The following is a 144,179-nucleotide window of genomic DNA, read 5'->3' on the forward strand; positions in this document are numbered from 1 at the left end:
CAGCAATGGGGACAGGGTAATCTAACCCTCTGAAAATTTAGCAGATTTATGGAGAGAACGAAACAAATGGGAGAGTGGGGGGTGGAGAGAAAAAGAAGTTGAGGTATCCCAGCATTTTGCTTTTCCTAACAACATTCTCCTTGCTGTATCCTAACCATCATAAATGTGTCGGTGCTCTGGCCTCTTACACAGAGATCTCCTATGCTGCAGCTGAAAGAAGCACACTTGTAAATCTCAGACATTCACCTTTCCCACAGAAATATGCTCTGTATATGTATCAGATGCTGACAGACTCCAACCTATTCAGAGATGCAAATATTAATGAAAACTGCTAACCCCCCACTTTCATGTCTCCACTGGAGGAAGCATTTTCAATGCATTTCTTCCAACATGGGAGAAATCTCCTCTGACCTAGTTTCCTACCCTGTTTGTTACCTCCTGGCTGTCTCATCTGAGGTTCCACCTGCTGTTTCTCCATCTGCCAGCCTTTTTTAGATCAGAGGAACCTTCAGAGTTATACATTAAATGTCAGGCAGGCTTAAGAAAAGTTGTTTATGTCTGTACTTAAACAGATGATATTCTCCATTAAAAGTGCAGCATGGAGACAATAAAGGCTACGATGTCATTTGCTTTTGGTTACTGTAACTCAAGAGCAAGTCTGCTTATGTGGAAACTAATGCTATTAGTTCAGACCTATGTATATTCAAGCAGAATGATGACAACCTGTGAAAACCAATATTAATGTCTTTCCCAGCAATACTGAAAGCCTCAAGCTGGGAGACAGAAAGTATCAGATAATTTAGCCAAAGTCACTGGAAGCCTTGTGTGGACTGAAATCAAACCCCAGACCAGTAGCAGGGAACCATCTATCTTCTCCCACTTACCTCGTAAGCTATTCCAGAGCTGAACACAAAGATTTAGTTTGCATTAATATGTCACTAAATATCAATTACTTGAACAAGTGATTACCTCTAAGGTTACGATACCTAGGAACAACTACTCCATTCAAACCAAATACCTGAGGTACACTGCACCATGCAGTATTTACAGTATGGTATTTTGCCAGTGTGCAAAACCACAACACTGCTGAAAAAGCCTGGTGATGCCTTAGCTGTAGGGTTTTATGGTAATCTTTGTTCTTCTGCTATTTTCATTCCTCTAACATGTTCTGCAAAGGGGCCTTGATCATCTGATCTCTGTTATCTCTGATTTCTATGCAGACTTAAAAGAGGCACCAGGAATCATCCACACCCACGTAAGTCAACAAAACCACTCCCTTTATTTTCAGTGAGTTAGGGATCAGAGCTCTGGAGCATCACCTCCATTGCACACCATCTATCTGACAAAAAAAGTACTGTACAGCCAGAGACTTAAAAAACTCTAGAAGCAAGAGTTTCAACAGTTATTTTCTCCCTAAAAAGCATACAGAAAAGAACTCGAAACTCATAATGTCAGTATAGACTGCCACACATATTATATTCATATATATTATATACATACTATGCCACTCATAATTTGTATGAGGAGATCAAACGCATGGGTACTATGGGTGTCCTAGAACACTCATGTGAAGCCAGTAGAAATCTTGCAACAGATTTCAGTGAACTTTGGAACAAATCTTAGAGGCAATTAAGTAGTTCTACTTACACATTAAGGTTTTATGAATATGTGTAGGCAGCCATTCTGTACCTGTCTTCCACTGTGCTCCTGGAATAATTTCAGGGATTAAATGGATGGCCCTGAATCTTTGAGTCTCCCGGTGCTTGGAGGCAGAGGGCTCCATGCCAGGCTCGCTCCAGCTGGTTGACCTGCTGTTCACATGGGATGCTTCCATATGACAATCACTGAGCCTAAGCTGCCCATACTATGAAAGCCAGGATGAATAAAATCTGTACTTCCTGGAGAGATGTAGGCATGTTACTTTTCCTCGAGATCAGGACACTTTAATGTACCTTAACTTGCCTATACCTGTCTCAAGGGAATGAAGGAAAGTCTTGTAGCGGGAAGGGCATTTCTTGCTTTATCTCTCAAATACAGTGATTTCAAGTCATTATACCAAAGGCATCTAAAACAAGTATTAAAATTATAATTTACAATAATAAAACCATTATTACAATGTGTCTAATTAGGAACCATTATAAGACCAAGTAAAGCTGTCAAAATAGAACAAAAAAGCAATGTGTTTTTTTTTATTCCCTGGAGGACTGGGATATGGTGAGAATTGTTACTAACTCATAATTTGAGGACCAGAAGACTGCTTTTAGTTTGAGTTGAAATCTAGGCTATTAAGGAAAAAAGCGCTCTGAGCTATATTCCTCTCTGGCAGGCACTGCTTAAGCAAATGTGATCACAACAGTACAAGCATTTTTTAATACCCAGGGCAGACACTTAAAAAACCTGAATACCAGTATCTATTTAGTTAGCTACCAGTTCTCCAACATAATTCTGACATTTGCAATCCACATGTCAGTATTCATTGCACTGCAGGAAATAAGACAAAATGGCATTTGGTTTACCTGGAAAGGATGGTCAGACAGCCCTTAAGGAATCTAATTAAAATGCAGCTTGTTACCAGAGCAGTGCATCTTACTGTGCTGCCATAGTAACCAGGGGTCCCATGGACTTTTGGGGCCATCTGAGGGCACGTTTGCAAGAGGCACGAGAACTAATCTGATTGCCTGTGGTACATTTTAAATGACCTGAAAACTCTGAATGATTTGCTGATGTTAACCTATGAAAGAAAATAATTATCTCCTACACGCTTAGACAATGGACCGGTCCTAGGGGTCAATTTATTCTTATTACTGTTTTTTTTATGACATACTGCTCCCCACAGCTTATTTAAGAAGCACACAATTTACCTGCAGCATGTGAGCTACCAAACAGTTTAATCTGATTCCCTAATAGAAAAACAATAGAATGATCAAGACCTGTGGGCTGTGGAAGAGAAGATGAACAACAGAAATATGTGTTCTACTTAGGTGGCTATTTCAAGTGCTATTTTTTGAAGTATCAGGCATCTGACTGCCCTCAGTTGTTGCTTTTGGAGGATGAGTCCCTGCTAGCATGCTGGGAAAATAAATCAAGCTACAGTGCTGGGCTTTTCTTCCTGAAACCTCCTACTACAGCAGAAAGATTCTTAACCAGAGTTAATAATTACAAAAGGAGTATCTTACAACATCTGGACATTGTGCCTTGTCCTAATATTTATTTTCCATGTATGCAATCAATAGATCTGCCGCTGAGGCATTAAGATGAATTTTAACAGTAGAGATGTCCAGGTCAAGAGATTCTTTTGACACATCACCTGTAAAGAAGACCAAATTGTTAGTGGGTTGTTTCAGGTTGTCATGAAGCATTTCTGCAAAAGAGTGGTGCACTTTGATGAAAATATCTGCAAGTTGTTTGAAATGAACATAGGGATTTTTAGTTGCTTTGAAAAAAGAATTTGACAGTGATTTTTCAGAAATAAATGAAATTCCTTAGAAATGTGGGGTTGGGAATGGGGGGTGACATGAGAAATTGGAAGCACCCGCTCCAGTATGTTCACGTGATTTTGGCTCACCATGGTACACCATTAGCTTCCACTGTACGCAGCTAGGATGGGTACATACCTGGAAAGATCTATTCCACACTGGGCATGCCAATACAAGGAAGGTTGCAGAAAGCCAGAAAGGAGCTCATTTCAAGAACAAGTTGGAGAGTTCAGCCTCTGGGGATTTGGGTCTCTTTTTGTCAATACCAGTGTCACACATTATGTGGTTATGCTAAAGTTTCCACATTTACAAAACCAGACAATGATATTTACCTGTTCTAAGAGCCATGCCCTAGAACACTGGGAAGACTAGATGTATGCGAAGTTCAAAATCCTGCTCAGGATTAGGTAAACAAAAAAAATACGGCATCATTCAGTTAGAGGCAACATTTGATTCAAAATAACAGATAACAAAACATGAGAGAAGTATCTCCCATTTAAATCTTCGATTGATTGGAAGAAAATTTTCCTGGATGGAAAAATATCCAGGCAATATAATAACTAAAATTACAGTGTCTAAAAACAGACAGTAGGTTGTAATTTTGCCAAATGGATCTTTATACAAGACAAACTGATTGCATCTAATCCATCACTCTTCTGTATTGCCCAGTGCTCTAACAACCATGAAATAATAATTCTTCAAAGGGCCCTGGTACTCTCAGTTCTTCACCCTATTTTTGTATAGAGTGGGCTTTCCCTTGCTGGTTTTGTTCCTCCCATTCCTTCACAGGAATACATTAACAGGGTCTTTTGGAGAGGAAAGAAGGTGTTGTAAATCATCACTATTTTAGGAGTTCATTTTTAATGGGTTACATTTTATTTGCTTCAGTTGATCACAGTATTTACAGACACAGGTTAATAAAACACATCACAAAACAATAAAATTTCAACAGCTAATATTTATAGGTGCATAGTTCATGCTTGATTACTTCTTTTTAATATGTATAATACATACACATATATATATATAAAGCTCTCACAATAAGTCATCTCTGCACAGAAAGAATAGTCATAGGAAACAAATAAAAATTGTATCATAAACAATATCAAATTACTGACAGCCTATCAACAAAACATGTACAGAGTTAGAAATAAGCAGTAGACACTTAGGTGGTTTTATTTAATATTTTCTTTGTTAACTTTTAAACTTGAAGCCACAATATCCACAGCACAACAATAACCCTGCCAACCAGCTTTCATTTCAGCAGGAGGGAAATGCTGAAACGAGGCGGATGCAGTCACAGAGACTCCAATCATTGCTGATGGAAGACTTCAAAATACACTGTAAAAACTGTAAAAAAATTTTACGACTGGGCACATTGGAACTCAGCACTTGTACAGGATGGGATGTCTTTAGTAGTAGATTTCAGGAGATACAAAGGAAGGAAAGGACTCTCATGCTTCAGGTTCATAGTCTTGATACTCTTCCTAATGAGGAGAGCAGAAATCAGTGCTACTAGTACTTTAGATAAATGCACCCTACCTTCACTGTTTGTTCTAGTCCAAGTGGATTCAATATCAGAATATTATGGATTTTCATGTGATCAGGATCTTTCCATTTTTTACTGTTTTGTACCAGATACTGTGGTTGTGGCATTTGCAAGAGAATTACGCTTTTACAGTGATTAACACATCATTCAGCTGATGCTGCCAGGAACTCACAAGGCTACCCATGGCAATTCCCTTGGAGAGGGAGGGCTAACTCTGAGCTGAACAGTGCACTAGGTGCTGCAGACATCCGTATAAGCCAGTAGATCATTTAAGTATGTGTTTAACTACAGTTACATGATCAGCCCTCCTAATTTCAGTGACATTCAATGTTAGCGATGAAGCGTGCCTTCAAGTCTTTTATTGGATCATGGCCTAAAAGTTTTATACCTCTGATTTGCAGCCTGATTATCTATACTGCTGTGAAACTGCCACTCCAACTACCAATGCATCATGCCAAACACAGTAGTAAGGTTTTAAATAGCAGCTTCATGAAAAAAACAAGATAATTTACTCATACAATTGCATAAACTTAAGAGTATAATACTGAATTACCGTCTTTGCAAAGTGTGATGCTTTGATAAATGGCCAAGCCATTAAAACAATCTAGGAAGACTGCAGTTTTTCCCAGATGCCCTATCAAACTTAAGAAAAAGATACAAGTTCACTGCAGATACTCAGAAACCTGGCCACAAGTGTTTCAAAACATACACAATATTTTTCTGGTAAGCTTTCTCACTATCAAGAAAGCAATGGATTTTCTGATTCCCAGATCTTGGCCAAAGTGACTGTGCTTCTTTTGTGTCCTTGCAGCTCACAGCATCAGCCTGTGCCAAGCAAATGTAACTTAAGTGTGCATCCCCCTTCTCCTACATGCATGCACAGCAAATACCACAACGTATTTACCTCTGGAGGCATTTCATAGGCCTCATTCTCAGGATCCACAGCAACATTGGTATTATTCACCATTCCCTCCTGCAGGAAACCTTCTTCATTCTACATTTAAAACACGGAAAGAAAAGTGATAAACTGACTGCTTGTCATTCTTCCCCATCAGTGGTTGACTTCTTGGCCTGTCCCTTGGTTGCGGGATGTTGCCAGGGGTTGTAAATAGCTCCAGAGAGATCATCTCCATGTTCCACAGGGGTATCCATGGAATGACTACCATCATCTTTCCAAATAGCTGAAGTGCTGATATCCCATTTCTCTGTTGCCATGGACAGGCCAAGAAGTCAATCTGAACACAAGCACAGTACCACCACCAACTTGCTGAATAGCTTTGGAAAACATTTTAATCCCACATAAAATGCTTTGGTCAAGTCATGAACCTAACCACAACAAGTTTTGTTTTGCTCCTTAAGAGATAGTCCCATACAAACTGTTTAAGTAGGTTACCACATTCATTTCTGTTTGACCGCTTTGGGGGAATACAGTCACAGGTACGCAAAAGGAGTTGTAAAAGCAGGCCAGACAACTTGAGTAGTATCAAGACACACAAATGAAATAGTAATTCAACTGGGTATTTTTAATGTTAGTAATTCAATTATATATTTTCTTAATGTTACAGACACTTCAATTCTCTCATAAGTCATTGTTTATTTTAGTTTTATCCCTTTTACAGTAAATTTCAAAGTAGCCAAAAAAGGGAGAACTATTATAACTCAGGCTATTGCATGCTGGTTTTTAGCTTCAGTTTTAGAACCTAGCTGTATTGGAAAATGTTTTTTTCCTTTAATGGGTCACACTTCTATATGCGTTACTATGTCAACCAGCATGTTACTCTGTGCAGTGTTAGCATACGATACGGTGTGCAGTATTAGCGTATGATACCCAGCTTTTTACACTTTCTTCCATTACTGACCATTACAGAAGCACTTCTATTTTTAGGAAATTTGTATAAATGCTTCTGGGAATTAATGACATGCAACAGTGTACAGAATAACTTGCTGAGTAAGTTTACTTAAGTGTTGTCCTAGAACTACAGATATTATTTTAAAAACCCCAAACAAACCCAAACCATTCCAAACGGGCCAATTCCTGTAGAAGTTGTTACTACAGAAGTTCACCGAGAAGAAACGTGAACTTTGCCAGAACAATGACCACTGGAGTCCATCCTGAACGGTAAGAAAATTGGTATGAAAACATGCAGAGTAGCTCAGTGGAACTACTGTGACCATGCTGATTTATGCAAGTTGACAATCTAGACAAAAGTGCACTAAAAAAACATTACAGACACTCAGGAAGAAATGCACTTCAAAAAACCCTTCAGGTCGGTAGCATAGACATAAGTACAAAATTAAGTAAATCACAAACTAGACTAACGAGGTAATTCTTCAAAGTATACAATTGATAGGATTGTGATGATAATTATATTTAGGATATAGATAAGCTGAGGATAAGAGAAGCTAAACCTGAAACTCACCTCTGCAAGTTTAACACCAAATAGAAAATAATACACACAACAGGTGGCACTAAAACCTCTTTACCTTCACACAGTGTTTATCATGCTTCTGCTGTTCACAGTTTGCTGTGTATCACCTCCCTCTTTTTGGTTTAACCAGGTGACCTTAGTCATAATACTCCACTCCTCACCTGCTGCATCTGTCCACTCACAAATAGTGACTTTATCTGCCAGATACAGATTCTGTTCTTCCTTGGTTTGGTCACCTCTCCTGGCACTGATGCATGTGCATGTACATGTTTTTCACTCTCGAAGTCCGTAATGTGCAAAATTCATTTCCACAATGTGAATTCTTCTATCTCTTACTTCAGACAGTAAAAGGTCCAGTATGAAGTTTTCTGGTGCCACTGCTTCTCACTGGGGCCAGATATGTTTTTTACTGTACATGCAAACAGCATAATCCTTGTGGAGTTAATGCCTGCTATTCTGCCAAGTTGTCTCCATGCATGGGCCTGCCAATAGTTAACACTCTGCCTTGCTTTATGGCATAGATAACACAGACAAATTCCAAAATGCAGTCAGGGACACCAATGAATAAGCTTGCTAACATCCTTACTTAGGCCTGTGTCTTCAAGAAGAACTAGTAATTTTGGGTGTTAAATACGACAGGTTACTTTTCGAGCATGAAATTATCAGAAAAACAGGGCTTAATTACAATTCTCCCCCAGCTTATCAAAACACTCAAGCTCCTAAGATTATTTGATGCGCAATATTTAATATCCAGCTTCTAAACAAATTTTTAGGAGTATTTATGATGATTTACTTTTATGACAAGTAACATCAATCCTTATCAAGTTTGACTGAAATTGCTAACTAATGTGTACAAAGCAAATCTGAAAGCTGTTACTGTGCACTCAATCTAACATATCCGCTCTAAGGACCTACAGTTCCAGTTTACTGCTCTCCTGTTTGATCTAAGATACAATTTAATTTCTGCTTCCCCTATCATTAAGGAACAGCTTTGGCCAACAATCGCTACATCAAGAAAAACTGCACCCAAAATCAGTCTTGAGGCTGCATGTGGAAGAAAGCATGCAGTTTAATGTGAACCATAGCAGAACAGATGGCAAATGAAACTGCCATGACCATTATTTACAATGAAGAACAAGATTTGCCAGACGGATTTCAAAGAGCTTCAAAGCTCGTACACTGTTTCTTAGGAACCTCTGCCAAGGGTCTGGACTCTCCATTAGCATTACAGAGACACAATGCCTTAAAAAAACTGAATTTATCATCTTCCCAAATTCCTTCAGCAAATTCAGGATGGAGATTCTCCTGCGACGTTCAACCACAAACTAGTATTTTTTCTAATGAAGCAAACCAGAAGCCATACCAAATCATCAAGGGGACTGTTTTCCTGAGAAAGACATACCACCACTGTTTGGTAACACTAATACAAACATCACCTTTCATAGAATCATAGAATACAGACTTATAGAATCATAGAATAGTTAGGGTTCGAAAGGACCTTAAGAAGTTCCAACCCCACTGCCATGGGCAGGGACAGCTCACACTAAACCATATCACCCAAGGCTCTGTTCAACCTGGCCTTGAACACTGCCAGGGATGGAGCATTCACAACCTCCCTGGACAACCCATTCCAGTGCCTCACCGCCCTAACAGGAAAGAATTTCCTTCTTATATGGAATCTAAACTTCCCCTGTGTAAGTTTTAACCCATTACCCCCTGTCCATTACCCCATCATGTTGATGTCACTGCAGTTCAGATAAGAATGATATTGCTCAAGGTCACATATGTTACATTTAAATGTACAGCATAGGTGACCACATCACTTTAAATGCTACTGCATTCTGCTTCTGGTGTACTTGTCACTTTGAAGTATCACAAAGGTAAACACCCACCCCCAGTAACACAGAGCCATTAAAGGTACACTTTGTATCATTATTTATCTCCCCCTTAAAAAAAAAAAGAAATGCAATTTTACATTCTCATGATCAATAACTCCATAACCTAACTCAGTTATGGAACACAAAAAACACCCAAGAGACCAAGTCTTATCTTAGTACGAAAGACGTGTTTTTCTCTTGAAACTTATCACCTCTACTCTTAAACCATTTAGGAGGGCATTTCCAGAGGGAAAGCTTTTTATTAGTCTGAAAGCTTTTATTAGCTCTGAAAAGCTAAACATAAGATTCTCAGCGATTAAGTCAGTTCTTCATTGAGGAAAATGAGCTCTATTGCAGGGAAAACACTTTAAAAAGGGAAAACTATAACTCACACAATAAACAAAGTGTTAGGAAAATGGTTCTGAAGATTCCCCTCAGAAAAACCAAATACCCACCTGTATCTCAGTTTGGAGCATGATCAGTCTGGGTACGACTTGTATTTATACATCTCCAGAGAGTCCTGTGCCCTCAATTTCTCATACAAATATTGTGGGAGGATTTTTTATCTAGCAGAAAGCTCTATGTCCACAATGAATTCTACACATAAAAATAAGCTAACACAGGCCTCTAACACACAACAATGTAACATGAGAAATAAGTTCATTTCAACAAAATAATTATAAACTCAATGAACACTGGTTGCACTACATCACTTGCCAGTCTGTATTGAGTGTTTTACAATTATTGACTAGCTGCAAAACAAGATAAGAGGCACTATGGAAAAAGCAGTGAACTAGAAGAGGAAAAAAGCTGGCTCGCAAGATAATTTTGGTACACCTCTTTTGTAAAGACCTTTAAAGTCCCTTGAGACCCTTAACAAAATATTTCATGCAAAGCATTTTTAACTTAGTCCAGTTGCATGTGCATACCAGCTGGTACCTAGGGGAGCTTGAAATAAAAAATAAAATCAAAGAAATGCATCCAATAGCATTAGTACCTTGCAAAATTACCATGTGCTAACAGATTACAGTAAGGGTAGTATTGCCTTGTACTCTACTTCCAAGCCCTGTTGCATACCAAGAACAGAACTGGCAGAGAGGTGGGATGCAATGCTTGGTGAACAAACCCAAATAGTGCTTTCTCAATTTAACAGGAGAAATGACAATCCCATCAGGGAATTTGATGTTTCCCAAGCTCATCAATTGTTCTGAGTAGCTCACCTGGAGAAGAAGCCATGCCTGCCTCCTGCCTGCCTGTGAGGCATGGTCATGTGCATCTTTGCAAGCTCATATGTTAAGTCTAGACAACTTCTAGTGAATTATTGAATTTGTTGTTGTTACAGTGTAGATAATTGTGCTACTAATCTGCCTTTATTGCCACACCATCATTTAGAGAGAAACTGATTATCCCTAAAGCTGTTGGTCTCATGCCTGTTACTGCATCCTAAACCTATAATTCATCAGGGTTGCCTTAAGCCCTTACAACTGATAACTGAAAATCTAGCGTGACTAAACCCATTTCATTTTGGTATGTAAAAACCCTGTAAAAGAACTTCAGGGACTGTCATTATATGTCAAGTTTGAAGAAAAACTTTGGGATTTGTTTTGTATATCCTCAAGGACAGCTGTTATGCATACTGTCTAAATTCACCTCTTGCTACAAGCTGAACAGTAATCTGCCCTGCCAATGGAATTAAAATTCACCTTTGAAAGGAAAATAATTATTACCCTTTTTATCCACCAAGTATCGGAATACTTAGGGTCTGGACATGGGACCTAAGTGAACAAATACTTGTCTTTCCAATTTGGTAATTTATTTTTTACAGGTATTTTGACCATAAAGTCCAATTTACCTGAATCACTTGAACAGAACAGCAAACTCTCAACAATATGCAAAATGAAGATACGCTAAAAGGCCTCAGTTTATTTACTTTTCTAGTCCTAAGGTGCAAAACACATGGAGTTGATTGGTTATAACCGAGCTGCCAGGTCAGCTTAGGATGGTCTAAAGGTTTGCTCACTTAATACAATAGTCAGTGGCTCCAAGCCTCAGGTGCAAATGACAAAGCATGAGCATCAGTCTAGTGGTTTTACTCCAAAGATACAGACAGAAGACATATCTATTCACTAGCGAGAAAGAAGTAAACTCTTTTAATTGTCACTAAGCTGAACACCTAAGTGAATGAAATGATGAGAAATCATTATGTGTGAAGGAAACTAGCTGTTCCAGTGCACGACTCATTTAGAATACAAATAATGAAATGGGACTAGTGCCCTCTTTCTCCTTAAATGGATAGTGGAAGTGAAGAAGAAACATTTAATTAAACAAATAAGTATCAGCATGATAGCACAATTTCAATGAAAGGCCAACACAGTGCCTCCAAGTGCTACAGGCTGAATTTTGGTTCATGTTTTTATGCCAGTCAGTTGGCAATAACAAAAGTTAAGTGGATAAAGCCTGAGGCCTATGAAAAGACAAAAAATGTGAAGACTGTCTATGTATTTGTGGTTATAGGTCCATCTTGGTGTCTATAAATAGCTAGAAAGACTTGCTGCTTACAAGAATTTACAAAGTGTTGTAAATGCCTAGAAAACCAAATTTCAATCCAACACAGATTGTGTGATATTTTTTTGTTCTCTTCCTTTAAAATTCCCTTTTTAGTATTACTTGTAAAGATGAGACTCAACTCAGTTCAGAGTATAACAGGAACATTTCTGTGAGCAATCAACTTTCCTCAAACTCAGATTAATTTTTTGCATTAACCAGGCTGGTAAAGTACCTAATTAGAGCTGCTGATGGGTTATTTGCTGATAAATTGCTGTGATTTATATGAAGAACCTGCCCATTGCCCAGGTCAGACCAGCAGGTCATACAAGTTCTAAAATGATGGACATCTGCATTAATGACAGGTGACTGAAAAGAACAGGCTACCTAGGGGCTGAGTCAAGGTGCCAGCAGTAACACATGTAAACGCACCCAGAACACACAGTCAGCTTCATCCTTTTCAGCTTCCAAAATCTATGGTGACGTTGATAACTCCACAGGTAGGGAAAGAAAAAGCTGGAGCTTTAGAAAGATTTTCATAGCTGCTAATTGAAAAACAGTGGTAATGATTCTATGGTAAGTAAACTTCACATCAGAGAGATGCCTCACTTAATATTCTCCTGAGCAAGGTAGAGAAGCATAGGTCAATAAAAATATTTTAGGGTAATCAATCTGCTGGTCTAATCCAGCCCAAGGGTGCCTTCTCCTGAATACAGAATTCAGCCTACACAATGCACTTTGCTAGGGATGTTGGGAGATCCCAAAGATCAACAGCAGGAGTGATCATACCCTAAAACAGAGAGGAAAGATGAAGGAACCTGTTATGAAAGCACAAGTGAACTAGGTTCATATAATCATAAAGGAATCACCTGAACTAGGAGTCATTAAGAACAGCCTGGCCCTACATGTGTCAGAAGCAACATGGGATTAGCTAAACCCATCTGTCCCCCTGCAGCAATGGAGGATTCCCCAATCTGTATGAACCTATCCCCAAGAACAAACTCCAAGGATGATACCTGAGATTTGTATCCATTAAATAAAACTAGAATGTAAGTATCTTCTGATCTTGAATGATCTCTTTAAAGCATTACTTCAATTCCAACCTATTACAGCACTACCTAGCTGGGGAACTTTAAAACATGCTTATTCCAAGGAAGAAATCAGCACTTGCTCTGAGAAACACATGAAACAATTTTTTGAAGTTCTCATATATTTTTTTTCAGGAGTATTTCCTGCAACTGTGATCTCTTCAGCAGATCAAATACTACAAAAGACTAGAAAGTCAGGCTGCATTTTAAAATTTATATTCCTGAGCTATCCCTTTTCACCCAGAACAAGTATACAACTACACAGAGCTTTCTCTTGCATTGGGAAAGATTAGCACGAAACACAAACATCACAAACATCTCTTCAGCTTATTCTTCCCCCGTAAAACAAGAAATGATTCTTCTGAAGTAAGTGGAAAGAAATATTTAATAAAGTTTGCTTATTAAGGTGTAGGAGAGGAGACTCCTAAAGGACTAGTACCTAAATACACAGTACTTGAGTACATGTGTTTTCTTTCCTTCCTCCTCTGGCAATGTTACCATTATTTTTGCTTTTCATTTCTGACTTGGATGAAGTAAAGTCCCAAACTGAAGTCTGCTGTCCTCTGCACTGCATGAAAGTGGAGTTCAAAGCAAAACCACCTTTCCCAGGCCAAATTCTGCTCTTATCTATATGTTAAAATAAGCCTGGTATAAATTTTCACCTTACTAAGCCATCTTTATACTCATACCTGTATCACTGAACAGCCTGTCTCTTTGCTGCTGTTCCAAACCAGCATAAAAGTACCATAAAAATCTTTACTACTTCATATATAGAAAATGGTAAAGCACAAGTTTGGATGACCTCGAGGAGTCACCTCTGCTTTAGGCAGGTTCAGCTTTCCCTAAGTCATTTGCAACAGATGTCTGGGGAAAAGACACCTTAAAAGACTCCAGTGACAAAAAATCCACAGCACACCCAGGCAATCTAAATCGTGCACATACTGTTACCATTAGCATCTTTTCTGGTGTCTCACCTTGACATTCCTCAGCATCATTTAGCACCAGTATCTCTAGTCCTGTTGCAAGTGGACACAGTCCCCTTTCTCTCTGTAGAAAGGGTTTGATATGGGAAGAAACTGTTATGCTAACTCATTCCAGTCTTCTGTGGATTAACCGAGCTTGTTCTGTCCACACAATGCAGTTACAAAAAATCTCCTGAGCATCCACTAACCTCTATCTCATTTAAGTCTTAGCTAGAGTTGGGATGTGGCTGCTTGGAAGTCAAGTAGGGCAGAGACTGCTTGCTCATCAGGCTGCTGGAGGAAAAGGAGGGCAAGCCCCAGTGGTATCTAACATGAGAAAACTATCTGAACCAGTGTTGGCTCACAGTCTCCTCAGCCACAGATTAAGCTTCAAAAGGGAATTGTTACTGCATCATTTTAACCGGAAGGAGTCTTCTACTAATAAACTCCGTCAAACCACCTGAAATTAAAATGCAGAGCTGCTTTTAAAGGATCAAAGCAGCACAGAATGATAGTTGACAGAATTGTCAGAATGGCACTTTCCTTCTGGTACTTTCTTATTATTAATCACAGTAGCTCCCAAAACTTCACCAGCTAAGCCGGGGTATGCCCTCTGCAACTGGGAATACAGTGGAGTCACAGCAAATCAAACGTGAACTGCTGCAGTTCACAAGAAAGTGTTGGCCCTCAGCCACAAGGAGCATAGGAAAAGGGAAATACCCTCTTCTTCACATGTTTTTTGACTTGACAAAGGGGACTCTAACCATACTCCAAGTATCACCCCACTAATATTTAAGCATATGACAGAAAAAAAATGATGCATACAAGACCATAGAGGTAGCACACACACACACACAAAAATATTTGAGGTAAAACATTCATTCTGTTCACTAAATCCACAAGGGCAAGTAAAACCACATTTCTGTCAGTAAGTTTTGAGTCAAATACTGCTTAGCATTTGCACTCATTATACCCTCTACTTTGGGGATAAATAGAAAATAACAAACCAAACCTACTTTTCAAATTCCTGGCATAACAGTCAGCTACATGTGATTTACAGGTGTGCAGATCAAATTGTGGAAGAATAATTCCATGCATGCCATGCCAGTGAGACTGATTATCAAAATTTGTTCTATAGAGACGAGGGTGTTCAGTTAAAACAGAGGAGGAATTGAAAGTACACACATGGGAAATCAATTACAGTTGCTACAGTTCTTTCTCCTACAAGCCACATTCACAGTTCCTGCAATAAACATTGATATGCTGCCCAGAGCAATACAACATCTTAAGCATTTATGTTCTCACTATGATGGAGCTTTTTCATATTTTCAGCATTGAGGATGATGCAAAAAGACTGGCAGGACAAGTCCATCCTTCAGAAAGAGATGTGCGTTTATGATATGACTCCCTGTAGTTTGAAAACAACACAAAAGCCTATCTGGTACCAGCCATAAAGATGTTTCTCTACACGGGCTACTTGCTGAATATTTAGATAAGAACAAGAGCCAGATCTTGAGATCACCCATGCAGATCTGAACACAATTCACTTGCATGACTGCCACAGCTGGGTGCCCAAGTGTTTACAAATGCTCAAGCAGTACCAGTTAGACACCCAGCTAGTGAATTTATTCGCAAATGCCATTTCAGAAATGAGCCATACTAGAAAATACTTATGTGGAATACAAGGCTAAAAGTAAATGTAGTTTGCCATGAACAAATGAACTGAATGAAATTTAGCAGTATGCCATATTATCATCTTTTAATCATCATTTCCAAATCATTTTATTTCAGTTATCTAATGATAAGTATTTGTGCATTCCCATCACAGGAATACTTCAGTGTCTGTCATTAAAGTATGATATTTTTTTGCAGTGGTTTAGCATAAACCCAGTTGACATGTTTACTATTTCACAATAAGCATTGTTCAACAAGCAAATTCAATGAGGAAACCGTACTACTGAAAATAGCAGGGATTTCTGTTATACATGTGTGCAATTTCTGTAGGAGCAGGCAACAACCAACTGCTTTGTATTCTTTGGTTTAGTTGTTCGTTTGCCAAGAATTATCCAACAAAGGCAGTGGCATTAGAAATTGCAACCAAAACTGTTCTAATGTTATTGATCTCTTTTTACACTTGAAACATTCCAAACACATATGGGAAATGTGGATGCTTAGTGGGATACGTTTACCTAAAAAGGAGACACTTTTGCTAGGATGTGCCCTGGACCATCTCGCATCCTCAAAAAGCCATTTACAGAGTAATAGCTAGTACCACAACTATTCACAAACTTTTCTGAATGGATTCTTGCAGAAAAGGAATTCAACACATTCTTTGCAACAACGACAACAAATGTGTACCATATGTAAGCAATCTGATAAGAGAAGCTTAAAATAAAATAACATTACTAATGAAAACCTAAAAGCTGATCTACTTGAACTTGAATTACTTTTACACATTTAGATTCAGATAAGCCTTGATTCAGCAAATGATTTTTAGGCATACACTAAAGCACGTAGTTAGTTCATTGGAAGTCAAAGCTTTTACGTAGGTTTAATATTAAAATAACACTGTAGTGAATCAAGAACTAACTTCAGAACCCCAAAGTGTTTCAAGTGCCAAAGAACAAACTATTTAATATGATAAGGTATGACATTTTTGAAACCTGATGCAAACTCTTTTTATCCAGCAAGGCAGACAGTCTCAGCATTTAACCATCTGTAATTTACCAAATTAAATCAGTGACAAGAGAGCTCTTTTATTGTACCATAAGTGCAATAGGAGCATTAAGATTCACATATAAAGGGAAAGCATTCAAGCAAAGTGTGTTCCTAATACATGTTCCAATAGCCCCATGGAAACCAAGATTTATGTAAAGCAAAGCAAACATTGGAGACAACATTCTCACAATGACTATTCACTGCAGAAACAGAACCCCTTCAGCACTGAAGTAAATTTTTTTATACATTGCTGCTGATTATCCTGTGCAAAAGAAAAACGCTCCAGTGCTTTGTGTTGTGTGGGTGATGCTCCCATTTCCCAACTGAATTAGGCCCAACATTTATAGCAGGGGTAAATTGGCTTGTATTGGTACAATGACTCAGTGATCACTGCACAAGTGGGAGGACTTCAAGCATTTTACATTGCTTCTCATAATTCTTTCTGCCACAAATGCCAATGTTAGAGAATTTAAATTAATTTTTACCTTGTCATTTTAAAATCCTAAAAGGGACCTTTGATCGCTCAGCACCCTGTTAAGTACTTAGCAGTCAGGAAGAAAAGTTTTCCTTGGCCATGATTGTTTAACCGGTTTCAAATCTAATACTAATTCCTTCATGTGAATACTATGTATCACCATTTGCCCATTTCTCCAGGGGAAAAAAAAATCAAATTAAAAATTGATATGTCTCCTAAACTTTAAAGAAAAGAGAAGACAGGATTAATAATAGACAGAAGATGGGGTTGTGAACCCCATGAGCTACACAATCTGTATGCACAAAACATATGTACATCTTGGGGGCTTCTACAAAATAAATTTTAATTACTGTGTCCCCTTCCAAAGCCAAGTGCCTTGCAAATAGCGGCTGGAGGCACTTAACTCACTGAATGAGAATTAAGACTATCCTCTTCAAAGGCATAGGATGCAAGTCCTGTAGGCCCCAATAACCTGAAGCACTTGAACATGTTAATCCCATTGAAGTGCATGTGATTGTTTTTCATCATAAGATTAATCACACACTGGGGATATGTATGGTTAACCAATGACCTGAAATTAAACACCTGGGAGCACTGAGATGTAACCAGCCTTGGTGATTAGGCTTGCCTCTGTCACCAGCCTAGTATAAATGGCTCCTCCACTCTCTCACACAAACCTCCCGTGCTTGTTAGCCTGTCCGTGATACTTGATATTAGTGACTCATCTACATTGTAAATCACCAGTTCAGGCTTTTCATTAATCACCTGAAGCACGCTGGCTGCTGCAGTTTGCTCAAGAGTCCCTGCTCTATGAATAATTCAGGCCTCAGCATTACAAAAATCAGGAAGGAGTTTGTAGGTCAGGCTTCGCACTTCAGCAATGAACTTGTAACATCACAGAAAATATTTTATGGATATTTGTTACCAGCCAAAATCAAAATTCAAAGAGTAGTTGTTATATCGCATGGATGGCCAGGCAATCACTGCTGGTGCATTCCCAGCAATGTGCTTGTATGGACAATTAGTCCTGCACCACAGGCCAGTCTGCCTTTCCTGTAGAAAAAGCACTGACTAGCTTGTTCAGCGGAATGAAAAACCCAGAGTAAATATGAATGCACTGTACTGCAAACTGATTTGTTTTTTCCCTTCAGAGGAAGAAAAAAAATCTCATTCAAAATATTCTGCACAAGGCACTATATGTTTTACAGGAATGAGAAAGCCACTGAGAAAATCTACAGGTTGTGGGGAGGAGCATGGACTTCTGATGGGCTATTGACACTTCCTCCCACATCCCTGCCACCACTGGATTAGATTCATAGCTCCTTCTTTACATCCTTTCAATTAACTGTTTCTTAATTATTCCTACAACATTCAAACACTGTTATTAACAGTAACTACAAAGTAACTTGGCCTCATACTCTAGATCAAAACAGGTTTCACACAAATCAACCAGGGCAAAGTATACTCTCAGTGAAAAACTAGCAACATGTAACCGGTTCATGTCCACTGTCCACCCATCTGTTAACCCCATCAGTTTGTTCTCTGATAAAACATCAAAACTGCTGTAAATCATGCAGACAACCAAAGAGGCTTATCACAGACACTAAAATAACTCTCCCTTCTAACTTCTTAACACAGATAAGAATATAATTTGATATAGAGATTAGCGCTCAGGCACAGTAGCACAAGAAACCTGATAGATATTTAAGTGATACATCAAGGCTGTACCAGTCCTTGACATACCACTTTTTTAAAATACACATTTTCTAGGTATCTAGAACCACATTTTTAGTGGGTATATATCAGAGCAGTCAGACTGACTTCAGACTCCATGACTGATCACTTATCTCCCTGATAGATCACTTATCTACCAAGACGGTAATTTACCCCCAGTATTGCAATTCCAGAAGCAACATTCATCAGGGCTACAAATCTTGGAAAAGCTTCTACACATTTCTAACTGAACACTCAGCTATAGGATTTAATTAATTGGAATATAAAACACTGATAATATTTCAGAGGAAGATGGGTCAATTATACAGTCACAGTGCCATTTGAATTCTCCCACTAGATACACATTAAAGAGTAGAAATGGTTCTGATTAGGCATAACTGTTGAACTACGTTGTGTGAAGGCAGATAATTCTGACAGGGACTCAGTTCTGAATGATCTCACTTGTTTTTCTGGAAGACAGAAGCTGCTCCACAGCAGCTGATGGAGATTTGGCTGTACCCAAAGCAAAATTAAATGTATTAGCTGGTTTCTACAGTGAACATACCAGTGGAAAATGACAAATTCTCCCTGAGGAACAATATTAACATAAAAACCAAAGTTCACATTAATGAATACACAGACAGAGGCCCATGAAAAGAAAAAAAAAACAAACACAAAACCTAACCCACGGGTAAATATTTTCTTACTATTACAAATCTGATGAACCTCTCCAGTGTTGAAGGAAAAGTAAGTTAAAGTTAATGATGACAGTGATCCTAGGAGAGGAAACATGCTTATTTTATCCATCTGTGAGGGCTCATGCTGCAGCTGTTCATCACTTCCCGGGCTTTACTCCGTGAAAAATAATAGTAATGTGATTGTGCTTCTCAGCAAGCACAGCTGAAACAGTTATTTGAATATTAGGTTTTGGGCTTGGGTGGCCTAGTAACAATTCTTGCGTTACATCCACCATAACTGCTTTTCATTGAGACCATTCTAAATGGTTTTATTTTATTTTGTTTAAAATCTGGTGAGAAATTTCCACCTAGTATTATAAAACAGAGCTTTCAAAGTGCTAGTGTTTAAGGAGCTTCAGATATACATCTCTCAGGGAGGATGCAGATTTGATAACAATGGGCCAGGAAAACATGTGTTCAAAACCTTGCAGAAAAACATTCTTGAACCAGAGAGACTTTCTCAGATATTTCTGACTTCCATTAATACTCACTCCTTTTGCTTCCTATCACCAAGGCAAAATGTTTGCAGCTTTAGCTGAAAGCTTTACAGCACCAACTGATTTGGTAATCCAGTTGTCACTCTGCAATGAGCAGCTAGCAATGTTTAATTTTAGGAATATTTCCCTGCAGTGTGACAGGCAAGAAAAATGGGAATAGCTTACCTTCTGAATATATAAAATGAGTAAGAACATATTAAAAAATATCAGCACAGTAACCCAGACATCAACTGAAAAAGCTTGTTTGTATCTTTTGGGGCACTCATTCCCAGGAAGTTCATTAACTTCAGCTCAAATAGTCTGCTTCAGCCAAGCCAAAGGCATAGATCTTCATAAATGGCTCACTCCACAAAGGAAGGAGAAAGCTTCTACCCTGACTGTGGCTGCCAGATTGAGCCCACAAAAGCCTGTAACACCAGTGAGACTGGACATATATACCAGGCTAAGAAGGTAATTCCCTAGCACTCATGTCTTGGAAACACCATTCTTCAGCTGTCTACAGCTAGTCTAAAGGAAGTCTTCATTCCTCCTTTTTCCTGCCTAAATAAATACCTTTCTGGCACAGATGTGGCTGAGCACAGAAAGCAATCTACCTTCATACATGATACACATGAGCAATACATTTTTACTGTCAAACAACCACCTGAGACCCGAGCTAATCGCAGCAAGGGGCAGGCCAGATCTGACAAAACTCCCAGCTCAGCTGAGCTCACATCTCAGGCAGCTTTGCTTTTGGGGTCGAAGTATGTTTTGTTTCCCCTTCTGCTTTTGGTTTTTAACACTTTAGGATCACAAACTGCAAACCCAGCAGCCATGTGCTGTTGCCCACCCCTCAAAGTCACAGCTGCTCCAGTGTACGGCCTCTCAGCAAGGACCTCACCGTCCCCATCTCACTGTACTTTTCACCGTGGGTAAGAACAGTCTTCCCAGGCCAGACTTATTGCAATGAACATTCCCCTGCCATTACATAGGAAGTGATGAAGCTTCTCTCCTTCACATCCCTAAAGGACCACCTACTCTGCTCCAAGTCCTATGGTCACCACTGGGGGTCTGTCAGTACAACTCCTCCAGCATGCTGGCCTGCTAGTTGAAGCCTACCAAAATGCAGTACTGACCAGACCTGCAACATCACTCAACACTAGCTTAGGGAATATCAGTGCTGCTGCTCCACCACTTTGAGGCTACGTTTTAACTCATCTTCAGACTTGAAATGTCAGTGAACGGTCCAGTAGGTGTTCCAGCATAGTTAAGAGTGCTTATCAAAATACTAAAGGAGCTTTCCAGGTCAAATAAAACAACTTTTCATCCCCTTCCACAATACATTTCTTTGCTTTAGTCATGGCAATCTGATGCTGCTCAGTAGCCCATATTTAAGCAATTGCAAATTAAAAGTTGTCTTTGCAAATGGGAGTTTAACAAAGTAATGAACTCCAGCTGCTAAGCTTGCCAAAATGTTGCGTGAACTCACCCTGCAGAAACCCAAGATGGAGCTTCCAGTTGAAATTTTTGCTGGATTAGTTGTAAATATCGGGATCATGAAATCAGTCTGCCATTACTACAGCACCAAATCTCGTAATTCAGTTCTTCCACCAGTATAGTGTACCCTGAAAAACTTCTGTTAACTAAAACTACTTTTTTATTTTATGTATTTATTTATTGCTATAAAAGCTGTGATGACATTTGGGATAAAGCTCCTCAGAGAGCTATACCAGTGTCTGGCTGCCTTCTAAATATAATCTTTCCTCAGACATCTACCATAACTTCTTGTGGTACACACAGAATCTGTTCAAGCTTCCCATACATTCAGTGATAGATTTAATTTTGTGTTTGCCAGGCTGGGGAGAGTATAGATGTGCCAGCACTTCTCAGATAACATTTCTTTCCTTTTCCATCAATTATTAAACTGCGTAGATAGTTCTTTCCTCCCAGTGCCACACGACTTTTGAGAAATTGCTCATTTTGAAGTTTGTAAAGTTCACAAGCAAAATCCACCCTTTGATACTTGCTCTTTACAAACTGCACTGAAGGAACCGGCTCACAGTCCCTCCAGTGGACAACCTCTCTGCCTCCCAGACAGCCTCTTGAGGTTCACTTGAAGTACAGAGTGATGAGCTTTGCACTGCTACAAAGCCAAATAATCCAAGAGTCTTGCCATAGGCATGAAGTCAAGGGCATGCCATGTTTACTTACAATTTCTGTTTTCTACAGGAAGCTTTGGAGGCAAAAGCTGAAAATTAAGTGCATAAAGCAGTGCCTTACGAGCGCAAACAAATCTTTGCACGCATGCAGAGATACTTCAGGTACCATGTTGTGACATTAGCAGATGTGACCATAACACAACCTCTGCTTTGAAAAAATTACGATTTTTTTTTTTTGTGAGAGAAGAAAAAAGATTAAAATTCAGGTAATGCTCTTCAAAGGGCTACATTAGAGATACCAAGATAAACAAAGCATTCAAAAAAATCATGCATCGCCATCTGTTTTCCTTTATCCTCTAACGTCGATCAGCGTTGACAGTGTTGCCAACATTAGTCACCTCCTCATGATATTGGGTGTTTTTCTTATGCTATCACCTCCCATAATCAAAATTACACAATTGCATTTTATTTAACACACATAACCAAAAATCCAAACACCTGATGCCTAAGAAAACCAGCGCAAGCCAGAAGATCAAAAAAGCAAGTTAAAACTATTTAGACAGATTTGGACTGGTAGAATTTATTACGATAGTAAGTACACTTCAGGGACTACTTTTCAAAGTAGCTCAGCTTTCACAGAGGTAGCAAAGCGATAACCAGACTTAAGATCCACAGTGGTGTACTGAATCTCTCAAAAAGTCTGGTTTTAACTATGACCACAGAATATTGGAAAAAATCCTGTTGCAAGGCCCATTTCTATATTGACCTAGCTCTTGACAGAAAAATCAATTGAACTCTCTACCCTTGGAAGCCAGGCAATGCTCAAACAGTGAACCACACATCGATCACAAGTCTCATTCCCTCCTCACCCAAGCACAGTTCATGTTAGCATCTAAGAGAAAGGAGTGGAAGCTCTGCCTCTCCTGCCAACTTTACACTATGAGGATTACATGCTACTCAGCTGCTTCACACAGTTCTTATTTTTAAGTAAAGTGAGGAAGGTTTTCGCTATTCTGAAACAGAAAGTATGTCACCACTACTGCCTGCTGACACCAGGGTGCAGCTCATGACAAGCACTGTAGGCACTGGAGAGGTACCAGCCCACACTTGGCTGGCAGGTGACAGGCAGCCCAAGGCAGCGATGCTCACAGGGGCTTTTCATCTGACTCAGCAAGACTGAAATGGGACCTGAGCGATTTGGGTCACTTTAGGTGTAGCCAGCACCTGAGAAATTCTCCATCGCATCCCTGGCACAAGTGCCAACTAATAGCTCAGCCCCAGCCTTAGCCTTTAAGAAGATCCAAGATCTTTAACTCTGTCATCCTTATTGTCTGTTTTAAGTGGAAACTGGGGGCTGTAATACATAAAATTGCTCCATTCTGTGCACGCTAAGTTATAGCCTGCATCTTTGTAGAATACTCCATGACTAATATCTGACTCACGTAAGGCCTGTACCACCAAGAACATTTATCATAGCCAGAAATCAGAGTACTTGCCCTCAGGTTGGAAGCTATTTTGATGCCGCATATGTTAAGGAAGAAAGACACGCAAGCCCAGTCGGCAACCCAGAGCCACACAGCCACTTGCTCACTCCCCCCTGCCCCCCCACTTCTTCCCCCCACTTCTTCCCCCCACTTCCAGAGGGATGGGGAGGAGAATGGAAAGAACGTAACTCCCACGGGTTGAGACAAGAACAGCCCAGTAACTATGGTATAACACAAACCACTGCTGCTACCACCAATAATACTGATGAGGGAAATAACAAGGGAAGAGAATATGACTGCTCACCACCTGCCAACCGATACCCAGCCCGACCTGAGCAGTGATCTCGCCCTTCCGGGTAACTGCCCCCACTTTATATACTGCGCATGACGTGCTGTGGTATGAAATACCTCTTTGGCTAGTTTGGGTCAGGTGTCCTGTCTTTGTTTCCTTCTGGCTTCCCCTCCTCCCTGGCAGAGCATGAGCCTCAGAAACTCCTTGGTCAGACTAAACATTACTGAGCAACAACTAAAAACATCGGTGTTATCAGCGTTGTTCTCACGCTGCGAGTCAAAAACACAGCACTGCACCAGCTACTAAGAAGGAGAAAAATGACTGCTACTGCTGTAGCATCACAACCATGACCCTCACTCAGCCCAAGCACAGGGAAACTTAAACTAATGATACCCACCAGCTCAAGGTATTTTAACAACAGCACTCCAATGACCTAATCCCATTCAGGATTTTTTGCATACCTGCATATTTTGTATGCTTACGTACTTTGCCTGCTTGAGTTCATGTACCACCTCACACATGAACTCAAGAAGAATGAACCCAAGCACACACATGGCTCTTTACAGAAATCAAGTCCTGGTGCTTCTTGTAGTGTTCTTTGTGGGAGGCAGTTTTCAGAGTTGTATGTCTTTTGCTTTCTATATTTTCCAATATTAACTAATGAAGTTTGTAGTTTCCTTACAATTGTTACAGGTCCTGTCTCCACTTCCCCCCAGTTTTTTCTCGTAGAAAACAGGATTTCAGAACATTTGAATGTTTCATATAAAGTTATCTCACTTCCTCCTTTCCTGCTGAGACTCTGGCCTCAATAAAACAAAGCCATTCCCTGCATTTAAAACTACTGAGCTCATTAACTGCTTAATGAATTTTGTGCTTTCCTGCTGCACAAGCTGCAAGCCTCAGCCTATTTTCCATGTATCACTTTTTTTTGTTGTAATTTTTATTACCCAGTTTTGTGCATGGAGATTTCCTGGGTGCTGTGTAGACCAAGCCACGTTTTTCACTGTGGGAAATAAAGAAATTGATAGAACAGTAGTATTAAAATTAAAACATTTATTTGATATGTCAAATAAACCTTAAAGCACCAAACCCAGAAGTTCCTAATTATATTATACTAGGTTATGAAAGATTATTAACAATGAGAAGGAAAAGCCCACAAGATTATCTGCTTGGTTGATTGCTGGCTGCTACTGCCAGTACAGCTCTTAGGGGAAGAGCAGGCATATGACTGACACATGCAGGAATCCATCTTTTTAAGTTACTACAAATCAGAGCAAATGACCACCTGGGCAGCGTTCAACAGCTACTATTGATAGTGGTCACCAACACATGATCAGAAAGCATCTTTGAACAATTAGTGAGCCCTCACAATGCAATAAGCTTCCTAAAAAGAAAACAATGATCTGTTACACTGGCACTTTCTCAAGTTTATATTTTACCTTATCAAAATCATAGAAGGCTAGCATGCTTGGCTCCAAAGACACTGGCATTTCCAAAAGCCCACTCAGTTTTGGATTGAGCTTTGTGGTTTCAATTTTTCAGGACTGGAGCCATCACTTGACTCTTATCCTCATATTTTGCTTTTTATTGTAATTTTTCAGCATCCAGGAGCATAAGTCTATCAGCCTTATCACATCTTATCTGCATCATGTGGACTTCTCCAGCATTACCGGAACTCTTAACTTGCATGGCCACAAAAAGTGCAGGAGAAAGTAGCTCTATTGGAAGCAGTGATATTGAAAAAGATCATCATTTCAGAAAACAGTCTTACAGCACCTGTACCCAAAGCCACTGGCAGCATCTTTCTCCACACCCCCAAGACTTCAATTACCCTGGAGTGAACCACAGGGAAACCTCATCCTTTGTTCTAGGAGGGAAAGGAGAGGCGGGTATACAGGGAGGAGCTGAGGAAGCAGGTTTTAAGAGTAACCATGTGTACTGGATCTAGCTGAGATGGAGTTCATTTTCCCCGCAGCAGCCCTCATAGTGTTCTGCTGTGTAGTGGTAGCTAGAAAGGTGTTGTTGGTAACACACCAGTGTTTTGGCTACTGCTGAACTGTCCAGCATTGCCCCCTCTCCAGCAGGCTGGGGACGGGCAAGATCTTAGGAGAGAACACAGCCAGAACAGCTGATGCAAACTGACCAAAGAAATATTTCACACCACATGACATCTGCTCAGCAATAAAAACTGCAGTATTATTTACAACATTTGCCTTCTGGATCAACCACTGTGTGTCCTGAAGCCCTGCTTCCTGGGAAATCTGGACACTGCCTGCTGATGGAAAATAGAGAATAAAATCTTTTTTTTTTCTTGGCTTCTGCATGGGAGCTCTGCTTTTGCTTTATTAAACTGATGTTATCTTGACCCATGAGTTTTTTTCCATGTTAATTTCTCCCTGCATCCTGCTGAGAAGTGCAGTGATAGAGCAGCCTGGTGGGCAGCTGGTGCCTAGCCAAGGTCAACCCACTACTCCATGGAAGCAGTCCACAAATTATTAGAAAATAGCTACAGGAGAAGTGTAAGAAAACCCAAGAATGAGTCACTGCCAGGGGCCAAAAAAAAAAAAAAAATAAAAAAGGTCCTGGTTCTTCATAGTAACTTTTTCTGAGACCAAAAGTCAAGCCAGGTGTCCTGTTCTTGCCTGCAAAGTGAGAATATTATGGACCCTATGCAGCCATTTCCCAGAAATACCTGTATGAAGATGAAGAATATCCTTCTTTTCTCCTATCAGCCTCAAAAAAGAACAGTTACTAGAAGAAATTTATCCCAGCATTCACACATCCACAGTATTGCTCAAAACAGTAGTGTGGATTTATTTCTCTTTTCCTTCATTAAAACAATATTTAAATATGGAAAATTATTATTTTCTGTTATTTGACACCTAAGAACTTGGAATAAAAAAAAAAAAAGAAGAGCACATGTAAACAAAATGCAAAGGCAGCAGCTGAAACACTCCCAAGATCTTCTTATGCAAAATAAACATGAAAAGAATGAACTAGCAAAAGCTGTCATTACCAGTCCTACTTCCATGATGTAACGAAAGGAAATGTCTCATGGTAGCTTTGGTGAAACTGTTAAGTTCTTGGGTTTTTGATTGCTCTGTTCCTCTAGAGTTTCTGACGGGAAACATATGAACTAAGTGAGGAAACAGATCTCTCAACAACTCAAAACCAATAAAGAAAGAAGTAAAAACCCAAAATCCAAATACAAAAGCTAACAGGACAGCTTCAGACACCTTCTTACATTCAAGTCCTCCTCCCATCACTCCCATGTGATGCTTATTTATTTTCTTTTTTAGTGTTAACATTAACATTGCTAGTAACAGCTATGCTACCTTTGAGTCCCAATTATTGGGGGACTCCATCTTCACTTAATCACCTTCCAGCAAACAGATCACTCAGCATAAAATATCCAGGACAGGAGTGACTTTTGGGAAGAGTGGTGCTCACTCTGCCATGGAGTTAGTGAGGTCAAACACAGCCTATACATTTCTATCAACCACATCTATGAATTTTAGTGTTCTGAATGCTGTGCTGATGTTCAACTTTGCAGAGTCTTCAACTTCCTTACAACAGTATGCCAAGCTCTTATATTTTTACACAGAAAAGGCAGAACCATACTATACAAATTCTACAGGTAGGGCAGTGGGGCTTGTAAAATCTTTATTGATCAGTGCAAAGCCACAGGAAATTTATGACCTAGCAGAACCATTCACCTACTTCTCTAGCAGCCTCTGTCCATGGATCCACATTTCAAAGAGCTCTAAAATGCACCCCAGGCATTTTAAGCTCAAGAGTTAAAAATTAATTTTGCTTAGCAACATGCCCTTAAGGTATCTTACTTTTATGGAAGTTGTTTTGCAGGGATTCTTTTCATTATAGAAACAGCTTGTGTTTATTATCAGCCATGTCATTCACAACTGGTACTGGGAGAACCTGGAAAAAGCTTCACTTGATCCACTCAACCATGAATTTTCTTGCTTGCTTCCTACACTAATCCTTAACTGAAGGTCACTCTTCCCATTTCTACTGGAACAATTCATGCACATGACTTACTGTTTACAGTACAATGTTAATTTCTGATTTTCTCTTGACATCCTGGGAGGATGCAGAGTCTTCACTGTGGGGGTCACCAACTGCCAATACCACTTACCATAGATTTGTGGAGCTTCTCTTGACCATGGGCTTGTCTGCAACCAGGAGGGTTATCACGTGTTATTGTCAGTTTCTCTGACTGCTTGTTTACAAGGGCAAAACATCTAATTGTTAATGATTACATCCCCAAATTCACCAGCTTCATAACCACAATTCATCTAAAGATGCCTTGAAGAAGCCTTCGCATGTTGAGTCTTTCCCAGTTTCATCCTATGAATAATTGTCCTTTGAACTCCTTTCTACAGAGCAAACCTACCTGTGTGTGCTTCACATACAAAGCACTGTCCCAGTCCTCAGCAGGGAAAATGGACATGAATCTTATACAGAGGGACAAAAACCCCAACCAAACAAAAATCCCCTCATTTAAACAGATTTTCAGTGGGAGCCATATGAAGGTTTGTATATCACCCAAACAATGCTGTTCGGGATGGGGGTTTTAAATTTTTTCCAACAAAACTAAAAGGAAGCCTTGAACTTTTTCAGCCACATTCTCCACACTGGATACCTTGCTGGGTGTTTGTTGATCAGTTTGTATGCTGCCACTGTTTTTTGCTTGTTGAACATATGTTTTTGATTTGTTTTCACAGGCTGTCCTTCTTTAGAATAATGCAGCTTGTTTTCCCAGTGTATGCTGCTCCCATCACTACCTTAGCCACAGGTTGTGTACAACTGTTTTGGCTGCATCTCCTCATTATTTAGTGTAGGTTATAAGCTCTGCTATTCATCCAGCCCCCATGTTGATCTTTCAAACACGGAAACATAGCTCCCAAATATTTTCAGTCTTTCATTGCAAGAAGTATGCTATCTATCATTCTTACTGTAATCCCTGGCACCTCTGTTAATCGCCCTTAAAAGAAAAAAAACTAGATACGGTGGAGAGCACACAACAGTGCTGGCATCTCTTCTCCTCAAAGGACTAAGTGGGTTTATTTTCCTTTCCTGCAGGAAAATCTGAAGCCGAGTCCTCAAAGTGTAGTTAAGCATATCAGCTGCCATTTGTGAGCTTCTTCTTGGGAGGCTAGGTAAGCATGCCACCAAAGCAAAGTTCCAGGGCAAGACCTCACTAGGTAGCTGATGCCAAGTTCAAGTGATTCACAGCAGGGTTATGCTGGCAGAACATGATGGCAGATTTTAGTGGTGCAGCGATTTCTCCATCAGTTTCCAGCAGGGGTTACAACTCACTACAATACTCAGAGAAGAGTTTCCTAACACGCATTATAGCCAATTTTCACTTCCCTGCTATCCCCATTCTAACACTCAAGTTTTCTTTTCAGTCTTTTTTTAGTCAGAATCCTTCGTGTTTCTCATGTTGTTCAAAGAAATCACCAAGAACCATAATAAAACCGCTTCCTTGCAGAACTATGTATCATTATTTATTTTAATGGAGAACAACTTAATTGAAACATAAAAGCTGCTGACCTCTCAGTAAAGGTACAGAGAAATTAAGCCAACATAGTGAAGAAGACATCTCCTGAATTTCCCAAATAGAGGTAATTCCTTTTGGTTTAGTGACTATAGATACAGACTTGAGAAAAACCTCATCTTTTTAAATCCTCTCTGCTTTCTCTCAGTCACTGTGATGGTAAAATTATTAGTATTTAATATTTCATGGATCAGGCTAAGAAGTTCATCCTACCCAAAAGAAGATTCCTTTAGATTAAAAGCAAACAGTCTGCGGTGGTTTTGAACTCCCCACTTCTGAGCTAGGGTAATACTTTGGTGTACCTCGCTTATGGTCTCCACCAAGAGCCATCTCCCTGCACCATCATGCTATTTAGTGTTTGATGCCTTCTGAGAAATGTGGTAGTTAACAAGATCCTCAGGGAGTCCATCCCTCTCAGGGATGGGTACCTGGCTTTGTTAACACTGAAATAATCATTTTTCCTCACCCCTATTTTTGTGTAACAGTCTATAGATTCGGTCTCTGCAATCACTTGCCAGAGCACAGGAATGCAGAGGAGATGCCCAATGCTCTCTCACTGAGACCACAGTAAAGGCTTCTGTTTGACCTGTCCTAATTTGTACTTGCATGGTTATGCACTTGGAACCCCCAGGCTCTCCAGCAACTCTGTATCAAGTCTGAACACAACACAACTGTGTCTTTCTCAGAGGCTCAAATGAAACCAGTGCCCTTATTTCATTTCCTTTTCCCCAAAGGAGCAATATCATCAGTGCTGTATTGTAGTTGGTAGAACAGTATGTCTTACAAATTTAAACAGTGAGAAGCAGCATTCCCAACAACACATTACATAATGCAAGATTTGGGGTTTACTATGTTATTCACAAGTCTTAACATACTGTACTCATCTATTCACACAGTACTGAATCCTTCTTTTTAGAGAAGTCTCCTACATGCACCATGCTAACAAAGATGACATTTACAAGTTTTACCATCAGCCTTTTTTCTTGTCAACTAATTTTGTCATAGTAGGAGTATGTCACTTATTTATGGCATGCATTTGGGTGGAGTGTGGGGTTTTAATCCCCAGCTCGAGGAATTTTTGTTGGACTTTTCAGCCAAGTCTGTGTTCGTTTATGAGTGGTTCAGAATTAGTAACACTGAGGAGTCCAATTGGAAGCACTTCAGAAATACCTACTTGAGGGCACTTCTAATTAATCTGAAACCTGAAAATAGAATCCTAATTATGGGTCACTCAACAATTGCCTTGGACAGTGTTCTAGTTTTTAATGCTAAAGTGACATCACTTATTGCTGCTGAGAAGGAAACAAAGTAATTAGTTGGTGCTCTTTAAAACACAACAGGACAACCAGCAATTTAACTTTCCTTTACCTGGAAATGACCAAAATTAGAGTTATCTGCAAATAAAGCTTCATTGAATTGCTTTCTCCACTGCCAAGGATGGGCTCCCACTACACAGAGAGCTGATGAGAGAGAACTGCAGAACTGCATCGTTCTCTCTCTGGTTCTGTTCTCAAGCAAACACTGCTTCTCCACTTCCATAGCCTTAAGAGATAGAGTAAGAACATCACATTTAAAGGCAACCTTCCCTCTGGTTACTTCAGAGAAGGGAGTAAAATAACTAGGACAAGCTTACATGAACAAACTAGGAAAACCCAACACCCCAAAATAACAAAAACATCACCTCACCTAGGAACAAAATACTATGGCTCCTTCTGAAAGTCTGGTTACCCTCCTACCAAATTTTCTATTGAATTCTTGACCAGATCTTCAGGTGGTCTAGAACAAGCATCAGTGAAAGCCAACCACAGACAGTCACATGGTGTGCTGGCACTTCATAAACAATAAATTAGACATCTAAGGTGGAGATCTGAGATCCGCATCACATGGGCCCTAAAGTTGCTTTCATGGGAGAGATCAGTAAGTCTCCCACTGACTGCACTGGTAAGTGACGTAGGCCAACGCTACACAGCTGAAAATCCGGGGCCTGGATGGAAACAGGATCACAAGCAGAAAACCATCAGATTAAGTCTTGTCTGACAAGGTTCTTTCATCCACACGAAACTGCAAAATTAGTGGATTAAGGGGTCACAGTGGAATTAATACTATTAGACTTTAATGAAGCAGATGGTGTTGTACCTCAGTGTCTTAATTAAAAATTAATTGAAATTTATTTGAATAAAACAAGGCCTTGTGAATTAAAACTGAAAGGCTGAAAAGAAAAAACAAAGATAAATGAGTGTTTCAGTTTGAAAGAAGGTGCCTCATCAGTTACTAAAGGAATTTTTTTTACACATCTTCCTTAAAGATCTCTAAGAGCAAACACAGCATACTAGTCACAAATTTAGAAGTGGTAATGAAGTGTAAATATTTCTGAATACTGGGCAGCAGAAAAGGAATACAGAAGCCTAGAAATCAAATCTCAAGCACAAAACCTCCAGAATTCATCCCAGAAGTTATGTCTGCATTTGTTCACAAGCCTAAAGTTTCACTTTTTAAAAAAGTACTATTTCTAGCAGGTAATCTTGAAAACATGAGCCAAGTGTAACTGCTACATACACATGTGCTCAAAAATGCAGAAAGATCCAAATGACAGCTCAGAGATGCCACCTCTCCACTTCTGGCTCTTAAGTCTGAAATCTAATGTAAGGGTCAGCACAATTAGTTATTAGTTAGTAAGTCTGCCTACAAAAGAATCCAGCTAATACCCATACATACTCACAATGGCAGGTTTTCTTTCCCACCAAAATTTCCAGCATCAGCTGTGATAATGATCTCCATAGAGAGACACTGCTTAGCCTTTTCTACTTTTTAAATAAGCAGATGTCCAAATTATTGCACCACAGCATTCCTGAGACAGTAGCAGTTGCATACAACTTATCTTGGACAAAGTGGTACATCTGCTTATGGATTTATTTGCTTTTTTAAATAAAGGATAGAATAACTTCAGGCTTATCATGCATAAACAGCCAATATGAATTTCTATCTTTAGATTTTATTCTTTATCTTTACAATGCCTATTTTAAAAGTATCCAGGAGAAGCTTCAGTAACACTAATCCATCACAAAATACCCCAGAACACTTGTACAAACTCAATTCTTATAACCATTTCAACTGCATTCACCATTTATTTACATTCTATTATCATAAATGAAAAACCACTGCAAATATGCATGCAGTAATGTATTTGCCAGAGTATTTGCAGAGTCCCTTCAGAAAAGCTTTGTGAGCTTGGAAGACTTCCTATCCAAGAGCAGGAACATTATGCACAATCAGTGACTAAATGCAGAGTACAAATAACAAATTGCAAAGAACAGATAGAGCAATGAATAGGCTGGAACAGCCAAATAATTTAGAATAATAGACAAATTCATGGAAATTTAAATCTGTTCACACATGATTTGTGGACACAACAGCTGAAATTTCTTTTTTGCATAACAAACTTTCAAAATAAGCATAAGAAAATGCACTTTTGGAAAAAGAGGGCTACTAGGACAAAGATGGATAGATTACCAGGATTATCCTCCTCTCCCCCACCCAGGTTCTTATAAACATTCAATCTATGACAACAAAAACACAGCTCTACTGAATAAGTTATATAAAAATGGAGGATTTCCCTTTCTCCCCCATTTTATTACGATGTGAGTATTTTACAAGAAGTATAAATACAAACTGAAACCCAGTTAAGATAAAAAATATCAGTATGAGCTGAAAGAGCTCAGATTTCATTTTTTATCGTCAACTTGACCTTTACCTGTTAAACAGCACAGAGACAATAAGGAATGATAGGTCAGCCATCTTCACAGATGAAAACTAAAGGACATTAAATAAAATCACCAGTGCCATAATAAAAACCTTACTGTAGGATATGGTGGCTGCAGAGGGTTATATGCCATCAGATAACTGCTGAACAAGACGAGGGGTATCACAGAGAAACACAGCACCTGTCAAGAAGCCTACTGGCACTCTCAATTATAAATCCCTGTCGGCAAGGGGAGAACACTGTGGAGTTAGACCATGCCATGCATGTCCTGCATCTTTGAGATGAGTTTCCCATGCCATGCTGACATTGTTAGCTCTTCTTAGGTTCTTATATCTGATGCATTTATAAGCAAAAGGGCTAAACAACTTAATGCTAATTCCCAAGGTGGGGAGGGTGGATAGTTGTTGTAGCAACCACTCATGCCCTTAGGAAATCAATGTGACTCCATAAGGAAAAGTTTTCTTGCAGTCAGTAGGCATCACAGTTCCTGATCACAGGAAGGAAAAAACCCAAATCAGGAAGGGAAAAAGCCCGAAGTGTCCAGTAACAGCTCACTTTTACAAGGCAATGTGTTCATATAGCTTACATGTGTGAAATGTAAAGTAAAAGAACTCAGAATGCGTCAAAGGCCATTTCTGTCCTCTGCAGATACGAAAACAGATATGATGATTAATACTCTTATGGCTTGTACATTATTCCCAGTATATGACTGATTCCAACATATTGGAGGGAAGTTTTCAAGAAGGTGGGGAATGCTTTGGCTGTTATTTCTCCTGATACTTACCATATCTCTTTGAAGGTGAATATCCCTGTAAAGGTTCATACTGTTAATTTACTTGAGAGTCAATAACAATCATATAAGTGTCCTTAAGTGCTTTTCTAATTTTTTACTTTAAGACCATTGTCTACTCAAGCTAATGGCAACTGAAATTACAAATAGTGCAACCACCAAGTAAGAAAAGTACCCTCACTGGGGGCAGAGAAGATACAGGACACCCATTCACCAGGCTTTGTTTTTCTTCCAAAATTCTTCCACTTGCCCTCCAAGGAGGAAAATTATTTCTGTCTTTAATACTGAAAGCTCACTGCTGGAATTCCCAGGGACTATTTAGGCATTTATAATCAGGAGTGAAATTGTTTGTTCTTGCATAGCAACACATGCTGCCTGCCGAGTATGAAACACGCCTCTTGTTATAAAGCGTCAATTCTAGACAGAGGGATTTCTCAGCCTTTCCAAACTGACTATACCTTGGCTCTCACCTGGTTCATCTTAGCAAAGACAAAAAAAACCCTACCCAAACAACCCCCCAAACCCAACAGCAGCTACACAGAATAGTTTCCAAAACACAGCTGATACTCTTACGCATTCATTTTTAGATGTTTTGAAACCCAGAAATAGATAAGGCCGTATCAACACACGAAGTTCCACCCATTTGGGTCTGGTTTGGCTCAAACAGAACTTAACAAACATTTCCTTCTAATTCATCAGACAGCATAGAAGTCCAAAACTTCTATTTTTTTTTCCCTTCCAAAATCCACAAAAATATTAGCACCATAAGAAACTTCAGACATTTCAGGGGTGGTTATAATTTCAAGCAGCACGATGAACAATTTGAATCTACACTACAGATCTAGCTTGATGCTGAACACTCTGAAGCAGCATTAACAAAAGATGCAGCTCTGAGTCTGAACAACTCATCCCAGTGTCACGTTTGAATCTCATTCTGGTCTGAGACTCCCCCTTGCCTGTGTATTAGAAGCTTTTAAATAGGGACACTGTTCAAAGAGATTGCTACCAAGCTTTGTTTTCCTGTTACTGTAAGAAACTTAATCTTTAAAAAGCTGAAGACAAACAATCATCACCCAAATACAATTTTAATTAGTTTAAACTTAAGGGGCCAAGCGATTCATCAGGGTTGGGCTGTGCTTGACTAGACAGATGGCATCAAGACTGCTTTCAGTGTTCAGAAACTGACAGCACAGCTTTTAAAATGCTTTAGGAAGGCTGGCGAATTTTAACCAGTGTAAATATTGCTGGTAAAGCCCCAGCAAATGTTAAAATAAGACATCATAACACTACCTATAGGTGTCTCAAGGCAGTGAATCTAAGTTTACATAAATGCCTATGTTTTGCAGACAATTGGCCAGTTCAGGTTCCCTTTTCTGACATCAACATTACTAATTGAACTAATTAATGAAGCTTATAATTTTCTCCCAAACAGCAAGAGAAATCCAAGCTTCCTGCCTTGCATTTCCAACAGACTAGAAGCATCTGTTCTGAAGATGAAAAGTGACATTTGGCTTTTAAGTTCCTTGAAACAATCTGCATGCTCTTCAGCGTGTGAGGAATAATGATTTTTGTTAGTTTGAGGATCTTATTCCAGGAGCTACATTTTTGTTGCATTTTTTTCTTTGATAAAATGTGAAAAATTCCCAAAACAAAAAAGTAGTGCACCTCCAGAGCCTGAAGAACTTGCTTCCTCCATCCATCCAAACCACACTTCAGGATACAGTATGATTTCAGACTAACAAAACCATGCTGGATTCTACATACAAGATTTTACTTCAGTTCATACTGGCTTGGAGAGGAGCACTGTCAGTGCTTGGAAGACAATCCCATGTGATTAGGCAACGCCATTTTGATGGGTCTGGTCTATGTTAGAGATACAGAAAGAGAACTATCAGCGTCAGGCCAACACTGGCCTGTGTGCATGCTTCCCTCAATGTGACCCATTAAGGCACAAAGCATCCTCCTCCCTAGCCACATGAGAGGTAAAGTGATTCACCCTCTGCAAGAGGGGGAAAAGAAGGGAAGCAAAAATATAGTTTAGTTCTAAATTTTTATTACTTGCTATAAAAAGTCTGTGTACACAGTAGTAAATATGCTGGTCTTTCATAAGGGAAAATATGATAAAACGCAGTACATGCCATCACTGACTATAGCACGTACAATACACTTAAATGCACATTGATAAAAGTAGTAGGTCAGGAAAGCAAACACGTGACAGTGACCGATCTGTCCAATAGCCCAACTAATAGCATCTGTGCTATTTTTATTAATTTTTCTTTTTGTGAAACACTTCTATGTAGTGCTTGACTATGATTTTGTACATTCACAGCTGAAGAGCCAGTTTCCCTCTGACAAGAACATACTACTCCTTAGCTTTTGTACTACTTAATCTTTTTACTAATATAATCATATTAGTTCTGATTACCAAGAAGTGGAATATTCAGTAAGAAATTTGGCCATGCACCAAATTATCTCAGATTCTCAGATGTTCAGTTTCCACACAGTCTTGAAAAACAAAAACTGTTTATATGGCATAATTAAGTGCTCAAAGACCAGAACAATCTTGAATAAAAAGCAGAATATAAAGCAAACACCAAGTAAATGGAACACAAGTTTTCCACTGAGCAGGTTTGACTGACAACATCATCCCTTCCCATCTTGCCACAACCTTCCTTGCTGTACTTACCCTCACAGTGTCAGTCCATGCTGAGGTGGCTGAGAAAACTTACTGTCAAAGGAAGTAAGAAAACTCGATTGCCACCTCTGTCCAGCTGCCACCATACCAACCTTATCCTCTTGTCCCTAATAAAATTCTGGCTTCTTTAAAACCTTGCCAATCTGGAAGACATACCAGGTCAAAGAAACAATGGTAGATTGAATGGACAGTTGACAGGCTCAGAACAGCCCTTCTTCATGCAGCCAATGACACTAACTAAATGGGATCAAGGGATTAATTTAACAGACCCCAACATCATTCTTGCATGGTAAGAATATGATGTTATTTGTTGCTCTGTACTATTTGGATGTTATCCACCTATTGCTTGATGTCTCTGGAAGATCACCTGCCCAGATGACTAATGTTCACTCCCACAGCAAAGGAGAGTAAGACTACACTAAAGATGCTACGCAAGAACAATACAAAGAACAAGAAAATATTTTCATGTCACATTTTAAAGCCAGAAAAATTACACATCCATTTATTTCTGCCCTCTAGAGACTTCTTTCTAACCGTTACTCAGAAACATCCAGTGGCATAACTCCCAGGTTTTTTGTTTGTCAAGGACAATTACTATAATTTCTCTCTCATAACCATCATCTGGAAAAGTTGTAGAAGATGATTAACAAAAATGTGAACACTGCAGCACGCATTGCTTCAACAGTAAAGGCAGAAATGAGTCACAACTATTCTGAGCACGGTGTGTCGTGTCCCCCCCCAGAAAAAAAATATACATAAAATCTCTATGTAGAAATCTCTTAAGAGCTGACTTTGCTTAACAAAACTATGCACTTCTCGTAGCCAGTCTAGAGACATGACTGTAAAAGAATACTGTTAATCAGGACAACTACAAAACAATGTACTATCGTAGAGTCATAACACAGGGTTGTAAAGGACCTTAAGATCATCTAGTTCCGACCCTCCTGCCATGCCATTGTTATATACTCTGGTTCCACTTGAACAGTTACACATATACCTGTGTATGTAGTCTACTTTATATTATCAATCTGCCCATACACTTTTGCTTGTTTATTCTGCAATCACCTGTCAAATACTGAAATTCTTCCCTGCTTCTTGAGCAGCCCCAGTGACTGCAATTCAGTTTACCTGTGCACCAAAGCACTACTGAGTGGCTGAAGAACAGAAGATTCTTATCCTTGAAGCACTTCTAGTTTTAACAATAATATATTAAAGCATTCAAGCCTAATACTCCTGGACAGAGGTGATCATGAGAAGCATACACTCAAGCATGTTTTTTTCAGTGAACAATTCTTTCTCACTCACACCCCAATCTGTCACACCAAATCTGTGTTCCAAGGCTTCCCAATGCTAGTCCACAGGGCATGCCAGTATCAGACTCTGGTGTCCTGCCCTTTGATTTTGGGACTGAAGTGGACTATGCTTCTTGAGAGCCACAGTTCAAATCTTGGTCAGGCTCCCTGACTCCTAAAGTTGCGTAGCTTGGATCCTACTAGCAGACATTCAAACTTCTGTTAGTTACTCTGAAACAAGTGAGAAATCTTCATGCCTCATTGTGAGGAAGACAGCTACGTTGATGCAAAGATAAATGGGATCCTTGCCCTTCTTTGCCCCCACCTCTCAAATCAGTCTTGAGACTGACTGGAGTCTTGAGACTGTGGCACATGCAGAATGACATTTTGTCAAGGCACAGTGTGTTCTTTTAACAGAGAGACAGTGATCAACAAACAAGTTGAGTGCTTTGAAAGGCCACAATGTCTGGAGATGAGCCAGCCAAATGTGTTCCTCCCCTCCAGAAGAGTTTTAACAAACAAACAAACAAACAAACATACAGAGCAAGCTAAAAATCCCACAATCCAATGCATCTCAGATATCACAATCTTAAGTAACATGACAGTCTTAAAATAAGGGACATAACAGATGAGGTATTGCAACACAGAAGCTCTTCATTAATATACTACATACAGTAGCTTGAAACACAGTCATGATTTTAATAGCTCTGTTGAAGTGATTTTTGCAAGCAATGGACAGTTCATGTCAAAACAAAAATTACAAATCATTTCAAGTTTTCTTCCCCCTAAAGAATCGTTAGTAAATGCTATGACAGGTGTGGTTTTTCTCCCTGAATGCCAGATATGTTCAGCTAAATGTAAAACAACAACAAACCCAAAATAAAAATTCAACCTAAGCTCTTGCTTTGTTTGGACCACTGCTGTATTTTAATAGAGATATTTCCAGCCAAACTGCATCTTCATTTTTCCTGCTTAGCCACTCCGAATAAAAACCATGTCCCTGTTTAAAACTAGGCAAGCGAGGTAGCCTTTGATAGATTTAAATTAGTGAAACTGAACATTAGTACAATAAAAAGCCTAGTTTGACTTGTACACCGATGATTTGTAAGAAAAGCAGGAAAGCATTAATACAGTTCTAGTCTCCTACCAGTCTACCTGGGAGGTCAGGGGCAGGAAGTGATTAAAACTGGTGTATACACATCGAACACCCCTGAAACAGTAAAAACAGATGAGAGACAACATTTAGAAGGAAATTCTTTATACTTCCTGAAATTGTTGGCATATCCTTTGGTTGTCAGCATTTTGCCCAATGACGGGCAGTCACTCCCTTTGCTATCCTTAGCATTGGTAGACACTAATCTGCCCTTCACAAGGTGGTCATCTTTATTTCCTCAGGATGGCTACAGAGATCATGACAACAGAGAGAGGAAGATAATGGTGCAATATGACGTTGCACTAAGACTGATGAAATAGTCAAACAGCATGCACCCATGCAAATCAAAGGACAGCTCTCTTCCACAGGGCAGCAGAGTGTCTGCAAGACAGACTCACCTAAGGCCTAGTATGAACAGATTTTAAATCACTGGTAATTTTAGATCTTTAACTTGGATAATTAATGAACACCTAACAAAAAACATCGCTGTAGATTTTTAAGCTCTTTAGCCTTTGAAAATTGTTTTCTCTTTCCTTCATGCATACAAACCCATTCAAATACTAGATGCTCAGACTGTGACTCCACTTGAACATAAGATAGCACTTCCTCTCTTCTTCACATAAGGGGTACTAATTAGGTGAGCAAGTGATACGTCAGCAACAAAAAATCTAGCAACATTCGAACGCCCTGCTTTTGTAAACTAAGTCAGAACATGCAAAAACTCCAGTTTTAAGTGTTAAGATGTGATATTCAAAGGCAGTCAGCACTGATCAAGTTCTGCTCCAAATAAGTAATTATCAATGGGATCAGCATTAGGATTGATGCAGAGTGGTTATAAAAAAGAATTTGAAATATAATCTCTTTGTCCCATAGGCTTAATGTTCATGACTGATGCTCACCAAAAAGGCAAAAGTGTGCAAGAGTAAGGTAGAAGCATTGAATACCTCTTATAACAGGCTGAACCTGTTTTCTTCCATGTTTCAGCAGCACAGAACCAGAAGCAGAGATTTTTGGAGGGGGAGTTATGTGCCAGCACCCATACCCCAAGGAAACAGGATTAAGAGGATGCCTCCTAGTGCTTGAATGTCAGGGGAATAAAAAAGTTGCCCTCTGTCATGCACAGCCACTCCCTCCCCCCTCTTCCTCATTCCCTCATCATCAGATCTCCTCCACCCAGTCTTTCCATCCTTCCGGAACCCAACTCATCCCCACCATCTGCTTTGTCTACACAAAACAGACTTTTGCTTAGAGGATGCAGAGAAAACCTCAGAGCATTTCAGATATGTCAACAGTAGGTGAGACAGAAGCCTGCTGTTGGCTTTTACATGTCCTAGAACATCAAGGCACACTGCAAGATTTAAAACTACTTCTGTCCTCCCTCTTCTGCCCCTAAAGGATAGCTTTGTAGTAACTCTTTCCTTACCACAGGCTAATATGGATAGCAGGTGGCAGGAGTACTAACAAGCATATGACCATGAATGCCAAGCTCTCTTTAGAAAGAGCTACTGTAAACAAGGTTGAGCAGACTTGCTCACATTCACCTAAATGGTTCAGCTACTTTCAAAACAAAGGAAGAGTGCTAGCATTATCTCTTTTTCTCTCAGGTTAAAAACCTAAGTCAGTATTTAAAAACCTAAAGACTTGAAGCTCTGTAATTCCACAGACACCTCTGCTGGGTCCTACACCTCTGTGCATCTTCCTCCTGAAATCAAGAGTACATTTGACAGAGCATCCATAGCTATGATCAGTCTTTGTCTAAATTGTCAAATTTCTAAAACAGGAACAGATCCTGATATGGGATGAAGATTAAATTGCTTTCTGATGTCTCCCTGTAGAGGACAAAGAGCATTATGGAACTGATCAAGGTTGCATGGAGATGTTGGTGATACAAGGGGTAGAGCAAATTTCAGAGCTGCAGGGAGAAGCAGTTAAAAAGAAAACTTTACCTGCCAACTAACCTTGTAATCTACCTGAAGCAACAGAGTACATAGTTGGCTTTGTAACAATTAGCACAAAGAATACACTACCTGACTAACAAGATTTACCAGCAGAAACAAGCAGCCTTCAATAACATTTTGTTAATGGACACCGCCAGGTCAGGCTTAGCACCATCTGTCCTGGTCAAACCAGTTACCTTTTTCTCAGGCCAACTTTAAATCCTAGAAGCACAGACAAAACTTGAAGTAACTGAACGTCCTTAACAGCCTGTATAACATGCTAAGTTGGAGATGACACCTTGAAGAGCTGCACTCACCCATTTTATTTCAAGTATGACTAATAATTCTCTATGTACTCTTCTCATAGTCTGCACACTAGTATCAATTGCCAAATGTGATTCTCCTTCAGGAGGCCAGCAAAGGCTTCCATTTAGGTGCTTCCCTTCCCATTAGGTACCACACAAAAACTAGAGGCATAAAACTGAGCTAAGGAACAAAGAAGCCAGGAAAAGATGAACAAGCAAATCCACTATGCTCATCTTAACGGTCACCAAGGCATTTATACAACTCCAAGCAGATTCCAAAGCAAGGCCTTAGCTTTCCTTTTTAAATCGGTTCCATCACTGCTCCTAGCCTCCCCTATTTCCCAGTTTGGACAACAGCAGACATTTACAGCAGTCCAACCAGCCGTGTTTTAAAGCATACATCTGAAATGAAGCTCAGGGAAAAATCTGCAGAGACAACCAAGACTTAAAATCCCCATCTCATAGATGCATAGATGGTGTGTAGGAGGTGGAAAGAAGCACTGCTAAATCTGTTACCTTTCCTGTGAATGACGAGCACACCACTCCTTCCAAAAATAGGCTATGAACGAAACGCTATGCTGATGACTGTGAAAAGCAAGTTCACTACTCTGGTTTAGACAGCAGGTCAGCTGTATGTGAACACATACCCTTCTTCAACACTACTGGAATAGCTATTACTTTTTCTTTTTTAAAGCAAACACATGCCATTCATTGGAAATAATGATGATTGGGAAACAAAAAAATCCTGATTTTGAGAAGCGGTTTTATGAATTCTAAGCTAACAAACGGAAACAACTGACACAAAGCTAGTAGAAGTTTCCATCTTCCACCTGTTCGTCTGACAACCCTGTGCTATGCTCTATCACAACAGCCATTGCCTGTTCCTCCTGCCCTCGCTCTTTAAATTTCTGCTGTGTACATATGTGCTTCTAACGGGGCAGTACATAGCCTGTCTCCATGCTGTGAACAAGGAAGAGTGTTTAGCTGCTAGATGCACTGGTCCAGCATCATCAAACACAGCAAATGCACTTCCAACAAACTTCTAAGATAACAGTATGAAGGACAAAGGGGGAAATCTTTCTTCCCTCTAAAGATCCATATGAAACACATTCATATTTACATTAACTTTCCAGTGACTTTTCTCTTGACCTGTTAGAATAATTTTCTCCAAAGAGGGAAATTAATTCTGCCCCCAGAGCTGTTTGATCTCTGATCTTTCTCTACAAAATCATTTACATACAGTATGTCTAGCTGAACTCTGTCAGCTACTGTCTCGAGACATTTGTAAGATAAAATATTGCATGCACAAAACCAAAAGTGACCCAACCATCAAAACTGATGTTACCAGGAATCTGAAAAGAAGCATTTCTTCAGATGAATTACATTACATTACATTAGCTAAGTTAGACAAGGGTTAAACAAGCATCCCGGAGTACAATTCTTACATGGCTAAGATATGCTGGGTGTTAAGTAATGAAGTCTTAGATGCCACAGTGTAATATTATTTTTAATTGACATAAGTGTGTTCATTAGGCAAAGTATAAGGGTTTCATACGCAGATTATCATCTACAAACTGCATTAGGGATATAAGTTCTACCAAACTGGCCAGAGACTGCATACCTGCTTTGAATTAAACCACACATTTCAACACCTTTAAAGTATTAACTGATTATAATTTATTAGCTTAATTAATTATACTTTGCATTAGAAGCAATCAGAAGCTTGCAGTCAGTTCTCAGTAACAGAACTGCTAACGTGTTTTACAGCTTCCAGCCTCCTTCCTAAAGGTTCACAAAATTAAGAGAATCTCCGAGTCTTAAAAGCATTCTCTACCCTAGCTCAGTTGCCTTTGTAATTTCCTTCCCCAAGCACATTTTGCATTTCTAGATGTAAAAATTACTTTCTTTGGATGTGGTAGTTTGTTTCAACCACTGGCATCTTCCCTTCTTCAGCCTGAATTTCTAACTCCTGTTAGAAATACTGTTTCTATGGATAAGAGCACATTTCTCATGAGTGATACTCACCTTGACAGCCTAAATGATTTTTTTCACACCACTCCAGGGCAACGCATGTCTGTTTAAACCAGAGTGCAACCTTTGGGCCATGAAACCATCACAGGGAATCAACAAGAAAAAAAGCTTCCTACATCTTTACATATAATAGCACATGAAGAAAATTATTACATTACACAATGAAAAAATATAGCAAAGGTCTACCAAACAAGAAAAAGCCCAGAGCCTTTACTTTGTCCCACAGACTCAGAGAAGAACTATGCATGGCTGACATAATACTGGCAGGGTATCTGCTGCAATAGGTGATGCTCCTTCCACACAGGATGGAGTGGGAGGTAGGACAACGGGATTAAACAGCTTCAAAGGCACAATCCTGTTTTATGTGCTTCTGAAGGAAGCACTGTTACAGACTGCTCCTTGTTCTGCTTGTAGCTAACCTACTAAGCAGGGCAGAAGAAGCTCTTTATTGGCTGTGTCTCTTCACCTTGAGCTTCATTTTGACTTTTCCAATCTAAGCCCAGCAAACCTCCTGGGCACATGTTAATAGAGCATAAGCAAACAGCTCTGAATGCAAACACCAGAAGCTTGGAGGGCAATCAATATGTCCAACACATTTCAAAATCAGGTTCTCTGCCTGCTTCAGTCTTGAAAAAAGCATGGATTTGTAGAGGACAATTTTAACAGCTTACACCTCCAGTTTCCTCACAGGGAATATTTTACATTAGAGAAGTCACTGGCAAAAAAAAAAGATTTGCAATCTGAATTTTCAGTCTTTCTGAGACATTCAACATAGCTTTCTTCTGTAACAAATTCCAGTCTCCAGATATACCATGGGAGCTTTTGAAACAATTTGAGACAAGTACTTCAGAATTGAAAAATTATTACTAATAATCCTTACATTTGACTTTTTCTAAGGGACAGATTTAACACAGCTGAAAGCAGGTGAGAGCCAGACACTTCAATGACTATTTACTGTAAAAAATATGGGTCATCTCTTTTGTTATGTGCTACCAGCTTTGAAGGAGTCCCAGGCGATCCACAGCAATTTACAAGCTTTTACCTATAACTCACAGATTCTTTAGGAGCTGTGTCAGTGGTCAAAACAGCCACCAAAATGATGTATATCACATGCCACTTGTATTTGCCATTGTATCACTTCCTTTCTACTAATAGTAATAACAGCACTGCCAATGTATTGGGTTTACATGGCAAGGTTTTGGTAGCAAGGGGGCTACGGAGGTGACTTCTGCAAGAAGCTGCTCTAAGTTTCCTCTCTGTCCAAGAGAGCCAATGTCAGCTGGCTCCAAGACGGACCCCGTGGCCAAGTCCATCAGTGATGGTGGCAGTGCCTCTGGAACAACATATTTAAGAGGGGGAAAACTTGCTGAAGAGGAGAAACTGCAGCTGTAGAGAGGAGTGAGGATATGTGAAACAGCCCAGCAGACACCAAGGTCACTCAGAAGGAGGGCAACAGGTGCTGCAGGTGCTGGAGCAGATGTTCCCCTGGACCTCCATGGCAAGGCAGGCTGTGGACATCCACAGTGGAGCAGATACCCACCTGCAGCTCATGGAGGACCCCATGCCAGCGCAAGTGGATACCCAAAGAAGTCTGACCCCATGGGAAGCCTGTGCTGGAGCAGGCTCATGTGTCCTCATGTAAAGAATGAGGATCTGTGTCCTCATATAAAGAAGAGCCCACGTGAGAGCAGGTTTACTGCAGGGTTTGTGACCTGTGAGGGACCCATGCTGGAATAGTCTGCTCCTAAAGGACTGCACCCATGGAAGGGATCCATGTTGGAGCAGTCTGTTCCTGAAGCACTGCACGCCGCGGAAGGGACCCACACTGGAGCAGCCTGTTTCTGAAGAATGCACCCCATGGAAGGGAGCCATGCTGGAGCAGTTTGCAAAGAACTGCAGCTCACAGGAGGCACCCATGGAGAAGCTGGAGAAGTTCAGGGAGGACTGACCCCACGCTGAAGCAGGGTAAGAGTGTGAGGAGTCTTCTCTCTGGGAAGAAAGGAGCGGCAGAGGCAACATGTGATGAACTGACCAAACCTGCATTCTCCATCCCCCTGCACTGCTGAGGGGAGGAAATAATAGAATTCGGGAATGAAGTTAAGCCCAGGGAGGAGTGGGGGGAAAATGGTTTTAAGATTTGGGTTTATTTCTCATTATCCTTCTCTGATTTGATTGGTAATAAGCTAACTTCCACAAGTCTGCCTGTAACAACAATTCATGAATGACCTCTCCCTGTTCTTATCTCAACCCATAAGCCTTTTGTTATGTTTTCTCCCCACTATCCAGCTAAGGAAGGGAGTGATACAACAGCTTTGGTGGGCATCCGGTCTCCAGCCAGAGTCAGCCCACCGCAGCCAGTAATTAGGTAATCTTAATAAAAGCATTCTGCCTTCTTCTTTACTTCCTCCCTCTTCTCTTAACCTGCAGGTAGGATTTATTTGTTTTCTTAGGAGATGACATTGGACTGATACTCTGAAAATGCAGATTAATCTACACAGAGAGGTATTTCCTCCACACTTCAGTCCTGAATCATTTTGAAGTTTGTATAACCCTCATCACCATATCAATCCAGGACCTCAATTTGCCACTCATACCTATTAAGCATCCCATTGCAGTGCATTGCTGAACAGACTGGCAGACACAAACACATGTTACAGTGGTTTGCCAAATTGTCACTTCAGCACCATAAACTTTAATTGCTAGCTAAAATCCTCCCAGCTGCAATCTTTGGCTTTGACAGTATCAGCAAACGGCATCAGCTATCATCACAAACCCTTGAAAGATAATGATTTCCAGATAGGCACTGAATGAATCACACTTAAGATCCTTACCTTCCAAGGCTTATACACTTCATCTTGCTCAGCAGAGCAAGAACACTGAACTATAGCAGAAGATGCTAAAGACACCATTATTGTAACCCAGTAATGTTTGCAAGCTTACAAAACCTGTACCTTAAGTTTCACAAAAATGCTACTCTCAAGTTTGCCCAACTATCATCGATTACGTAAAACTATCTTCCATCTGAAACAGCCAAAACTTTCACACAACAGTGGGCAAGAACAAGAATAGTTGGCATGAATATGAATCATTCCTAAACGAACTTAAACATATTCCTCTCAGCAGGCAGCACCTTCCTGAATATTTAACATGGGATTGGCAACTATTTAGAATAAGGAAAAATGAAATAAATTTTTGAGTACTGCATGAAATTCCACAGATAGACGCATAGAAAAGACTAGAACATGATGAAATGGAACTGGTCCCATGTTAGCCTAGGGACTTACATAATAATGGACTCATAGAATGGTTAGGGTTGGAAAACGACCTGAAGATCAGCCAGTTTCAGACCCCCTGCTGTGGGCAGGGACACCTCACACTAAACCATGTCACCCAAGGCTCTGGCCCACCTGGCCTTGAGCACTGCCAGGGATGAAGCATTTACCAGTTCTCTGTGCAACCCATTCCAGTGCCTCACCACCCCCACAGTAAATAATTTTTTCCTAATATCTAATCTGAATCTCCCCTCTGTCAGCTTAAAGCCATGGTAATCCTTTAAATACTGCTGTTTTGCCCTCCAAGAAAAAAAACCTGACAAGATGTTCTGCAGCTTTTCACTGCTAATCAGGAAGGCCAGGAAACACAGGCTGCAATTAAAAATCCTCCCATCACTTCAACACTATTTTCAACAAACACAGAAATGCTAGCACTACTATCTGGAGTCATCCATCTTTCACAGTCTGTTTTTTCCCCCAAGTATTGTTATTTTGTATGCATATTCATCTCTATCTTCTCCATCCAAATTTTAAATATTTCAAAAAGTGGCAGTTAGAGTGAAATAAAGTTAAGCTACTCATGTCCAGAAACACTACCAGAATGTGCACATACCTGCCAAGAAGAAGTGACAGGTAAGATCTTATAAAGCAAAAGAAAGGTAGAAGAAAACCACGGTATGTCCTTGCTGCCTTTGTGGCTTCTGCGGCCTTCCCATTTATCAGTCTATTTTCTGCAGGCATCATTAGCATATTTCACCAAATAAAATTGCTTGTAAACATTAGAATCTAAGTGACATTATGCAGTATCAACATATACTAAGCTACATAAATGGGACTTGTCCATGTGAAACATGAAAGGAAAAGAGAACTGTATTAATGGAACTGCCTCCACTGCAATTACTGAATTTATTTTGGAAACAAACCAAAGCCACTTGCATTCTAATACAGAGCATTCGTACAGGACCGTAATGCAGTTTCACAAGTCTACTGACATTCATATCTCTACAACCTAGACGATTCCTGAGCTTTCCCATCCAAAAAATATGTGCACTGTCATGAAGGAGAGATTTGACTGTGTACATAAAGCAGATTCAAATCCTTAATACTGCCTGCCTAAGGATGCCTTATGATTTAGAATGAATTAGTGTTTCCTGTTTTAAGAATATGGATTAGCTTTACAGAAGTGATTTTTTACGGCCATTTTAATACCACACCATCATTAATTCTGAGACTAGTAAGAAAAGCCCTGGCAAAATAAATCAGTCCAGCTATGCTACAATCAAAGAGACACATCACTTCACTGACAGTCCCACTCTGTCTGTGAATTCAAAGAAACAGCTAACAAATGCTTTCTCTTAAGAGGGGGACATCAGTTATTCAGCACCTGAGCAATGTGGATCCCTGGTGGAGAATATCCCTCCCCATTCTTCCACTCTCAATCCATCTACATACATTAAAAAAAGGAAACAGTGCTAATTGCCGCTGAACGTCTGTTATGTTCTGCAGCAGTCACTCATACATTATGCATAGATCAAGAAATAAAATTGTAAGAGAAAAAGTAGAACCCATCTCAAACGACATGCTCTTCACATATTAGGATTTAAATAGAAATTTGAAAGCAACTATTTTCTGGTTGATGTTCAGTTGTGACTACCTGAGTAGGCCTTCTCCTATACATAATCCAGAACTCTTTGCCTTCCTTGTGGAAGGCTTGCTGTCTGCTGTTTATCGTACCAGAAACCACATTATGCAAGCTTTCTAAGCCACTGCTGTAATTGTTCCTACAGATCAAACAAGCATGAGTGTCACATCAGAATCATGGCTGGGCTCACCCCGAAACAACCAAAAATCTCACCCCTGTGCACTGCACCACACAGCAGGACTGGCACTGCTCGGCTCAAGTATAGAGGGTTAGACCTCTAGCTGCTTGGGAGACTTGCTAGGGATCTAGACTACACATATTTAATCATAAAATTCTCCATTCCCTACTTTTATTAGAGCTATAAATAGCAAGAAATAGTTGAAGAGGGAAATTAGATGTTGCTGCATCCCAGCAGCCTACTTACTACTTCTGTCTAGAAGAAAAGCATCAACTTCAGTGAAGGCTATTTCAGCACTTGCCATGACAAAATCTTATTAAAATTTCTTTGCTTAATTCAAGGCTTGACTTTTTCCTTGTGGTAAGCCCTAGAGAAAATGAATAAACTTTCTTATTTCAACAAAAGAACAAGAGTACAAGCCTCATGTAACTCACACTTACTATCCTGGGTTTTTTTGTTGGGGTCTATTAGCCTGTTCAGACATCAGATGGCTAATGGCACAAAATGTAACGGAAAGGTGGAAAAACCTCTCTAATTCCCTTTCTGAAGGAGGAAATTGGATATCTCTGCTCCATAGCTTTTCCTTTGTGTTCTTGTGAGCTAAACGTTTCAATCTTAATTGACTCACCTACAGGAACTAAGATGGGAAATAGTGATCCTTCAACAAGGCAAGCATCCTGTACAGAGTACTAAGTACAAACATAGCCAGAAAACTTCGTATTCTATCAAGATGCACCTAAATTAAGATTCTGCCATGATTAGACCTATTTCTCAAAACTTATTCATAAAAAAGTACATTAAAATGAAGTTTTAATATTTTCAAGAATTTTCCATGTGGCATGTCAGCATTATAGCAGAGTGGGAAATAAAATATGTAATATATATCTTAAAAAGATAAAAAGAGACAAAATGAGAAAATACCTCTTTGAGATTTTTCAAGTACTAAGCAAGGCATTTGTATTGTATGAAGGTAGCAAGGGGACTATTAAAATAGTGATGGGGACTTTAATGTTGGCATTTAAACTTTGGAAACTGCTACTCAAGATAACTTCCGTACAAGTCAAATGTCAATCTTAAGTTTCTGGTTATTTCGGCATTCGATTTCTATAGAAAGATTTTACATGCAGACGACAGTTTAGAAAAAAATCAAAATGTAAAGTGAAAGGCACAAAAGATTTCAATATTCATTTGGGGTTTTCCTGGTTTGGGGTTTTTAGCTACATGTGATAATTAAAACTTCTTTGGGAACACTCAGGAATCTTAGTCTGCAACAAGACAAAACAAATCTTTGAAAAATGTGATGTCACTTGCATTTCAAAAATGGGTGTCTAATAAACCAGAAAAGAAACCTCCATGCTGCCACTGAAACACATTTTCAGAGGCACTTACATGGCTTCCATCTCTTCTCCCAGTAAGACTTCCCAAATGAACAAATAGCTGCTGGCTAGAGCACACTGTGATGCTCTGTCTTAATCAAAACTGAGCTGCTTTCACCAAAATTAAAAGGTGTTTCATCACGTCTTAATTCTAAGCAGTGCACAATGTCTCATGGATCTTCCCTGTAAAAAGGATGAAAAGGCACCTACATATTGGTATATTTGATTATGGTGATTCCCCAAAGTGGATTCACTGCGATTCTAAGCAATGTATAATGTCCCATGTTAAAACTGATTCTGACCAAGAAAAGCTGTAAGACAAGAAATACTCTACACCTGTGGGGGCCACTGCATTGGATGTTTATGCTAGGACAGCATTTAAACCCTAAGGTTTCCCATGAAGTACAAGCTGGGAGGGAAGAAGATACAGCAAAGTTGCCTTGCTTTCATTCTATGTTAATTTTCATATTAAATGCCGTTAGCAAGGGCTTTTTTGTTAGATAATATTTTCTATAGAATAAGATTTTGTTAGATAATATTTTCTATAGAAAAAAAAAAAAACAACAAAAAAAATGCTTGATGCCTAAATTGAGTCTTTCCACTTCCAGTCATCTTTTCCTCTGAAAGCCTGGTAATTAAACCAATGAGCTGTATTACCTGCTCTCTAAGTATATTACCTACCTACATGTTAGCTACTACTGTTAATTTTATGTCTGTGTTTAAATTGCTATTTACTGTAAACATGTTAAACTAAGACAGTTTAGAAAGAAAAAAGATTTTGCACAATAGATGTCAAAAATAACCCATATAGATCTCAAACATGGTAAGGACAAGGCCTGCTCCTATTTAGTAAGGTCTACAGCACACAAAACATGGCTAACTATATTTTTGCATGGTACCCAAAGTATCTTGAGCTTTCAACTTGACTGGGGATTTTGGTGCTGTAACAGTATAAATAAAATTAATTCACCATAGAAATCACAGAATTTACCAATTGATTAATTCATGAGATGCTACAGAACCAAATGACATTAATTTGCTGAGATTAAGAACTTCAATTACTTAATTGCCTACCTGAAAATAATAAACTCTGTAATCCATATTTTGTTTTCAGGAAATACTATACACTAGATATTCTCTAGCTCATACCCCTCCATACTAGCTTTATCTATATGTTTATGCTGAGCTGAAAATACAATATTCAAACAATTCACAGCTTTCTTAACTTTGGAAAAAACATTTTATATGTTAAACACAAATATCATTAATCTTCCTTTAAAAAAAAATCAATTCATTTTGAAGCACACTTACACTGTACATAGAAATAAAACATGCATAGGTACAGAATACATTTAAAACAAATGTTTTATCTGTATAATTTAATACATCAGCTTATCATCTTAACAGAGAGAAGAAAGCATAAAAAGGAGAAGCAGCTTCTTCTCTGCTTCCAGGAAGACTCTCAATTACCACAAATAACAGTATTTTTATGAGCAGGTTTTTAAATTAGACTCAATTTTACAACTAGTTTATTAAAAGCTATTAATTTTTAATAGGCTGTATGATAAACGGTACTGTGCATTAGAAATACTTTGTAAGTAGATGCATGCTGCCAGTGCATAAAAATTTCTGGAACCCAAATAATCTTAAGAATTGTTTTGTTGTTTATTGACATGCTATTTGCAGTTTGTTAAACCCTTTTATATTTAACTCAAGCCTACTAACCACCACTACCCTTGCTGCGTCAAGCAGTGAGTTTCTGCAAAAGCAGAAATGCCCTGGGCAGTCCTCTGATGGGAACTATCAAGTCAGCCCTGTTGGTCTCTAGTCTCGGCTGTCAGACTGCACTGCCTTTTTAAACAGGTTGTGGAGTGGGTAGGTGACAGTCTGGCATGACAGCAGCCCTCCAGCCTCCTCTCAGTTGGGTGGTTAAACCTGTGCTTCATGGTCCAAAAACATGCTGGTATTAAAGGCTGCAACCTCAGGCAAGCTTCTCAAGAAAGCATTTTACCAAGAATCAGCTTAGCATTTCCTTTGCATAAATACTGTTGTATCCTCAGGGAAAGAAACACTACGACTGTTTTCAAGTAGTTGAAAGTCAAAACCAGTCATACCACAAGATTGCAGGCTTTCACAAAGGCAAGCAGATCACTAACAGCAGATTCCAGCAATGACCATCAGTTTAGACAGGCTTCCAGACACGTTTGAAAGCAGCCAATCCCAGCAAGAAGCAGGGAGTTGGACTCTGTCCTTATGGTCACTTCCAAGTTGAGGTATTCTGATTCTATAGCTATTCCACAGTTCCTGATCCTGTAATTAACGGCAAGTAAGAAAACTCCTCCAGTTGCATGGAGGTTTAGTTTACAGCAGTTCACAGAATAATTCAGGTTGGAAGGTGCCTTAGGAAGTCACTGTTCACTCTGGTCAGTTGCAGGATTTGGACTTGATTATGTTCAAATAAGAAGTCTGTATCAATTGGAAGAACTAATTTGCCACAAGTTTAGAAGTCAACTAAAATAACAGCTAATGCTTTTCAGCCTTCCATGGGTAGGTAGCCTCTAATCGTGCTTCTCTCCACTGTCACTGAATATGCTTCATTTGCAATACCCTGTCAAATCCCATGACTTGCTTACACTGTGTAATCAAGGTAAGTGCTCCTTGTGCATATGGGATACACAGCCATTTGCTTTATAACAACTCCAAATAGTTGTTCATAGGAAGAATAACCTGTCAAAGGCACTGGCTAGCCAGGCAGAAGTACAAGGAATGAATTTGCTAGTCACAGTCTCTTATTCCCAGCTTAGGGTAGGCTAGAGATATCACAGCCTTAAGAGACATAACCTTACAGCAATAAAATATACAGAGTTACATTGATACATTGCCAGTATGTCCCACTGACACCTTCCCTTATTTAAGAGAGACTCACCCCATTTCTTACCAGGCAGAATACCTGTTGTCCCACTGGTATTCGGAATGATCACACCTGGTCCTCACACAGCTGTCAGTTTTATGAAAAAATCCAAGCAAAAAATAAAAAAGAACAAAAATCTGTCTCCTATGCCTCTGAACTGCACAGGAAGACAAAAATACTTGGTTCTAGAGTACCTTTACATCATCCAATTTTGATGTTAAATTTCTGAAATGGCTACTCATCTGCAAAACCAGTGAGGGACAGAGATTCAGAGCAGTCTGCTAGAAGCTATAGATACAGTCAACTAGACAGCCAGACTGCATAGATGACAGAGTATCAGTCTAAAAATACCAGTATCAAGAATCAAATGAATGGCTTTGCATATCCAAAGAACAAAGCACCATTTCAAAATAATTATTCTATTTATAAGGCTCTGGAATAGTATGCATGTACATTATGGATGTTCTTTAAATTCACAGATGTGATTTTATTCTGTTACAGCTATCATGACTCATATTGAAGCTACACAATATACAGAAGAGAATTAAGTGTAAGTCAGAGATTTACTTCATACTTTATAAGGATCTATATGTATATATTAACATTAAAAAAGACTAGGTATGGTCCATACCAAAGCAGCTAATTGCCTGTTACAGCACTGATGATCCTTATGACACTGTTTGAAGAGCTATGAACAGAAAAGAATATTCTTAGCATCGAACTATGGAGAAGCTTTAGCAGAAACTACGGGTATAGACTGCTGTGACCATGCTTGCCACCATACTCATGTATCCCCTGGAAGTTCATTAGATACTCGATTCTGTAGATCTTCAATGTTGCTTTTTATAAAGGACCATGGCCTCATCAAAAGCAACATTTTACTTAACAACTGAACAAAAAAGATACTAAAAAGACTGCAGGAAAACTGAAAAACTGCTTTGAAATAGAATAAAACTGCTTGTGAGATGTTTTCAAGACCAATCCACCGCAGTCATATGTCATAAAATGTTTTCCCCCCAAACTAAAGCACAGATAGGATTTGTCAGACAGACAGAAATGCACTTCAATAAGAGATAAAGAAGAGTTCTTAAGGATTCAATTTTAACAACTCCTCCAGACATTAACTGGAAATAAGAGACATGATAGAACTTCTTCATGCTAAATCCATATGACACCCATATTTTTGTGCAAGTACTAGTACTCTTCATAATCCTATTTTTTTTCTTTAACACTTAAATGATCATTCAGAAAACTGTACAAGAGGAGGTTATTTGTCTCTTCTGGGCCATTTTTGTCTCAAACAGCACTATACACATTTTGGAAAGCATCATTCCCACCGGCTACGTAGGGTCACTTTTCACCTAGGGTAAGCGCAAGAACATAACTGCAGCGTATAAGCAACCAAAAAATGTAGTAACACTCTTTATTGTGCAAATACTTAATATTCACCTTGGTGCTGGAATAAAAATATCCACAGAATGTTTTATAGTATGAACTAGAGCAAATTTCATCTGAAGAGTTCAGAATAGTTTGGAGGCATATTTGAGCTTCATGTAACTGTATTAATGGAAGATAGTGACTCTGAAGCTGGATCTTGACTTTAGATGCAATGTGTCTAACTACTGACTGGATTGGTACACAAACCCTTCTGCTCTTCATCTACAGAGGATATAAACTGCTGTTAAACCTGAGATTTTCTGTTTGACCTTTCAGCTGTAGTGGCTTGCTTTTCAATTACTGGGGAAAATAATTATCTTCCCATTCAACTGTACAGCAATCCTACAGCTGCTGCCCCCAGCCAGAGACTAAGTCCAGAATCACCACTAGATTACACTATAAAACATGATCCAGATTCAATAAAGACTTTTCAGGATAGTAAAGGTCCATGCTTAATCATGCTCAAGTTCTCAAATCCTGCAAGTCACTCAAAATACAAGCAATAAACAGCAGGTGTTTTCTTTGTTGCTCACTTGTCTAGCATTACACAAATCATCCTGCAGTCATACGACTGACAGATACAAAAGAAAACACTCCATCTGCCCTTCAGTTCAGGAAGATGAATTATCTTCCACTTCTTCACCTGGCAAAGACTGTAAATAAACTAACCTGTTTGGCCAACTGATCCTTCTTTACCAAGCCAGTGGCTGCAGCAATGTTCCCTGCTCCTTCCACTGTCTTCTGGGCCACCGCCGTCACTCCTGTTACCACAGCTCCCCCAACATTAGACACTTGCTCTTTGGTCTTCTCAGCCACTGAGGAGAAGCAGAAGATGGAAGAACACATTATTATTATAGCTCTGGCAGCTGTAAGTTTTTCAGAGAACTGTATCTATCACTGACAGCCCAGCGTGAAGAGCTGTAAGGCCGTTACATTTTGTGTACCCCAAGCGGATCTTAAGAAATGAGACTATCCATCAGGTAACACTGGAACAACAGAAGTAAAAATAAGCCTTATTTGTGGCTCAATTACTTCATGTGAAAGACATTTGACACTTTTATTCATGTCTAGCTGTACTTCAGGGAACAGAAGTCATTACTTAAGGGCCTTTATTATGCCCAACTCACTGTGCAACATACAAGAACTGCCTTCAATATATCCCAGGTTGGAAATGTATTCCGATTAGACCACCAAACACTTACTGCATGTTACAGAGCATGGGAGAAGAGTTTTCTACATTACTCAAAAGCTATTGATTATTATTTTATTCTTTTCTTAAAATATACTTGATTAATAAGCAGAGCTGCTGTTGTTCAGAGAATTTCAAATATAACCTTTTATTCATTTATCTGATATTTTTGTCCCATTGCTGATGTGTCATCTACAACACGTTAATCTACAAAAAGACTGAATGCCAAAGATGTCAAAGCAAACTGGATTAATAGCTAACTTATAAGGCCCAGGGAAACACCTCATTTAACCTACATATACATGAGCAGTTGCCATTTTACCTTTCAGAATATCACAGGGTTCTTTCTGCTCATTTATCCCCAAGGGCTCCTTCTGACAGCAGCCTGCACTATAGTGAAACCACTCTAAGAAAAGAGATGGTATGACTGGTAGGCTGGAGAGTATAGAGCTCTGTCTGGAGGAGGGTGAGCAGTTAGCGGAGAGTTTGTGGGTCAGGGTTAAAGGGAAAACAGCGATGGGAGACATTACTGTGGGGATCTGTTATAGACCACCTGATCAAGAGGAATCTGCAGATGAAGCACTCTACAGGCAGATAGGAACAGCCTCACGCTCACAGGCCCTCATTCTAATGGGTGACTTCAACCACCCTGACATCTGTTGGAATGACGGTACCGCCCGCCACAAGCAATCCAGGAGGTTCCTCAATTGTGTGGAAGACAACTTCCTTCTGCAAGTAACAGAGGAACCAACAAAGAGAGGTGCCATGCTTGACCTTGTGCTCACCAACAGGGAAGGGCTCGTTGGGAATGTGGCACTCCAGGGCAGCCTTGGATGCAGCGACCACAAGATGGTTGAATTTGAGACCTTTAGGACAGTGAGAAGAGCGCGCAGCAAGCTCACTGCCCTGGACTTCAAAAGAGCAGACTTTGGCCTCTTCAGGAACCTGCTTAGTAAGGTTCCATGGGATACAGCCCTAGAGGGCAGGGAGGCCCAAAACTCTTGGTTGATATTCAAGGACCACCTGCTACAAGCTCAGGAGTGTTGCATCCCAACTAGAAGGAAGTGCAGCAGGAGGGACAGGAGACTCCTTGGATGGATAAGGAGCTCCTGAGGAAACCTGGAGGGAAAAAAGAGGCTTATAAAAGGTGGAAGCAAGGACGGGCGGCCTGGGAAGAATACAGGGATGTTGTCCAGGAAGCTAGGGACCAGGTTAGGAAAGCTAAGGCCCAGTTAGAATTAAACTTGGCTAGGAATATTAAGGATAACAGGAAGGGATTCTACAGGTACATAGCAAATAAAAAACAGATTAGGGAGAACGTAGGCCCCCTCAGGAAGCTCTCAGGTGAACTAGCTACACAGGATTTGGAGAAGGCTGAGGTTCTGAATGACTTCTTTGCCTCAGTCTTCACTGGCAAAGGCTCTGACCGCACCACCCAAGCCTTGGAAGGCAGACGCAGGGACTGTGAGAATGAAGACCTTGGGCCCACTGTAGGAGAGGAACTGGTTCGAGACCATCTTAAAAATCTGAACGTGCACAAGTCCATGGGTCCTGATGAAATCCATCTGTGGGTCCTGAAGGAGCTGGCGAATGAAGTTGCTAAGCCGCTGGCCATCATATTTGAAAAATCATGGCAGTCAGGTGAAGTTCCCGACGACTGGAAAAAGGGAAATATAACCCCCATTTTCAAGAAGGGGAAAATGGATGACCCGGGGAATTACAGACCAGTCAGTCTCACCTCTGTGCCTGGCAAAATCTTGGAGCAGATTCTCCTGGAAGGCATGCTAAGGCACATGAAAAACAACAAGGTGCTTGGTGACAGCCAGCATGGCTTCACTAAGGGGAAATCCTGCCTGACCAATTTGGTGGCCTTCTATGATGGGGCTACAGAACTGATGGACAGGGGTAGAGCAGTTGATGTCATCTACCTGGACTTGTGCAAAGTGTTCGACACTGTCCCACACGACATCCTTGTCTCTAAATTGGAGAGACATCAATTTGATGAATGGACCATTGGTGGATAAAGAACTGGCTGGATGGCCGCACACAAAGAGTTGTGGTCAATGGCTCAATGTCCGGCTGGAGACCAGTAACGAGTGGTGTCCCTCAGGGATCGGTGTTGGGACCGGTCTTGTTCAACATCTTCGTCGCTGACATGGACAGTGGGATTGAGTGCACCCTCAGCAAGTTTGCCGATGACACCAAGCTGTGTGGTTCGGTTGATACGCTGGAGGGAAGGAATGCCATCCAGAGGGACCTTGACACGCTTGTGAGGTGGGCTGATGCCAACCTCATGAAGTTTAACCATGCCAAGTGCAAGGTCCTACACCTGGGTCAGAGCAATCCCAGGCACAGCTACAGGCTGGGCAGAGAAGAGATTCAGAGCAGCCCTGCGGAGAAGGACTTGGGGGTGTTGGTTGATGAGAAAATGAACATGAGCCAGCAGTGTGCGCTTGCAGCCCAGAAAGCCAACCGTATCCTGGGCTGCATCAAAAGGAGCGTGACCAGCAGGTCAAAGGAGGTGATCCTGCCCCTTATTCTGCTCTCGTGAGACCTCACCTGGAGTATTGTGTGCAGTTCTGGTGTCCTCAACATAAAAAGGACATGGAACTGTTGGAACAAGTCCAGAGGAGGGCCACGAGGATGATCAGGGGACTGGAGCACCTCCCGTATGAAGATCGGCTGAGAAAGTTGGGGCTGTTCAGCCTGGAGAAGAGAAGGCTGCGTGGAGACCTCATAGCAGCCTTCCAGTATCTGAAGGGGGCCTATAGGGATGCTGGGGAGGGACTCTTCATTAGGGACTGTAGTGATAGGACAAGGGGTAATGGGTTCAAACTTAAACAGGGGAAGTTTAGGTTGGATATAAGGAGGAAATTCTTTCCTGTTAGGGTGGTGAGGCACTGGAACAGGTTGCCCAGGCAGGCTGTGAATGCTCCATCCCTGGCAGTGTTCAAGGCCAGGTTGGACGAGGCCTTGGGTGACATGGTTTAGAGTGAGGTGTCCCTGCCCATGGCAGGGGGGTTGGAACTAGATGATCTTCAGGTCCTTTCCAACCCTAACTATTCTATGATTCTATGATCCTATGACTTAATGACTCAAAGTTACACAGGCAAATTTTTGGCATAAAGCGCATTTACTCATGTAAACAAGGGGCTGTTCTTCAAAAATATACAGCATACAATTTTGTAATTCTAACTAATCCTATACTTTCCTTCAGCCCAAATCCCATCTGATCCATAGAATGTATTCATAGCTCTATGTGCGCTCTTTAATTAGCACTTGATAAGATACTGCTTGGCAGATAGGTTACCCTTTTAGAGATTTTTTTGTGACATATGAAAACAAGTCTTTCTCAGGTAACTTATATTTCATTAATTCCTTACATAAATAGTATCAGCTGTCCATATCACAGGGCATGCAGCACAGACTGCTATGACTGACATTAAATAACAAATAGGAAAAAGCTGGGAAGGTAAGCAATGTGCCTACTGTGTGATTTTCATTAAAGACCCAAATAATAAGTAACCCCTAACTGAAAATGGGAGGCAGATTATTTAACACTCATTCTAACTTAAAAGTTGGTAAACAATTATCTCTAATACGACCAAAACCAGGAGCTTTTGTTACAGAGTGGGACAACAACAGACTACATGCATTGTCTGAAATTAGAAACAGAAAGTTTGTTCTGATTATCTTGCATTCTAATAAGATACAAATTCACAAGAAAATTCATTGTATCCATCCAATATTCTATTGCACGCTTTTTCCAGAAAAAAAAAAAAATAATCAAAAGTAGGTTTGGCTGAAAAGCAAATGTTGCCCTCAGGGAAGGTTTGATATAATGCTAGCAAGTGCAGAAAATATCAGTCAAGATGCCCCATTTGATTATTACCAGCTACAGACCATGAAAAGCTCTGGATTGTAAACATAAAGTTTATACAGGAAGCTTTTCACTAGTTCTTGCAAACACATATCTTAAGGTGTGTGAGCCAGTAACACATCATATCTTCCAAAAAGTATTAAGATCTAATTGCGCACAGTCTTTCAGAAACAAACATTATGAGACAAACTTGTTAACACTTTCATGTTATTTAGCATGGTAAGACAAAAATCTCAGAGCTATGTAACAAAATTAGCATCCTGCAAAAATACAATTTAAAGTTGCATTCTATAAGAAATCTAGGGGGAAAAAAAAAGAAAAAAAAGAATAAAGAGAAATAAAGAGAGATGTGGTCTGGGTAAGTTTCAGTATTGCTTTTTATTTTCTGCTCTCTCTTTCCTTTTCTGGCAGAGAAGACAAAACCAACAGAAGATATATAAACCAGGATCCTTTTTATATATTTTTTTTCTCTTAGTTCTCTTGTATAGAAGCCACATACACTGTTTTGAAAACTCCTTTTTCTAAAATACACTGAATGTCAAAACAGTTAAGAGATAAATTTAGTATGCTTGATGCTGACAAAGGCTCAGCTGCTCTTAAGCACTCTCCCCTTCTCATAAAATGATAAAGCATGGCTGCTCTGTGTTCATTGTCAGTAGTCACAGTCTCATCATCTCAAGATCTTAAACTGCATCTCAAAAGCAAAATATCAAGAAATAAAGTGATATTGCGTGCACTGTGGATGCTGCAATATAAAACACCTAATTCCTGAAACCCTTATTAAACTCACATTCCTCAGGCTATGTTGTCACTGCAAGTATAACCACCTACTAAGAGCAACTACCCAGTAGCTGCCATTCCCACTATTAGAACGTTTTGGGAAGACTGTCTGAAGTCTGTTTTCTCCTCCCAAAAACACATTACCCTAGGAAAGGCTCAGTATATGCAAGCAAAACAAAAAAGAAAAGAATCAGGGGGCTGACACTGTACACTGGCACAACAACATACCTAAAAAAAGCAGCAACAAAAGCAGTATATTTAAGACTACTTCTATTTCAGACTGTCATGGTTTAACCCCAGGCAGCGCTTTCTGGGATGGGTTGCAAAGAGAGGCTCCAGGTGGAGCTGAGACATAAAGCACATTTTTCACACATTGTCCTGCCCAAGCTGGCCAAGTGCTACTGCATGCACCACCTTGCATTTAATTTGTTCTAAAGCCCCCAGTCAAAGTCACTGTTCTTTCAGGTCACTTGATAGAGAGGGTTTATGATCAGACAATTACCTGCAATATGCATTCTCAAAACACAAAAAAACACAACACCTAAAAAAGATTTTGCTTCTTTTTTATTAGTTGGTGATGTTGTTGTTACGCTGTTGATTACATCTGTGGGAACCTGATGACATCCATCTTGCTATTTTATTCCCAAAACCTGGACATCTTGTGCAGGTCCTTTGTCCTTACTTTGTTTTATGGCAAAACCAGTTTCATTAAGAACCTGGATTATTCTTCTCATCTTTTCAAACACTTCCTTATGTCATCATTATACTGCAGGTGTTCTGGAATTTCATCCTGTTCCAGTGCAGTCTGGATCAATCCATGGCAGATGGGAGGGCTGTGTTTCCACCCCTGGAGCAGTCGATTCCAAGTGTACTGCATGGTCCTCTATATGAAAGCAAACTGCATCCTGCACTCTGCTGCCAAAGGGATCATGAAAAACTCACTGACAATCTCAGTTGTTGCATACCATTTGGCAGCCTTTGACTCCAGCTTCTGTTGGAGTTCTAGCACATCTAGTACAGCAGCACTGAACGGCACTGTGACTTTATTCAGCCTTCAGTAGTCCACTGTTAGCCTCTACTCTCCGTTAGATATTTTTTGGACTGGGTGAATGGGGCTTACTGACCACTCCTCGACTCTCCAGTTGTGATCAACTTATGGATAGGAAAAAGGAGTATCAACTGGCAAGACACTGTCACCAGTGCATTACCACAGTAGTAAGTGGCACCTGCTGGTCTTCCACCCACAGCAACCCCACCACAGACAGATCTTCTGAGAGACCAGGCAAGCTAGACAGCTGGTTAATCTCTGTACTGAAAGCAGCCATTCCAAAAGCCCACCAGTACCCTTTTGTGTACACTTGACTGTGCAAGCACTGCTCAGAAATAACTATCTGTGCTATCCCTGTGCTATCAGCACTGTTTCCAGCACAAACCCAAAACACAGCTCCCTATAGCTACTACGAAGAAAATTAACTCTACCCCAACCAAAGCCAGCATGCAGACACAGCATAAGAAAGCTGACACAGGAGGTACCATAGAAGATCTGTCATACACTGCTTCAGGAATCAGAGCCCATGGAGATAAATCCAACTATATACATAGCACAGATTTTCAAAAGCACTCTACCAGTGAGCGTCTTCTTTCCTGTCTCTAAGGGAACAGCTGAACACCATCAAAGTCCCTATTACCCAAGTGATTCTGTAAATAAGGTGCAGCCTGGTAACCCTTCAGCACTGAAAACCTAGTGACAGGAGAGGAAAAACTAAAATAGGTTCCCAGTCTCATGTATTTTATTGCTTACACTTCATAGTAACAGGGGAAAAGCATTAAGCATGCACAAACAAATCAGTTCAGAACACAGGGGGTTGATACAAACTAATTAAATTATTCTGAATGCCAGGTTGTTTAATGATCTTAAACCATTAAGCCTTTATAAAGTTGATGTCTGCTTTGCATCACGAGCTGAGAAACAGAGTAAATCAGCTTGTGCAGAGCTCTGTTGTGCTGTCCACCTACACAGACACTGTCCATTCCAGTAAGTGATCCTGGGATGGTGTACAACAACCATGCCAAGGCTAACTTTGAAATAGAAATTCTAATGCTGACTATAGCACTGTGTAAAAATTATTAGCACTGAAGCTTTCTTTTCCTTACTGACAATAGGCAAATGGGTCAATGATATCAGTGTGAAACCTTCGGAGCAATTCAAGATGAAATCTATTTGCTTTCAATCCTGAACAATAAAAGTGGGTGAAAACCACAGGATTTATCTGAATTAATGAAATTATCCTCATTGCATTAAATATACTTTTGAATATGTATTTAAGGCAATGAGGTTGCTTTAGGTACTTGAGTTCATTTACAAAGAGACCATAAATACATTGGGGGTTATTTTACAGTGAGAAACTTGATGAAGTCAAAACACAAAAGGAATACCAGTGACTAAGAATGTTAAGTATTACTAGAATGATCAAAGAAACCCTTGACTATAGTTCATAGCTGTTGATATTGTGTCTTGACTTGGCTTCAGGAATGGCTGAAGTATCAAGGGCTTTTTGGCCCTGATCTTTTGTACAAACCAGTGCTTTACTTTGATTATCAGGAGATGGACTGTAAATTGTTCATCTTTGACACTGTACATTTCTGAACACTTATCCCTTGGAGATAAGCAAGATGAATTAATTATATACTTACATTCAAAGGGCAGTAGACACATTAAGTAAGCAGGCAACTCAGATAGACAAGCTAACACCCTATAAAACCAATAACCAAAACTTCAGAAGTTCTGAGAAAGAGTGACCTGACAAATAAGATGCTCACCGTATTCCTGTGAATCACAGACTGGTAACTTCATTTTACAGTGTCTTAATGCCACTAAACCTGGTACAATCCAGTCATCTTTTGTTTAAAGCAAGAAACATCTCAATCTACTATTTCCAGCTTTGCAAAGCACCTGACTGAAAAGTGTATTAGCTGTTCAGCACTTTGAGGCATGTCACCTCCCAGACCCCTCACCAGCAAAGGGTTTTAAAAGGCAAACTATTAAAGAATAGCAAAAATAGCAAGAACTTAGAACTTTGACAGCAAGAAAGGACTGAATGCACAGCTGTCAACGCACGCACATTTTGATTTGTGATTCTAGTTCTCATTTCACTGTCTTCAACCTTGAGTCATTTTTATTGACATGAAATATGTTATTATGCCTCAGGTTTCATATGATTTTAACAGCCTAGTGCATCATAAGACCACTAAATCTGGTGACGTTCTAGTCCTATGAGACAGGTAGGTCTTTACAAGCACTCTAAAAGGCACCTTTGTCACAGGATCTTTAACAGAGTTATTTTAAATGGGTTTGATTTCTAAGACAACTTCACTAGCATTTATCCATGTCTTCATATCTCTTAGATAACTACAGTGAACCCAAATCTGGTTTGACCCTGCTTTCCATAACAACTTTTCATAGACTTACATTCATTTGTTTTTAATCTCTGTTTTTACACCACCAAGCCCATACTGCTTCTCTTTAGAAACCATGCTCTCTGGATTTTGCATTAAGTCTCCTCATTGCTGCATTTCAACCAGCATGCCCTCTATCCATTTTACATTTTTCTCCAACAGCCAAACATCTTTCAAACAGTTTAAGAGGCCAGAAGGAAGCAAACTGTGGCACTGAACCTGTTATTCCCAAGCTTCAGGTGTTTCACTTTGTGTCACCCATTTCTTAAAGTGGGTGAGGAGCAATCAGTTTTGCCTAAAATTCACAGTAACTACTCTCAATTTTATGTTCATAGGTGGTGCAGCACATAACAGATGTGCACTTCTTATGTTTGACTTTGCAGCCCATTTTGTATCTTACAGAACAAAATCTAGCATGTTTTCAAACCTGTCAAAAATTCTATTCATCAACTTAGAATTTCTTGTCTCATTACACATGTTGTAATCACATAAAGATGAATAATCACAGCCTTTGAGATCAGTTTTTCTCTCAGGAGAAGAGGAAGAAGTTCCCCACGAAGCTAGCCTACTACACAGCCACAGTGCTTCAGCAAGTTTCACAGACGTGCAAATGTCCTTGACTTATTCTACCACAGCCCAGCTTGGTGAATATCACCTCTATTAACTTGCTCACTAGTGCTGTCAGTTGCTGTTTCCAAAACTGTGATAGCATTAGATATACATGCCTCAAATCTCATTCTACTGCAATCCTCTACTGGTTATAGTAATGATACCTCTGACTATTTCTCTTAATTGAAATCTAACAAGCTGAGGTCTCAAACCCTGTAACAATAGCATGCATGTTCAGCCTGAGGTTAAACTCTGAAGGACTATCAGAGATGCTCTGTTCAGTTGTGTTACTAAAAACTCTTAAGTGACCTCTCAACCATTTATTGGGGTTGTGATATTAAGTATTGCCATTTGTTTATGTACAGCTGTTTATCCTTCGCACAGACTTACGTTAGTACAGGTGAATGATACACTGGCTGTACACAGGAGAAACAAAAAGAAGATATCCTTTTCTCCTCCCTTACTTGTCTTCTAATTTCTTGGAGGAAAAACACCTGAAGGTTCTTGACCATACATTTTCTTGACATCCCAGAAGTCCCATATTCTACAGCAGAAAATTACAAGTTCTGTTCAATGCACTATGGTCAGTTGAGGCTTTCCTGCACACTGGAGATCAAAGACTTATATTCATTTTGTCACCACAAATTATTGGTTACCGATTTCAGTTCTTACCTAAAACGATCCCTGCAAATCAATTTGAGATGCAAATTAAATCTTTCTCAGTGTAGAAATGCTAATGTGAACATACATGCCCAGCATCAACTTGCAAGTCAGAAAGTGCTGGTGAGATTAGGCAATTCTGAAGCATCAACTTGAAAGTCAGAAAGTGCTGAGAGATAAGGCAATTCTGAAAAACATTTCAAAACCCTCATAACTGTGACAATTGAGATCAGTTTATCTAGAACTGAAATGTTTCTCTCCTATCAGCCATTTCCCTTATATTTTCCCATCTAACCAGCTCCAGTGGGACACACTGATGAGTCACAAGAATATTCTACGAATGGAGAGGATGATATGGCACAGTCACACTGCAGTAGCAACATGACTATGGGTGCAGCAAGCACATCTTATATGAAACTGCACTGTTTGTTGCTGGAAACAGACCTCAGACTGCGATGAACAACCACTAAAAGCACAGGTGATACTTGGGTATTAAGTTCACACTGGGTATTAAGTGCACATTGAATTCTCTGCAGGCACAGATGTACTAGTTTAAAGCCCTCTCAATCAGTGCTGCCAGCTTATGAGCAAAGACACATTTCCCTCAGTGGGACAGGTGGACCCCATCAGGCCCTAGCACACCTTATGTTTCAAAGACTAGTGTAATTATAAAACTCAAAGCTCTGGCAGAGGCACCAGCCCTGGAGCCTGAAATTTCTTTCGATCAACCTTGCATTCCGGTTGCAACATCATTAGCACTCACATGAAAGATTAAGGGTGGGTCTGAAGGCTGTACTATGCTCATCAGTCACTTGGTGACATCACCAGTTGGGGCTCTAGAGGGGCAGAAACTCCCCTGAAGAGGGTCTCATCTTCAAACACGTGCCTTAATTCTGCTCAGAAGAATAACCAATGACTACAGTAACTCATCGCTGTCTCATCTTGGTACTGGTCTTGCACAAGGATTTGGCTGATGTGCCCTTGGTGAAGGTGGTTACACAGGCTGCCATCTTCCCATGTGTTTTGTCCACCTACCTACTCTGTAATGATAGCTGAGAGGGTTCCTCATACAGCGCAGTGCAATAACCTGCCTCCACCCCTCCCTGTCCCCAGAACACTGCCTTCCTCCCGGCAGAAAACAGATCCTGGACGCACCTCTATTTGCGATAGAGCTGGCCTGCGCACACCCGCGAGGGCAGGGACAGACCAGGAGCTGCGGCCGCCAGAGGGCGCGACAACGTCAGCCGGTGGAAATTACGCGCGCAGCCCACTGCAGGCTCCGCCCCTCACTGGCTCGCCCAATCAGCGGGCCTGGGCTCAGCCGCGCGGGGAACGTCCCCTGCCTGCGCGCAGTACCTCCCTGCCCATGTGCGATGCCCTCGGTCACCCGAGGCTCTACACCGTAGGTACTCTAACACCATAGCTACACAGCAGCCAACGCAGCAGTAGCTTGGGTGTTGCCACAGGGGCTGCAGCTCTCAGCAGTGATTGTGCAGCTGTGCATTAACGGCTGTGGAGGTCAGACTCCCATCTTGCATCCCAACTTCACTGGGGACAGTCTAGACGACTCAAGCACAGTCCCTACTGTAAAAGGAGGCTCCTTCTCCATTATTTTTTCCCTCTTTGAGTTGTTCTCTTTCAGCTGCCTGCAGTGATTCCTGCAGTCTCTTCCACCAGCACTGGCGCTGCCCACCTATGAGCTCCTAAATCAGGAGATTAAAGTCCTCATATGCCCAAATCCCGCCCCACTTTGCCTTCCACAGTCGTCCTCTAGTGGCATGCCTCTGCTCCAGATCCCACTTTTCTGCCTCAGATCATAAGGAAACAAACAGGCACCCAAGCCAGCCTTTCAGTGTCTATAGGCCAAACTTCCACATAGGAAAAAAAATAATTAAGAAAAACTTCATTTTTTTAAATGCCAACTAATTAATAACTTTCCAGCACAGCATATTTCACCTTTGGCAATAAACAAACAACAGAAAGACCCCAAGTTATTTCCTTCTGTTGAGGCATCTGGTTTCATCAATCTCCTGGCTCGTACCAGTACAACTTGACTGATTCAGACTATCCCTCAAAAAACGCTTCTCACACAGAAATTCCATTTCCTGTGTTTTTCTATCTTTCATATATTGCAGTAGTCTCAAAAAAAACCCGAAACAAAAAACAAAAAACACCACAGACTTTTTAACAGCTAAATGGTTGGTTAATCAAACATAGTGAAGCAGTTGAAATCAAGAGGTAATTGTCTTACCTGTTGTGACACCATGAACAACTCCTTCCTTGGTCCTGGAACCTAAACAAAGAACAATATTAGGTTGAAAAGACATGTTATCAAGTACTAGTACAGACTAGATGGATGATGAAGAGGGATGAATATATAGATTAGATACAGTTACATACAGTACTTTCTAAGACTGTTAAAAATGATAGAGAAATTCAATTTAAGGGAAAGGGCAAAACCATCAATAAAGAGCAACTGTATGAATGTTTATTGACCATGGAAAGGTGAATAATACTGGAAACGCTTCTGTAGTTTATTTCCTATATGTACTGGCTTCCTTGACATTTTCTTGATAGCTGTGTTAATTAAACCTCCCACTTTGCAAACTCACATGGATGATTCTGGATAGAAACCATGCTAAAGTTAATGTCCGAAGGAGGCTCACACATGCCTTTGCATAAGATCAGAGCCAACTTTCCAGAAGATCTTTTCAATTTCATCTTACAACTGTTCTCCAGGTCTCCATTTGTAAGGATTAACAACAGTTACCAAACTACAGAAAAGCCTAGAGGTTAAAATCATGGGGAACTGGTAGTGCTAGCCAGATTCAGACCAAATTTAATCTGAAACAGAAACATTCAATAGTAGGTAAGGATTCAAACATGAAAATGCCACCAGGGTCAAACACAAGATCTGCTGCATCCAGCATCCTTCTTGTCAGAGGCACGTGTGACAACTTATGTAAAGGTACTGCACACAGCAATCTAGAGCTGGTACCAGACTGAGACCTGTGTAAGCAATGTAACCCCGACAGCCTGAAGACCAAACTGATTTCTGGAACACCCCTGTAAAAATACCATGACTTTCTACCACACTGCATGAAAGGGAACAATCTCTCATGACTTCAATGAGAGGAGAAACAGATTAGCACCTACTGCTGATGAAAACATAACTCCATGTCTTTTTCCTTAACCAGAGTTCTACTTGTCCTCATCGAGTTTTATAATTTGGCTACATTTCAAGTATTAATAACCATCTGTGGACTGTGATGCCTAACAATGTGCAATTAAGCATTACAGAGACAGAGTTTATGCCCTAGTATGCCAGAGATAGGATGACTCCTTTTTTTTATTGCCAACACAGAGATTACCTTATTTCTAATTCAATTTGTTGTCTGAACGTTATTGAGCATTTGAGACACTGTAATATATACTTCTGATGTTACACTTCAAACATCTACATAATTTTAGATTACATGTAAATTCATATACAAACTCATAGAGGCAGAAATATATTAGAAGAAAATGTATGAGCAGAAATATATCGGAAGAAAGCAACCCTGCCCACAATTCTTTACAATAATACAATTAAGCTCTGAAATAGAATATAAAATCATTCATCAATATGTCCTACTTGCTACTCGTGACAATTTATGGAACTTAAGCCAAGTATTTATGGCACCATCTGATTGATTACAGCACTGAAAAGGCTCTGTTATCCATGAGCAAGAGCAGAATACCAATCCATGATAAATAAGAGGGGAAAAAATGCTGCATCAAGTAAAATGAGATTTTAACTTTAACTAACCTTTTAATGAAGAGATAAATCAGCTGAGAAGTCTTCTCCTCCCTTTATTCTGATTTTCTCTTTTTTAAAATCTTGTTTTCTCTCACTGAAAATACTTATCATTGAAAGAATAATCCATTTTATTAAATCCAAGGTGTTAATGTCAAAGAACTTAGTTTAGGACTTTGGTTCTATGCTATAACCACAGATAATACAGAAATGCTCATCTCTTTCTGTTAGTGGAAGATAGGTTTTTCTTCAATGAAAGCTTGGCTTGCAGACCCATACAGAACAGAGATATGTATAGCTAAATCCATTAATTGGCAAACAACCAGCAAAGTGGTGGTCCAGACCTTACAGCATATGTTACAGCTCAATACTATTTGCCCTGCTACTGCACACTTGCATGGAAGTAGCAGTTTCTGCAGTCACAGCTACAACAAGACCTGTAAGTACCTTAGGATCTGCCAGAACAGGCCTATAAATAAAAACAGTTGAATTTAGTAGGATGACTTCTGGCTGGCAATGAAGAAAAGCTGGTCATCCACACTGTTGTTGAGAGAAACTAGCTGTCTGGCATTCTGGCATTCCCAAAACATCAGATTATATCTTGCTTACTGTACCCTACATAACAAGGGGAACAGAAGAATCAGAATAGGAATAATATAAAGAATAAGGAACCTGACACTGATACACTAATCGGTTGATGCATGAGCAATAGTAGTACATGATAATGCTACTTTTCCAACCTGTAATACACATCTGTGTGAGGGGAGGGAGAAGCCAAAACCAGAATTTTTGCCTTTCTGAGAAAAAATAAAATAGACTCTCTTAATTTCATTTTTAATCATCATCATTCTTACTACGCCAAAAATCTCAACAATTTGGCAATACACTCATTTCTGGGGGTTTTGAGAGATGAACAACAGACTACTCCACTCAAGCCATCTCTGAGATTCCATTTGATTAGTCAGAGCTGGGTTAAGACAAGGAAACATAAGCAGAAATTAGGGGAAGGAGAAACCACTGTCTAAGGAAAACACTTCTCCCATGTGCTGAAGCCCATTATTCCACCAAATTGACCTGAGTCCCTTGACTACTTCACTGGCTTTTCTACTACCAAAGGAAAATAAGAAACCTTATGAAAAGACAGCAGCAGAGGAATTTGGATGGTCTTGCCAAATAGGTCATAACTTCCCTGTTCTACTCTAAGGCCACGTGCCAGCTAAGCACAAGGAGTAGTAAACAACTCATCTGCTAGTAACCCTGCTCCTGATAAACTATTCTTTTGTTCTGCTAGGGTGTAACACGTAAAAAATGACTGGAAACTTCCATTCCTGAGCACTGAACATGCACTCAAGAGTCAATTGACCAAAAAGTTCAACTCCTTAGTGGTACGCACAGACCTCAGAGGAGCTCTTGAGAAGTACATCACTAAGAGCAAGGAAGAGCTTCTCACTCTCAGGTCCTGGTTTCAAAACGGGTAAGTATGACCACTCATTTCCTCACAGCTCTTGAAGACACCATTTTAAAATTAATGCTATATGATGCAGCATAGGAGTGCTGAGCCTCGGTCCTCCCTTCTAATCAATGATCAGGACATTGCTTGAAAGAAAGGACTTGATGCTGCTCTTGTATGGATCAAGACAGAGCTACTGATTTCAGCTGGCCGATGCTGAAATACATCATCAGAAGAATTCAGGGAAAAAGAAAAAAAAAAAACACAAACAAACTTGAAAACATATAAACACACTATATATTGAACAGTATCTTGGGTTATTAAAAAGCAGGACAAAGGCGGTGGACTGAGGGAGAAAAAATAGACTAGTTAGAACAATCACTTTCCATCCCTCCCAAGCAGCACCTTTTGTTAATAGAACTCTTACCAGGTAGAATTATGTTATAATCTTTCACATAATAGGTAAGAGCAGCTTGGACAGAAAGATCCAGATGTTTTACATATTTCCTTAAATTCCACTGATTTCAGTGGGAGACCTTTATCACAAAAGGAATCTGGACCAAAGACTTTGAATATTATTAATTCTCCAGTAGCAGTGGAAGGCTGAATGTTATGGAGCTGACTGCTGAAACCAAAAATGATGGACAGGTTGCTCTCAGCCCAGTGTTGTTAGGTCCTATTTTGCAAGATGTCAGGCAGCTTTCACAGCATGATCTGGCTGTGAAACTTGCATTTGAAAACCCAACTATAGATAGGAAGGGAGAAACCTTCAGCAGCATTAATGCAGTGTGCTGCTCCTCTCCTCTGCTCATAAAGAGGTTTCACCACCTTTTGCACTGCAACAATTACCAGCCTGCAGAACCAAGAGACCATCCCAACAGCCTTTGCTAACACTGCTCAGCAGAAGAGCCACCCCTGCTGTGTATCTGGGAATTAGAAAGATAGTCAGCTCCTCATTTTCTCCCATACCCTACTTGACCCTGTTGAAACTTCAGCTGAGAAAACCGGGGCTCCCTACAGGCAGGCACACACCCAGACACATGAGCTCCTGGAGACACAAAGGCTTCCTACTTGCGTGACTGAAACTGTGCATACAGCTCTTTCCTCCTGAAAAGCAGGCATCTGCTGTGGGAAGGATCCTTCACCATTACTAGTTATCTGCACTGCTTCCTACCATGGCTCAGGATTCTGCTGTCCTTCCTATTTATTCCTGAAATAAATAGCAAGCCTGCCCTCCAAAGATCAACCTCAGCAAAATCATCTCTGAAGACAACAAGGCAATCTGTTGCCTCTGGGAGCAGAACCAGGTTGAAATATTATTACAATCTGGAGAATGGGTCTCCCACAAAATTAATTCAGCACACAGTGTGCGTTTCTAATACAAAGAAATCAGTGACCCCAGAAGCATGGCCAGGAACTACAATAAACCAAAATTTTTAAAAAAAGAAAGCCCTACCTCTGAAAAAAAAATAACACCAACATCAAGCACAATGTACAGTGAAAGAACATCTATTTTGATACACTGAAAATGAGCAGATGCTCGTTTTAAAATAGCCTCATCTTACAATTAGTTTTCAAAATGACTGCCATCTCTGTTGGCAAGAGCACCGAGCTTTGCTACGGCTCAGCCGGAGAAAAGTGTGTTCCAAATGAGTAGTCCAACCTATCTGGAGCAGAAATAATTTGGTACAGACTGACACTAGCCTGCACGGGCAGAGGGAATCCTGAAAAGACACTGGAATTGCAGAGACTTAGTACTCCCATTTAAAAGAAATGCCTCTGGTCTTCAGCTCATGGTATTTGCGCACATCTCCCCAGATACACCACAGCTTCCATTACAGAACTGACCTGCCACAAAATCATTAAAAAAGAAAGAACGTACAGAAAAGAGTATCTTTTCCCCTCCATTCATTTACAGACAAACTTTATTTGATTAATAGGATAAATTGATCTATAATTATTCTTTAATGACTACTTATTCATATAATCTTGGCAGATTATTTTTCCTGTGAATTTTTCGTGCCAGCATTTTCAGGATAGTCCTCTAAAGCCCAATACTTGCCAAGCAAAGATGATAATCGTGCAATCAAAGTACCAATTTGGGATTTGAAAGTAATTCTATCTCCAGTTCTGTGCAAGACTCTTGTCTGTCCTAGATAAGTCACTTAACAACTGCTTTGCTACCTTGGGGTCTGATTGCCCTACCTCATTAACTGTAGTGGCTCTTTCCTTGCGAAGTCATGGAAAATATCTGCTAGGAATATGCAACAATAAATACAGAACATGGATTTAATTTCCAAAGATGAGGAGATGACAACTTTGCCATACAAAATGTTACTGTCAACATGCCAAGCAGTCAAGATGGTTTACGCTCACTTCCTGAACTAACCTCTCAAGTTTCTTCTCTCAAAATATGACTTAAACCCCACATCTTCTATGGGATGCTATGAAGCTACCTTCCACTTCAGCTTTTACATGGTTTGGGTTTTTTTCCCATTTATTTTTACTGCACCATCAACCCCTTCAGCCTTAACTTAGCAAACCTCTTGAAAGTGTGCCAGCTAGCAACCTGTACTGCAAGGTACCTACTAAGACATGACCTTGTTCTGTATGGCTTTACAGATGTGGCTCCACTCCACAGAGAACTGATGCACAGCCAGCACAATGCAGTGATGGAAGAATCAACATGTGGCTTCAAAGAACTGGAGCTCAGGAAGTCACAACTCTCCTCTTGTTTGTTTTGCAATGGTCTCCTATGAGCCATTACGTATGAGGGAGTTGCAGAAGAATCAATCTGATGGGGATCCAGCTGTGAATGTCAAGGCACACCAAGTAGCAGTATGATCCCTGCTGCCCACCTACCCACATAGAGGACACCCTCTTTCGTCTTCCCTGCCGCCTCCGCCACACCCTGCTTGGTCTTTTCTGCTGCTGCTACGACTCCCTCCTTTGCCTTGGATAGTCCTTTCATGAACACATCCATGGCTGAAGAATTTCTTCACACAGCTCTAGGAAAAAAAAAAGAAAAAAAGACAGGACACTTTCAGTGATATTTTTTTTTTCCCAGCTTTTTATCCCTGAAAGGGAAGAAAATTCTATTCAAAACAAATGGGATCACAATTACTTTAACACTGTATTATTTCTACCCCTATATTATGTAGCTTTCATCCTCATCTCTATTACCAATACACAAGCACCTCTCTGTATGTGAGGCTCCACTCAGTACTTCATTCAGAGAGAAAGAACAGTTAAATAAGTAGAAAGGAGTATGATTATGTGATCACCTTCACATTTTCTCACGTGCTGCTGTACACAGCAAGTTAAAACACCATTGCCAGAGCAATTCCCTCAATCCAAGCAAAGCCTGAAGATCCTGTTTCCACAGAATCCTACAGAGAGGTTGCCAATAGCACAGTTCTGGTTGGAAATGGAGTCATTGATACAAGTCCCTTCATTGCCTACAAGGGCATCATTTCCTCCAAAGAACAGTTCTGTTTATGTGGTGATTGCAAGATTTAGCCCTGTGATTTGATGATACACTCCACCTCTCATCCAGAAGAAAATGCCAGCTTAAAGAAACACTAGTAACTTAAATGAAGAAAAAAAAACCCCAACCAACCCACAAACACAAAACCCACAAAAATCCCCAAACAAATAAAAGTACAAGACACCCACACCCTCCTAAATGACAGATGTTCACTTCTTTTAAGAAACTGCCATTACTACACAGGACTGAAGCAAACAGAGAATGCTGCTTTTCCGGTAGTCCAGCATTTTGTGCACAGTCCACGCTACTCTTCTGGAAATCAAGTTTTCCCAAATGGGATCTGGTCTGAGAAGAGGTTGTATTAAAAAGCAAGAGCAAGAATGCAGGATTTTAGAAGCACTGCACTGAACGCCAGGTGAGCTCTGTGACAGCTATACAACCCAGCACTACGCTGAAAGTACTAAATTAGTAATTAAAACAAAGAAGTCGGTGCCCCTTCAACAAGTCCATTATCGATAGTCCTTTCTCTCCCTCCACCTACACAGAAAGGAGCGCTGCCTGTTATTTTATGTTCTCTGCTGGAGGCTGAGTAGGGGGAATGGATATCTAGGAAGGCATCTGGGCTGCCGCAGCTTTCTACTAACTCATAACGAGCGTGTGAAGAAAGGCAATGTTTGTGCTCCAGCCAAACTGCCCACGGTACCTGTCACCCTGCGGCTGGGGAGGTGCCTCATCCACATGGGGAAGAGGGGGGCAGGCCCTCCATCCCGCGGGACCCTCCGGCTCCTTCACAGAGAGGGTCCGCAGCCCCGTCCCCAGCCCTGGGCGGGGACACCCGGGGACCGCGGGCGGGAGACGTGGATGTTCACCAGCTAACACACAGGCACCCGCATAAGGAGGGAGGGAGCGTGCAGGGCGGCGTGACCACACATATGCACACGCATAGAGAAGGGCACCTACCGGGGAGGGCGGGTGAGGCGGCCGTCTGGGCACCCTCGGGCTCCAGCTCGCACGTCGGCCACAGCGCCCGGCTTCCCCGCCCTCCCTCCCTCGTGCCCACAAGAGAACGTTCAACAGGAAATACTTGTATTTTATATATACATTTAATTATATGTATATACATACACACACATGCATCCCCTTGGGCTACACAGGCACAGAAAACCCAGCCCTGAGCAGCACCCACACGGAGCGGAGCCGTTCCCCCCACGCCGCACCGCTCCCCTCCGAGCCCGGAGCTCCCCGAGGGGCCACCGCCTCTTCTCCCCGCTACCGCAGCGGAGCGGTCCCCACTCCCCCCGGCTCTACCGGAGACAGCACCTGCCCCGCCCGGCCGCGCACTTACCGCCGGGCTAGTCCGCCACCGGTGACCGAGCCGTTCGGAGCGGGCGTGGGACGGCGGGAGGCGGAGGGCAAGGCGCGGAGGGCCCGAGGGGAAATGCCCCTTCTCAGCACATCCCCAACGGGGTGAAAGGACCGGGCCTGCTGATGCTACCCCCCGCGGCAGCCCCACAGGCGGCGAGTGTGAAGCAGAGGAATGGAAGAGGGGTGGAGAGAGGATGCGCCACGGGAGGGAGGGGCGGAGAGAGATAGGGAGGATCCCGCCACGCTCCCCACCTTCTCCCGGCCCACCCGCTGCCGGGGTTTGCGCAGCCCACGAGTCACGTCCTGCTCGGGAGCGCGGGGGGGGACGTGTGGTAAATGGGGGACACTTGTTCCATCCACTCATACCAGGAGAGAAACGAGTAAAAGGGAGACCGGGCGACTTAGTCCTGCGACTGTGCGCACCCACAACTCCCTCAAAGGGCTGGAGCACTGCATCTTAGAAGTGTTAAGGGAGGTGGTGGTGGCAGCAGCACACCTGTGTTTCACTTCACCTTTCACTTTACCAAATCCTTAGAAAATCTCCCCAAGCATCTAACTGTTTTTCTTCTACTTCGAAATCTTCAGCTCTAAGTGACTGGAGTTCAGTGTGACTGTTCTCACAAAATTCATAGACTCCTAGAATGGTTTGGGTTGGAAGCTACCTTAAAGATCATCTAGTTCAACCCCCCCTGCCATGGGCAGGGACACCTTCCCCTAGACCAGGTTGCTCAAAGCCTCATGCAACCTGCCCTTCAACACTGCCAGGAATAGGGTGGCCACAGCTTCTCTGGGCAACCTGTGCCAGTGTCTCATCACACCCACAGTAAAGAATTTCCTAATAGGTAATCTGAATTCTACCATATTTCAGCTCATGATCCCAGCTCATTTTTAAGGATGGGAGGTGACAGTTTTGCACCTGTGATTTTAGTCTTAACCCGATTGCACTCACAAAAGGAATTTCATCCCAAATCAGGAATATTATGAGAAACTCCGCCTCACTCCTGCCAGATTTGCCCAACCCCTACGCCTCAACTAGCATCCTCCACCACACACTCCATAGCCACTGCTATTAAAGTCTTAATCTGATGCATAGAAGTCACTTTTTCTGCAGAAAGGATGAGCCAGCAAACTTCTCTATTTTGGTAACAGAATTTCGGCATGAAAAGCCAAGACCAGCAGGAGACAAGGCATTAGAGCAGATGGACCTTCAGCTTGAGTACATCAGTTCCTGTGCTGTATAAAATCCTGCAAGACCTACACAAAAACATTGGTTTTATTGCACTCCAGAACGAGAAACAGAACACGGTATAGATGAGAACAATCATATGAGCTGCAAGGAGCATCTTTCATCCATCATCCCATGCAGACAGATGATGCATCCCTGGTTTTGTTTGCATTCTGCACAAGTAGTGCAGAGTCTTCCTCTTGTCAGATTTCTTCATAAGCCTTAATATTTCTATACTGTTCAGTAAACTTTCTTTTGCTTCATTCCACTACTAGTTTTAATCAACCAAGCATTCAGCAATATATTTTATTTCTTTCTGCAAGTAGGTGCAGACTGAGAATGCAAATCATGCCCTTATAATTCTGCCCTCAAGAAAAGCCCAGGAATTAAACTAAATAAGGTTCTTCACCTCATTCATCCCATGCAGCACATTCATTACTAATGCAAGAACGAGATATGGTATTTCTATTTCCTCCAAATTTGGGAGAGAGGAAAATAGGTACACTTTCAGACAGTAAAACAAAATGAATCATATTCTTTGCCCTTGTTGTTAACTGACCCATCAATTTATATACCTTAGTAGTTAAACTGTCTCATTGAAAGCCATTCCCTCAGTCATTCTCTACCACCTAGGCCTGTAAACTTGGATCTCAAATTAGAATTAAAGTGAATAGTGTGGTCCTTATATAAGTATTATCTTTTAGATTGTTGTGGTTTAAGCCCAGACAGTAACTCAGAACCACGCAGCTGCTCACTCACTCCCCCCGCCTTTTGTTTCTCTAGCATGTAAGTTACTATGAGCATGAAATGTTGCTTTTTATTATGCTGACATAAATCTGGATAGGCTTACTGTATTTAATTGTGTTAGCAATAACAGAGAACCTACTATGATAAATATCCTTATATACTTATGGCTCTATTTCTGAAAACTTTACAAAGAGGAGCTCAGATGTTTGCAACTCCTAGCGTTTGCAAGGATCCTTTTTTTTGCCTTGTGTTTAGCAAAGGCAGGCATTATGTTGTGCTGTTAAACAAAGTAACATCTTGTTGGTTAATAAAATCATGCAGCTAGAAATAGAGAGGTAAAAGCAAGAAGGATCAGTTGCCACAGCAGAAATGAAGCTTAAGATTTCAGCTGTAGTATTAAAACTAGGCAGCTGTTAAAATCAGAGGGTAAAAGGCACAGAAGGAAAAAGGAGTATGATTATTGACACAAATGTTTCATTCTGAAAACAGATGTGACTTAAATAGAAAACAGAATTAAGTATGGTAGTGAATTAGCATTACATCTCCAAGGTAATTTCTATTTAAACCACGTTGTCTACAACAGCTGGGTGGGGTTTTTTTTTATGTTGTCTCCTCAGTACTATTGATATCACAGTAAGTTCTCCCCTGAAGCCCTTTCTGTCAGAAGAAAGGATAGTAGCAAGCGAATTGCCCAGTGATCACATGTAAAACAAATCTTTATTTAATGACACTGTTTACTTTGCGTGAACATCTAGAGCAAAAATCCATTGAGCAGTAATAAAAACTTGTTCAATCCATCTTGCACTGCAAGCTAACTGATTGGATTGTTTGCTAGTGATCAAGTACATATACTTTATCACTATGAAAAGAACGATTACTGGTAACTGAACAATGTTGCAGAGTAAAACTGATGAGAATTTGCTGTCTTCAGGTTAAAAAATTGAAATGTAAAACTCTTCATGTGGAAACACTGGAAAGGTGCTCCCCTTCAACACTACCTACTAAATGGAAAGCTTTCCCCTGTTTATTCAAGGAGTGATTCACACAGGCTCTCTGTGTTATCACAGAACTGGCAGGTGATGTTACTCAGAAGAAAGCTACCTTTGAAAGCCTGAAGAGTTGCAGTGTGAAAGGAATCTATCTTAGGGCAGTCTATTTACAGGTAACATTGATTATTCCACTGCAGTGTCTTTCTGTTGAATGCAGATAATCTGAAAATGGTCTTAATTTGATAAATCCATTGACTGTGTGAAACAGTGTGATTTTTGTGCAAATATACTTCAGTCTTTGTATTTCCCACGGAACAGTTTACTATGTGCATTGCTTTAGAGGCAACTGGGAGTTCAGGCCATTTTCATCAACTCTTCCATCACAACGTTTCCATTTCTGTTCCCACCCAGGTCCCTCTCTGGGCCACGGCTGTCCATCACTGGCCATGCTGTAACTACCTGTGTGCATGAGCAGTTTCTGAGAATGCAAATCCAAGTTCAGTTTCAAAAAAAGTTAAATATGATCTCTCATTTGCTTACAGGTAAGCTGAGATTTAGCATATAATTATCTTAACACTTAGCCTGTTCGTAAGTGCTGTAATGTAACACCCCACAGCATGCATCTCAAGCACATGGTGTCTCCAGTGATGCTTACTCAACTGAAAATGAACCCCATGTGTTAAAGCCTTACAATCAAATTGCAAGTTATCATTTCAGAGTTAGTTTTTCTGTGAAGCATTCTCTTTATTTATTCAAAATTCATGTCCACTATTATTCACCAGTTGCCAGTTTCAGATCATTCCTATTGAAAAGATTTCTGCTTGTAAACTGTTTTGGTAGATATATCTGGATGTTTAACATGGGCTGGGTCACTGGATCCACTGTGATGCTATGCAGCCATTGGCAAGAGAAACAAATGGAGCTGAAACAGGTTTGTTTGAAATTCAGATTGACATTCTTGATGTCTTTGTGCACAGAATCCTTCATCTCATATCAAAATGAGAGCACGGACAGAACACTTCACAGAGACAGACCTCTGTGACCAGACCTAGCTCTAGCCTTTATTCTTGAGGCTTCTCTTCTGCTTGTGATCTACCTGGTCCTCTCTGACATGAGGTTCTTTCTCAGATATCTTGTTTCTCTGCAGTTCCAGCCCTTGTATTTGACATAGATCAGATAACCCTTCTAGTCCTTCCTGCTTTCAGCTCAGGTGCACGCAGCACAGTATGTACCATGTTCTGTCTGCAAACTACAGGCCAAGCCATGATCAGTTTCAGGACAGAACATGTCCAGTGGAGATGGACCATGGAAGAAGGAGGGCTTCTTCCCTAAGTCTTAACATTTGTATGAATTAAGCTGGAACTGAAAACATATTGCAAAAAAAAACCCACATGTATATCTCAAATGATGTTACTAAACCTCAAATTCCTCCTTCCAAACATGAACAGTATAAACTTTCTCAAAAGAAAAGTTCCCCAGACTATTTTAGCATACTTAAAACATAAGATTTCTCCTCAAAAGCTACTCAGGCATAGCTCTGCTATTTTGGGTGATTTACTATACGTATATAAGCACACGTACATGTATGTGTATACGTGAGAGAATATTTACAAGGTGTAAGTATTAAAAATGTTTTAATTGAGACAGGCATATGTGCCAAAATACAATGTTGGAGCTATGTACACACATCCATGTGTGTATGTCTACATAGATTTAAAGAAGGTTGATGTATGTCACTGACATGGCAAATATCAGCCCAACTACACTAATGTTGATATAACTAACATTCTAAAGAAGGGTTTCTCACAGCTTTATGCCACCTTTGTTAGAAGCAAAACCTGACAGACCTTCACCTCCTTTACTTGCAGTCAAAGCTGAAGTTACAGACGCATCGCATCTTTTATAGGCAATGATAACATTTCTTGAATTAATTTATCTATCTATCTTGAATTTCTAAGGGAAAGTAGATACCACACAAAAGATAAGTGACAGTTTTCATACAGACGACACTTTTGCCATCAGAGTTATTAATAATCCAGAGGTTATAAGCTTATTAGCAATACAAACACATGACTGCATCTTCACACAAACAAATTTTTGTCACGTTGCTTGTGAACAAGTTTGCTTTCTTGCTAGATCTCTGCTATCCAATATATTTAGTAAACAGACGCTCTATGTATCTGCAGTTCACCAACATATGCTACACAAATAGATTCCCTTTTTGAACATTCAGCATGTAGAAAAAAATATAAATAAGCACTGGTATACAGAACAAGTAGATAAAGACTACATAGCTTGCTGATATTATGTTTTGCCATATTAACCCACAAGAGAAAACTAAAGTCTTCTGTAGAAAAGGCAACACATCATTCTCTTATAATTTCCCTGATTCCAACATACAAGCTTCCCAGCTTATATACACTTTGCTGGTGTCACTTCAATTGTCTGAAAGTCATGACATGGTCATCAGTTGCCAGCACTGTTTTTGTAACACCAACTACAGGTCCAATTCAGTTCCCATTCATGTTGGCACTAAATCAGCCATTCACTCAGGGGAACCAAGAATTAGAAAGGAAATATCTATATAAGAGCATTATCTGTTCTGGTTTCTTTAGCTCCATTATTTATTACACATAATCCCTTACTGGAATCTTATCCTAGTGCAATCTCCAACCCACAGGCCTGTATATTTTTGTTTATGTTTTATTGCCACAAATAATTTAGGCACTTGTCTTGATTTAAAATTCTTAATTTTAAGGCAACACCTGGGATATTAAGATTTAACTATATGCAACACTAAGCAGGGCACAGGGTGACTGCAGGGAGTCATTTCAGATTTCTTCACAAGGGAGTTTATACTCAGGCTTGGGCAATGTAGGCAATCGATACTAAAAAAGAGAAATTTTTTTTCCTCATATTCATGCACAGAATAAATGTACCTGTACATTTAATTTAAATTGCCATTCCAGTTACAGCCTCAAGCACAGATCTTGGAAAAAAAGCCCAACAAAACTACCTTAGAAACATTCAATTTGTGCTAGGCTTTCCAATTTGTTTCAATTCATAAGCAGTTTGAAGCATTAACATTTGCAGAGATGCCCAGGAGGCAGGAGAAAAAGACTGAAAGATCACTTAAGTAAGGGACAAGTTAGATAAGGGACAAAGGGAGGACAAAGTAGCAAACATGGCAGTAGTCACGGTCAAACAGGCCACAGTCAAACTCAAGTCAAATTTGCATAGGCATCTCAATGAGGGGGTTGCCCAGAAAGGAAATGTAAGTGGTCAGTGGGCTAAACAGAGAGTTCTGAAAGTGTCTTTTCATGGATGAAGACTGATGGCGGAGAGGGAATGAAACATTTTTAATCACCAATGGTCAAATGCCACAGGCACCTGGCAGAAGGAGAGCAAGAACTGGCATGCTGGCAGCAGATGGAAGGTGATCAGTTACCTAAGGATAGGAGCCTTGAGTTGTGCTGTCCAGGGAAAAGATGGAACAGTGGCGATACAAAAAAAAAAAAAAAAGAGAGGTGACAGAGGTGACAAGGTGGAAGCCATGTGCTAGGGAAATTATTTCTCCAGCAGTTTGTTGAAGGGATACTGGAAAAAGATTGTATTTGTCAAAGTCAGAATACAAGCTGTTGTTTCCCAAAGCCTAAAGGCTGTCAGATGATCAGATCATTTTAAGTGCCCCAAGCCAGCAAGACTAGAGTTACACTAATCGCATCCTACCTCTACTAGGATAAATGTTTGTAAGTTCCAGATGTAGGAGGGCTTGCTTCCCAGGCTGTTAGTTCCATTAGTAACTCTAAGGCAACTGTCAGACAGATACTCAGATCGTAATGCTTGGGTGAGTGAAATCAATCACACAAAGCAGCTGAACAAGTGGCCAGATTTTCAGCATCGTTGCCTGCAAAAGTCCAAAATCAGTTGCCCCCCCTCCCACTGATTTGGTTTATCTAAATAGGGTTTTTTTCATTTAAACAGTTTAGGCTTTGCACTATCTTGAAGGCACATTTGAAATCCAATGTTGTGGCTCAGACCCCTCAGTAGTCCTTCTCTTGCTTTGTGCTCTGTGTAAGAAAGCCAAATGGTCTTGCCTGAAACAGCTGAATCTCCTTTTAAAAAACTAGTTAGCTCCCTTTATCTCCACGAAGAACATCCTAAAAGAATGGCTTTCGTATCAGTCATCTACTTTTTCCCATAGGCCAAAATACAGATTTCCTTTTGTGTTTTGAAATACAGATGCAGAACTTGCATGGAGTCAGTGTTTATCTTCTCCTTATGGTCCTAATCTACAGGAGATATTAAAAATCTTTTCAGTGTTAAATTTGTTTTCCCTATCAATATGTTTTTGCATTCATTTCCTATTAGCACTCACAACTGCTGATGAATGTCCCATTGTGCTTGATGTTTTACAGCCATGATCAGACAATATTCTTTGTTCAAAAGGTTTTATTATCTTGTTTTCATGAAAAGATTCAAAGAGGGTAATAAAGCACAGATTAAGGATGTGAGAAGGAGTAAGGAGAATGAAATTGGTGAACCATGCACAGTACATCGATAAGCACAGATCACTGCCTTTCTAGGTACCAACTGCCCTGTGAAATGAGAGTTTAACATCCCCGTAGCTTGTTTAAGCTGTGAACTTATAATATGGAGAGGCTTGTTTCTCTTCATCTCTCACTGCAATCTTCTCAGCTGTTTGCAGCCAAGGTCCTCTTGTGTTCAACCCTTGGCTTACACATCACAACGTTCTGCCTTTGTTGCTGCAATTCCAAGCTTCTCTGAAAGAGACTGATCTTATTTGTTGTACAATTAAAAGATTCCTGGTTATGCCATTGCTCAAAAATGTCTGTGTCAAGATGCACTGAACTTGATTCATCTTTTTGCATATCACACACAAACTCATTTGATATCTTCTTCCTTTCCATGCCATCAGGCACAGTGCTGTTCTGGTTAGGAGCAGCAGAAGCTAACTGCTATTGTCCATTATCAGAGCCCTCTCACAGGTAACAGTTTATATTTTGGCTACAATCTACTTTAAGCTTTTGTATATAAACTGTTAATAAAGTGCTAATATGTTTTAAATGTTTCAATCAATTGTAAATATCTAACCAAGCAGTAGATTATTTGTGCCTGTGGCATATGGTCATCAGTATTATCTTTTGGTGGCATCCTCATAACCATCTTACTAGGTACTTAATGAATTCCCTCCGAATATTAAACTCTTTCAGAACTACTTGAAATAGGCATAAACTGGAATGGTAAAGAATTTCCTCTAGCTATTCATGAGCCAAATGCAGCTTTCATTATTCTATGAGTAGCTTGAATGCTCTGTTGAAGGCATTCCCCATCATCAGCAAGCTTGTGTTTCAATTTGAAATGTGTCTGATGACATAATTTTAAACTGAACACCAGCTTCCTAAGTGAACTTTAATGTTCTTCACTCAAAATCAGCATGCTGAACATCTTCAAGAAATGGTATTGTATTTCCATTGAGTGATTTTAAAAGATTGTGTTTCACTGCTGCTTTTGTCTACTGTGAATAATATAGCATTCACTCAGTGGGGTTCATCTGTGCAGTGAATACTAACAGCAGCAATGAGAAAATAAGACCTTGACACTTCATTAAGCCATCTGTCTGACAAGAGGATTTCCAGTGCCTTTTAACATTTTCCACAAGTCAGCTGTATTGCTCCCATCCAGCATCTTCTCAACCCAATGTTGTAATTTTGCAGTTTTGACACATCTAGTGCGTAGTTATGGAAAACCACCCTGTTTTTTACTTCAGTGATTTCCCTTTGACTTTACCTGTCTGACTTGAGCTCCCATTTAGTCCAGCTCAGTGGAAGACTGATTCCTTACAGGGACCATAGAACTAACTTAAAGCCAAAGCTTTGAGGTGGATCTGTCTTATCCCTTTCCAAAAGAAAGAAATAAAGAAGCTCCCTAAAGACCAAAATGTCCAAAAAGCCAGGTATGATCTGAGTAAAATCTAGGCAAATAAACACAATTTACTACTGAAGCCCAATTAGATTAGCCCAACAAATTAATGCAACAGAAAATAATAGCTTATACTTGACTTTTTGCCTAATTGCCCTGTCTTGGCAGGAACTTTTGCTTCCAGATTTGCTTTGAGATTAACTCATTGATCTTCTGAGCTGCAGCAAGAAAAACTGCGCATTCCCTCTTTGGTCATCTGAAAGTTGTTCATCCCCACCTGAGGCCAGCCAGCTGCTCGCTGCTCTTCAGTGCAATTCCACCTGCTGTGTGAGTGGCAGGCTCCTGGCTGCAGGTAGTGCTGTATGGCCCTGCCACAGGACCTTCTCTCTCTTGACACTCAGCAGCTCCACAGAAGAGGTTGTAATCTCTTTCTGCCTTCTAGAAGGTCTTCCCAAATGTCTTCCTTTTATGTGTGATGGAACCCTGCTTTCATGGAGATGGCAGAACACCAGCCTGTCGATGGAAACTTAATTCCTTATTTAACTTTGCTTATGGATGCAGCTTTTACTTTACCCATTAAACTGTCTCTACCTCAACCCATATGTTTTTGCAATTTAACCTTTCTGATTTTGTCCCCTGTCCCATTGGAGGGTAGTAAGTGGTTGTGTGGTGATGAGCTGCCTGCCAAGGTTAAACCATAACACTAAGGCAAATCTTGGCAAGGCTAACATGCAGGGCGCAAGCAAGCTGAAGCCTTGATCTACTTGCTTGCCATGCAGTCTCCCAGGCTATCTCACTCCAGCAGACTGAGGTCTTTCTACATGTGCCTGTGCAGACATGTTGGTGAGAAAAACACATTTGATCTTCAGCAGACTCTCAGCTAGAAAAAATAAGCCTATCTTTGTGGACTTATACAGATGGGGTTGTGGGCTCAGACAGAGTTTTATAGCCAGAAATATCTTTCTCTCTCCTTACAATTATGAAGGAATACTGTGACAAGATCCTGCTGTCCTATTATCATAGAATAATAGAATCATAGAATAGTTAGGGTTGGAAAGGACCTTAGGATCATCAAGTTCCAACCCCCCTGCCATGGGCAGGGACACCTCGCTCTAAACCGTATCACCCAAGGCCTCGTCCAACCTGGCCTTGAACACTGCCAGGGATGGAGCATTCACAACCTCCTTGGGCAACCTATTCCAGTACCTCACCACCCTAACAGGAAAGAATTTCCTCCTTCTATCCAATCTAAATTTTCCCTGTTTAAGTTTTAACCCATTACCCCTTGTCCTATCACTACAGTCCCTAATGAAGAGTCCATCCCCAGCATCCCTATAGCCCCCTTCAGATACTGGAATGCTGCTATGAGGTCTCCACACAGCCTTCTCTTCTCCAGGCTGAACAGTCCCAACTTTCTCAGCCAATCTTCATATGGGATTCTACTCTATTTTTTCTACCATGAATGCTAAGTGCATTCCTTCCTTATGAAGCCCTACTCTCTCAAGCAGGTCTGGTCCTCACAGTTTTCTCCCTCTGTGATACAAGGCTGTCTGTATGAAATCTGTAATCACAATAGCAGATGAAAAAAAATGTTTCAAACCAGTTATTAAGTTTAGACAGATTATGCTGTTACACTTGGGTTAATGTTCCTTGCTAAAATATGTAATTTTCTTTGTGCATTTTCAGACCATCACTATCTTCAGTGTGGGATTTTGGTTCAATATCTGAGCTTTGTAATATCTCCAGATTTACAAGGGTGCACATGACACAGCTGCTTCTCTGCAACAAAGCTCTTTCTGATCAGGGTGTAATACTTAAATGAACAAACATTTTGGATCTCAGGGTAGTATAAAGAGGTTGTATGAATGTTTGCACAGTTAAGAGAATAGCATCATGGCTCTAAGGGCACCAGTAGCCTTAACTACCCAGGGTAACCCCATCTGGGGTCTTCACCTGTCCACAACACCTCCCATACCCTCTGTGCATTGGCCTAGGAGTCCTACTTGAGCTTGGCTCCAGACCTCAGAGCCTTGCCTGAGCTCACCAAGAGGGAGCAGCTGAACAAAGGCTGCCCCACACACCAGGGACGATGGGCAGGGTGGCTCCACCTTGGACAGAGATCTTGCTGACAGGCAGATTAGGGCTGGTGGCAGCAACAGGCTCCTGCCAGCCTGGGGACAACCAGAACAGCACAAAGGGACAAGGGTGGCCTGGGTCACTCCATCAGGGGCCTGGGGTCAGGGCTAGGCAGAGATACTCAGTGGGGTCAGGTGAGGCTGTTTAAACCCATATCCTATCTCACAACAATAAGCAGAAATTCCAGGGGGCAGTTGTGGACTTTAAAGTTAGGACATCATAATGTATGATACAATGTATAGACTTGGTTATTTTATGGGGGAAGAAGTGTAAATCTCTGTGAAACAGAACTGAAATAGCATTATCTCTAGGAAACTCAAAACAAAAGGAGAAACTACATACTGACAGGGAGTAAGGTTTTCTTTACACTGAATTTTACAACTCAAGCTAGAGCAATCTGAAGGAATATTATCGCATTAGCATAATCACTGTTCTAATGTCAAAAGTCTCATTTATTTTGCATACAGGAGACTGATCACAGCCCAGGTTAAGCAGACTAGGGTTAGAGGAGAGGGAGCTGTAATGATCTGGATGTTTTAGAAACACAAGCAATTTTGAACAGAGCAATTCTACCTGATGAAATTAAATGAATAATGAAAATAACAGTAACAGGAGCCACCACCAATCACTGTAATTTATTTTATATAGAAATATATTTAGTGAATACTTCCCTAACTTTCATGCCTACAAGACCCCTATATTCTTCATCCAGTCCTGCAAGAATAACCACACTTCAATTTTTAATTACTTTCTATATCTTATGAAGGGTAAGAGTTTAAAAACCCTCAGGAAACATACTACTAAAACAGAGCAGCTTGTACTTGTGAGGTTCCCCCAGCTTCTCTTTGAGTGAAGAGATGGTTCATTCCTCTTTTACCAACACAAAGTTCACCATAGAAAGTAGGGAATAAAACCATCGAAATATAACCTGGTCAAATTAGGGATCTCCAGCCACCTCTCAGCCTCTCCACCAGTTTGCCAGTGGCCCTAAGAAAGAGACCCAGCATTCAGACTAGGGAAGCCATGATGCTTTGCTGCATGGAGACCTCATAGCAGCCTTCCAATATCTGAAGGGGGCCTACAAAGATGATGGGGAGGGTCTCTTCATTAGGGACTGTAGCGATAGGACAAGGGGTAACGGGTTAAAACTTAAACAGGGAAAGTTTAGATTGGGTATAAGGAGGAAATTCTTTCCTGTGAGGGTGGTGAGGCACTGGAATGGGTTGCCCAAAGGAGTGGCAAATGCTCCATCCCTGGCAGTGTCCAAGGCCAGGTTGGACAGAGCCTTGGGTGACATGGTCTAGTGTGAAATGTTCCTGCCCATGGCAGGGGGGGTGGAAGCAGATGACCTTGTGGTCCTTTCCAACCCACATCATTCTATGATTCTATGATTCTATGCACTGCCACTCTACACCTGATGTGGACAATGGTGAGGCTGAATGCTGGGGCACACCAATGAGATTATACACAGGTTCTGTGTATTAACTAAATTTATTATGTGCCTGTCACTGTGGGTTACTCAGCATCATGATGCACCTTCAGTCTGGTGTTCCCATATTCTTTCATATTCTTTTATATACCCTACAGTGTCTACTTGAGGGGCTTTAGGAAGGCTGTAGACTGCTGGCTTAGATATGCATATTTTGTTGCACAACAACAGCTACCATCCCAAAGTACAGCTATTTTTTCCCCCTCCTCTGTCCCACAAATTTTTCAGATAGGACTGACTGAAACTCAGCAAATATAGCTGGCAGTGGCAATCCAGCAGAGAACATGTAGAAATTGAAACAAAGCTCATAGAGAAAATCATATTATTGCAGAGGGTGAGCATAGCTCACACACAATTGTAAGTAAGCTTCTTAGACCCCAACCTGCCACACGACAGTAAAATGCGCTGCGTAGTTCAAGCAGTTTGAAAACCCAGGAATAAGCTGTTGTCATTTCATTTTACTATGTGTTGTAAATTTGAAAGCCTGTATTTCTCAGCAGACCACACAACATATTTTATAGAACCCTGGGGCTTCCCAGGAAGCTAGGCAAAGCTTGTCTTGTCCTGTTCTGCTACATTTTCTTGGGATTTTCACCAGCAATGCATGTCACTGGACAGTGAGTCCTTTTAAAACAAATTATCCCACTAAATCCCCCTGCCTCCAGTAGCTGGAAACCCCCCTGGTTAGTGGCCCTGATTACTGGCAAGGCTTGTGCTGGACCACACCACACATTCTTTTTTACCACTGCTACATCCAGCCTGCTACTCACAGTACAGACTCTGCTCTGCACTGTGTTACCAGTTTGTTGCATTCACATTAAAAGCTAGATTACATGAATTCTTCATCATTATAGTCCAAATCCATGAACAAAAGGGGAACACAAGTTATATGCAAAACCAAGAACTTACTTTTAGTTCGACTGAACTCTAAGCAATTTAGTGAAATAACTAATTTTAGTCTAGTAAAAATGGTACACAGTTCAAATAAAATACTGTTAGAATTACATATACACAAACTTCCTAGAACCTACCCCTTTCTCTGGTGGTGTGCTCACCCTTGCACTGCCCCTTTGGGTATGAAGGTTTATTCAGGGCATTACAGCACAGTCAGTACCTTCTCTCTGGGAGGAGTGGGATGTTGGTTTTTCCTTCTCAGTAGCTAGAGTAATTTTTATGTTTGGTAGAAGCACCTACAGCTGCTCTTTCTTCCTTGGTCTGTGATACCATGTCACAGCCACGTTTAAGTGTTTAACGTATTCCATATACTAATTCTTTGTTCTCTTCCCTTCTCACGAGAACTGGTTTTACCCACCTGCCAGGGTTGCTTTCCTTTGATAATCTATTTATAACCTATTTATAAGAATTGACCAGTGCTGAGCTGTTCATAGTCATGGGCCCAGTGATATGATCCTTGCCTGTACTTTAAAGCTCCTGCTTTGATCCCATGCCTGTGGTCCTCTACGCTGCATTTTATTTAAGGGTCATTCTATACATAATAACTGTTTGCTGTCACTGTATGTTAAATACAGATAACAATAAGTGTTACATCACAGAACTGTACAAAGCTAAGCAAACGCTAAACCAAGGTCAGTAATAGTTACCTGGTCATTAGCCAATTAGTTGCAATGAAACAAGTTAAAACAAAACTTTAACGAAACCAAAACAAGTCCAAACCTTCTATAAATACTTTTTAGTACTAATAGAGAAAGGAAGAGAAGCATCTACCTCGCACCCTGCCTCTGAATGGAAGATAAAAGAATTAGAGATAGACAAAAATCAGTCCTGAAGGGCTTAGAACACTGGTGCTACCCAGAGGTGTAAAGACATTTGAACGTGTTGTAGGATCAGAGAAAGTAATTTTGCAGATGTTGAAAGAGCAAGGCAGGATTTCTCTCTTGACTAAAATTAGATTGGAAGAGCTTAAAATTATGTAGAAAAGTTACAGTGCCTTTCTCACCTGGGATATTCACTGCAATGCAATATATGATGTCCAGATCACTCTTCTAGGCCAGGAAGGAGCTGGTGGCTTCTCTGTTATTTCTAGGTCTCTAAAAGATACTGGTGCTTATGGCCCAGCAACAAGACTTTCAATGAAACCCCACGGCTTTCCATAATAGGTTTTTCTTGTTCCCACTAGGAAGGGAAATCCTAGGTGGACTAGAGTTTAATCTTGAAGGTAAAATCAGGCCTTGCTCACTCCAGATTCTTCCAGTGGTCCCATCCAAAACAGATTCATGTGGGCACTCCAAGGGCCTGTGTTCCCAAAGCCCTTTTGCTGCTCCTGCACCAAGTTTGAACAGTGCAGTTGCTTGATGCTTGGAAAGTATCTATCTTTCCATTTTCTTTTGTGTCATCTGAATATTATGTAGAGGGCTTGAGCAAATCTCAGTGCCTTCCTAGCCATGCTTGGGGAGACTGCCTGATCTTTTCATGAGCATTTGAAGGCACTCCAGAAAATAGATGAGACACGCCCATATTGCTGTACTTCCTGTAAGAACAATGTACTAGGTGTCATACTGGTTCTTACATTCCTCAGTTGCTAAAAAAGCTGGTAGCAGGCCCTATCTTTCAGCTACACATGATAACACGTACCAGGTTCAATGCACTGCCATTACAGCTCTGTAGCAGAGCTGACAGAAGAAAGGATAAAAGGTTTCACTGAAAGCATTGAAATTCAAAATACTTAGAAATCCAATCCTTACAAAGTGGAGCAATTTTACATTCAGTATTTGTTTGCTTTACTTTGGTTTGGTTTATGAGGGATTTCTATTTTGAAAGCTTTTTCTCAATTATTCAACTTGTTTCTCTTCATTTCGCTTTCATCGTTTCACCACTAGTGACTGGCATGGTGATGAAAAATACACTTTATTAATTTGGGGATTTTCTAACAATAACAAACCCCCAAACATTTTGATGAAATAAGACTTTATTATTAGTTTGGGGTTTTTTGTTTGTTTGTTCGGGTTGTTTTGTTTGTTTTTGTTTTTTTTTTAAGAAAGAAACCTCTCATGTAGAGTTACTGGCATACTCTTCGGTGTTCAATCTGAAATGTGAACAAAAAAAAAGAAGCCAGGGTAAGAAGTAAGAAACCATCCTTATACACTTGGTACTCTTCCATTTGAAATCAGTTGCTGGTGGCCATTACTTCTTGGTGTTACCTTCTTTGACCCTCTCTTAACCTCCAGCTTTTCTGTTACCAATACAGCTAAGAGACACCATTCAAATCCAAGCCCTCATGTATCACTGTTTGTGCCATGGTTACTATAAATGAGTATACATTCATATATTTAGATTTAGTAGTCACTCCCAAAGCTCATTATTTTCTAAATTAGGCTTCTTCAGGCTCCAGCCCAGCTCTAAATTCTAAGCTGCAGCAGCCTTTGCATAACACATTAGTCACCCCTCCTTCACTTTTTGGTTCCAAGGGAAAAATTAGACACTACAAAAAAATTTACAATTGCTCAAATTGGAGATTACACACAGAGATTCCTGGTGCCCTCCTTTTGTTTTTCTCCCAGGGCATGTCAAGACTGCTAACCAATTTTCTAGGAATAGAATTCATCACATGGGCCAGAGAAAAATCTCTCAAACCTATTTTTCATATGATGGGGAAAGCTTCTCTGTAAACAGCAGAAGGCTCACTCTAGAGGCTGGAAAAAAAAAGTTCTGTGGCAAGATCAGGGGACTTTGAGAAGCCTTCAATATAGACAACTTTCACATCTTACCGAGGTTTCCAGGAAAACAAAGCATGGCCCCAGATATTAGCAATCCACACAGTAGCTGAATGGGAGTCTTTAAGTCTGGGTGGAAATGATATTTTTGAAACTCTTGTGTCAAAGGCTACAATGAAGAGTAAATTTCAGCTGGTTTGGGATATATTTTCTGCCAAATCCATGTCTTTCCCCTTATCTATTCACCATTTTCTGACTGGTGAATCATCACTGGACATACCTGGAGATAATTTGCCCTATCTTCAAATGTCTAATCTTAAGGAATATAAATCCCCAAGAATCTTTATAAGTAAAGGAAACAGGAGAATAATGTGATCAAACATATCTTATAAAAGAAACTGAGCATGTTAAATCAAAATCAGTGTGGAAACTGGCTTCAGTCAGTCACTGCAAATAAGATTAATCTCTTCTAAAGGCATTACGCATCCTCAGCTCCTCTACCAAGACTATTCGTATAAAAACCTGCCTCCAGATCCAGCCAGACAGAACATCTCTCTGCCACAGGACTGCTCCTCTCTAGAGGGAGCTACTTCTACAGATCTCCCTGCAATGTGCAGCTAACTGGTTCAGTTCTGGGACTCAGTTTATCCCTGGGTCACATCCAAAAGGAAATTAAGATACTACCATATCCTGACACAGTATATCTCGAGCCACAGAGATACCAGTTGGGAAACACCAGGCAAATCAAATTTCTTTCCCTACTGAACTAGAACCTCATTATCAAACCAAAGATCACTACAAAAAAAACTAGAGACTGACACATTTATTCCTATGGAATTCATACACCCACCCTACGAACAGTGACAAGTTCTAGTCATGTATCCAACTAAACCTGGACGAATTTCAAGCACAGGAGCAAAAATCCGGAGACAGAATTATGGATAAATTTAGATATAGATTTATGTATACTGAAATGTTTACAACTGTATTAACACCTCCCCTTCTAGATTTTCGAATCCCCCAGGCAGAGTCTGTCATCAGGCCACAGCTGATGTGTAATGGAAGAACATCATGGCTATCTGCATGCTACCAGTTGCAACACTGGGGCCTCAGAGCTGGAAAACAGAAACCACAATTCTGCATATAAAATGATGAAAATGAAATTGACCCATAGACACCTCAGTTGAGCAAAATGCAGAAAACCAAAACATCATGAACAGAACTCCTGTGGTCTTAGGATACCACATGCAGACTTTTATAGCAGATTTTTTATCTCAATTGTATCCGTTAGGACTTGCTCTTTGCATACCTTGCACAATTTTCCTTCTGCTTAAAAAAAAGGGAAATGGCTTCTCACTGTCCCTTAAAGGAGGTGTGACTCTCACTCCAGACTGAGCTGCTTGGGAGGGGGAAGAAATCTATTTTCCCACGAAACGTATATCTACAAGAAAAGTGATAAAAGTGTGGTTGTAGAAAGCCAAGTCTGTGTACTTGCCATGGAAACAGCAGTTATAAGAAACATAGTGATGGGAGGAATATCAACTATCATTTCAGTCTGAATTTTCCAGCATGCAGACATACCAAACTGTAGGCTGCTCCTCATGCAACTTGATAGACTCACCACTGTTATTATCTTGGTAATTGTGGTTCATTTCTGGCTGCTACTCTTGAAATGTCCTAGGTATACTTTAGTGTATTTAGGAAATACAAGGGATGAAATGGAAAGGAGAAAGCAATGGTGTAAAGGGCTCTTAACCACACTCTGGGTTCTGACCTCATTTTTGTGAGGCCAACAGTAACCCTAATGTGTATTTAATTTACCCATACTTTTTTCTTTACATCCTGGCATGGGAGGACATTATAAGGAAGGAAAGGGATTTCTTTGGAGACACCCTGGATACAAAGTTGTGCAGGTCTACTTTTGGAGGTTTTTTATTTCATCTGTATCTAAGAAAGCTTGAAATTAAAAGCACCTCCAAGCTCTAAGAAAGCTTAATCAAAGTTGCAAATCCAAATTACAGTATAGGGTTCCATTTACAGAACTGTCATTATTTCTGTGATTTTCAACTGTTCTTTGCCTCTTACTAGTTTCCTTTCTTTGATGCCCCGTTCCTCTTCAGTCACCTAATTCTCCTTTCATTATTCCCTTCTTTTTGCTATCAAAGCTGTGGTGAAAACATCACAATCTTCCTTCTCCCCCCCTTACTAATGTGAACAAAACCCCAGCCAAACCAAGCAGCCATTATTGCCAAAGGAAAGAGATGCGCATGCTGAATGCTGTCTGTTAGCATTAGACTCTGCAAACCAGATGACTGATACTCAGCAGCACTTGATGACCTGCCCATAGTGAAAAATCAAAGAGCTTCCAGAAGCTGACTGCTTCCGGAGTTGAGGTAAGTGCTGCTCTTCCAGTCACTTGCAGCACTGCTGTTCAGGCGGGTTGATCACTCCTTGTGGAGCCAAGCACAGATATGAATGGTTGCTACAAATAGAGAAAAATTTTGCTGTTGTCACAGCCCTGGCTTCCTTCTTGTTTTCAGAGACTGTTATTGATCAATATAGTAGGGAATGAGCTATCATGGGAGCTTTTAGGTGCTTATCTCTAGCAGCACAAGTTTGTTTTTCACAGGGTGTTGCTAAAAAAGGTTTGTCACTAGCAGATATGCATGGGAATTTCACACTATCAGACAGATGAAAAGTGCATCCAGGAAGTTTCTGTCCTTCAGAAATGATTTCTTAGTCCCCAGCTTGCCACCTTCTCATGAAAGAAGACTTCTGGGGCTAGCTAAGCTTTTCTTCGTGTTGAATTTAAAGCCTACATAAGGAACTGTTGCTTTTCTGTCTTTTGCTGATTTCTTGGCATTTGGAAATGGTTTGGTCTCCAGAATAGTGTAAGCATTCCCAAAGCTAAACTGTCTTTTAGCATCATCCCCTATAGGCTGCTGAAAGAGGCCACAGTGCTTACCCAAAATCAGGGCCTCCATCACACTCTGGAGGCAGTACAGGGAAGGAAATGGACAAGGTTAGAGCGCTGCACCAACAGGTAATTTCTTTAGTTTTAGGAAAATCCTAGTGTTCTTTGGTATATTTGAATATGAAAATCAGTTTTAGAGAGGAAATGCTTATAGGTGTTTTTTTTAAAGTAACCCAGACCATTGCCAATTCCCACTTGATGTCAGCTTTGTCTTATGGATAGGCTGAAGTTAGAGCAAAGCAGAGATCAGCTGCCACAGTTCCCCCATAAAAGATGCTCTTAATACATGTCTCTGAAGGCTAAAACCTTGCACTCAGGCAAAGGAAAATAATATATTGTAATACACTAAAATCACAGTTATTACATGATATTTCAGCTAAGGTATATTCAAACACTGTAGGGCATTTGGTTTTCTTCACTTGATCAAGAGTGATGCTAATGAAGAAACACGACTCTCTGCCTTAGCTGGATCCAGATTGCAGCTGATTCATAAAAACTACTAAGAATTCATGCTGTACCCATGCAAACTTCACATAGTGGCCTTTAACAGGAAAATCCCTCTGCTGCTATGTCCTTTCTACAAAAGGTAATGATTTTTCCTGTTACTACTGTTCTAAGTAAAGGAAGATTCAGTGGAGTTATTTTTTGAGATGGACAGAGTGGTCTCTATTACACGATCAAAGCAAACCTAAAGAAATCTCATTGATTCACTGACTCTTAATTTAGATATACAATCTGAATTTCCAGGAATGATTTTTCTGGAGAAATAATTTTGTCTAAGTACACAATGGTTATAACCTGTACCTATTGTGTGCTTTTAATTCATGCTAAGCAGCCATATACATTGGATATAAGCTGCTAAGGAAAAAAAAAATAAAAAAAATAAAAATTAAAAAATATGGTATTTCAGAATTGCTCAGAAACCTTCAATATGCTTTTGGAGCTTACAGGAGAAACATTATGACAAGAACAAGAGACTTACTCTGATACAGAGGGGTATTACAGCTCTTGATACAACTTGATGAGAATTTTCTGCATCACTGCAGAGCAACTACAGAAGTGATTTCTTCTTCCCAATCCTGATGTGCTTAGCTTCATTTCTTTAGTGCTTCCCTATCACACCTGAGAGAAGAAAGCAAAGTGGCTTTTTCACTGCGCCAACTCAGCTGGTACCAACAGGCACTGCAAGCATGTGAGAACTTACCACAAATACAAATTTATTCCATCTGGGGCAAGGGAAAGCCAAATTCTCCCAGCAGTAGGCATGCCAGTGGCATAAAATGCTATTCAATAACTCTCATTTTTTATCATACCACTTGTGACACTAGGTGCTCAGCAGGCACACAGCCCATGATCTGGGCAGCATTTTACAGCTGTTGTAGCCGCTGGTATAGGTAGAAAAGATGATCTGGCTGTGCAGTCCTTGCATGGATAGTTCTGGGGTGTCTAATCCCTATGGATTTGAACTCTCTAAGACTGGGGAAGGCTTTACTACCAGTAAACCCCAAAGAGTGAGGATGATAGAGGGCTGTGAGACAGACCATGGCTCTGTAGCCAAGGTGAGGTTATGGAAGCTATTAAATGATCTTGGAGAATCAACAGTAGCCCTGCCAAAGTAACTGTGCAGCCAGATAACTGCAGAAGAGATCAAACCTGATGCTCCCTTTACAGTGCTTAGGGAAAGCTGAAAGTCTCTGAAGATTGTTCAAGTTGTTCAATGGGATGAGCAGGGATTTGTCTGAAGTCAAAAGTGTTGCATGTGTGCCATTAGCAGATGTTAGATATACAAAAGTTTCTAAAATCCCAGCCTTTAGTCAGCTTACTTAGGCTTCAGTAAGGTGCTTTCCCGATTTGGAGAGCCACAGCTGTGACCCTGAAAATAAATATGGCTCTTTCCTCCACCGTACCAAATAAGATAACTTTTATGTAAGCAGAAGGGTACAGCTCTTTTAGGCAATGTAGCCCGATTTCAATGCCCCCCAAGGGTGCAGTTGCATCCTGAAGACTCCATTTCCACCTCCCAGGAAACTGCTTCTTTTACCATCCTGTGCTCTCATGGGAGACTCTCCATGCCCCCTGCTGAATGTGCCACCATACATAGAACTTAAGACTCCCTGGGTGAAAGAATATGTGTATAGCAGCAAGCATGAGTGTAGACTCCAGGATGGGCACTTAATACAGACTGGGAATTTGAGATTCAGCTTCTGCTTCAAGGTCGACTTTTAAATTTTACAGTAAAGCCCATGTGGCCAGCCCAACATGCAGGGATTTCAGTAACACTGATGCACAGTAATACAAAAAATGTGGCACCTATGGATGTATGCATAAGGGAGTAAGCAGCATGCTAGGCAGGAGTTTTCAGGATAATTTTCAACCCACTTCTACCTAAGTTTCACTAAATGCATCCAAGTGCTTATCTTTTCCTAGGTATAATTTGCACTGAGACAAGAAGCACTTGGATATGAGCTAATGCTGAAACATGATCTAGATTGAGCTTCGGATTCAGATGCAGCAAGGAGCAATCTGAAAATGGATATCCTGAGGTTCTTACAGTCCCAAAATTGTTTTGCTAGATAAAAACACCTTCAAACCATTTTATCTTTTAATCAACAGCCCAGACATGTAGTAATAAAATCATAAACAATTAAGATTAAATTTTCATTTTGGAGTATTCAGACAGGGAAATAAACACTGTTGTAATGAAATCTACCAACTATCAAAAGCCAGACTCTTTTACACTGTTTTTCTCTGCACTGGTGGAAATCTGCAGTGGCTTCCCTGACTTTAGGGACAGAATTAACAGTTGCACTGGAGTAACTCAAAGCAGAATCAAAGCTTTGTTAGTTATAAGGCACTCTGACTGTATAAATAAACACAGTACTCAGCTGCTGTGATTTTCCATTTTTAAAGCCATCTTTAATTTAATTTGCAAATATGGTCAACACTAATTTACCTCTCACTTTTCCTTGTGATTTCTAAATATATAGGATGGCAAATGCTAATTCAGGTAAAGGTATTAATTCAAATTCTCAAATACAGAACTCAAAAAGAGAAGCACTCACATGAAATAGCTTATACTAAAGCTTTTAAATGAGATTGCTCATCAGACTTTCTCCTGTGCCCTACAATTAAAGAACATGTACAGATTTTCACTATGAATAATAAAAAGAAAGGGGAAATAAGGTCTCCAAAAGGAAGCACAACTGCATTTATTTTCTAACATGTACCACAAAATTTCATCTGTTTTACTTGCATAGTAGAATCCTACAATTTACTGAGACAATAAAACAGAAAAACAAAATCATAGCAAATGGAAAACCCAACCCTTTAGCATGGTATTAAAGGTCAGACTATCACCTGGTAGCTGAAAGCAAGGTGCTGATACCTAAATCTCTCAAAACAGGAAGAGCCACATCAGGGATTTACTTGACTGTAATAAGAACTAGTAGTTTATCTCCATGCTTGTTTGGTTGGTTGTTCTTCTTTTCTATTCCTCAAATAATGAAGCATGCCTAGAAGATACTGTTCTGTTCCCAGGTGTGTGAAGTTGCTTTCATAGATGCATTGTACCCTAGTCCTTAGTACAGCATTTGTCAGTGACTAGAGGATTTCTGAACAGGTTGGTGATACCCTCTCAGATCTTTTCGGTTCCTGACAGGTCTCTTCTGTTACTGCTTTGTCCCTACTTCACAATGTCATGTTACATTTCTCTACACAATTTCTTCAGCAATTTTCTTTTCCCTTTCTTCTCCTTCAACAAGAAATTAACTCTTCTTAGTCTCAGAGAGCTAGAGAATGGCAGTAGAGGGGGAAAGATTCCTTCTCCTCATCTCCAATTGCAGTATTCAACCTTGCAACTACTAAGCATAATTTCATAGAGTATTGTAGATTGGAAAGGACATCCAAAGGTCATCTGGCCCAAAACCCAACTCAAAGAAGGGCATAGATCACATTTCTCAAGTTTTTGTCTAGTTGAGTTTTAAATATCTCCAGGCATGGAGATCCCACAACTTCTCTGTGTAACCTCCTCCAGTATTCATCTACCCTTCCGGTGTAAAAAAATGTCTTTGCTCTTTATACTGAGTATTCATCTCCTAAAAACATTTCTACATGTAAAATTACCATGTTTAGGCTGCAATTAATATTATTTTAGAATAATAATTGTAATTAATTGGCAAGGTATGCAACAGAAGGGAAGGAATGGACTCAGTGTTTCAGGATATTCCTTTCAGTCTTGTCCGTGGGTGGGATTCAGCTAGCAGACTTAGAGATATGGATGTAGCGGTCCATAAATATAGATCTGTATGTGAACTAGGTGTCTAAACTCCAGCTACAGTCAATTGGGACATAGGCTGGGACTTGGTTGCCCCTACGTAAGCTTTTAACATCATTTGAAATGCCCTCAAGTATCCTGCCCCAGAAGGGCACGTGCCTTCCTTAGATCATATGCCACCTCAGCAGGGCTCACATGGGTGTTTATTGTACCCTAATCTGAAATGACACCAGGCACCTGTGGGTAATGCTATAGAAATAGTTCATACACATCATAGCACGAATTACAGAAATAGGATGAGGCAAAAATCACCAATGACCTGTAGGCAAATTATTACATACAAGGGCTTGTTGTACAATGATGAATACAGTATGAACCTCTTCCACATCATCTCTCCACTTCTGGCAGTACTGTGCTTAAGCATTCAAACAAAAACAGAAAACACAGCAAACTTTCAGCTTTATGTAACATACCAGCCTTGCCAACTTTTTCAATAACAAGGTCATAAGTACAAACTATCCAAAGGGCACATGTGACAAGTCACTTCTGTTCTCTGTACACGTACATATGAAAGGAAAATTACCTAATAAATTCAGGTTTTATCCCTCAGGATTACTTTGCGGTACATATTTTTCCACATTTCTATTGTACCATTGATCTTTATCCTGTGCCTTCTGCAGAAACTTCTTTTTTCCTCCCACAAAGGCTGCCAGGCTCCCACTCTCTAAAGGGTCACAGGTTGCAGAGGAATCCACAGAAACAGGAAACCAGGCTTCCTCAGTCAGTTTGAAACACCAAAACCTGTTTCCTTTCTACAAAAATAAAGCCTGTCAGAGCATCCTCTTGGTAGACTCACTGTATGAGCAACAGCTTAGGAGGAGGGAGAAGCTACAGGATTTCTTGCTGGGGAAATATATGTGAGATAACTTAGAGCTTTTACAAACCAGCAGAATGAAGGAAACAATCTTCTTGCTGCTGCTATTGCACTTACAGAGTGGCAGCATTGGGTTTAATACTCCAGGAAAACTATGGACAACAGTCCAGAGTCGTGAAACACAGACAAGTCACTCAGACTTGACTCCCTCTCCATCCACAACTGTGGGGTCACACCATTCTGAGATCCAAGCTGCTGAAGCAAGTGCCTCACAGGGACCTCCTTTTGCATCCTCTGGCAAGACTCTTGGAATGGAAGCAGTGAAGAAATCTAATCCTTCAACCTCTACCCCTGAAAGCCTGTTAAATGGACACAGTGATGGTGACTCTGACAAAGATAAGATGGGAAGCTCATCTAGCAGCAAAGGGGCATCTCTACAGAGCAATGCTAGAGAGGTCTCTTTTCAGCAAGAGGTCACTACAAGCCAGGATACAGCTACAGGGAGAAGATCTCTCAAGCAGTCATCCCACAGCACTGGTATCACCAGCACTCAGCGGGATGTCAACTCCAAAGCATCCGGTTTTGACACTACCAGGGGAAAGTAAGGGAATTTTCATGTTTTTTCTTTTCTCTTATATACTGCTTAGGAATGGTTATTTTCCTGTCTCCTGTGAGATAATTGGCAGGAGTCCTAGTAATTTCAGCAAAATTGTTTTCTGAATCAAAGACCATCTGAAACAAGCAAGGGACCAGACCTGCAGTATTTACTCAGTCAAAAACATATACTTGTAACAGAATAAGTGCTGCAATATTTTATTACTCAGGGTAGTTATCTCAAAACCAACAGGAAAGTCATTATCATATATGGGTAGGAAAGGACTACAATAGATGCCTCCCTGTTTTATGCACAGTAAACTTTTTTTGTTTGGTGGTGTTTTTTTGTAATTTCTTTTCTCGTGAGCAAAAAGTTACAAATGCACTTTTTCATTTTGAATCTATTAAAAAATTTTCCACCAAATTAAAAATACAAGTAAATAAGTGTACGAAATGCATCCATGATTGACAATTTGAAACATATTCTGTGATAAAAGCTTATGAAAAGTGGAGTTGCAGGTGGATGTGCATTCAGAATTGTGTAACTTAGTACATAATACCTATGTGTAACAGAGTGTATCAGATCGTACTGTCTAGTTTTATAGCTCTGGAACACTCATCTATTTCCTTTGTTCCCCAGTGTCTTCAGTTCTCAATGAAGACGTTGATATGTCTTTGGAGATATTTAATTGCTGATACATATTCAGATACAGGTAGAAAATTGAAGATACAAAAGACTGGTTGTTTTCCATAGTACTTACAGAGAGTGGGCTTTCAGAATACAGATTTCTTCTTTTGATGGTATTTGTCCAAATGTTAGCATCCAAAAGGAGGAAAAACACTTTTGCCTAAATTGCCACAAGAGAATAAATCACCCCCTTGAAATACTCCTACAATTATCTTGCTTTGTGTGGCTGAGAGCTAATGTTCCTTCAACTCCAAGAAAATATTCCCCTTGGCCTGAGCATGGTTTGGATCATGCATATGTGAAATAATGCACAAAGACCCAAAGGAAAGGAGTCCCTTCCCTCTGCTTGGAAGAGGTACACCAGCAAGGAGCTGTTTCCCAGAGAGCTTTCTTAGCACACTCCTCCAGTTGTAAATGTCATCTGTTACCACACCTTACTATGGCGTTTGACAGAGTGTCTTAGTTAACCTGAGTTAAATGAGTTGTCTTTGCATGTGGGAGCTGATAACTGCATCTCCATTAAAATAGGGCCTAACATATGTCAACCTTAGAGCCTTTGGCTTTCTCAGCTTGTTTCAAGAATAGTGTTTCAGTGAAATTAATCTTCAGAAAACTCTGTGAAGCAGCAGATATTGTTTCCACCTTTTACATAAGATATAACTATGAAGAAAGCAAAAAATTAGTCTCTGGTGAACAAGGTCTCATATTTTATTTATCATAACAGGATGAGGTTGGAACTGCAGAGAGACAAAATAAGCAAATCTTGTATTGGCTAGCACTGTATTTCATAAGTGGATGAAGAGCAACCTGCTGTGCAACACACATAAAGATCTTTTTTTTAAATCAAAGTTACAGGAACGTCTAGCTACACAAAACCCCAGCATAGAACAGAATGCTGAACCCCCACTCTTTTCACAAACTGCTGGGCCATGTAGCCTCTTCTAGCAAATGCCTACAGTCCTAGGTGTGGCTTGATCCTTTACACATCAAGATTCTTCTGTTGCAAGTCTCATTTGCCTACTGCATAAAAGTGCTTATACACTCAGCTAAGGTGTTTTGAGCTTTTCTTCCAGTATTGCCATTGACCTACACCGTGATTTAAGTAAGTCATTTAACTATTCTGTCCCACTTTCCCTATCAATTAGACCTGGATGAATAATACAGATGCTTGTGACTGATGTTTTTTCAGTGAACTCATGAAAAATTTCCAAGTCTAGTGTGCTCAGTGTTACCAGTCACTGCTGTGAAACACCTGGCAAGCTGCTGCTGAGAAACTATGCAGAAGAACACAAGCATTTTTATTTATTATGTGCAGATGTTATTGACCACAACCTAAATCCATTTCTAGCACATATTTTCATTAAAAAAAAAAAAAGAGAAAAGCATTTTTATTGCAAATAAACTGAAAGAGATGCTGTAAAACTTCCAATAAAGACATATGGGTTTCTTCAAGCTTTACTCATTTAATGCCTGAGCTGAGCATGAATGACTCAATTGCAGGTTTTGTAGTTGTAAAGTGTACTACCTCTGAAGAAATTTGGAAACACAATTTGCTTCTTGAATTGACTTTCAATTAGAGCAACCCTTTGGTTATAGTTTGTATTCCAACCTGAATTTTTTGAGTGACCTTTTAGGAACTGCATGACTCTCTAAACCTTTATGGCAACCCATTGTGTTAACATATGTGCAGAAATGATGATGTTACAAGGCTCCATATAAAAGGAACAATAGGAAGAAGTCAAGGAGAGACAAGAGGAAGGAAAACAAAATAAAAATGAGCATTTGTTTTTCAATATATTTATAGTTTTTAAAATAGCAATGAATATACTTTGTTGGACAGTCTCCACGGCTATGAGATTGCCCACAAGGTACAGTATGTGCTCATTGTACAAGCTTAACTACCCAGATGCCCCTTTCTGAGGGAGGATGTGTGCCTTACTGGCTTAATTACAAGATAATTCCTTTGCTATTGCTACCCTAGATTATCTGAGGACAATATTATATGCACATATCATGTCCATCCTAGAACCAGACTAGGAAAAAAGTTCTTCTGATTTACTCTATTTTTGCAAAATTCCCATTAAAATGCCAGAAAAGCATTATTTAGGAAGATTTAATGGATTTTCAAAGCCTGCACCTGAAGAATATTTCTGACAACCACCCAGTGTGGCAGGCAGGACACAGCAAGGTAGGGGAGCTAGCATCACCCCAGAGCCCAAATTGACAGGCACAGTTGGGCTGCAGTGCCAAGATGAAGCTGGGAAGGCAAATCAGTGAGTCAGAATCAGTGATCATCTGGTGATGGTGACCAGGATATATCACATTCCAGTGATCACTGGGCAAGTCCATAGTGATGGGGCAAGGTCAAAGTTAGGCCAGGATGTCAGCTTGCAGGTCAGGATTGGCACAGGTAGAATGCAGTCCTGGGGTGAACTTTAGTGGGGCCTTTGAGCCCATGGGCAGGGTATATGTGTGGAGACCTCAGGTCAGACTGGTCAGGTTGAATAAAACCCACAAGTGCCATCAGGGTCCTGACAAGATTCCATTTAATTTTATTGAAAGAAATGCACTATTACAACTGCCAGAATAAATTAATATTTTTTTTCCCTATTGAAACAGAACCATATTTGCAAAAGACCATGACTTTATTTTAAAAACCCATCTCAGGCTGGCTTTTCAGATTTCAGCAGAACTTTTGAGAGCAGAGGCATACTGCAACAGGCAGGAGTACAGTCAGTAGGGCTAAAGGCAGATTAAAAATTCTGCTGTTAATAAAACTTAACTTTGAGCCTCTCTGTATCACATCCCAGTGTCGTATTTTAAGTGCTAAAATATTGGGCATATCCTTATCCCTAAAACCACTAAACTCTTCCTTATTCTTTGCTGGAATGAAAATGAAATGAAATCCTGTTCTTTTGCAGTGAAGTGGAACAAGTTTATAGTTAACCTTAGAATAGGTACAGGAGGACACAATTTATAGGTTCTGTAGTTGCCTGCTCTCTAACTATTTCAGAATAGTAGTTTCACTGGTGAGGCATCCCCACTTCTGGGAGGTCCTGCACCCAAGCTTTCAAAATAACAAGGAAACTTTATAGGAAACATATGTGGAATGGCCTGAGCTGAAGGAAAACTCCTTTCTTCACCTCTAATAATGACTTTGACTTAAGCTTTGAAATGTAAGCTTATGTCTCCACAAACAAGTATTTTTTTTCCTTTCATTTCTGCCAATCTTCAAATTTTCATGCTATCCGTATCAATGAATGAAGAAATGCTGAAAGAACAGAGCTGTGCTTCAGCAGTAGAGAAAGAGATTTTCCAAAGTTCCAGAGACATTAAATGTGAGCACCAATTTGGTGTCAAATATGAAAACAGATGATACATTCTTTTCAATTGAGTTTATGTGAGATACAGGGCTTTTTGCCTGTGGAGAGAGGCAACTGGAGTATTTCTCTATATAAAGCATCTTAAATAACAGTGGTGATATGGTGGAAGTCTGAGGCAGAGTCCTGAGACTAGCACACTCATCCTTTCATTGAACCCAATGTTATTAATTACTATTCAAGGCAGCTTCTGAATGCATGACACATTCATTCAGGCTGTAAATTAACCACACTATTTCTGCATTGTTGGATGGCTCTACATTAGTCTTTTCTCTTAGCATGTGTATACTGCACATTGTCCAATTATCATGAATGCAGTGAGGGTCTTCATAGACTTCCTCTGACATTACTTTAGGTAGTGGTGAGGTGATGGTATTTTATTACTAAGCACAGAAAGGTTCAATAAAGTCAGCACCAGGGACAGATTTCCTTAGCTGTCACATGTGCTAGGAGTGCTGAAATACTTCATTCTCATGACAAGACCTCTGCATTTCTCCCTAGAAATTGCTTTTCCCTGTATCAGCTTGGTAGAATTTCTATTGTACCGACAAATTAAAATGAATGGGTAAGCTCAGTAGATGGTTCAAATGCACAACATACATAGAAACCTGATTTAACCACCTAGTTAATGCAAGGTTCACAGTCTCTTTTCATCATGTCACTTTTTAATGGAGCAGAGAACAATTCTTGAATTGATTTCTTAAGACTTTTGCATCACTATGCATTTACAATAAATACAATCATACATGGGTTAGGTTTCTGCCTCATTAGGTATGTTCACTATGACCTGGAAGGAGGAACCTCTTACACTGGTACTTAGGTTGCCTTGGTGGCTAAGTGTCGGAGGATGTTTGACAAGCAGTGCTTGCTTTACCATCACAATGTTGTATTTCAGCCACGCAAAAGACCTCTGCAATGAACCCCTCTTATCCAGCAGCATCTTGAATAAGTTATGATGTGGGCTGCAAACCCACTATCTAATTTTCCTACACACACTGAATGCAATGTTACTCCTGCTGCAGTCCTAAAAAACAAATCATTCAGCCAAGTGCTGGTATTCACTACTTTATTACTATTTCATTCACAGAATAAATGGGTCAATGGACATAATTATGCAGTTCCATAATGATGCATGTGGCACAGTATCAAGAAAATTTTACTGTAAAGAGAATTTTAATGCAAGTATTTAGAGATTGTTGCTGTCTTCTGCTGAGCACAGAATTGAAACAATTAACAGCTGAGACTGCTGGTGTGAAGTAGCAAAACACCTTATTGCATCATGCAGATGAGGTACTACAGCACACTGTACAGCAGCAGTACTGGTATAGGGCAAGAGCTGCAAGAAAGGTCCATGCAATTCATACTTTTTGTTTATATTAGTGCTATTATACCCTATGTGTTGTGGAAATCTTTTCCACCGCTGTTGTCCCATGCACAGAATGAATTAAAGGATATGTTTGCTCCAAGGCAGTGGTCATTTTTCAAGAGGTTCCAGTACTGAGGTGGGAAGTAGTCATTGCTGGAGGTGGTTTACCCAGCTTGAACTGCCTCCCAGAGGGATGAGTAGGGTGTTTTGTCTTTCAGGAGAGAAGAAAGGTAAAAAAATGTCCTACAATACTGTACTGTAGGTGATAAACTAATAATTTCTGAAAACCAGGCAAAAATTCAGGAAATAGCAAAATCCAAGTTCTGGTTCTCTGAGACAACCTCTCACCATTGATGCTTGGCAGAGTCATGACTGACTTTCTTCAGTAGCACAGGAAACAGCAATGCAAAGAAAAGAAAAATCACATCACCACCCAGGTTGCTTCTGAGACACTCACAAAGTACTCATAAAAGGTAAAAAGCCCAACACCCTTTCCTCTTAGCCTCCTCAGAGTCTGGTCATTTAGGTTTTCTGTGATCAGGCACTACTATACAGACGACTTCTGATTTTTTTTAATGATGGTAATAAAGGCTTCCATTCATCTCTCATCACACTAAATATTGCATCGATGTTCACACTTACCTTTGCTCTTGCTCTTTTTTTTCATCTACCATGGGAACGAGGAATAGGAACAGAGTGTTTTCCATCTCTATTAATGTCTCTTCAGCCCTCTGCATGGTTTAGGATTACCATAACTGGACAGTGTTAGGATTTGCCTCCCAGCCACTGCATTAAACCTTTGCAGCCTTTCATTTAAAGTACACCAGAACCATCTGCTCAAGTCTGCCCAGAAAATACGCATTCTTACAAATCTCAATATAACTGACATTTTAGAAAACTGACACTTTCCTTTTGTCACTTATAAAGGCTTTCTTTTTTGTTATTCTCAAAGTAGAGAAGCCATCACTAACATATTACTATATCCTTATCTGTAGATTACTTAAAGGAATAAGAAATCAGGGAAAACAAGTACCACTGAAGGTCATCTGAGAAGCACTGACAGTAAGCTAGCCCAGAATTACCTTGATGCATTTTCTACTCTGGGTCAGTTAGGTGATGGAAAATAAATGTATATTCCAAAGGGAAAAATGCAGACTTAATACCCTTTTAAAGAGCAGTTTGTCTGGGTTTTCAAATGCATTTTACTAGATGATTCTCAAAGCAGATTATGGATATCTTCTCAAAAGTCTAACTTCCAGGTGTAGGCAAGTTTGATTATTTTGGAGGGCTCTTGACACAGACAGGGAGATAAGGTCCGAAACAGCTGATCTGGTTCGAAACAAGACAACTTTTTATATTCTAAAATAGACTGGTGAAGTGTTAGATAAGTGGAAATTGTGAATTTGTTTTTGCAGCTCAAGATAGGATATACAACTGAACACAACAGTAAATAAAAACTTGAGACAAACAGGCTGTTCACAGTCCAAGGCTTCAGCACTGTATATACAAAAAAAGGAAATGAACAATGAGAACAGAATTTGTGTTCCGTAATGAACAGGACAAAATGTCAGGACCCTGAGTCCTGAAAAAAACCCACTAAACAGTACAATTCCCTCCATCTGATACTCCAGTGTCAACAAGTCATCTGTTTCTCAGGGCTAAAAAACATATCCTATAACATATTTTACAATCACATACTGTATTATATTATGTATCAAAACTATTTTTCAGAGCCTGTCTGGGTTTTCCATTCCAAACAGCATGCAGAAAAGGTTTCCCAATCTGATTGGTTTGTGGTTCATTGCTAGTGAGTACTGAATTTTTATTTCAGCTAAGATTCATGTATGAGATTTCAGAGCAAAGGAAGCTAGGCAGTGAACCTTAAAAAAACACCTGATTTTGGTTCAGATTTATAATTTGTCTTTGAACTAGAGCTTATATTTTTGAAAGATGACTAATGTTCTTTTAAAGATACAGAATTTACTATATCACTAGTATCAAAAAGGTGAGAGGTCTCTGTAGTCACCTAGTGGAGTTCAAAGGAAGTTGTTGAAACCACATCGTCTCCCTTGCAGTAGCAATAAAACCCTGTGAAGGTTCTTGCTATCCTTATAACCTAAGTGTTTACATTATATCAACTAACATTATCTCTCATTATCCAAACTTGGCAGGTGCTTTAAAGAAAACTGAAAATGTATCACAGCAATGTACTTTTATACAAACAAAATTCAGGGCTGATACTCTGATCTTTGTGTAATGGTCTTTCAGACTGGGAAAAATCCTAACTTCATAAGAAAGAAAAAAATGTATTTCTTCCATACCACATCATTATATGTTTTTATGTTTGAATGCTTGTAACTGACTGTATTCAGAAGAACAACCATATCACCCAAAGGAGATAAAAATATAAGCACAGATCATAGGTTCACAGAACCATAGAATCACTCAGGTTGGAAGGGACCTCTGGAGGTCACTGGTCCAACCTCCTACTCACTGCAAGTCCAAGTCCAAGATCAGATCAGGTTGCTTGGTGTTTGATCCAGTCAGGTACTGAGCTCCATGCTCTGGGCTGGTTGTCTGGGCCCTGCTCCAGTGCCTGGGTGTCCCCATGGGGAACAAGGTTCTCATACTTAGGCTGAGCCTCTCTTGTTTCAATATGGGTCTGTTGTCTCATCCTCCTGCCATGTACTGCTGAGAATAGCCTAGCTCCAACTTCTTCATAGCCTTTGGGGAACTGATGTTAGGTGTCCTCCCTTCCCCAGCCTGAATAAGCCTCTCAGCCTCTCCTCGAAATGATTCAGCTGCTTGTAGCATCTTTCTACATACCCTCTGCCGAGGTGTAAAGGACAATACAAAATGCAAACGGGTGTAGAGGTGAGATTGATATTTCAGAAACTATTCTGTGAAGTATGAATAAACTGCATCCAATGTGAATGAGGCACAACCAGCCAGCTGTGCATGGACTTTAGCAACAGGTCCAGCTCTGGGTCTTTTTGTACTCCTTCAGCAACACAATAATTTCATTTTCATGATTCAGTGATGTTCAACTGGTCTGATTCAATAGCATTTCTATTAAAAGCCAGGTAACCTAATTTACTCATGGATAAAACTAACTGATTTTCAGATATAATATGAAAGGGGCAAAACAAAATCTAGACCCTTTGTGGCCTGACTGCCACTGGTGTTCCTGTGGAGTGGTCTGAGGACCTACAAGCGTGTACATGTATACCTGATAATCTGCAGCTGTCACTTTTTGTCAGGGTTGCTTTGTGGGGTTTTTTTCTTTGGCAATGTGTTTTTCTTCCCTGTGAGGATGGTGAGGCCCTGCCACAGGCTGCCCAGAGAAGATGTGGCTGCCCCATTCCTGGCAGTGTTCAAGGCCAGGCTGGACGGGGCTTGGAGCAACCTGGTCTAGTGAAAGGTGTCCCTGCCCATGGCAGAGAAGGTTGGAACTGGATGATCTGTAGGGTCCCTTCCAACCCAAACCATTCTATGAGTCTGTGATGTATCCAAACAGTTTACAGTGGGAATGTGCTTGAAAGGAGTCCTTGCAGTCTCACTCACCCTCCCACCCTAAGGAAGTTACCATTTTTTGGTGTTAGTGTAAATTGCACTTTGCTTTTCAGGAGCATTGGGTATCAGTGCCAAGAGGACTGATGCAAAGCCTGCTGCAGTTAAACAGAAATATTTCCACTGACCACAAATGTATTCATAACAGCCCTGTCACAGGCCAGACAACTTCACCAGCAAACAGCCACAACACTCCTTCTTTGGAGTAAAACGAATTTATGGGTTTATTTTGCTGCCCTCCTTCCTGCAGGCCTCCTGCTCTCCCTCTGCACCCCCTGGGAGCCCCGAAGGCACTGGGGGTCTCCCCGATTGCTGGTGCGGGTGAGCCACACGAATAGATGTAGCTGTGCCCGAATTTACACAGACCGGCCCTCTCAGCAGCCGTGAGCGGGGTGGCTGTCGCGACAGAACCGTGGATGTCCCACGATCCACCGCCGCCACGCAGCTACAAACGCGTAATCCACCTCCAGCCGCTTTCCGCCTCAGCGGGCAACGACCGCCACCTGCTGGCTCTACTCGGCAGCGCCTCACCTCAGCCCGCCCCGCCTCACCGCGCCGCCCGCCACCGCCCCTCTCCTTCCCCCTCCCGGCCGCCGTCGCTTCTTGGCTGTCCCGCAGCGCTGTGGGGCCATGGGAGGTCTTAACCAGGCGCCAGTTGCTGGCACCATCAGCAGCGGGCAGTGGTGGTGGCTCCCGCATGGTGCTGGCGGCCCGCGGGGCGGGAGGGAACGAACCGCTGCCGCCTGTCTGGGTGAGACGGGCGGCTCAGACGGGGCACCCAGGCCGCCAGCAAAGGCAGCATTAGCTCTGCTAATTGCCCTGCTAATTGCGAATTAGGCGAGGCTTTTAGGAGTGCCTGAAACATGCCAGCGAAGCAAAGAGGGAATATGAGTTTAAGGGCTCTCGGCTGTTAGGGAATCATGAGGCAGGGATACATCTAAGAGCACGTGCTCATACAGCTAATTCAATGGCATATTTTTAACCATATAAAGTCAGGCCTGGCTTCAGAAAGCTGCACAGTAAATTAAGAAACAGATTTGCTTCTTACAATAGCTTAAACAAAAATAAGTCAATAACTACTGCTTGAGGCACTACCTACTATTCATCTAATAGCTGTGTCCCACAGGACAGGTTTCCATAGGCCACATGGTTTCATTTTGTGGATGGGGAAGTTGCATTTTGCAGGGAATCGCATCCTTTTGAAGTTGCAAGATGTTGCCCAGTAATTAACACCATATTCCATATATTTTATATACATATATGTATTTCCGTATCATGAGGCTGGTGGAAATCAGTGAGGATGTTTCAGCTGAACACAGGGAAAAACTACAGTAATCTGCCTTACCATATCAGAAATAAGGTGGGGTTTTTCCAGTTGAGGGAAACACATGTATTATTGGTGCATACTCACGTAGACTGGGCACTGGTTTTCTGCTATGGGCCCAGTGCAGGCAGTCTTTACTTAAAATTGCCCCAAAGCTGCTTGTGTTTCACAGTTACCTCCAGGCTGCCTCCTCTCTATTTTCCTGGACAACTGTGGAAATGAAGAAATGCTTCGTGGGGATGTTTTCTCTGTGAGAAAACAAACACTCCAGTACGAGAAGAATCATAGAATTGTAGGATAGTTAGGGTTGGAAAGGACCCTATTGGAGAGGGTATTGATGTAAAATCTGCGTAAGCTGTACATGACATGTAGGGTCCCAAAAGCTAAAGACAGGCTTAAGGTCACTGTCTGGGTCCCACTAATACCCTGCCAGCTGTAGGTGCTTGGCTCCAGGTGTGTGGGCAGGCTCTGTGGCCCATTAGATGCTCAGCACTTTGAATTTACAATGGCTTTAAACCCCAGAGGACTCGGGCCTGCCAAAGCTGCAGACTAGACATGCTTATTGGCTGTGAAAGGAAAAAATGCTGTTCTTCATACTCTGCCCTACTTCTCAGATATGGTCAAGCCACACTTGGTGGAGAGTTTGGATAATGGTGTTTTGGTTTGAGCTGGAAACAGTGCTGCAAATGTAGTTTGCTGTTTCAAAAACGCTGTTTCAAAAGCCTCAGGACTCAGTGTACTCTCCCACACCTTGCTACCAGTGAGTTTTCCTGGCCAACATATACAAGAGGGAGGAGGATGAGATCTGTCACATGGGCTTTGTGCCAGTTGTGGTCTTGCACCACTCTCTCCAGGCTGCGTTCCTGTTGTATGTTGTGAGGATTTTGTTTTTAAGTATGGCTTTTCTGATTAAAATCAGTTTCAATGCAAAAGAAATGCCTGTTCCTGCAGCTCTCAACAAAACCTGCATGTTAAAAGCCTGTGTTGTTGCTCTGGAATATATGATTCCATGGAGGGTAAAGAGGATTTTCAGGTTTAAAGTCCTGTTATTCAAATCAATTGTCTTTTGTTCTGCCTTTGCATTAACACAGCCTGTCATGGTTTTTCTGCCATACTTCATCTTCTATTTTCAAATCTACATTTTTTCAGGCAATTTGATTTCAAAATTATATTTACATTCTTAACATCTCTTAATGAGCTTATTTCATTGGTGACATAAACCTAATTGTGAGTCACACCAGGGGCACTTTTGCTATGAATATTTCCTCCAATTTAACCTGATCAAAGACTGTTGGGCCATGCAAAAGCACAGCTTCAGATATTGCACTCATGTAGCTTAAGAATGAGTTAAATACTTTAAATAGAAACAGTCTGCTCAAGCTGAGTTAAATTTTTGATAAAGAGACTAGAGGCTGAGTTCAGGCTACCTTTAAAAACGAAGAGCAGTCCTTAATGGATACATTTGGGATGTATTGTACCCTGTTTTCCTTTGCAGGGCATGTCCAAAGGTACAAGTTCCAACAGCTGTTTCCTTAAAGCTAGCCACACTCAATAATACTGATAAATAGTGGATTGGTACTGTCAATATTAAAGAGTTATTTATTTATCTATTTATTTATTAACTGGACTTTCCGTTCCAGGGCTTTCATGTGTTTTACGACTGCTTTTTATGCCTGCTTTCACTGTTTTATCTTCACATTGACCACATTTGCTCAGATGTAAAATGTCATTCAATTACCAAAAGTCCTACCCCGACAATGTGTGTTTCAGAACAGGTTGTCACTGACAACACTGTTACGTGTCTTCTGCTTCGCCCCTTTCTCCGGTGAGCTGTCAGGCGAGGACAGAATGCAGGCTAGGGAGCCACAAACTCAAGTCCTAACCTAATTTCTGCTTGTTGTAGCCCAGATTTTAAAATCTGACTCCTATATTTGCATTCTTTTTTTGCAGGGGTGGTAAGCTTAGCACTCAGCTGCCCAAGGTGTTAGCCCTCAGGTCTTCTCTTTTAAGACAGATAACTTGCAGCAGTAAAAGAGGTATGGTACTGCAAACTGCTTGAGGTGGTATTATAACTTCAGACGTCTTCTGATCAGACCTGATATGCCATGAGTTAATTGCTAGGAGTTAGGAATATAGATGTTAACATTCTCTGTACTGACTTTAAATCATTAGCAAACCACCAAGCTTAGAGCTACTCCTTAATAGACCACTACCAGTCTAGCCCAGCATCAGTTCCAGCATTTGCTAAGAAACATTTAGCATCCCATTTATAGGCTAAAAGATTATTTATTGTAATCCTTGTGCTGCATTTCCAAGAAAAAAAGTAGTTTTTAATCTTGAATATGAATATACAGAAGCCTGTAATAAGCAAGCTCAGGGATAATGCCTTGAGCAATCCAACAAGTCCTCCTAATCCTAAACAGCCTCATCTGAAAACTCCACACATGCTCTTGGGCCAGGGCTCTATTTAAACACAGGCTTAAGCATGTTCTCTTTATATCACGTCCTTGTCAATGGCAGTCCTCTTGGAGTTGGTTTGTTAGCTAGTCTTTGATAATACTAAACTGGGAGGAGTGGCTGACACACCAGAAGGCTGTGCTGCCATTCAGCGAGACCTGGATAGGCTGGAGAGTTGGGCGAGGAGAAATTTGATGAAGTTCAACAAGAGCAAGTGTAGAGTCTTGCATCTGGGGAAGAACAACCCCATGTACCAGTACAGGTTGGGGGTTGACCTGCTGGAAAGTAGTAAAGGGGAAAGGGACCCGGGGGTCCTGGTGGATAGGAGGGTGACCATGAGCCAGCAATGTGCCTTTGTGGCCAAGAAGGCCAATGGCATCCTAGGGTGTATTAGAAAGGTTGTGGTTAGTAGGTCAAGAGAGGTTCTCCTCCCCCTCTATTCTTCCGTGATGAGGCCACATCTGGAATACTGTGTCCAGTTCTGGGCCCCTCAGTTCAAGAAGGACAGGGAATTGCTTGAAAGAGTCCAGCACAGAGCCACAAAGATGATTAAGGGAGTGGAACACCTCCCTTATGAGGAGAGGCTGAGGGAGCTGGGTCTCTTTAGCTTAGAGGAGACTGAGGGGTGACCTCATCAATGTTTACAAATATGTAAGCGTGAGTGTCAGGATGATGAAGCTAGTTTTTTTTCAGTGATGTCCAGTGATAGAACAAGGGGCAATGGGTGTAAACTGGAGCATAGGAGGTTCCATGTGAACATCAGGAAAAACTTCTTTACTGTGAGAGTGACAGCAATGGAACAGGTTGCCCAGGGGGGTTGTGGAGTCTCCTACGTTGGAGATATTCAAGGCCCGCCTGGACAAATTCCTATGTGATGTACTTTAGGTTACCCTGCTCTTGCAGGGGGGTTGGACCAGATGATCTTTTGAGTTCCCTTCCAACCCTTGGGATTCTGTGATTCTGTGATAATTGCTGGGCTGCTACTTGATCTGTTTCTGTCATTTACAGCTGCTTGCCTGTCTTTGATGCTGTAGTACTGTATGTTGCTGGTGAGGTCAGTGTTAGCTCATGTAGTCGGTTGTGTTGCTCCTTCTATTAGAGAGAAACCCTGGTCTTGCTGTTCCCTGATCCTCAGAGAGGAAGCTCTGTCGGAGCACTATCTTTCTGGTTGTGCTTGTGAGGGAGTTAAGTGTCCTGCTATGTCTTGCACTACTGAATGCTTGGCAAGAGGGGGTGCCTGTCTCACTTGGTGCTGCAGGGGTGTGCTGGAAAGGATGGAGTTTCAGTCTCTTTCTCACCCTCACCCTCTGACTGTTGGCAGTGCTTAGCTGTAAATACCACTTTTACTTAGTTCCCCCTGCTAGTCTCTGTATGACACATAAAACTGTCAACGATCTATGTGTCCCAACTAGAGGGATGGTGTAAGTAACTTTGCTATTTGTCTGCAAAACTCAAAAGTCTTAAGTCTTTTTATTCTGCTAATTTTATGTGTCTCAGACTTGCACAGAGTTGCTTCTGGCTTCAAGACAGGTAACGAGAAGAGTGTTTAATCTTTAATCTTATGCTTGAGAGTTGCATTTAATTTTTGGCAAATATTTATTCATGGAGTCTCTAATTTATAGACACAGACAAAAGCCTATATAGCTAGAGGACACCAAAACAGAGGAAACATTAAGCAAAAGCACAGCTTTTTTTTATACCCAATTAAGAAATATTATCCTAATGAAAACTCTCAAGGAAGTGGAGACTCAGTGAGCAAAATCAGATCAAAGAGACTCAACAAAATCCTATTTTATGTGGAACATGTTATTAATCAATTAAAAGGTGTGTATTGTGTGAGGGAGCAGCACAGTGCTAGCAGCAGAAATACTGAGAGGTTCAGCTTGTTGGTTTTAGCATCTTCCTAGCTTATCCTGCTGTTTTCTCAGGAATCATTTTCAAAGTAAAGCATATCTGAATTTAATGTGAGTGCACTGGTAAGATCTCAGTAGACAAAACCAATCACTTAAGGATAGATGCTGGTACTATTTTGTGTTGTGTACTCTTGTTGTTGTTTGAAGCGGTGTAAATCTCTATTAATGCCACATAAGTGGAACTAATCTGGTCTTATTTGTATTTTGATTTCTACTGTAAGGAGCTCCTAGTAAGATAGTGATTTCAGAGGTAAATGTCTATTTCCTTACTGGATTATGGAACACTAACAAAACTACTGCAACTGGAAGCAAAGTTTAGCAGCAAAACATGACCTGGGAAGAAAAATGTGAAGTTCTCATGCACTAATATTGGTCTGGAAATACTTCAGGGTTCACTGTCTCTCTAACTGAAATGTTTTGCCACTAACTTGCTAAGTGAAAAATGAAATCGGTTTCAGCATTGACAAAAGAATAAAGTATGACCCTAAGAAAGGCTGTACTAAGATAGGAAAAGAAAATCACTACTAGACCTAACAGACATTTGTTCCACCATCAGAAATGCAATAATACCTTCTTCAGGATGCCATCCAATCTGCATGGGGGGACTTCCCGAGACAGTGGTTATAGATACAACTTTATATTTTTAAAACATCAACAAACCAATAGCACCTTAATTGAATGTTCTTTCATGAAATCCTTTGACTGCTTTTAAAAATCCACTTTGGCTTCACAGACTTCCAAATATGGCACAATTTCTGTTTGTGGAAGCACTACCCTGAGTCTTCCTCCCCCCCCCCCCCCTTAAAACCTATTTTGTTTTGATGCCTTTTTGTCATAATAAGATAGACCAAATAATGAATGACTTCGCATCCCTCCTGTTCTTCACCTTCTATTTTTACTTTTCATCTCTTTAGGATGTAGTAATGAAACTAAATTCTGTATTTAAACTGTAGACTAACCATAAACTCATATACAGCAACAAGGAGTCAATGTACTGAAATGGTGGTGATTTCTGTTTGTCCTCTAGTCCTTGCCTAATAATTTCATGCATTTGACTTACTTGTTTAGTTCATGCTTGCTACTAAATTGGCATATTCAAAGAGCTAATCACAATGATTCCAAGCTCTTTTTCCTGATTATGGTTAATTTAGGTAGTCGTACTGTATGTATAAGGCTGTCTTTGTTTGTGTCTGGCTCTGCATTATAAGACCGTGTTCTGACAGAAAAAAAAAAAAGGTGGAAATTCAGCATCATGAGATTTTTGCAATTCTTCAATATCAGCTTTTGGTTCACTGCACAAAATGATGGCTATCTCCCTATTCACTTACTCTCCTTCTCATTAATATCTTAATATAATGTCTGTTACATATACATATGGGATTCTGCTGATAAACTCTTTCTTGAGAAAGCTAGCTGGTCTTTCACCTCTCTGATTTATGCCTTATTAATCCATATGAAGTCTATCCTCTTGCTGTGTGACAGATTGCCTTTTTTCCCTGTACTGGCATTTGCCGAGTGACCTTGCCAAAAACCTCTGAAAATCAGCCCTTTATCTGCCTGCTTCTGATTCAGAGAATGCTAATAGATTTCTGTGGCATAATTTCTCTGTACAAATCTCTTGTGAGCCATTATTCAGTTTATAATATGTACTTAATTTCTGTTCTCTACTGTAGCTTTTATTAAGTTCCCTGGTTTCAAAATATGATTTAACAGTTTGCCGTTTCTTGCAACCTTTTTAGAGTCCTTTCTTGCGAACCTGGCCTTGCAGTCACCAGCTCCTACATCCTGTGTTGCAGTGGTCAAAAGTTTGATGATTTCATATATGACTTCCTTCTCTGTATCAATAGCCAGTGGCACAGGCCAGCGTGAACTATGGCACATTATTGCCGTGTGTGGCTTTGATCTCAAAGTGCACTGCAAAACACAGCCTACCTGTTCTCATGCTGGGCAAAGGGAGGAGAAGTAGAAGTGTCTATCCATAAAGTGAAAGTTATGGGTAGGTAAAAATATTACTAAACAATCCTTTGAATTCTAGATAAACAGTTTCTGTAACCTGAAATACAGATGTGTTTTAAGACTTGTCATTACTGCAGTCTAGAAGAGCTTCTTTGTTCTTGGTGCTCCAAGAAAAAGTTAGATTGCAATATAAATATATGTAGAGATGGAGAAAAGATTGTCTGTTGTTAAGAGGTAGCTGAAGCACAAAGACTTATGGCCCAAGACTACGTTGGCAGCATGAAACTGAACTTATTGTTGGAACTTGGTCTGATCCCTAAATTATGGGTTTAAATTTCCTCTGTAAGTATTATATCTCATCTTAGTGTGGAAAATGTTGTTTGTACTTTTAATTATATTTGTCTTCTCTGTCTTGCAGAAACTGGTGTGCTTATGTCCATACCAGACTCATACCTACAGTGGTAGTGGATAACTTGGAAACCTTCTCATCAGGCAGAGCAAAGCCTTGGACTTGGTGTATTGGATCGTGTGCTCAAAGGTGTGTAGAACAAGAAGAAAGAGAACTTGCAAGTTTGTTATTGCCAGCTGCATAATTCATACAGCCATAACTTTAGAAGTGAAAATGAAAACAGACAGGATCATATTAGCATGTTTCCAGGACTCATCTTCACATGTCCTTATAGCAAGTATAAAAGCTCATGAATTGTCCCTATAGCAAGTGTAAAAGCTCATGACTTGGCATGCCTTCACTCTGGCACCCTCTGATCAGTTCAAAGTTTTCAAGTAAGCCTGCTCCACTCTTCCAGAGTATTGCAAAGGAAGGTGCACATGTACAAAGCTTTAAAGTGTATGTAGGCAAGGAAGTCCTTTCTGTGCAGTTTTCCAAGCTTCTGCTCTGTTGGAGCAAAAGGCTTCCCCTAAGAGGCATAAATATTTTTATTATCTTTGTGCTGGGTGCTTATTTCTGTCACAGGTTTGGTTAAGCAGTGAACCTAGAAAAAGTAATTGGCCTGGATACAAGTTGTAAATAATGTCTCTACTAACCATATTCAGATTGTCCTTTCTGGTTCAGGTGCCCCATTCTATTCTTCAAACTTCACATTTCAGTAGTAAGTGAAATTGGGTTTCCAGGGCCTGTGCCTAGAAAATGGCAATCCAAACCAGAACAACAGAACAGAGATTCTAGTATGTTTTTCCCTTGAAATATTTCAGAAACCTCTTACAAATCAGTATGGCTATTTTAAGAGTTGTCCTCTAGATGGTATGGTAGCACATGCCTGAGGTTTTGAGGTGAAACTGGGAATAGAGTATCCTTAGGATCTGGTAACTGAAAATAAAATCAGTTGTATTTCAAAACTATGGAATGGACCCTATGGCTGACAGGTTGTCTTTTTTTTTTTTTTCTTTTTATTTTCTGATTTGATCTAGAAGATTGCAATAACTCCAATTTTTATTTTTTTTTCATGAAAATTAGCTCCTTGTACTGTTCCTGTAAATAAGTTTCTCCTCTATAAATTTCTGAGGCTTCTCTGCATGGAGAGTTATTTTTGAAATCATTATTCCTGATTAACTCCTTTCATGGTCATTTACTTTGTTCTTATAAGTGCATTCAGGAGTGGATTATGCTAATGCAGAATAAGATAGTTTGATCATAAAATAAGACCATGCATACAGCAAAATAACTGAGAACTCTGTTGATTTCAGTTCATCTTAATGTTTTTTGAGTTCTTGCTGCTGAAAAAGCCACTTCTCAGAGGCAAAGCTAGTGCTTCGAGTCCTTCGAGTGCTTCCAGCTCCGAGTGGAAACACTCTTTATTGGATTAATATTTGTATAATCTTGGTTAAAATAATCAAAATGGAAGGCTTCTGGTGCACACTAAATGTTAACTGGCATGGTATAAATTCATTGTGATTGGTTTTTTTTTCAGTGATTTCAAAGAAAACAGTATATCACAACTGTATTTTGACTCATTCTGTCCAGTTTAGTAGATAGTAATTGTAATATCTTCCATAAAAAGATAGCATTATTTGATTCCTGAATAGGATATTCAGGAAAGAAGTCTGACAGCACTAGAAAGACATCAGGTTCCTTTTATATCTATGCAGATGGTCTGAAGGCTGCAATATTAAAATTGTGATTGCTATTGAAACACCAAACCCTAGTTAGGCTTCACTTTCAGTTTCAAGCAGTTAGTGAAAGGATATGCTTGACATATAAGATAACATAATGCAATTGATACAGGTATCCTACAACTCCTGTTTGGTCACTTAAACTAGGTTTAAAATGTTCTTGTTCTGCAGGTCCCAGACAGCAACACACCAAGCCTACAGAATCAAACATAAAATAGTAACATCACTGGAGTGGAAGTGCTGTCCTGGATACAGTGGGCAAAGCTGCCAATCCAAAGGTATGTAGAGCTATAAGAATTTGAAACTCTTTATTTCAACAAAAGAAAAAAAAAGTGCAGTCTGACTTGTTAGCAAATCCTCTGCTGAAAATCATTACAGTCTCTCCTGTTAAATTCAAATCAGGAGAGATGCACATTAAATTAAAATGCTTGGGATTTTGACTCTTCCCTGCACGTGAATTTCCAGAGTAGCTAAGCAGAATGTCCTTTTGTTTCTTCCACTCTAAATACAACTCTAAATAAAATGTTCTCAAAATCTTTAGTCCTATTCTATTTTGCTAATATGAAGCTTGCAGTGTGTTTGGTGTTTCTACTTTTGACCTTTTAGTTACTGAATTTTGCAGTGATGGAGATATTAAATCCAGGTCCTCTATTGAATGCTTGCTGTAAAATTCATCTGCAGCACTGTGACTCTTTTGGCTTTCAGTTTCAGGTTCTAAGAATATATTTTAGGTATGATAAAATAATATATCAACATTGTTTCCCTCTGAATCGAGTAGGACTTTCTTTGTTCATTTTAACAGTGACTGAATTTTACTAGGTATTACACATGATCCCTGTAAAAGTGTGCCCTTTTTTGACAGACTAGAGTGTTTTACCTCTGCCCTGGTGATCAAACGTATGGCAGTGTACTGTAGTTTAATGTCTGTATAATAGCTATTTCTTTGCTGCTGACCTTAAACAAGCAGGCCTTGAAAAATAAGATATGGCATCAGCATACATATTTTAAATGAATGAATATTACAAGAAAGGCCATTAGATGTGGTAGGGAATTCAATCAGCAGTGGTAAAGTAGAAGCTGTGATTAAAAATTAATGTAGAGGAATGAAGAGAAATCACTGTTATTCACATCCAGGAGAGAAATTTCAATACTGAAGAGCCAGAACCACAGCAGGCACAGAATTCTCTTCTGTGCAGCTGAGCGTGGAGTCAGATATTAACATAGGACACAATCAGCAAGGCTGTTCAGTGAGCAGGGATCAGGTGTTTTAAAGGTTTGCTTTTAAAAAAAATGTAAACATTAGCAAAAATAGATTTTAAAATGCTTATTGAAGGGGGAGGCTACAGCTGATAAAATTGAAATGGCATCAAAATAGGGAAGCATTGACCAGGAAAAAAAGCTGTATAACTCGATTTGTAGTGGCATCTGCATAAAAATAAGAATAAAGGAAAATGTTGTCAAGTGTTAGAGAAGCAGGCTTGAAATTACATCTCCTGGGTCCTGTTTTCAAACCTCTTCTGGCTTGCTGAATAATTTGGGAAAGCCACTTATAATCTGCATACGCAAGTTTACCCATCTAGAAAATTGAGATGACACTTATCTCACAGGGGCACTGGGATATTTAATTAATTAATGCTTGTAGAAGTGCTTAAAAAGATTGGGATGAAAGGTGTTATGTCAGAAAGGCTCTTCTTCCCCGCTTCTGGAATCATGCCTCCCATGAGGAGCGGACCACCAGCGCAAGCCCTGCTGTATTATTCAATTCCCACGAAGGGATGTCAGCTAATGAACAGCTGGGAGCCCGTCTTGTCTGCAGGCACTTCGTTTCTACAACAGCAGGGGGAGAGACGTTGTAAGCTTTGGCTGGGGCTCTCCAGAGGCTCTGAGCTCTCCGCTTGGCCTCTCTGCACTTCATCTTCTCAACAACAGAACTCTTATCGAAGGGTGCCAAGAGAACTGGGGAATTGTGACAGTATGATTTAGACCCTGGGAAGGCACTTTGAGTGTGATGTGTGTTGCTTGTAGGAAATGCTAGTTTGAAATGCCTTCTGGTTGAACTTCTCTCTCAAACCAAGTGAAATCATACATAACTATTTCAGTCTGACAGTTTAGGCAGGAGGAAACACTTGTCACCATCTGATAGTTATTACAAGACATCTGTAAACTATATTTGGTAGCCTTATTGTAACTGCTTGGCTACAGATGCTTCTCAAGGTAATGCAGTAGTGAGTGAGACAGAGGAGCCTCTGGGAAGACACATGTTCAGATCACTGTTTCTAACTTTACTTCCTATGCAGCAACACATGACCAAATTAGATAAGAAATGGATCCTAGTCCAGCATGGACAGTGAAACTTTTTCAGAAGGGAAAAATACAGACATAATTTCTTACAAGTCTCATGAAGCAGTGCAGTATGGATTATTCGACAAATAAAACATTATTGTTTTGATTTGGGGATACCAAATGCCTAAATTGGGGCAAAACTGCTAAGATGAAAGGGTTTATAATTTCTAGGTTGAAAGATTCATGATGTCATTTTTATTAAACACAGCTTCATTTTTCTCCAGCTTAAGGATGAAAAATTAAAATAATGTGCATGTAGTAATGTCTGAAGGTAAGAAATCCAGTTTGCTCATCTACATGTGTTCTTTTAACACTATATTATGTCAAAAATGATTTAAAGAACTGGAAGTGCATCTTCAAATATAGGTCATGCAGTATTCGAATTCAGCTTTCCTGTAGACTGAGACTGAGGTGAGTTAATGTGTATGAATTCATTTCCATCTGCCTTGGCTGTGGTTTAGAGCAAACAGCTGGTGCTCAGAGTTGCTGACAATGCCATAGCCATTGCTAGCACTGAATTCTCTCTCATGGTAGTGATGTAATTTCTCCAGCAGATGGCTGTAAAATATTCCACACAGGAGTGAGTACTATCCTCTGCTCGGAGTGAGCCGCAGACACAAAAGGTAGCAATTCCCCTTGAAACACAGGGAATAGCAGGAAACTACCAAATTCCCCACAGGCATTCCCCTTCAACTACTCCTGCTTCATAAAAAATATATTGAGGAAAAAAAGATCCAATTTCCATTTTTTTAATATTTTCTGAAATCATTTTGCATTTTATGTTTAAAAATACATGGGTCAATAAATTATACATCTAGGCCAATATATTCAATAATAGGAGCCTAATATTAAATTCCTATGTGCATTACCTGATACCCAGAAGTGTTGAAGACCCCAAAGCTCCTGGAGAAACTGGGAGAACCCATTGCTCAGCACTTCGAATTGCTGCCTCTTTTTGTTGTTGTTGATGTTGCTTTGTTACTGTAAATGGCACCTGTAAGGTGGGTCTGGTAGTCCAATTTTTGTTTTATGTTTTCTTTTTAGCTTAAAATGAACATAGAAGATCCAGTTTTTAAAAGGTCTCATGCAAATTATTTTATGACTATTGCTACCCTAAAGCATACATATATTAGAGTTTCAGTCTGGTGCTCCCATCACATCTGCTGCTCTTCAGCATCTAGGATGGGGAATCTCAGCTAAGGGACCAAGCAGTACATGAGACTTAATCACTATATGATGTGTCAGAGCACTTCCTTTGGAAACGGACTGAGGCACGCTAGAAGAATTATATAGTAGAAGCTATATTGCCAGTGACTCTCCTGAGTTTGCTTCACAAATGAAACACCTGAATTTCTAATGCTGCTTAAGTACCTTTCCTATACAGTGATGACATTTAATAACTGTACAATATGCTTTATTGTCTTGTAGGAATTCTATGTGTATGTATCACTGGTTACTCTTGCTGCTTTTCGAAGTGGCATAATGCACTCTTGGCTTGCTCTATTACTGGGATGCTCCAACAGAGTGATACTGTATCGTGGATCTTGCAGAGATTTAAGTTACCTGAACAGTTTTAAACCATTAGTAAAACAAGCACACAGCCATAAATATATATATCCTTGAAAATCCTAAAGTGACTAAAACTAAGGCTTTTAGGTATTCCACAATGTGAGGCTGTGAGTGGGGCAATTGATTTAATAGGGAGGATGAGAGATAAGATGGATAGTATAAAAAACCCAGGTGCCTGTATCATTAACAGTGGTAGTGAATACATTTAGAGCAATAGAAAGATCGGTAAATGAAAGAATAAAAGAACATTGATCCACTGGTCCTTATTACATGCAAGTAACTGACTCCCTTGTCATAGATTATATCATCACATCACCATCTGATAAATCCTGTGTAATGAATTGGACTGAATGCAAGTATTTAACTCCTGTCAATAACCATGCCCCAGAAGGATAACTGAAGTTATTGAAATAAAAACTATTTGAGGATTTTGTATTTATCAGTTGATTTAAATAAATTCTGTGAAATTTTCAGTCCACAAATTCAGTGACCTTTCCTTTGAGTTTGTGTGCTAATTGTTACTCCCACCCCCCCTTAATTTGCAACATAAACCATTTTACAGCACCTTTAAGTGTAATCTGTTGATCTTCATATATACTGCTAAGAAGCTGATGAAACAAAGGGAATTTCTTCATTCAGCATTTCATTCTGTTTCCTTGGAAACTCAAATTACGGCCAAACTAGTCTTAATATTTGAACTGGAAAATAATGTCACCATACCAAAGTTATTCTGCTTCTACTGTACTAAAGACTGAAAATCACACGAGTGACATTCCCTAGATGTATTCCAGCTGGAACAGCATTCACTTCAAAATGCTTCATGAACTGAGCAAGCATATAAGTTGCTAAGCCGCTGGCCATCATATTTGAAAAATCATGGCAGTCAGGTGAAGTTCCCGACGACTGGAAAAAGGGAAATATAACCCCCATTTTCAAGAAGGGGAAAATGGATGACCCAGGGAATTACAGACCAGTCAGTCTCACCTCTGTGCCTGGCAAAATCTTGGAGCAGATTCTCCTGGAAGGCATGCTAAGGCACATGAAAAACAACAAGGTGCTTGGTGACAGCCAGCATGGCTTCACCAAGGGGAAATCCTGCCTGACCAATTTGGTGGCCTTCTATGATGGGGCTACAGAACTGATGGACAGGGGTAGAGCAGTTGATGTCATCTACCTGGACTTGTGTAAAGTGTTCGACACTGTCCCACACAACATCCTTGTCTCTAAATTGGAGAGACATCAATTTGATGAATGGACCACTTGGTGGATAAAGAACTGGCTGGATGGCTGCACACAAAGAGTTGTGGTCAGTGGCTCAGTGTCTGGCTGGAGACCAGTAACGAGTGGTGTCCCTCAGGGATCAGTGTTGGGACTGGTCTTGTTCAACATCTTCGTCACTTACATGGACAGTGGGATTCAGTGCTCCCTCAGCAGGTTTGCCGATGACACCAAGCTGTGTGGTTTGGTTGATACGCTGGAGGGAAGGAATGCCATCCAGAGGGACCTTGACACGCTTGTGAGGTGGGCTGATGCCAACCTCATGAAGTTTAACCATGCCAAGTACAAGGTCCTACACCTGGGTTGGAGCAATCCCAGGCACAGCTACAGGCTGGGCAGAGAAGAGATTCAGAGCAGCCCTGCGGAGAAGGACTTGGGGGTGTTGGTTGATGAGAAAATGAACATGAGCCGGCTTCAGTGTGTGCTTGCAGCCCAGAAAGCCAACCGTATCCTGGGCTGCATCAAAAGGAGTGTGACCAGCAGGTTGAAGGAGGTGATCCTGCCCCTTTACTCTGCTCTCGTGAGACCTCACTTGGAGTATTGTGTGCAGTTCTGGTGTCCTCAACATGAAAAGGACATGGATCTGTTGGAACAAGTCCAGAGGAGGGCCACGAGAATGATCAGGGGACTGGAGCACCTCCCATATGAAGATCGGCTGAGAAAGTTGGGGCTGTTCAGCCTGGAGAAGAGAAAGCTGCGTGGAGACCTCATGGCAGCCTTCCAGTATCTGAAGGGGGCTATAGGGATGCTGGGGATGGACTCTTCATTAGGGACTGTAGTGATAGGACAAGGGGTAATGGGTTAAAACTTAAACAGGGGAAGTATAGATTGGATATAAGGAGGAAATTCTTTTCTGTTAGGGTGGTGAGGTACTGGAACAGGTTGTCCAGGGAGGTTGTGAATGCTCCATCGCTGGCAGTGTTCAAGGCTAGGTTGGACGAGGTCTTGGGTAATATGGTTTAGAGCAAGGTGTCCCTGCCCATGGCAGGGGGGTTGGAACTTGATGATCTTAAGGTCCTTTCCAACCCTAACTAATCTATAATTCTATGATTCTATAAAAATTGGTCTGAATTTACAGTAGAAAATGTGCAATCTACTTTGTACGTATTTTTTTATTTGTTTTTTGGGTGCTTTTTTTTTTCTTTAACAATAACGAAATCAAAGCAACACAATTAAGCCTAATGGCTGGAAAAGTAAGTCAGGAAGGTGGAAATCTCAGTTCAGTTCCAGCTATCCTGTCAATTGTTCCCTACTTTTTGTGAGTGAAGGTACTTTATTTTTCTGAACCTTGGTTTTCCCAACTGTAATATTGAAATAATAATAATGGTACTGTAGCTTTTTGCAAATTGCCTTGGAATCTTTGGGCTGAGATGTAAAGTAAGCTCAGCAAATCCCATCTGTTACAACCAGAGGAAATATTTAAAAACTTATTCCCCTTGTAAAGTTTTTAAATGCATGTACCAGTTGCAAATCTCAGGTGATATTTATTGGAATTTGGTGAAGTTTTGAAATGTTTTTATTTTCTAGGTGCTGTAACAATGTAATATCCCCATTGGCTTTTGTAGGAAGATTTATATGGTCAAAGATTTGTGTAATCTGTAATCTGTTAAAAAAATGAATCATCAGTTTCAATACACCTAATTCTGCTGCTATAAAAAAGTAATAATTAATTTCACAGCTGACAATCACTGTATTGCTTTTGTACTATTTTTATATTGATCTAAAATATTTCCTTAGGATTTTTTAGCCCTGGAGATTGCAAACTTCTGTTCATTATAGAGCAAATTTTGACACTTTAATGTTAATACCAACCCTCTCTTATAGATGGACTAAGCAGATAATAAGAATCACTGCAAATTATTAGGCTTTGATAAAGTTGTTACAGAACAGAAAGAGAAAGCAACTGTTGTGGAATCATGATTGTCATGTTCAGGGTTTCACTCACGTCCTTTCCTTTTTCTCCCTCTTTTGGCTCAAGAGCAACAATCACTTATACACAGCAACCAGGCTGAAAGCAGCAGAACTGTCAGTGAGAGAACACCAGGACCTCCTCAGGACCCCAATGGACCAGGTCAGCTGTTATAATTGCTGTCACATCTAACCCAATCACTGACCACATGACTAAGATCACTGCAAGAACAATTTGGGAAAAATCCCTGTGTGCTGAAAGGACCTAAATGAGTCATTAGAGTTTCTAGTCATAGTTCAGTGGTATGTTTCTCTGGTAAAGACAGGCAGAAGAAACTGAATTTAAAGGTAACAGTAAGTTAGCATTTATAGAGTGTCTTGTGTCTTGGTGCTGGGATATTCATGCATGCTGGGAGAATGGGATGTCAGAATTGAGACTGCCACAGGGTTTTTATGGAGACAGTACACATGTATGTGTTTATGTCCATATATGTGGGGAGGGAGGAGGAGAGCTCCATGTTAATTGCTTTTCATTTCTTTTTAAATCAAATGGGGTCAGTTTAGAAGGAGAAATACCTGTTCTGGCTGTGAACCCTGTGAACACGACTTGAGCCCAGTGCCAGGACTGATAGCCCTGGTCTGTCATTCTATCAGCAGCTGCCAGGACTCTAAAAGCTAAATTCCAGCTCCTACTATGCAGCTATGCTACTTATAAACCTCATTTTCAGCTTCATTTGTGTAGTTTGTCTGACAGAAACTGAATTGAAGAAAGCACTGCACCCGGCAGGTTGGTTATCAATTTGGGTGACTATGAATGAGCCAGTAAAGAATTCAAATCACTTTCTCATAAAAACAATTCAAACAGGAGCAGAAGTGTCCAGATGTGTCTGCTTCTCACAGAGCAGTATTATGATGAAGAGTATTCAGACAAAAAAGATCCTACAATGGCTTGTCTCCGCATTGCCGTGGGGAGAATTGCCAGACTCTAAACTAGGTGGTTGAGTTGCGAACACAATTTTGTATTTGTGTAAGTAGACATGATGGGCAAAGTAAACAGCTGAAGGTACTAATATTCTAATCTAAACGAGCCAGCCTTATTCGCCAGCTTTTACCACATACGAATTTCAAAACCAACATGCCTTTACAGGAGGGCATTCTCACTGGTGTTCAGCATGCTTCATCTGCACTGAGCCGTGCATTTAGTAAATTTTCAGGGTTTTCCCAAATGCTGTTGAGTTAGATATGATACATGTATTTGTTACATACTGGAATTCTGAAGAATAAAAGTCAGGTCAGAAGAATATACTCTTTTACATATAAATTGCTTTTTCTTTTCTTTTTTTTTTTTTTTTTGTAGTTTTTACACTCCCGTGCTTGCACATGAGTCCTGGTTAAAACTGTTCACTGCCATGGGAACAGACACTGATGCCATAATGAAAAATGACACAAGATCAATAGCAATACTATTGCTATTGTATTGTAAATATACTGTAAATTTATACAAATAAGTATTTGTATGCACTGCTAAAGAATCTCTTGCCTAGCAGTTTATTAAGTCATAGTATGTCCTTGATCATGTAGGGTAATATATCATGCGTCTAAGGTAAGCCACTTAGGCTGAATTTTTAGGAAGTAAAGAGATTTTGTAACTTTGCTTACAGTAATTGGAGCATTTCATTTTAATCCAGCATCTTCTGAAAATCACAGACTAAGTCCCATTCCTGTCAGCTGTCAAACTCAGATGGCTACATGAAGTCATATGGAGTCTGAATTTGCAGGACCAAGGCCTTCATCATCACTACCTATCTTAAAAGGGTGCCTATCATAAAACCTGGCCTTTTTATACCTGAAGGGACTACAGGTGTCAGGATCAATTTGGGCAAGTTTTAAAACAAACTTGACTTCACAGGTTGAGCATGTTTTCTGAATGGCAAACTAATGGTTATTCTAAAGTCATTTATCTCTTAGCTGTTTTGTTGCTACGTTGAACAAGCTTTTATTGTGACCGCAGTGCTGAAAAGATGTTTTCCTTCAAACACAAACCTTGCAAATTCATCAAGTTATGTTATAAATTGTAAGTAAAAATCAAGGTTTTTGTGATTGTGCTAAAGGAGATAGACTAAATGCAAATTAACTGAATATACTGTAGGTTACTAGGTGGCGGAAAAATGGCATTATGCTGATTAAAATATGCTAACCAAAATGCTCTTGGAGAATTACAAATACTTTATAATGGATACAGATGCTTCAGTAATTAGTTACTGCTGTGCTTCTGAATGTCACTAATACATGATACATGACAAAAATCAAGATGATTCAAGACTAAAAATTCAGAAACTTTTCACCCCACTTCCAGCTAACATGTGTCAAGTCAATTACACTTTCTCCCCGCAAGTGTTTTAAAGGTTTGGGATTTTTTTTCTTCTCATCTTGTTCTCTGACCAAGCACTTACACAAAAAATGAATGAGAGGATTAGCAGCCAGGAGATGAAACTGACTTTTCTACAGAAGAAGGTTGACAGCATGGCTGCTGCGATGAATGATGTGAGCAAAATGCTTTCTTCTCTGGAAGGCAAAATCAATGAAGATAAGGGCAGAGACCTGCAGTCTTTTCTGAAAGGTAAGAAAAATAAATTAATGTAATCATTCATTAAGTTAAAGGTGCCAGGAAGAAATAAATGCTAAAAACATTCATAAATTATCCTGTTCTATTGCTGAACATTTATGGGAAGAATTCTCTTAGTTTCATACTATGGTGGAGGGATTTGTTTATTTTGACATTTGTTATGGTGTCTTTTATAGAAATGAAGATTTTACATTCTTGGGTGCTGCCTCATCTACGTGATGACTTAAGCCACAATCGAGACATTTTCATTTACTTAGAGCTTCTGCAAATATTCTTATCTTTATTTTTTGTTTATATGGCAGCTGCTAAAGGACGTACTATTTGCTTTGCTATCAAGTCTAAGTAATATTCTTTAATACGTAATTCACATATGCAGGGGAAATGTATAAGGAATTCTGTGGTTGTTGTATCTATAACATTGTAAACAACCAGCTGAATAATTTGCCTCTGATCATATTAAAATACCTTTGATAAACATCTGTACTCTTCTGTGACGAGGCCTTGGGTGATATGGTTTAGAGCGAGGTGACCCTGCCCATGGCAGGGGGGTTGGAACTTGATGATCTTAAGGTCCTTTCCAACCCTAACTATTCTATGATTCTATGAGAGACATGGGCAAGGATCAGGAGGTTGGGCAAATTCTCACTATTAGAATTATGCATCCGTTCTTTGTGAATCCTGCAGCTGTTTGTTTCCCAACTACAAATGGTGCTTAACAATCAGATTGAGACTGATGCTTTCATTTCCTTAATATACAATATTTTTCTCATGTTTCAGAATTTTTCCCCAAACTGTTTGTATTATACACTTTAGAATCCAGAAAACTTCCTATTGTTTGAGAATGAAATGAGGGAACTGGAGCTTCTTATATTGAGATAAAAATAAATCAAACATTAAGTGCTTTTGTATATCCCTCAAATTTACCAAGTGTGGTCCTATTTCTTCTATATTCAGTCCTCTGTCTTCTGAGTTGCTTGTGCCACATGCTAGATGGCCCTCTTGTACCCTGGATCGAGTGGATCCCGTTTCTCACGTAGGTGACCTGCTTTCACCTCTCCACATATTGCTAGATGGCATTCTTGACCCTTGGGCATACACTTAATTTGTCTTTGAATATTTCACATTTCCCTTCTGCTTTCTCTTCATTCTTTTTTATATTCCACTCGTTCTAGCTGTCATTTCTATTCTATTCCAAGAGCATTCTTCAGCTGCATCCTGTACTTCTGCTTCTTCATTCCCTTTCTATTTTTAAGGGTCCAAGTTCTAATTAAAACATGCAGTACAAAAGACCCTGTTATTTCACACTTCTCTGCAAATGTGTTTCAAGCTTTTATTGGTTTTATTTGCAATGATATATATTATACCTGCTTCAATGAAATCTTCAGCTGCTGGCCCTTTTTTGATTTATGTTCTCCGTCTATCTCCTAATCAAATTACTAATGAAAATACTGCTATCAAGTAGTTTCCTTGACTCAAATTGTGAGTCCTCCAATAGAGGTTATTCTTGACTTGTATACAGGTAAACAGCAGGAATGAGATGAGGGGGAGAGAGAGAGCAAGGTTAGAGTTTCTCTTGGCTTGTATTTGTAATGTCAAAGGGCAACTGCAGTTTCTGTCCAGGGAATACCAGACAGCCATACTCCAAGTGGGCAAAAAGCATCCTATAGTAGCAGGAGCTGGATGAAGTTTTCATGGTGTCCCCTAACCTGGTACAGATGTGCAGTTTAGGAACATCAGACTTGCTAAAAATCACACCTGAAGGAAAAAACAGCTTTCCCCACTGCCACTGCTGTCCTGAAGCAACATGTTTTTGAAGCACAGTTAAGTCTGTAGTTGCTTCATACTATTCAGACTTCTTCCTACCTCCCTTGCTTTTCCATTTTCTTACCATGGTGCCCAGGTCCTTTACTCATATCCATTAATCAGTTTTCTTCTTACCACAGAAATTCTTATGGCTGCCCAGCTTTGTATCATGGTTTGTTAGGAGTGAGGTCTGTTTTTCTGAACAAAAAATTCAGTACCATTTACAAAGTTATTATTTCTTGATTTCTTCTGTAAATAGATGTTGGTCCCACAAACCTGTCACCTGTTTATACAGGGCCACACTCAATGAAGTAACTGACATGATACCCTAATTGGATTAGTGAAACCTGGATTTTTAAAAATTGTCTTCAGTACTCAGGAGACTATTCCTACTTTTTACTTAGGGAAAATAGTTTGATGTTTCCTTTTCATTTAGTAAACTCTGCTTACTTCTTGCTAGTCTTTCTTCCTCCTTCCACTCCACATCAAGCCCTTTTATAGACTTCTTTCCTCTTCATTATTAAAATATACACTCCTTTGAAAATGAACTCAACAATGGAGTGTTAATCACTCCCAAGTCAGAAATGTCATTTATGGCTGGATACATGACCTTAACTCAGTCTCCTGTGTACACACATTTATTTTGCACATTATTCTTCAAATAATTGAATCTATAAAGGGAGTATATGTTGACACAGAGTAATTACACACTTTGGATTTCAGCCAGAGTTAAAATTAAAATTTATAATCTCATAAAAAGTGCAAGAGATCTGTAATGTTCATAGGTAATTTGGACCTTTCTATTTCGAAATGAGCAACAGAGAAATTGGGTTACATTCACAAATTCTCAGCTCAAGCTTAAGAATATAGCCAATTGTCACCTACAGCAGAAGTTTGGATCAGGCCTTTCTGTGGAAGGGCATGCTCCCACAGCCCCTAGTGAACTTTGGAATATCACTTGTTTACCACATACCTAGATGTCCTAGCCAGCAAGTAAGGGAGAGAAACCCAAAGCTGTCTGTTTTATCAAGTTCCACTCTCTTGATAACAAAACCACCTGAAAAACAGAGCTGAGCTATGTTCCAGATGTGAATCTACTAAATAGAGTAGGAATGTGAGAGAGCAAGAATGGTAATTTCTTGACTGTCACAGGAAGAAAACACCAGTATAGATCCTGTGAAAGACCTCTTGCAGCAGGATGGTCTGTTATCAAGATGTGTTGCTGAGATGGAGAAATTTAATTAATTCCTCACAGAAGGTGTAGAGTAACGGTGTTTCTTTCCAAAGCCATTAAGCTTTTCTTCACTGCTTCTGTCTTTTAAAGCACAGAACATTTTTCAGCATCATAAAGCAACCTGACCAAGTCATCAGTTACAGTGGTTTCTCTACATGTCAGTTATTTTACTCTGCATTCATATCTTGGTTCTTCCTCTCATCTGTCAGGACATCATTATTCTCAGGTATCTTTTCTTACTGTTTTTCCTTCACTGAAGTTCACTGACAAAACTCTTTGTGCAAAGTGTGCATGTTCATGGGTATACATCTGTCCAGGTATTTGCTTGCTGTTGAGGTTGTAAAAAGTGAAATAAAGGCAATCTAATTATTATCTCTTCATTATTTTGTTTATATTTTATGCAAAAATTGCTGTGACATCTGTGACCACAGTTGACAGTAGTTGAGTTTATTGCTTAGGAAACTTCATGCTATATTTCTGAAGTGGCTCTTTTCTAGGCTAGCAAACTTACTGCATCTGTCTGTTAAATCCTGCCTTGAAAAAAACCGACTACCATCTGAAAAAGTGACAGATTTATCCCCCAGGGATCATGGGTGTTTACTGTCTGTTTTACCAGGAATAATGAAGACTGAGACTCATAATTCATAAAAAGCAATTATAATCAACTACTTTATCTGTTTCCAGCTGGAAACACACAATTCAAATGGATCTCCTGGATAGAAGTAGTACTGGGCTTCTCTCTAGCTTGCTGAACAAAACCAGTTTTATTTGGGATCCTTTTGCACCCTTGGAGCCCAGAGTTGTGCTGGGTTTCATGGGTCTGATTTCCTGCTGTTTTGCAGCTCTTCCTGAGAATGTACTTTAAAATAAGGTTTCAAAACATGCCTTGGTGTTTTAGTGATGAAACAGTAAAATCCAGGGTATGGATGTAATTGAGAGGAAAATAGAGGAGGGCAGCAGAGAATTTCTGCCTTTACCAGTACAGCTTTAATTGGAGAGCTGGTGGTCATGGAGGCATTGTAGAGGCTGAAGGGTTTAGCTGTTATAACAAAAGCTGTCTGAAAGTGTTCACAGGGTTTAGAAAACACATGAAAGAAATATTTTAGCTGGACATAGGGACTACCTTTGAAAAACAAATCAAAACCACACGTCTGATTTCATACCAGAGCAGAACTACTGCTCTAATTAACTGAGAAGTGTGGCAACACTCTTGATGAACACTGTTTTATGACTGTCTTATCAAAATACATCTCCCATATAGCCTTAGATGGGTTGTTACTCACAGGAGCAGAATTCCCACAGGTTCACCTCTGCACAGTGCTTTGCAGGATCAGTATTCCTAGGAGCTATTTAAAGAGTTAGTATGCAAGACTAACTAAAAATGTGTACTTTCAAAATGTCTGCCTTTTGTAGCAGTTGTCTTGTTGCTAACTTTAGATATTCAGTAAGGCTATTCTTTTTATTAGCTTCTTTCTTACTATAGCATGTTGTATGATCACTTAGCACATACATTAGGAAGGTAATCTCTTCTTTCACTTTTTGACCATAACGTTGATAAAGCAAATGCTTTTTTCCTTACTTTCCCAGTGGAGAAAGGACCCATCATTTTCTCATGAGCAAGCCACAAAAGCACACAGAACTCCCCATTTCAGTGTTCAGAAACAGCTTAACTAGGAGATACCACATGCAGAGTCTGAGTTTGCCCTTTCAAAATAATAGCAAAACTGCCATTGATTTTGGAGAAACAGGGATGAGGCTTTAAATACTGTTATCCATTCTCTGCATTTATCAGCTTTAAATTGTGCTCTATGGATCGGTAAATGGGGGCAGGGATGCGTGTGTATCTCTTCAGTAAAGCACTGTGCTTACTCACACTGTAGAAAAAAATTTAGGTATTACTAGAAGAATTTGTTTGATTGTTTCCTTATTTCTTCTTTTTCCCAAAGGTCTCAAATCCAGAAGTATTAATGAAATAGTCAAAGACATTGTCAGAGAGCACTTCAAAGGAATTCAAGGTGAAATGCAAGAAAGCATGGCTCAGGTTTTCAAGACCATATCTAGTTTGTCAGATGATCTTGAAAACACAAAGGGATTAGCCAAGCATCTGAATGAAACCCAGCAAAAATTTGTTCAGGAGAAAGAAAATGGGCCAACAAAGCTTGATATTCTGGAGCTAAAGAGTCATATAGTGCAGATGAAAGAGGAACTGACCCTCACTTGTGACAAACCTATAAAAGCTTTACAGGAAAAGCAGAAAACCTTGGAGGATAACTTGGAGCATCAACAGTTAAGAAGTGTCATTCATTATGAATCTTTAAATAGGACTCTTACCGAAATGAAAGATGCTCATGAACAACTGTTATCAGTTGAACAGTCTTCAAGCCAAAACATCCCTTCAGATAAAGTCATGGAGTACAATGTTACAGAGTACATGTTCACATTGCATGAGAAAGTAAAGAAACAAGGAATGATGGTGCTGCAGATCTATGATGACTTAAGAGTCCAAGATGGCAAGATAAGCAATCTCAGTGTTGCACTAGAAAATCAGAAAGACTCTGTTCTGGGGGTCTGTGATGACATGTTGTCAGAGAGCAGGAGGGATTTCCAAATGCAGCTGACAGCAGCTCAAGAGAATGTGCTTATCCTAAACAAAAGTCTCTCTGACCTTGTCCTTCCATTGGACAATAAGATGGACAAAATGAATGAGCAAATTAATGATTTGTGTTACGATATGGAGATTCTCCAACCTTTGATTGAACAAGGGATACCTTTTAGTCTGACTTCAGAGTATGAACAACAAATTCAAGCTGAAGAAATCAACAAGAAGCTTGAAAACCTCACTACTGTTGTTAACAGAATGAGTTCTGCAATTAAGGAGCTTTCCAAAACTCAGGAAGGACTTAAAAATGAATCTCAGGCTTATGAGGAACTGTTTGAAAGTCGTATTAATGAATGCTCCATGGAAATAGAAGATGGATTAAACAAGACCATGATAGTGATAAACAGTGCTATTGATTCTATTCAAGATAACTATGTACTGAAAGATACGCTACGTGCTCTAAGAAATGAGACTGAAATCTGCTGTGGCAGAGCTGAGAAACTGGACAGCCTCCTGGCTTTCATTCCCCAATTTCAACAGTTGAATGAATCCCTCCAGATGCTGCTTGTTGGCAAGAAGTATGAATTTTCTTTACAGGTAGGACCATCCATTTCTGAGCTTCCATACGAGGAGCCTGACAAAGTTATCCTCCACAATTTCAGAAGACTTTTCTATATTTTAAATGATACATCAGCAAAAGTGGACAATCAAAAAGAAGATATCAGCCGCCTGGAAGAAAAGCTACTTGATTCTGTGGAGGAATCAAAGGACCATGAGGTTCGCCTTCTGAATGTGGAGTCAAAAATTTCCAAGTTTTTGTCAAACAACTGTGTCTCACTGAAAAAACCCAAAGTAGCCTCGACAGAGAAAGAGCAAGTGGTCTCACTTCAGCTCCAGACACTGAGTTCCAGGATCAAGGCCATGGAAGCCAAGTCAATCCGCTTCTCAAACATCATTTCACTTCTGAACAAGACTGCTCACGAGGCCTGGGGACTGTGTCATGATAGTAACAGCAGCATCCATAAAGTGAATGCAAGTATACCTGTGCTAATTAAACTTGCTCAGCCAGATATCCCCCTCCTGCGTAGAGGCCTCAAAGAGCTCATTGAATCTGTGCTTGAAATACGAGCAGGAACTATTTTGACAAATTTAACCCAGCATGTTGACATATCAGTTGCAAATGCTATGAACAACATCACCAAATTTCAGAAGCAGGTGAAACCAGTTATGAAGAAACCAGTCCCAGTGAAAAAAGGAGCAACAAATGTTACCATGAGCCTGGCAAGCCGAAGTCAGAGAAACACGGATAATGCTATAGATCCAGGTAATGCATTTCACTCCACTAAAGATTAGAGTCTTTATAATAAAGGCCTATGTAACCGTTGTGATGAACTGAAGTGGCAGAACTTGACTGAAGGTGAATAAAAAGTGCAAAAGAGAGTTTCAGAGGAACTTGAGGTTACTCTAGTCTCTTGCTTATAAAAGATGATGCACTAAGACATCTAGAAGCTCCATTTGATTTTCCTTAATAAGTTCACATCTGATCAGTTTAAGATATATGTGCATGCACACACACTCAGCTGAGTACCTGACCTTTCAAACATAACTGTCAATTTAGACAAAGTCTAAACTACAAGAATTTTGTGCGTGCATCTGAATTAGCAATTTCAGTAAAAAAACATGCAAGCTGGGATAGTAATCTGGAGTTGTGTCAGTACTTTGCAGTGTCAGTGGGGACGAAGAGTATAAAAAACCTGAGGCAAGTGAATACACCAAATCACTGAAATGAGGCTTTTGCTGACTCCTTCAGTAATCCATTGAGATTACTGGTGCAGTTAGAACAGTGTGTTCTTGCAGAATCAAGAGCCCAGACAATAAAATAAGTGTAACTCAAGTCCATCCAGGGAACGTCTCAGCTGAGTAGAAGCTGCCATTCTTAAAGAAGACGTTTTGAGTGAGATTTGCTTCTGAACTTCAATTCAAACATCATCATATGAAATGAATTCATGTGGATGAATTCACAGAAATAGAAATAGAGTTATGAATTTTGGAATCAGATGAGTGAAAACCGGTAACATAAGCTAATATTTTATGGTAATATAATATTTGGCAAAATACAGAAAATGATGAGTGATAAGTTTCTAGAAATCCTCAAAGGACTCTAATTCACATTAGAATAAGTGAGACAGATCCTAAATGGCAGAGAGATGTCCAGATACTTTTGAAGACCTGGATCTAACTTTTTCTGTAAAGTATTCTTAAACTTACAAATATTTCTGAAACTATATTTGCACCATGTTATGAGCAGATGTAGAAGTAGTAAGAGCTACCACTGTTGTTCATGTGATAAGACCATGGGCAATCTCCTTTTCCCTCTTCACACCTCTTCTCCCCATTTCCTTCCCTCATCTCCTCCTGTCTTAGGTACGGGCACTTTTCAGTGGTCAGTTGAAAGGATCCTTTATGAAGTCCCAGTCCCATGAGTAGCTTGACTTCTGAAAGCCATCCCTACTGAAGGATTTCAGTCCTTGGTTCCTGTTTCAGTTAACAGAGGACAGACAGCTATTCCAACAGGCAGTCACACCAAGATTTCCCAAATTGTGATTACAAATTAACTTGAATATTTTGATATTAGAAATAGCAATTATTTCTCAGTCATTTCTGTTTTCTGCCTGTTTGTGCCACAGCACAGGATGGAAATTCAAAACCCTTGATCACAATTAAAGTTACGGGGAAATGAGATATGATGCCTTTAATCTTTTCTGAGTCTTATACTTTATTGGAAAATGTCACTAGTGCTACCTGCCTGGAGCACAGGAAGCTGCCACCTGCTCTGTTCTTTTACTCCACATTATTGAATTAATGTATTTCCTATTTATTATTTATCTCATGCTGAATTTTAATAATACCCACTTGATAACACTGGAAGTATGATTACTCTTACAGAAAGTGCAGATCTTGGCAGATATTGAAAAGCCCTATTTTTAAGCAACATTTCTACATAGCAATGTTTATGCAAACTTTTACATCAGTAACGAGCTTTTGCGCTCAGTGATATTTCACGCCTAGCAAATTCATACATTACATTACTGTAAGTTAAAGAAGTAAGAAAGACCATTATTCTAATTAACAAGTATCTCTCTTCAGCCTGGGCATATTTTACTTCTTCAGGAAAGCTTTTTCTCTCAAGTTCCAGGAGATCATCCAGAGATATGTGCTGATTCTACTACAGTTTCTAGAAGAAACCCTAAGGCATAACTGGCTAATTATAAAATGTATTTGAACTTAGATTGTCTTTTTCAATTAAAAAAAAAATTAGAACAAAATTCTAGAAAAAGGTGAATGAAAATTCTAATTGATTCCAGTATGTTCAATATTTGATCCTGCTGTAACAGATTGGGATTTGCTTTGGCTTTAATGTGTTCAGGATTTGGCCCTGAAGTAATACTTCGTAGTTATTTGAAAATCAAGGGGAAAGAATGCAAGTTTGCATTCCATATGCAGGGACATACAGGTTTGGAAACTTCCCATATTGTGGAACGGATTAAAAAAAAAGGTGCATGTCAGCTGAAGGCTACAATATGTGTGTGAGGGACAGAAAATCTAACACTTTTCCTGATACTGAACTGTATTGCCAACCTGGGGTGAATAAGAAAATGATGGTCTTAAGACAGATTCAGGCATCTGAAAAGGGAGAGTTGACAGCTTTTAAAGAAACAATATGCAATAAGGTTTTTATTAGTCTTGGATATGGATTATGTCTGTTCTTACCTTCCAATGAACTGTTCTGCTTCAGAAATGTGTGATGCAGCATGAGGGCAGCTTAGCTCAGTTCCATTTTCACATTGCCATTTAGTGCTGTGTCTGTTCTCAAGAGAATCTAGAGGCCTCCATGCAAAGGTGAATGCCGTCTCTTGTTGCCTGTCTTGTACTAGTTGTGGTTTGGCTTTATTCAGATTTCCCATCAACATGAATAACTGATGGTGCAGCTTGTTATATTTATGTATGTAGTATGTAATAACATGTTATGTTCATGAAGCTCCACATGGGGAGGGATGAGGAACTGCCTAAGAGTGTATGGGACAGGATTAACGGATGTGCAGGGATTGCCCATTATAGTGGGCGTCTGTTACAGGCTGCCTGACCAGGAAGACAGAGTAGATGAGGTGCTGTAGAGACAGATAGGGGCAGCCTCACACTCACAAGCCCTGGTCCTCATGGGGGACTTGAACCACATTGATATCTGTTGGAAGGACAACATAGCAGGGCATAAGTAATCCAGGAAGTTCCTGGAAAGTGTTGGTGGTATGACAAAACAGCCAGCAAGAAGAGGGGCTATGCTTGTTCTCACTAACATGGAGGGGCTGGTGGTGACCATGAAATGGTGAAGTTCAAGATCCTTAGGGCAGTGAGAAGGGTGTGTAGCAAGCTTCAGGAGAGTGGACTTTGGCCTCTTCAGGGATCTGATTGGCACAGTACCATGGGATAAAGACCTGAAAGAAGAGTAACCCAAGAAATCTGGTTAATATCCAAGGATCACCTCTTGCAAGCTCTGTGTGACAGAGGAAGTCAGGCAAGAATGCCAGGAGGCCTTTACGGATGAATAAGGAGCTCCCGGGCAAGCTCAAACACAAAATGGAAGCCTACAGTTGGTGGAAGCAAGGGCAGGTAGCCTAGGAGGAATATGGAGAAATTGTCTGAGCAGTCAGAGCTCAGGTTAGAAAACCCAAAGTCCTGGGTATCTGTCCAGGGATATCAAGGGCAACAAGAAAAGCTTCTGTAGGTATGTTAGAGATAAAAAGAAGACCAGAGAATATGCGGGCTCTCTCCAGAAGGAAACAGAAGGCCTGGTTACCCAGGACATAATTTTTTGCCTTGGTCTTCACTGGCAAATGCTTTAGCCACACTGAAAAGGCAAAGCTGGGGAATGGGAGAATGCAGAACCACCTGCTGCAGGAGATCAGGTTTGAGACTAAGGAACCTGAAGGTGCACGTGAGGGTCCATGAGTCCTGATGAGATGTGTCTATAGGATGAGAGGTCCTGTGGGAACTGGAAATGACATGGCTCAGCCACTATCCATGTGGCGCTTTTTTGTACCGTAAACACCCTGCACAGCACTTATAACTGAATTCCTTCTCAGAGCCCCAAATGTACCAGTAGCCTTACTTGCCCTGGGCATACTGACCTAGCCCTGAGGCTGCACACCCTGCTTGTGGGCCTGGGATCAGCTCAAGCCAATCTCCCAGGCCTTTTCATTCTTGCTGGACTGTGAGTAACCCTGGTTACCACAATCGACCTGCTATGCTTGGCTTGTCACCACTCCAGGTGAGGCACCAGCCCTACTGTCACCCTCAGTTCTCGGGCACCAGCCCCAGTGGGGCTGCCTCTCTCCCACTGATCCCTGGCACTCCTTGCATCTAGGATACTGGGGAAGCGCATCACTTTTATCACTGTCAGACTTGAGAGCACGAAACCAGAGGTGATTAATAATTGTAGGTTGACAACCCGTCTGACCCTGTGTGAGCCTATGGTTAGCAGGCTTCCAGGCTCCTCCAGTCTCCCAGGGCTTCCTGAAAGACAGTTACAGATAACTAAATATTGAAAAATGTTGGCAAGTTACTTCCTGTTCAGACATTTCCAAATTGAGCCACTGGAATCACTTCTTTCCCTAAAGAGACCATTAAATTTCTGAATATTTGATTTGCTTCTAAACAACACCCCTGTAGATACTGACAGAGCTTCTTTATTTGGTTGAAGATCTATTTGTACAGCAGTGTATTTCCCAAAAGAGCTTCTGGCTGCTTTCCCTCTCGAGGAGTAGCAAAACTCAGCATTAACTGGCTCTGCTCAGTCCTGCCATACTGAGGATAAATAGCAACTGCATTCAGTTTATTCTATTAATAGCTGCAATTTAAGTGAATTTAATTTATAAAGTCTCTCTCTTTTACTCACCTACAATACTAAGTTGTGAAGATTAATTGAAAATAGGATATGCACTACAGTAGGAAATTCTTTCCTAATCTGAACTTCTTGACATCTTTACCCCAAGCAGAAAATAAGCACATAGTGTCTCAGGATGCCCTTCAGCAAGGAGAAGGAAAGCAAAAATACTGGGCAGAGGGGCAACCATACCCAGAAATGACAGCAAGAACATGCTATTGTAAGATTACATGGAAGTTACACAGAGATTACCTTCTCAATGGAGATCAAAGGCATTTGCCTCTTAACTCTGAAAACCCTTGTAGAAACCCCCTTACAGCTTCTCCTAGTTTTAGCAAATGGAGCACACTCCCCAGCTGCTGTTAAGCAATGCTGCAGTGGAAGGGTTAATTTCTTGTAGGTAAAGCTATGTCTGAATTTGATTTAACTCCAAGATTAAGTTCAGCCAAACTTATCCCTCAGCAGACTGTTAAAACACTAGTCTCAATCTCATTATTGTTTCTTTTTTGTGATCTTTTTCCTGTTTCTTAGACTTATTTCTTGTTATGATAAGCCTAGGCCAATTAGCCAGCAGTCTGCCCTGTTCTTACACAAAGCTTTTGTCTTTTGGGAATATGATACAGTCAGCAAAATCAGCTGTTTTCCTGCCATTTATGCTTTCCTTTCACACTTGGTAAACATGTGGATGCTTGGTAAATATGACAGAAATGTTGTGGATGCTTGGTAAATATGAGTGAAAAATAAGGTCAGTTAAGTGTGCAGTGAAACTATTATCTGAGAAGAAAAGCATTATTTCTTCATGTCCGGTTGCCTCTACTGTGACCCCAGTCATCACAGTCCTAAATTGCTTTATTTCAGGCATTATGGGATGGATATTATTTTCTGTGAAAAGAATTACTGGATTTCTTGAAGTCCATATGCTCCATCAGTACAAATTTAAGTGTCACTGTACAATGTGCTTTAGCATTCTGCTTGCTGAAATGAAATTTCTCATAGACATAGTTTGCTTTAATGCAGGAGTCTGTGAAATATCTGGAAGGGAATCTGAAGATAACTATAGGCATTACTGAGGTATCTCTGTTAAGATCCATGTCAACATTTCTCTGGCAATGAGTAGACCCTTTTATAAAAGGCTTTTCAGTTCCCACCTACCAATCTAGATTTACCATCATTGGTAAATCTGTGTGGAGTATTATTTCCAGAGCTCTAATGGTAGTTCCTGGGAAAGAACAGGTTTGTTTTCCAAATTATGTGACTTTCTAAAATACACAGGAATGCTCTGTGTTCAGAATTTTTCATAGGAATATTTAATTTTTAACATGGCTTGAATGTTCTTCCCTTCCAACTGCTATGACAACACATTGTGCAATTACACTCAGTAGTCACTGTCTCAGAGATCAGCAGCGCTGGACTGACATTTCTCCGTATCAGCTGGGTGTGATCTGTATGTGTAATATCTTTCATCTTATTACATGTACTTGACCCTCTGAGATGAGCAGAACTCAGCATTTATAGGTAATTCTTAGAGGCTATAGGTATATATACAGGTATATGATTAGATAGGCATATAATTATATAGCTATGTCCTGGAGGCTGTCTGAGGGTACACTGTGTTCAGGCAAAGAGGGAGGCTAGCAAATGATCTGAAGTGCCAGGACAGGCTATGAAGTTGGCCTTCACAGAGCAAAAATTCCACTGTTTTTATGAGTTGACAAAGAGGCTTTCCAAGACGTTCAAGTCTTGGGAAGTGTCACTGTAATGACATTGCAGCTGAGATTGTTGCCTTTCCTCCCTCTCTATCACAGGGCAGTATTCAGCTTGTGTCAGCTCCCCATGCCAGAATGGAGGAACCTGTATCAATGACAGACAGAGCTTTATTTGTGCTTGTCGCCACCCCTTTGGAGGAGCCAACTGCAGCATGAAGCTGGTGAACGACAATTCTCTGAGTGTCGGCAAGTACAGAATTTAGTAGCACAATATGCTAGCCGTACAGGCTTCTGCCTCAGGGCCTAATTAGAGAGCATTTGCTGGTCAAAGGTCTCACATTTCACTTTAATGAGTACCAACTCAAGTAGTAGTGTCCTGTGTTTTGGTGCTGAAGACATCAATCCCCATGGGTGACTCGTGATCTCTTTCTTTAATATGACCAGATGATGGGATTAAATTGGACTGGGACCAGTCATAATAGCTGGAAAGCTCCCTGGTGAATTGCATAGAGTGGGAGAGTGTGCAGTAGATGTATTTGAACATGGTATCATGAAATTCAAAGGGGGAGGTAAAATCACATCACTGGGGGATACTGGATAGCTTCAGTACGGCCATAAATGCTGTATAAATACGTGTAGCTACAATGATGCATGGGACTATGGCCTCAAGAAGTCATTTTAGGCATGCCTCTGATTTTCATCAGCAAAGGATGCAGCCTTTGAAAGATATTTCAAAAAAAAAAAGGGTGGAAACTGTGCTTATTCAATCTACAAAACAAATAAATCATTTACATCCAGGCCACATGGAATGTGAATTTTATGCAGCTTTTAGCAGCTATTTGGCTGATTCTTACTCATGACAGCATATGAATAGTGAATAAAATCATTTGTACACTGGCAGGGAATCATAGTGTGCAGGCTCAGCTTGAGGAGAAAAGCTTATACTTATTTTCTCATTTAACATCAGGAGTGCTAAACCTCTTTAGTGTCTGCATATGATTCGTGGAGAAAGTTCTTGGCTTCAGCACGCATAGGAACAATGAAAGAGATCCTGGGGTGGGAAAAACTTCAGGAGGAAGGGGTGGGGGAAAGAAAGAAAAGAAAAATAGTAGCTTCCTTAATGATAACATAGTATAGACAAACATAAAGTTCCCTTGCTGTTGCTAAAATTATTCTTTTGTCATCCACCTAGCACTAATTTTGAAGAAATCTACTTTTTATACAATAAAGAGAAACTTTGTGTTTATGCAGAAATACGATGTTTCAGGTGCTCAAGCTACTGGGTGATATGACTTCAGAAAAGCTGCTTTTGATCTTTGATCTTCTGGCTGATCCAAGTGACCTAAAGGTCATCATTACTTGAAATTTTTCTTTATTCTTTTCCAGATTTTTCAAAAGGATCATACAGATATGCACCTATGGTGGCTTTTTTTGCCTCTCATACATATGGAATGACGACTCCAGGACCCATCAGATTTAACAATCTGGATGTCAACTATGGAGCCTCATTTGCCCCAGCAACTGGGAAGTTCCACGTTCCGTATCTGGGGGTCTATGTTTTTGAATATACCATTGAATCATTTAGTCCACGTGCCTCTGGCTATCTCGTCATTGATGGAATAGACAAACTCACTTTTCAGGCTGAAAATATTAATAGTAACAAGTACACTGACAGAGTAATTACTGGAAATGCTTTATTAGAGTTAAATTACGGTCAAGAAGTCTGGCTCAGACTGGCAACTGGCTCTATACCAGCCAAGTATCCACCTGTGACTACCTTTAGTGGTTACTTGTTATATCGTACCTAAGTCTGCCATAAATATAAACACCATCAAATGAAACAACCTGCATGTGAATTTACCTTTGCCTTTAAATACTGCGTTCTTCAACAGCCATAAGTTTCTCAAAGTAAGCAATGTGATGGTGTTTAAAGTGCCAATTGTCCAAGAAGTTGCTTGGTTGTAGTCATTTTCACAACTAGGAAGTCCACAGGTTGGAGATGTGGGAAAAAAATAAGCATTTTCTTTATAAAAACGTGGCTGGGAAGCACTAATGTAAGCCAGGACAATGTTCTACATTCACATTGCATTAAAAAAAAAAATTTGCACAAGGTTGCTGAGAATCAGTTCTCAAGACAAATCATAGCTGCTTTTGATTATTCCTTTTTAACCTGAGTGCATACCAAAGATGATGAGTAGATTCTGATGGCTGTGACACTGGATAACTGCTTAGCTCATTGTATCAAGTGATAATCATGTGTATATATTCTGTTTGGAACAAATATATTCATTTTTCATTTTGCCTGACATTATTTACCACATAGAATCATAGATTGCATATAATACAGAATGCATACCCTGAGATGTTAGTGTTTAATTGATTAATGATTTTAAATGTAACCAGTATAATAACAAACTGCTTTTTTATCTAGCAGAAAAAACAAGAGGGAACACTTAGAAGCTGTG

General features: G+C 40.2%; 2 protein-coding genes across 2 annotated transcripts in view; one reads left to right on the forward strand and one right to left on the reverse strand.

Annotated features, from left to right (window-relative positions):
• Nucleotides 1–4,329: 4,329 nt before the first annotated feature.
• Nucleotides 4,330–75,256, reverse strand: SNCA (synuclein alpha). Its single transcript, XM_061374852.1, has 6 exons — nucleotides 74,989–75,256; nucleotides 73,019–73,164; nucleotides 67,162–67,203; nucleotides 55,006–55,151; nucleotides 5,930–6,019; nucleotides 4,330–4,963 (listed from the first exon to the last, which is right to left on the reverse strand). Exons 2-6 carry the CDS (start codon nucleotides 73,137–73,139, stop codon nucleotides 4,931–4,933), a joined length of 432 nt encoding a protein of 143 aa, XP_061230836.1. The 5' UTR covers nucleotides 73,140–73,164; nucleotides 74,989–75,256; the 3' UTR covers nucleotides 4,330–4,930.
• A 24,014-nt stretch (nucleotides 75,257–99,270) lies between these two features.
• Nucleotides 99,271–144,179, forward strand: part of MMRN1 (multimerin 1) — a 45,494-nt gene continuing 585 nt past the window's right edge. The window contains exons 1-8 of the mRNA XM_061374886.1: nucleotides 99,271–99,930; nucleotides 116,996–117,115; nucleotides 118,879–118,985; nucleotides 125,876–125,968; nucleotides 128,252–128,425; nucleotides 133,415–135,391; nucleotides 141,814–141,960; nucleotides 143,101–144,179. The exon at nucleotides 143,101–144,179 is cut by the window's right edge and continues 585 nt beyond it. Of these exons, the coding sequence (XP_061230870.1) occupies nucleotides 99,407–99,930; nucleotides 116,996–117,115; nucleotides 118,879–118,985; nucleotides 125,876–125,968; nucleotides 128,252–128,425; nucleotides 133,415–135,391; nucleotides 141,814–141,960; nucleotides 143,101–143,522 (3,564 nt within the window). The 5' untranslated portion in view covers nucleotides 99,271–99,406 and the 3' untranslated portion in view covers nucleotides 143,523–144,179. The remainder of the gene's footprint in view (nucleotides 99,931–116,995; nucleotides 117,116–118,878; nucleotides 118,986–125,875; nucleotides 125,969–128,251; nucleotides 128,426–133,414; nucleotides 135,392–141,813; nucleotides 141,961–143,100) is intronic.

The sequence above is a fragment of the Neopsephotus bourkii genome, unplaced genomic scaffold, assembly GCF_033783945.1.
Source record: "Neopsephotus bourkii isolate Nb327-2 ecotype Australia unplaced genomic scaffold, CSIRO-AGI_Nbou_v1 NB_168, whole genome shotgun sequence".
Lineage (NCBI taxonomy): Eukaryota > Metazoa > Chordata > Aves > Psittaciformes > Psittacidae > Neopsephotus > Neopsephotus bourkii.

Excerpts from the sequence above, each read along its gene's own strand:
- SNCA (XM_061374852.1), bottom strand. The coding sequence starts at position 73,139 with ATGGATGTGTTCATGAAAGGACTATCCAAGGCAAAGGAGGGAGTCGTA. Across the intron at positions 6,020-55,005 it reads AGGATCAGTTGGCCAAACAG|AATGAAGAAGGTTTCCTGCA; the intron begins GTTAGTTTATTT and ends TTTTAAATGTAG. Across the intron at positions 4,964-5,929 it reads CCTATGAAATGCCTCCAGAG|GAAGAGTATCAAGACTATGA; the intron begins GTAAATACGTTG and ends TCTCCTCATTAG.